This window comes from Ruditapes philippinarum, unplaced genomic scaffold (assembly GCF_026571515.1).
Source record: "Ruditapes philippinarum isolate M1 unplaced genomic scaffold, ASM2657151v2 ctg2263_1_1_1_1, whole genome shotgun sequence".
In the NCBI taxonomy this organism is placed as follows: Eukaryota; Metazoa; Mollusca; class Bivalvia; order Venerida; family Veneridae; genus Ruditapes; species Ruditapes philippinarum.
Window position 1 is genome coordinate 1 of NW_026851666.1, and position 101,571 is coordinate 101,571.

Sequence of the window (101,571 nt, forward strand, 5' to 3'; positions counted from 1 at the left end):
GTTTTAAAGGGGGTTCGTTAAGGGGATACACCATCTTAACATATACCACGTATTATAAATCATACACTAACGCTTTGTATTAATCTGTATAAAGAGTAAATGTAAAAAAGAAATCACACATATATTGGTGATTATTTAAATGTCCTTGTGGACAGTTTCTTATATATCGTCTATACTTGGATGTTTTTAACACTCCATGTTCCTACATTGTTTTACCTAATTAATATCTCCCATGATGTCTTTCATCTATTGGTGTCGTGATTTTGCTATTTTCTTTTAAGCTACTGAATTTCTTAGATAAATTTTCCCAGAGCTGTCCTTAATTAGATGGTGGCAACGGCTAATCACTTTCGAGTCCAGCAGGTTAACCCATTACTTCATGAGCATTTTGTGAAAAATGGCTGTTTTCATTGAAAAGTCTCCCGTTACAAGTTCAAATTGCTATAATACTATAAAAACTGCTTCAACACTAATCAAACTTGGCACAAATGTTGACTGGACCATTGCCCTTGCAACAACATGCTCAGGCTTAAATTTTCTGTTACCATGGCAACGAGGGGACATCTCAAAATTGCCAAAAATCACTATTTTGCCTCGATTTTTTCCATCAAAATTTATTTCAAAGTGCTGCAACTTTTCAATGGATTGAGATAGAGTCAAATGCTTTTCAGCGTTGGTTACACGTTACCTTATGATCAATCTGGGGTCATTTACAGCCTCTCACAAGTCCAAAATTTTCTTGGCGATGAGGGGGACTCCGCCCCCCTTCAAACCCCCCAAACAGAAGGGGGCACATCCCCCTTCTGGCAACCCCCTGATGTATCTTTTGGTTGGGGGGCCGCGCCGAAAAAGAGGTCACTTTTTTTAACAACATTTCTCAAACAAAAAAAAGTGTTTGGGGCCTAAATAAGGCATTTTTTCATCATTTGAGACACCAAAAAGGGGGGGGGGTGAAAAAGGCGTTAAAAGGCGTCTATATGAAGTAATGGGTTAAGGTCAACAAAAGTCATCTTTTGAAGGACTTGCTTTCAATTGCACTTAAATATAAAACAAAATAGAACTGTTGCAGCTTTAATTTAAAGCTGTCTTAAAAAGACTCAAGATCGCCCACCAAAGACAATAAATAAAGCACCTATCGCGCGTCAATGTTTAAAATTTAAGCCATAAAAGATTGAAACAAGGAATGTCTTATTATAACAAACATTCAGTTCATTATTGAGTTGCTTGTTTTGAAAAAGACATGGATTATCAAATGCTTACTCACTCATTTATTAACTAGTCAATAAACTATGATACTTATTCCTTTAATATACTGCTATAGTTGCTATGACTGTCCCAAACAAAGTGATTTCCAGCTAGGAATTATAATTAGTCGTCTACTGATTCATTGTTGCGCCATTTTGACAATCTATTTAGATTATGAAATATTGGATCGGCATCGGTAGTATATTAATAAAGTAGTCCAAATTTGCTATCCTAGAGTGCAACAATTCATGAAATTTCAAGTGCCAAAATCATTAGGGTTAAACTATACATTTTACAAATACAACTGAAAGATTACCATGTTGATAATAATTGACGAAGTCGGTATCGATTATTTCTCTTGTTATGATTCATTTAACAAATAAATGTTGAATTAAATTTGTTTTTATAATAAATACCGGAAGGTTAGTTTCGGACGCTAAATGCACAGATACAATTACTTATTGCTGTCGGTTGCAGGTTTTAAAAGTACAAATCTACATTATGTCTGTTATAACGTTATTAATATAGAATATCAGTAACAACGATCTGACTGTTTGCACAATAATGCAGCATTTACTGTCAAGTATGCATGTAATTGTCAGAAGAAAAGTGACAAAAAGCATGTTGGTAATTATAGCCCTGTTTCAATGTTAAATAGTTTCTAAAATTATTGAGAGAGTTGTAAGTTGAGTCTTAATTTAAGGACAGGGGTTTGTTTTATCAGTTTCTTTTAGGTTTGGGAAGTGGTTTTTCAACTGACACATGTTTGATTCATATAACAGATTATATTAAATTACAAATGGACAAAGGCAATATTGTAGTCATGATATTTTGAGATCTACAAAAGGCATTTGATACAACTGACCATGCTGCACTTGAAACTTCAAACATTTAGCATAGATAATGACATTCTTACATGGTTCAAGTCTTATCTCTGATAAATAGCAGCTGATGGATGTGGCTGGTACTCATTCTACTAATGCTTCCATTACATGTCTCCTAGGAGTCTATTCTATATCCTCTTTTATTTTTATATATGTCAATGACATGACTGCAGTTATAAGCAATAAACTATATGCTGATGACTCAGGTACCCCTGTGTCTGTCAAAAATAAATCTGGAGTTGAAGAAATTCAATCTTATGACATGAGTCTTATAAGTGATTGATAATAAATTATCTTTGCATTTTGGCAAGACAGAGTCTATTCTTTTGGGGTCCAAGTTAAAACTTAATCAGGATCTTAACCTCCAGGTCACATGTAATGGTTCTGTAAAAAGCCTACATCTTTTGTTTAAGTGCAACTTTGATCAAAATCATTTGAGATAATGGCACAAAACATTCTTCAAAAGACAAATGCCAGATTCAAGTTTTACAGAAAAAGGGATTACTTTAACCAACATACTAAAGAATTTTGCCTATGTATCTAATACAGTGGTCATTTTGACAATTGGTGTTCAATCTGGTATCATGTGGGTTTTTTTTTAAAATAAGGTCCAAACAACACAGAACAAGTTACTGAACCTGAACAATAGATCCCATATTGGTGAAGGACATTTCAAGAGACTAAATTGGCTACCAGTAAAACACCGTGTGGAACAAATTATTTTATGTAATGTTTTTAAAATCAGTCAAACTTGGCTTAGCCTCAGCCCACTTCAGTGATAAATTGAGCCGCGTCACGACAAAACCAACGTAATGCGTTTGCGACCAGCATGGATCCAGACCAGCCTGCGCATCCGCGCAGTCTGATCAGGATCCATGCTGTTCGCTTACAAACCCTATAACAAGTTAGAGAAACTGATAGCGAACAGCATGGATCCTGATCAGACTGCGCGGAAGCGCAGGCTAGTCTGGATCCGTGCTGGTCGCAAACCCATTATGTTGGTTTTGTCATGACGCGGCTCAATTTATTCCTCAAGATACTGTCCATGGTTTTTACAGACAGAGGTGGTATAGTCCAAATTGTTATACTGTGGAACAATTTACCAGCTAGTATTACTTACATTAAATACCTTCCTGCTTTTAAACATGCGCTGAAACAGTACTTTTTAGATAAATTGAATTAAACTATATTTATGACTAAATACGTTTTATGAAACATTTTGGCATGAGTCAGACATGAAGATTTTCTTTTATAACACTATGCTTATATATTTTTTAAGATAAATCTGTCTTAGCTTTTAGCTAGAGACAGAGATATCAAAAACACAAGTTATTAACCATCTGTGATATAGATGTTTTGTTTTGTTTATTCCTATAATAGGATTGAATCTAGTCTACTGTGGATTATATATGGTAAACTATACATATAACTAAGTATATGTGATCAAGTGTGTGTGATACTATACATTGTGATATGTTCTGTGATATTATCAGTACATGTATAATCGTTGCCTCTCTATGTCATGACACCAACACCTATTGACCGCAATGCAAATAAGGTTTTTTACCCTTTTCTGTGTTATCCCTGGTGATGGTGTGCATGTCATGGTTTTTGTGTTGATGTTTGTGCCATGTTATGTCTCACTCCATGTGTTAAATTACCATGAATGTACATTATACTAATATATAAGTCTTATCTTGTCCCTGTGTTGTTGTTTTTTTTTCCTTGATCGCTATCATATTTGAGTGATTGCAAGTTAATAAATTATAATTTCAAATTCAAGTTATCCAAGAATATTTAGGATTTATCTATAAAAGATATTAATAAAAGAAGTTACACTTTATCGTTTGTTAAATCACAACTATTTTCTTTTCACTATATTTTTTTGTATTATTTGATTCAAATGAAATATATACAGTTTTTATGTCAAGATTATAAGTGTAAATATGAGCCGCGTCACGACAAAACCAACATAATGGGTTTGCGACCAGCATGGATCCAGACAAGCCTGCGCATCCGCGCAGTCTGATCAGGATCCATGCTGTTCGCTATTAGTTTCTCTGATTGTTATAGAGTATGTAAGCGAACAGCATGGATCCTGATCAGACTGCTTGGATGCGCAGGCTGGTCTGGATCCATGCTGGTCGCAAACCCATTATGTTTGTTTTGTCATGACGCGGCTCATATGACAATTGAGGACCAGAACAAAAGAAACAGCGTATTCGGTACACAATCAGTGTCCGGGGAATATTTACACGTCGAAAATGTTATCCTGTAATAACGTGTTTTAATGAGATCACTTGCGATGAGTTAAAATAAGAATATTTTAATTGCTCAAAAAATATGCACGGACATTGAGAAAAGAGTAACTGATGCACATTAAAGTTATGCGACTGTTGCAGGCATCATTGTAAAAGTTGCAATTGATACAATATTACGCATCCTCGAAAGAAAGGAAATGAAAGAGGTCGAAAATTTTAACATAAAACAAATCAAAATTTAATCAATTTTTTTATCAATCAATCAGTATTCGTGGATGCACTTTTCCTAAAAATGTCAAATAGCAATGAAACATTTTTATTGTTTAAATCATAAAATGACTTATTATATATATATCATATATATATTGTATATAATTATCATATATATATTGTATACAAAATTATCTATTAAACCATTTGTTTCACAATCATAATTATTTTACAGTTCATTGAAACAAAATACCTATCCTATATAATTTTGAAAAGTTTGAATAGTCTCACGACCTCCATAAAACTGTGCGCATTGTATTGTGCGACTCTTATCTTTAAACAGCAATAAAACACTTGAAAAGAAGAAATATTCTTTGTTTATTTTAACTCAGCTGCTCTCTTTTGCCTTTGTTAACATTTTACAAATGCATATGCAAGACACATTAATTGTAAATACTACAGTGTTACTCGTTATCTGAATCATTCATATGCACACGTATAATAAAGAGAACTGCACGATCGTCTGCATAATCATTGTCTATTTGCTTTTAGCATAAAACAAATTTTTGTGGCTTCATGTGGTGTTTCGCCCGTTAGCAAATCACGAAAATCACCTGCATGAATACGATTTCGAAAATTATGTTATTTGAGCTAGCTATTTGCACATTGGTGCACAATAAGTCCTTGACCTATTTAACTCAAGAAATTGATCCTTCGTTTATCATTGAAACATGTTTTATTCAGACTTAGGAACACGTATTGTTTTAATGAGTTTGAGGCCATATTTATAACGAGCTCATGAACATGCTTGCAGTTATTGCTAAGTGTTAAAAATATGAACGTGCTTGCAGTTATTGTGTTTAATTTTTAAAGTTTTACAAGCATGAATAAATTCTTATAGCTATCATAAACATGTGCATAAATATTAATACATGTGACAGCACAATGTTTGCAATCTTGCAAAATTTAAACAGAATGTTTCTTATCATAGAGCTTTTGTTCGTTTGTTATTGTTTTTGACATAATTATGTCAACATTTTCAAGCAGACATTTTATAGATTGAATAATTTTCAATATTTTCTTTCCTTATTTATTACTAATTTATCCGTTGAGTCATTTCTAATAAAATTACACAAAAATACACATTTCATCAACATATGAGAATTAAGGACTTTAAACTGACTTGCAAAAAATGCAAAAAAAAAACAAACAAAAAACAAAAACAAAAAACACTTCACCCACACCTACACACAGACACCACATGTGCACACACATGCGCATCCTTTAAGATAACGTAAATTAAGATATGAGCGCAATTATGACGCGATAAAATACATTTTGTTTCTAACATTCCTTGGTTATACGATAATTTCATTGCATCGAAATATATCCGTAGCTTATTGAAATTTCACAAAAAGACAGATCTACCGAAAGAACTTGTTTAAGTAGTTGAGCATTTAGTAAACTACGAAGAATTTGTTTCATGAGTAATAATTCCTCCATTTTTTAGTCTATAAAGCTTTTGAATACTTTGGGATTCAAACATCCGACAACATGGGGCTCCCCATTAGTTTTTTCAACTTCCTCTTTTCTCTATCTTTACTACTACTTTGATTACATCTTTACCCGTATTGTTATTGTTGAGGAATTTCATTAATGATAAACTTGCCATCGTGGGAGGTCTGTTCAACAAGAATTACATAATAAAACATGTTCTATCCTGTAATTCTGGTATTGTGAATGCAAGAAATAGGAGTCACAGTAAGATTTGCTTGTACAACCAAATCTTACTGATGTTGTACCTCTAAACCCTATTGTTTGTTGAAGCGTTAAAAGAAAATAAAAGGCGGGATATTTTCGCTCCATATATCAGAATACGAATGTATAAATGATATAAATGAAGGAATTCCGAAAGAATCTTACCCATTTTTCATTTATGAAAACATTACCATATACATGTATAGATAAAATAATAAACAAACATCAAAGATTTAGAAAAAAATGCTTCTAATAAATATAACATATATATATATACCAAAGAGTTATATTCCTGTATTAGCATATTAAACAAAGTTAGATATTGAAATTATATAATATTATGTGAGTGGAAAGAATTTGAGAATTAATCAAATATAACAGTGCAGCGCTACTTTCATAAACTATGTATAGTTTTAGCTTTACTATTGATTTAACATGCGCTCATACTATCAATGTCGACATAACACCTAGATACATATTAACTTTGTGATAACCATTGTGTGTTAGAGTGTAAATAAATAATCAAGGTGTTTGTTTATATTTGTTCGTCAGGTAAAATTATAGGAATGTACATGACATGCGGAACGTTATTTTGTGGATTAAAACATGACATGCTAAATTATGCACCTTGTCCACCACCAATGATGGAATACAGTGATTTTTATAATCATGCATTGACACAAAATCTGAGTCATTTAGAGACTTGCAATATATCCCGAAGATGTCGGCTAAATGAAACTTTAACAGACCAAAAATGTTCGATAATGACAACAACAATATCAAGTATGAACCATTCCACAGATGGATTCACTTCATTCAAAACTACTGGCACTTCTGGTCAGTTTACAACAACTAAAACAACTACAAGTTATTCAGCTGACAGCAGTACTACATCATCAGCCACTGAGACCAACAATCACTATACAACGACGACGTCGCAGACGACAAAGGCAACAACAACAGCAGCAGCTACAAGTGAATGTAGTGCCCCGTGTTTAATAGCAATTATTAGTGTTTTGTTACTACTATGTCTTGTTATATTATTGATCGTGTAAGTGAAGAAACAAAAGTAGACACATTGTATATTCTTTATCTAAATCTCGTTTACAACTTTATCAATTTATATCATAAATTTAACTCAAATGTTATAACAAAGAAAGATATTATACACGTATGATTATCATTAAATTGGAATGAGCATATAAACGAGAGTACAATGAATATATGAATAATTTCTTCGGGTCCATTATTTTCAATATAATAAATCACGTAATTAGAAATGTTAACAAACTGATCCCAGCATCAAACTGAAAGAAAAATACTCTAACAGGTCCATTATGTCTAAGAAACGCTATCATTTTTATGCCACAAAAACTTAAATAATTTTGGTATACTTTGTTGGCATTTGGTATAATTATAGTAAATTAGTATTTTGTATGGAAGTCAAAATACTAATTTGTTCACCTTTTGCTACCTTTGCGACACATTATTGTACATTCAGTAATACTTTTCCCAGCTTTTAAACATCTAACATTCTCCAAATCCATTATTTGAAAAAAATCAACATACCATTGACATTCCTAAAGAATTTTATTTTTTATGGATTTATGACGCATAATTAGCCTTTTATTTCCTGCATTGCTTGCTTTATTGCTAGATGAAATGTTGCCTAAATTATACAAAACTGTACTTTCATTTTAGGATAATCGTGAAAAGAAAATTGAAAACTAGGGTAAGTAAATTTATCACGAAGATTTTATAGTATCTTAAAATTTACAACATTTAATTAAAGCACATGTGTGCCAGTGCTGCTTACATTGAAACTGTTCATTACTTTGTTATATCAAGTGATCCAGTAGCTTAACCATTTATCAAGCTACCACGGCTGATTTTGTCTTCCTTAAAAATACCGATATGACCTTCTATGCTGATGTACTTGCCACCGCTACAGCTTTTTCACTGCCACAGCCATTGTTCTTGTTTCAGTTTCTATCGTTGAAAAAAAGCTATAGCTATAGTCGTCAATATCATTTTCTCGCTCGTACAAGCATTTCACTACTGAAGCTGTTGTAATCGTCATTTCACTTTTAGTATCTCAGTAGTTCATAGTGTTTCCCTACAGTCGCATGCTATTGCAAGAAGGAATAATCTTGTGATACTACCAAAACTAATTGCAAAATAATAGCAGTATAAAAATTCACATCAGAGCAAAATATGTCCAAAAGTTGTTATATCATGTATTGTTTCACATTCAGAATGCAGCAATTCAAAATGCACCGATAAAAAGGCAAACAGATACTTACAAAGAGAATATCGCAGCAATCAACTATAGTTACATTAAAGAAGACGGCCAATTACGTGATGATGATATAAACAATTTGTCAATACTACAACTACATGTACGTGCACGGGATTCAATCAACATCGAGATTAATATTTCAAATGATATAGCAAATAAGGAGAATTCCCATTTTGATCTAGGACAACCAAGAAGTACATCTTTGAAAGATGGAGGAAATGAACAAAAAGATACTTATCTGTGATTGTGATTACAAAACTTTGCAATTATACTTATCGTGATGTCTATGTATCTTACATGCAGATATACATTTTGTGTTACACGTTATTAACTAACAATGAGATAACTTTACTTATATTGCTTATTATTATGACCCCTTAGTGTTTCCCTATATGTAGTAGGTTATAATCACATGAGATATTTATAGATCAACATTTTTGGTTGAGGACCACACTTCGGCCTGGAATACTGTTTCTTTAACTAAATCAGGATAAATAATCAAGCATTGTGCTTTGTGTTCGAATGAAAATTCTTGTTCTTCTCATGTCGATAATACGTCTATTTCTTCATATTAATTCAGGCCATAATATTCATAATACTTACAAAAATCATTAAGGGTTTGTACACTTAATGTGCTTGAAACCAGATAAGTTAACTTAATTTTCTCTCCAAAATCTTTGGACTACAATATGTTTGGTATACCTGCACGCGCAGTACCTAGTGTAGCTCGGAAGTGTTTGCATTAAACTGCAGTAGTAAAGGTTAAACCGGCAAAAACAAGCAAACAAACAATACAAACACGATCTATATTCGAACATGTGGGCCTCGCTATTAACAGTGATTCTGTAAATTGTCACAACGGTCAGATTTTCTCTCTTGTTTAAACTGCAATAAATATCAATCAGTAAATGTGTGGATTGAAAAGCTTTGAAGAAGCTCACAGAGGTTCAATATCATAATACAACTCTGGAGTGAAATACGGGACATTTTCATGTCCAATCACTGAACACTCACATGAGGCAAATAACATGCATGCAACCTGACTTTTTAATCGAAACATCTTCGGCTATTATCTATAATAACCTCGGAAACAATACGGATTGAAAGTAGTTCTACCACGTGGTTTCAGATGGAAGTTTGCAATGTAAAAAGAATGTATATATTTGGCATCCAAAGGAAAAAAGTATGTTTCGGTAGAATTTGATTTAAAATATGTCTGACAACACTTTTTAATTGAAAAATGCCCACTGACGTACAAATTTAAGCAAATCAGACTTATTGTCAACAGGTTTGCATTTTGTACTTTCGGTTTCTACAACCATAATAATAAATATATAAATAATGTTTTGTTTGCTTTTGTATCTATTAATTCACCTATTTTAGGTGGACTTTTACTTGATATATTGGAAATAAACTTGTCAACAACTCCCAGCATAAATTTACTATTTGTTTACATGCGTAGGTTAGACCAAAACGCCGTAATCCGCTCTGTGTGTTCGAAGTCCTTATTCGAAGACTGACGGAAAGGGCCAAAAAGTTACGGCTTATATCAATAATATATTCCATTTCCGTTGTAAGTCCGGGCACGTTTTAAAGTTTTGTTATATGTACGATTCGTAATTTACATACACGATCAGAGTCATATTATGTTTCGATATCCATTATGACACAAGAGATAAACTGCAACGACTGTTTCATGATCAAACCGTTGGTATAAAACTTTAACAAGTAAATAGATTTTCCACAAGTTTTATGTTCATCCCATTTAATGCTAGATTTTTTCCGATCATGCTGTACAAAGGCATGTTTATCATATCCGGGGTTTATAAAAAACTTGCTAGAAATGTCTAAGCGTCTTTGTATTCTAACCCAGTCAAAAAAGTGTCAATTTTCATTGTTATGATTTATACTAGGAGGGGAAGCTACGTCCCTTTGTACGATTCAGAAAGCCTGACATTTCGAGTTATGTACATTGTTTATCAGTTAGTAATAGAAAGAGGGTATCTGACTTGTACAAGTGTTTTTTGATATTTTTCCTCTTATGTATCATAGGTAAAAATAAAAACACGCTCCCTGTGGTCACAATACAAAATCTCGGAAAATGACTCTGCTATCGTTATCCATTTCCAGTAAACATAAGAAAAGCCATTCAACGAACGTCCACCGACAGACAGTGCGGTTACTAATACATGCAATCCAGTTAACGCACTGTTCATGTATGGCTTGAGAATTTTCAATAGAAAGGTCTCTAAGCTATAATCGAAAAATGAGCGAAATACATTTTCTCTGGCAAACTTGTTATTTTTTAGCTCAACAGACTCTGGCATGTTTTCAAACGTAAACTTGCATCCTTCCAAAACAACAGTAAAAAATATATTCCCCTGGCTTCGCCTCTTGCCAGTGCTTAAGGCAACTTCGGAATCTTCCGACTGGAGACACTACTTTATCTAAAATTTTATCATTCTAATACTTATGTAAAACAAGTTTATTCAAATATTTAGCGTATTTGTATCTGAATTTTCTTCCTGCTTATCAGGCTGGTGTTTCTGTTAGTTTTACCCATGTCCGGAAATTTCACTTGTCATGGGGGTGCCAGAATGGTCGGGTGCTATGCAATGGCATGTATAATATGACTTAATTTTGCCGATTTGAATGAAGTGGTAATTTCAAAAGCTGTTGTAAGAAAAAGTTACAGTTATAATGTCATAAATGTCTATGGAAATTGTTTTATTTTTAGTTTTATTTAGTTGCGGTACGAATAGGAATATACATCTCTCGGGAACCCGCCCATGGACGGTAACTCGGCACTCGGCAAGCCTCGTTACCGCCCAATGACCGAATGTACCCTGAGGACACAAATTCCGATCTGAAGCGCAACATATAACAGATATTATTGTTCTCAATATTGAAATCACCACATATCTTATCATATACAAGTATATGCTTTAAGCGCGGGAAACCCGGGCACTGGCGGGCAAAGTGCCACGTGAATGTGCTGACGGATACGAATGGCATTGCACAATATAAGTGTAAATTATGGTTCATTTTTTAGAGTCTTTTGATTTCAATATTGAGAATAATAATATCTGGTATATGTTGCCGTTCAGATCGGAATATATGCCCCTTGGGTGGTAACGAGGCGAGCGACAGGGCGACATCGCAACAACACGCCGCACGACAACGCGTCGTTTGACATGATTCGATAGCAACATCGCGACAACCCGCCGCACATCAACGCGCCGTTTGGTGTGCTTCGTTAGCGACAGGACAAGACGATAGTACGACAACGCGCCGTTAAGAGCACAAAAGTGTTTCAAATCAACTTCTATAACATTCCATGTCAAAAAGTATGGTGGCTGGATCGCTTTTGTTTAAAGTGCCAAACAGCGTGTTGTTGGACTTTCGTCTTGTCGTCCTGTCGATAACGATGCACACCAAACGGCGCGTTGTCGTGTGGCGTGTTGTCACATTGTCGCTTGGCTCAAATCGAAGGACTGGGTTAAAAGCCAAGCGACAGGTGCTATATCGCGACAACTCGCCGCACGACAACATGCCATTTGGGTTTCAGGACGTCAAGACGACAGTGCGACAACGCGCCGTTTGGCGCGTTTCGCAAGCGACAAGACGAAAAGGCGATAACGATATAGGATGTATTGTCCCTATCGACAACGTAACGCGCAAAGTGTACCAAATCAAATAAAAGCCTAAAATTTAGTATCTTATTATTTAAATCCATCTGAATATTTGCTTGAACATTACGGTGGGATTTAAATTGGTTCTTCTTCATCATGCTGCTGCTGATGAAGAAGAAACTTTCGTTTAAGCGTGGATAAATATCAATTTTCCTACGTTTGCGCATCATCATATTCATTTAGTCTCATATTTGTCTGCGTCAGTCTTAGAGATCTATGACTGATGCTTTTGGCAGAAGTGACATACATAATGGTACATACGTTATTGTAAATAAGAATTAATGTCTGAAATATCCAGAAAAAGTCTTAAAAGCCCGTGATCTTATTTGGTACGATGGTGGACATTAACCCCCGTCGTCGGAACACACTGTACACATTCCGTATATACTACATGCATACGGTAAATAGCCTGGGTTCCCGAGGATGATTAGGAGACGGCCTAGTGAATTTTCGTATTCTTTGTTCCATAGTAAATCAGTCACATTTGAGGCAAAATTACCAATTCCACTGTTCCTGATGAATTATAATCTTTCTTCAACTTTAAACACCAACACTATCTTAGTCAAATGAGGCCAAAAATATAACATGTTAGCCATCAACTTTTTTCAGAAATCTTCATTTTGTTGTAACACTGTTTAAATTCTTCACTTTGAAAAATCTTGACTGCTGGAAGGCAATCGCAACTACTCGGTCCTTAATCTTCGGATAAGGACCTCGAACACTATAGTATGAATACACAGAACGGATGCGGCATTTCGGTCTAACCTACGCTAAGATACTAAACATGTAAACAAATAGTAATTTAATGATGGGAATTGTTGACAAGTTTATTTCCAATATAGGTAGTTAAAGTCCATCTAAAATAAGTGAATTCATAGGTACAAAAGCAAACAATACATATATTCTTTATATATTTATTGTTATGATTGTAGAAACCGAAAGTACAAAAAAAAACCTGTTGACATTTAGTCGGATTTGTTTAAAATTGAACATCAGTGGGCATATTTAAATTACAAACTGTTGTCAGACATATTTTCAAGCAAAAGAGTACCGGAACAGACATTCGTTTTACATTATCTCTGTTATGTTTCCATCTGAAACCACGTGGTAGAAATACTTTCAATCCGTATTGTTTCCGAGGTTATTATAGATAATAGCCGCGGCAGTTCCGAATGTGCTGGTGGGTATTACGTTTTTAATCCTTCCGCCAACAAATGAGTTCCTGGAGAATACACAAAATAACTTTTAAAGTCATCCTATAATACACAAAACTACACACATGCAATAAATACACTTTAATTATGATCAATCAAACTAGAGAGAACTTAAACTGAGCCACTTCAAAAATTTAGAGAACTACTTTCTAGCGGGTTGGGTGTCATTCCGTACCGGGATGAGACTGGCCACGTTACTACGTTAAGGCTGAATGTTCTCTCATTCTTTCAGACCCTTTTAGCGAAAATCTATAAATTTATAGATAAAATTAATCTGTTTTATAATATTATTTCTTATTTATAAAAGGTTCAAACTCTATCAACTTTATGTCACTTAATGACCAGTCATGACGGAATTTTTATGCCAACTATATATATATATAAATAAATTAACCATATATATATATATATGTTATACTTATCATTTGTTCGTTTTAAGTGAATATGTTGGAAAAAATAATATAGTAATATAATCTCCGATAGATTTACGGTACATTGCGTGAGATGTACACAGTAAGATGATATTTAAGTTATTGTACGTATTACAGGGCAATACGGTAAACTTCTAAATGCCCTATAAGTGTTGTAAGATCGAGACTTCGATGGCCCAAGTTTTTCATACATTAATATTTTCAACATTATTGAAGTTTTTTAAATTGTTTTGCTTTTGTTTTGGTAAAATCCATACACTTTTTAAAAAACATGGTTTAGGAATCAATATTTAAATTTCATTCGGATTAAATTCAATAAATGTCATTTCAATGCCGCACAACACAAAACAAATCGATACAAGACAGTGTTTTTAAGTTGCTTCATATCAGTAAGGACAATTATGCAAGCTCTCGGCTTTTTCCATTAAAATGTAAAGAAAGAGCAGGTAAAAGAACAATGGCTCCGATCGAACCGCAGACCACTCACATATCGGGCAATCACTTAACTGGCTGTGCTATTGCAGATGTGACAAAGCTTATGCATTAAGCTGGCATGACTTTTCTATACTCCATACTAATTCTCGTAATCTACAGGGACAAAACCGAAGTAGGATCGAATATTAAGATGAGTGGTATAATGTATTCTTAATGTACAGGTCAATAAAATCAGACTATAGCATTGTCTAATTTCCAAACATTTAAGTCATTGTAATTGTTTTTGTTAATATCAATTATATACTACATTTATAAATTTGTATTTTCAAAAGTTACATACGAGATGGCAAATTGAGCTAGAGTTGTTTTTCTTTCTTTTCCTGCAAAAATGATAATTACATAAGAATGCGTTACCATGTTTGTATCCGCCCATTTACACACGCTACAAACTTTTTCGTTTAAATATTAAACCTATGCAGATATCAAGTTTAACGCTTAAGGATCTTGTTTCTTTCTATCCTTTGTGTTGTACATTACGCGCTTATTACAGCGTATGCTATAATCTAAGTTGACAAATCTTATCGGTATTTACAGGGTTTTTTTTTTTCTATAAATATTTGTGTGATCTCGCGTTAGCTTACATGTGCAAAACACGTGTTTAAATTTCAAATATTTAATAGGTCGGATTAAAAACTATCTAAAAGCGAAACTAGGAAGTATATATGAAAATGTGCAACAATTGTTGAACTATATAATGATTAGATATTCTTCAAATACTGGCTCATGTTCGTGCCAGCGTATTAATTCGAGTGTAGAGGATTATCTTCGATGTGCCCCGTGCCCTCCTCCGATGATGTCCTTGGAGGATTTCCTTGACCACGCGAAACAAAAGTTATTAATAAGGAAGGACGCGTGTATAATAAGCAACAGATGCTTCAACAACAAGACTGCACTTGCTATCCATTGTCAACCATCTGTGTTTGACTGCCCTGAAGTTACTACAATACCCGTTGACACGCATGAAAATTTGTCTTCTTCCCTGGGTGCAATTGGTATATTTGTACTAGTACTAGTACATGCACTAATAACAATCGCCGCCACATTGTGGACATATTTTTTATGGTAAGTTCAAACATTTCTTGTATATCCTATCTTGTTATGTATAAGAATCGCTTTGAAAAAACATAACCATTTAATATTATGTGAGATGTAATTGGACTCCCCTGATAATGAGGAATTTCCCAAAATCTAGTTTCATTTTCGTTTAATGAATGTCGTCACGTTGGTATACTGTGATTTACTTTTTTCTTATCTTATTTCAGGGTGAGACGAAAAAATAAGGAGGTAAGGTTTCAAGTTTATTGATAAACCAACTTCTTACATTAATTTAAGATATACGGAAACGTTTAAGGGTCAGTATGTGTAAGTCGACTGACTTTAGACATTTTAACATAAATCAATTTACTTTTTTCACAAAGATTAAATAAACGTTATTTCGCTGAACCTTTTAATCGATATGGTTGATGTTTTTGTCTAGGCGAAAAGGTATCTTTTCGTCTTTTGTAAAATATTTGTCTTTTTTGACAAAAATTCGCCTAGACAATAAACTAAGTATTTTGAAAAAAAGTGACTTAGAATAACAAATATGGTATAATCTTTAAGAACAACATGAATTCATTTCTGTTAAAAACATCTAATCAAATCGAACATAAATTAGCCGCCTTACACCTAAAAATCGCACTAAAATGTTGATAACTTTAAATATTTACAACGAATGTTTATCTTTATGCAGTATACTAATACATTATGCCACTATAAAATAACAATTGAAAATTGTATTTGTCAAATCATATAGTAGTTGTATAATTTCAAATAAAATTAAAAATGATCAGGCCTTTTTTCCTCTATCCCACGGGTCCGATTATGGATCCCATAACCCATCAAAAAAAAATCCCAGTTTAGAAGACGGCAATTTAAAAGAAAAAGTACCGCATTTTCAATTTTGGTGTCGCGAAATAGCGTTTCGGAATATATTTATGTGATAAAACAGGATTTTTCATTGATATCAGTTTTACATTAAAAAATTTTGTACACATTTTAGCCTGTCCTTGTATTTTTGATAAGACAGAAAAAGCTGAACAGTTTAAGTAAGATTTGTTTTGATTTATTTTATCAATTGTTACATCTTTAATGCTAGCATATTTTCACAATTAAGCAAATTTCACGATTATTTTTTTCCCAAACTGGAAAATTTTACGACACAAATTTCCCAAATTTGCCATGTGGCGTTTTCCCAAAAGAGAAAAAAAGGCCTGATGATAGAAATGTGTGTATGTCTAAAATGATTTAATCCTGAAATTTGTTTTGCACAAATAAAACAACATATTAGAAAATATTTTTTCGTTGTATTATAAAATGTAAAAATGCTGACATTTTATTGAAGTTTCCTAAGAATCAGAGTCCTGTTATTGTCTTTGCAGGGTAAATCGAGAGATATATTACCAATATTCAGACACTGTATGAAAAAACAACGGTCAAAAACATCGCAGGAGGGCATTGAAATACCACTTAGAGAGGTATATGCCGATAAGCTGGAAAAAGCTTGGGTTTATTTCTATTTTTGAAATTTGTTGCTAAAGCTACAGTCTCACTTACATCCCGGTAAAGCCCCGGTAGACGTCCGGGTTGATCGGGGAACGACCGGGGTACGACCGGGACCAATCGGAGTACATCTATAACTCTGCCGGAAAGATCCGGAAAGATCCCGCATTCGACCGCGTATGGAATAAAATATTTAATATCACCGGGGTGGTCCGAGATGATCCGGGCAGTATAGATTTGCCGGCTTCATCCTTAGCTCTGCCGGGAACGATCGGGTTTACACCGGGGAAACACCGTAGCGCTGCCGGCACAAACCAGGGATGACCTATGGGCATGATATAGCCGGTAGAGCTACGGTAGAGCCCCGTAGAATGATGGCAGAGCCCCGGTGAAGGCCGACAGAGCCAAGGTGAATGCCGGCAGAGCCCCGAAGGATGCCGGCAGAGTCCCGGAGGATGACGATGGAGCTACGGTTGATCCCGGTAGAGTCCCAGTAAAGCGCGTTCATTTCAAAAGAATCAAGACAATTTGCGATGATTTCACTTGTTTGTATTTAAACCCTTCCTATTTCCAATTTATCCAGTCTTTTCAGAAAATCATCATGAATTACTGTTCTGGAACAAAAGATATAATATTAAATAAAATTATGTATCAATGTAATAATGTTAGCGCGTTTTCAATCCACCGGAGCTCTACCTGGGTCAACCGGGGCTCTTTCAGCGTCATCCGGGAACGACCGGGGAAGCACTGGCATGAACCATAGCTTCATCTAGGCTCTGCCTGGATGGTCCGGAGCGCATCCTGGGTGGTTAGTTGGGAATTACCGTAGTTCTGCCGGGGTAAGTGTGATCGCAACAATAATTTCACCCCGGATCGTCCCGGATCATCCCAGTAACTTACCGGGGTGGTCCTGGGCTCTGCCGGGAGTAAGTGAGCCCGCAGCTTAAGGAAGATGTGGAAAATTGTCGTCATACTTCGTTTATTACCTACAATTTCTAAAATACAGTAAAATGAATGACACATTTACGGTGGTACAGAGGTGACATATGTGTTTTTATTTATCTCTTGCTACGAGTTACCATGTCGTGCGCACTAGTTTCTATGTCGTGCGCACGAGATAATTAAGTCGTGCGCACGAGTTACTATTTCGTCTGCACGAAGTATTATGTCGTGAGCATGATAATAGTTAAGTGATGTGTCCGAGTCACTGGTTCGTGCGTTTGAAATAATTAAGGCATGAGCAAGAGTTATTATGTCGTGTGCACGAGTTACTCTTTCCTGCACAAGAGTCACTATATCGTGCGCACTAGTAACTATGTCGTGTACACTGTTGACTATGTCATGGCACGAAATATTTTAGTCGTGCGCATAAGTAATAACTTACTTATGCGCACAAGTTACTAAGTAGAGTTAATTTAGTCGTGTGCACGAGTAAATCTGTGGTGCGAACGAAATCATTTAGTCGTACGCACAGTATAATTAACCATATTACACTACACTTAAAATATCTTATAAGTGTGCATGTATAAATATCATATTATTATCATATGAGTTAATTAATATTGACCCTATCATGCTGAAATTTTCAATATATTCAGTTGAGAGTCATGGTATGATATTCCATTTATTTAAATTAATTTCATTACAAACTAAATTCAACACACATGCCCAATAAATGTGAGTTTGCGTTAAAAGTAAATGTCGAAAAATTATTACATATTTTATTAATGAATGCTTACGTTGACTTTAATAACATCATGACAGGTTGATTTATCGTTGTACATTTAATTTTGGGGTAGATTTTAGGCTGGTTACTTGGCGATTGTCTGTCGCAATCCACAGGGAAGTTCATGTAATATGTTGGTTCCCTTCTTCAAAGCGCGGCGCATTTGAATACGGCAAAGCCATTTTGAATTTTTGTCGGAAAGATTTTGTAAATGGAGTAAAACGGTGGTAATGTTGATGTTTATTTCGCCTGTTGCGTTGTTTATATTGATGTTGAAGTTCAAAATTGGATAAAAGGATTATGTGAAAATATAGGAAATGGAATAAAAAAAACATGGTGATTTTGTGGGTAGGTGTGCAGACTTTTTTCCGGCAAACATTTTTATCTTGTGTAATATGAAATTAGGCAAAGCCTATCAACTGGAAAGCCGGTTAAAATAATCGTTCATTTTTATTTCATACTTTCCGTTTTAAAAGTATCATTCGGTATTTATGCACTGCTTCCGTTTATTGTTTCGGATCTACGGAGAAGTGGCGACATATGGGATTCACTTCTCGTCGTCTGTCAGTCCGTCTGTCCGGCTGTCAAAAAATCTTGTACGAACTACTTTTCCTAAACTAGTAGTGCAATTTCATCCAAACTTTACAGGAATGATCAGTAATAAGTCTAGTTGTGCCTATCGTCAGTATTTTCCAGTTCAATGATTTTTATCTAGAGCTATGGATCTTTAATAATTTCTTAAGGTTTGTCTGGACTACTCTTCTTATACCACTGACACTTTACATGATTGATCTGACGCATATTGCACGGGTTTTCCGGTTGAATAATTTTGGCCGATTTATGGCCCTTGAATAAAAAGGTGTTTTTTTGTATATTGCCAGATACACAAAAGCTTGTCCGGTCTACTTCTCAAACACTACTGGTGCATTTCCATTAAAACTTTACAGGAATGATCAGTACGAAGTCTACTTGTGCATATCATCGGCTTTATACGGTTCAGTTTATTTTGTCGGAGTTATGGCCCTTTGATTTTTTTTCGGACTACTCCTCTTACACCACTAATGCAATTTCAATGAAACATTACAGAATTGATTGGTAGGTCAAGTACTTGCGCATATTACATGGGTTTTCCGCTTAAATGATTTTTGGCCCAGTTATAGCTCTTGAATGAAAAGGGTATTAACATCATAAAGTTTGACCGGACTACTCCTCTTATACCACTAATGCAATTTCAATGAAACTTTACAGGATTGATTGGTATATCAAGTACACAAGGTTTTCGCTTGAATTATTTTTGGCTAAGTAAATGCCTTTGTTTTGTGTTGTCAGCTACTTGTTTGGACTACTCTTCAGAAACCATTTTCATCAAAACTTTACAGAATAATCAATAATATGTGTAGTTGTGCAACTCATTAACATTTTTCGATATAATGATTATTGTAAGTAATGTAATGAGTAATGTCCCTTTCATGATTTTAATTTTTAAAATTTGTTCGGACTACTCTTAATTGAAATTTTACTGGATTGATCGGTAGCTCAAGTACTTGCACATAATACACGGGGTGTCCGGTTGAAGAATTTTCAGCCGAGTTAGGGGCCTGGAATTAAAAATGTGTTTTGCCCTGTTAATGATTTTTGAGTAGCTGCAACATGCGATTGGCTATCATGAAGCGACAAGTGTCACCACATATGGTCATTGTTCTGGTTCCCTGTCTTATCATGGTTCCCATCATAATTTTATCGTTATCTTTTTAATCGAAAAGTTGCGATTGGTCTATTATCGGAATACTACGTCGTTTATAGTGATGTTCCGATTGTCGCAAGTCGCTGATAATCAGTTACTGTTATGTAAAGCGACAATAATCGATTCACAACAATTTGTTCCGCGATGTCGTCGAAAATGTTTAAAGTATCGAAGGGAAATAATTCTGACGGTAATTTTCTTTTAGGAACACCTCCCTGATCGCAAAAAAAATTATCTCAGAGACAATTTGGAGTTGAATAGGATCAATACGTGATGTAAACAATAGTAATACAAGTAAAATTGTTTCCTGCGGTGAACATTTTAATGATACAAAGATATTTCATTTAACTATTTTCAACATTATTGGGGGGATAAATAAACGTTTTTATCAGGAATATAGTTGACAATAATCGATCAATATAGAAAAAGGTCTTTGGAAACAGGTGACCGTTCAAGACCGGTAAAGGTCGAACATAAAACAATTATTTCTTTTTACGAAAATGATTAAATAGGCAAAAAATAAATAAAGTAAACAAACAAGTTTACGCAGAAAATATCTCTATTTATTATGGCAGATGCCACTACGAATATTTTAATTTTGTAGATTTCAGTTTAAACAATTTATTGTTTGTAAAATTTGAGATAGATATTAAAGAAACATTGATAACTTTCAAACACATCATTCAAGTTTTTCCACTTTAAACGGTAAAATAATTATTATAATTAGAAATATCACGTAACAGTTTTTTGTTCTCAATTAGGTATAATTCGGACTTATTCCCTACAGATAAATCCGTAACGTACCGGCAAACGGTATTTAGCTGAGTTTTCGAAAAGGTCAATTAACCAATCATATACGGTTTACAGATCACATGCTCCTCCATGTACCGAAAACAGGTCACGTGCTCCTCCATGCCTCAAAAGTTAAACGCGTACCAATACCCTGCGGTCTCCAGACCGCAGGGAATAATGTGATGTGAATGTTATTATTTGACATCCATTGGAAAATTAAATCTATTTCGTAAAATTATAACTATATAGGGTTAAAACTGTGTTGAAAAGTGCTAAATGAAGTTCATGTTACTGAATATAATCAAGTGCATTGGAAAGAAATGTTTCTTCCCTTTTTCTTTTTAACACGACTTTAATCGGAAAGTTATCGATTATGTCCCATCCGATTGAACCGATGATCGATTGGGACAAATTTCATCCGATTTCCATCACTAGTCGTTTATCATTGCGTTAGGGCACCCAGAAAGAAATGACAATGACAATTTCGCTGATATGTATAGAATTCTGCATATCTATCTGTTTATGCTCCCATAAGGGTGAGTATATAGTCGCCGCTTTGTTCGTCCGTCCGCCTGCTGCCTGTCCGTCTGTCCGCTATTCGTGTCCGGGACATAACTTTGCAACTACTTTGAACTTTGTCCGGGATAACACTCTCACTCTAAAACTATAAGAGATGTCAACATCAAACTGTGTATGTAGATAGATATCATTGGGTAGAAATGTAGTGCAGAAGAACCATAACTCTGCCTTGCCTAATTTTGGAGTAATTGCCCTTTTTTCATTTTTACTCTTTGAACTTTGTCCGGGACATAACTCTAAAACTATAAGAGATATCAACATGAAACGTTGTAGGTAGACGTGTCTCATCGGGTAGAAGTGCAGTACAAAAGAATTATAACTTTGCCTTGCCTAATTTTGGAGTTATTTCCCTTTGTTCATTTTATATTTTAACTTTTTCCAGAACATAACTATTAGTATAAGATGCCCCTCACCTCTGTGGGTTCGAATCCCGACAGGGACTTTGGATTCTTTCATGTGAGGAAGCTATCCAGCTAGCTTACGGAACGTCGGTGGTTCTACTCAGGTGCCCGTTCGTGCCTGAAATAATGCACGGAAGGGCACCTGAGGTCTTCCTCCACCAGTAAAGCTGGAACGTCGCGATATGACCTATACTGTGTCGATGTGACGTAAAACCCAAAACAAACAAAAATTAGTATAAGAGATATCAACAGAAAACTCTGTAGGTAGATAGATCTCAATGGGTAGAAGTGCATTACCAAAGAACCATAACTATGCCTTAGCTACTTTAGAGTTGTTGCTCTTTGTCCATTTTAACTTTGAATTTTGTCCGGGACAAGCTCTGAAACCATAATCACACCGTACAATCAATATGACAGACAGCCGTTCAACCGTCGATAGCCGTCGTCTGTACCGGTATATACATGTCGGCGCAGAAAACACAATTGACGGACGTTAATTTGAAAATTATTGAGAGTAGATGGATTTCGTAAGCATGAGGTCTATTACAAAGTATTATGAATTTATGAATATTTTAAATGAACAAAAAAGTTTCACTCTTTCCCAGTTACTGTAGCACAAAAGCTCTGAAAATTGTTTCTTTGAACGGCTTTCAGCGTTATTCATTCTTGCTGATGAATGGATGTCGATGTTATCATTAAAAAGAGGCGGACGGGTGATGACGTTACTCAAAGTTTGACAACACTCAAACATAAATACCTTATAACTTTAACAGAGAAGCATTTTTGAAGGTATAGTTTAGAATATTTAATGACGAAATGTTGATGTTTACGAATCGTATGATAAAAGGATTTATTATCGTAAGAAAATATGTGTTTTTTTACTTTAAAAAAAATGCCGCATATCATCGAAAAGTGTGGTTATTTTCAGTCAGACACAACTCTGACACTGCAAGAGGTATACTTTCTGTGTCCAAAACCTATTCGGAGAGCATCGCCCGGCTCAACCGGCTTTTGTTTTCGTTTTTCTCTTTTTTTTTCTTTTTAGATATACACGTGAAATCTATAGTCGGGCAAGCCAAAGCCCGGGCCGCTTTGCGTATTATTATAGACGTTGAAATATTTTTTTCAAAACGGCTTATTTCAAGTTTTTTTTATATACATATAAATATTTATGATAAGTTCATGTGCTGGGATTGACAAATATACAAATATAATAAATTATTTGGATTTTAAAGACTCCACACCCCAAGTGTCTGTGCCACAAACCATCGCCAACGAATATGCAAAAATTGTCCCTTAGTGAATAAATCTACCCCGATATATTGAAACAATTGGGTCCTATCCATGCGACAACATAAGTGTGTATATATGCCACTGTGACATGCAGATGAAGTAAGTGCATTGTCCTATGGCTCATTTCTATAGGCAATATCAGTCTACAATTAAAGGTATTCACTTGTATTCTAATACATGTCTTGTACGACATTGTAACTAATGCTCTTAACATAGAAACTCGTGCTCTTGACAAAGTAACTCGTGCGCACGACTTTGATTATCTCGTGCACCCGTGCGCTCGACTTAATTCTCTCGCTAGAAGGACATAATAACCCGAGCACGACTTAATGACACGCGCGCGCATCACTCCTGCGCACAACATGGTAAGTCGTGCGCTCGTCGACGTAGTAACTCCTGCGCACGACATATGGTAACTCGTGCTCACGACTTAATCATCCAATGCATACAACTTAGTAACTCATGCTTTAATGCAGAAAGGCAATATCCTGGAGTTTGTATTTGGATTAAATTGGCACTCTCAGATTGCTTCCGTTTTCAGAAAAAAAAATAAACACTTTAATTGTCCCTTTTAAACGCATACTAGTATTATAAAACATTAAGGTTACCTTCTTTAGGTTTGTTCAGAAGACTAAATTGACTTATTTTTACAGACCAATGTTAATACAAATGTCTCATAGCGCAATGTTTTTATTAAAACTAATAAACAACACAGCACTGTTGTACCACATAGTAACGGGACCGCTTTCGTAACAGGTGTTACAAATCATACAAATGTGTAATGGAAATGAAGCATATTTTTATTATATATTTCTTTTTGCAACGGATTTGTTCGATGCCAATTTTTGATGTGCCATAGAGTTACATTCGTAACAGGCCACTTTTAATGCAAAATGGAGCAAACAGTATACTTTCATTACTAAATCACATTTGTAATACTTAGTCTGTACTGTACAGAATCGTCCTGGTGCCAATTTAACATGTTCTATAAAAAAAGATAACTCCTACTTAAGACTTTATAACTCCTACGTAGGATAAAAAAAACCTAATTAGGAGTTTTAAAGTCCTACGTAGGAGTTTAAAAGTCCTACGTAGGAGTTTATAACTCTTTATAAGTGTTCCTCTACGTAAGAGTTATAAAGTCCTACGTAGCAGTTATAAACTCCTAATTAGGCTTTTTTATCTTCTACGTAGGAGTTATAAAGTCCTACGTAGGAGTTATAAACTCCTACGTAGGAGTTATAAAAACCTACGTAGGACTTTATAAGTCCTATGTAGGGGTTACAAACTCCTAATTAGGCTTTTTAATCTACTACGTAGGAGTTATAAAGTCCTACATCGGACTTACACTCCTAATAAGGCTAATAATAAAAACCTACGTAGGACTTTATAAGTCCTATGTAGGGGTTACAAACTCCTAATTAGGCTTTTTAATCTACTACGTAGGAGTTATAAAGTCCTACATAGGACTTATAAACTCCTACGTAGGAGTTATAAAAACCTACGTAGGACTTTATAAGTCCTACGTAGCACTTTATAAGTCGTACGTAGGAGTAAAAAAAACTCCTAATTAGGCTTTTTTATCTCCTACGTAGGAGTTTATTTTTAATAGAATTTTATGAATTGGCACCAGGACGCTTCCGTACTACGGAAGCGTCCTGGTGCCAATTTAACATGTTCTATAATAAAAGATAACTCCTACGTAGGAGATAAAAAAGCCTAATTAAGAGTTTATAACTCCTACGTAGGACTTTATAAGTCCTACGTAGGATTTTTTAAGTCCTACCTAGGACTTTTAAACTCCTACGTAGGACTTTGTAACTCCTACGTAGGACTTTATAAGCCCTGGGTAGAAGATAAAAAAGCCTTATTAGGAGTTTAAAACTCCTACGTAGGACTTTTTAACTCCAATGTTAGACTTAGTAACTCCTACGTAGGACTTTATAACTCCTAAGTAGGACTTTATAACTCCTACGTAGGACTTTGTAACTCCTACGTAGGACTTTTTAACTCCTACGTAAGACTTAGTAACTCCTATGTAGGACTTTATAACTCCTAAGTAGGACTTTATAACTCCTACGTAGGACTTTTTAACTCCTACGTAGGAGATATAAAGCCTAATTAGGAGTTTATACCTACGTAGAAAAACACTTACAAAGTCCTACGTTGGAGGAATAAACTCCTAATTAGGCTTTTTTATCTCCTACGTAGGAGTTATAAAGTCCTACGTAGGAGTTACAAAGTCCTACGTAGGAGTTATAAAGTCCAACTTAGGAGTTAAAAAGTCCTACGTAGGAGTTACTAAGTCTAACGTAGGAGTTAAAAAGTCCTATGTAGGGGTTTTAAACTCCTAATTAGGCTTTTTTATCTCCTACGTAGGGCTTATAAAGTCCTACATTGGAGTTACAAAGTAGGACTTTGCAACTCCTACGTAGGACTTTTTAACTCCTACTTAGGAGATAAAAAAGCCTAATTTGGAGTTTATTACTCCTACGTAGGAGTTTGTAAGTCCTACGTAGGACTTTATTAGTCCTACTTAGGACTTTATAACTCCTACGTAGAAGATATAAAAATCTAATTAGGAGTTTTAAAGTCCTACGTAGGACTTACAAACTCCTACGTAGGACTTTATAACTCTTACGTAGGACTTTATAACTCCTACGTAGGTGTTAAAAAGCCTTATTAGGAGTTTATTACTCCAACGTAGGACTTCATAAGTCCTACCTAGGACTTTATGACTCCTATGTAGGACTTTATTACTCCTACATAGGAAATAAAAAAAACCTAATTAGTAGTTTTAAAGTCCTACGTAGGAGATTAAAAATCCTACGTAGGAATTATAAACTCCTACGTAGGGCTTTATAAGTGTTCCTCAACGTAGGTGTTATAAAGTCCTACGTAGATGTTATAAATTCCTAATTAAGCTTTTTAACTCCTACGTAGGAGTTATCAAGTCCTACGTAGGACTTATAAAGTCCTACGTAGGAGTTATAAAGTCCTACGTAGGACTTATAAAGTCCTACGTAGGAGTTATAAACTCCTAATAAGGCTTTTTTAACTCCTACGTAGGAGTTATAAAGTCCTACGTAGGAGTTTGTAAGTCCTACGTAGGACTTTAAAACTCCTAATTAGGTTTTTATATCTCCTACGTAGGAGTTATAAACTCCTACGTAGGACTAATAAAGTCCTACGTAGGACTTACAAACTCCTACGTAACTCCTTTGTAACTCCTACGTAGGACTTTATAAGCCCTGGGTAGAAGATAAAAAAGCCTTATTAGGAGTTTAAAACTCCTACGTAGGACTTTTTAACTCCTACGTTAGACTTAGTAACTCCTACGTAGGACTTTATAACTCCTTAGTAGGACTTTATAACTCCTACGTAGGACTTTGTAACTCCTACGTAGGACTTTTTAACTCCTACGTAAGACTTAGTAACTCCTACGTAGGACTTTATAACTCCTAAGTAGGACTTTATAACTCCTACGTAGGACTTTGTAACTCCTACGTTGGAGATATAAAGCCTAATTAGGAGTTTATACCTACGTAGAAGAACACTTACAAAGTCCTACGTAGGAGAAATAAACTCCTAATTAGGTTTTTTTATCTCCTACGTAGGAGTTATAAAGTCCTACGTAGGAGTTACAAAGTCCTACGTAGGAGTTATAAAGTCCTACTTAGGAGTTAAAAAGTCCTACGTAGGAGTTACTAAGTCTAACGTAGGAGTTAAAAAGTCCTATGTAGGGGTTTTAAACTCCTAATTAGGCTTTTTTATCTCCTACGTAGGGCTTATAAAGTCCTACATTGGAGTTACAAACTAGGACTTTGCAACTCCTTCGTAGGACTTTTTAACTCCTACTTAGGAGATAAAAAAGCCTAATTTGGAGTTTATAACTCCTACGTAGGAGTTTGTAAGTCCAACGTAGGACTTTATTAGTCCTACTTAGGACTTTATAACTCCTACGTAGAAGATATAAAAATCTAATTAGGAGTTTTAAAGTCCTACGTAGGACTTACAAACACCTACGTAGGACTTTATAACTCTTACGTAGGACTTTATAACTCCTACGTAGGTGTTAAAAAGCCTAATTAGGAGTTTATTACTCCAACGTAGGACTTTATAAGTCCTACCTAGGACTTTATGACTCCTATGTAGGACTTTATTACTCCTACATAGGAAATAAAAAAAACCTAATTAGTAGTTTTAAAGTCCTACGTAGGAGATTAAAAATCCTACGTAGGAATTATAAACTCCTACGTAGGGCTTTATAAGTGTTCCTCAACGTAGGTGTTATAAAGTAATACGTAGAAGTTATAAATTCCTAATTAAGCTTTTTAACTCCTACGTAGGAGTTATAAAGTCCTACGTAGGACTTATAAAGTCCTACGTAGGAGTTATAAACTCCTATTAAGGCTTTTTAACTCCTACGTAGGAGTTATAAAGTCCTACGTAGGAGTTTGTAAGTCCTACGTAGGACTTTAAAACTCCTAATTAGGTTTTTATATCTCCTACGTAGGAGTTATAAAGTCCTACGTAGGACTAATAAAGTCCTACGTAGGACTTACAAACTCCTACGTAGGAGTTATAAACTCCTAATTAGGCTTTTTTATCTCCTACGTAGGAGTTATAAAGTCACTACGTAGTTATAAAGTCCTATGTAGGAGTTATTTTTTTATAGAACATGTTAAATTGGCACCAGGACGCTTCCGTAACTAATAAATTGATGAGTACTGTTGTTGATTTTTTCATTTTTTTATTATTATTGTGTTAGATTATTACTTTTAATTCTTCTTTGCTATTAACTTTTACATTTTCGCCAGAAAACAGTTTACCAGGGATCAGAACGTCCATCAAGTGAATCCTCGTCGGAAGAAAGAAAACAACTTTTAAAACCTAAAGAAGAAAGTAAACAACCTTTGACACATACTGCAGAAAGTGTAAAGCTATTATCAAAACATACGGTAGAAAAGGGGCAAGTCTTAAAACCTACCAAAGAGATAGGAAAAAGTGAAGGAAGTGGAAATTTTTCAGCTTTTACAAAAGGAAGCTTGCCTTTGCGCAAAGGAGAAGGACTATTTCCAAAAGTTACAGGATGGCTACGTAAACAGATTACAGAAGAAAGAAGAGAGATTTCCAAACCTGCAATAAGCGATTTAGATAGTGAAACATCTTTTGAAGACATTCGTGGGGATAAATATGAAAAAAAAGATAATCAAGATGAAGATTCGAAAACAAGTGAAAAAAGTGTAGCGGACATTCTAGGGGATAAACATGAAGAAAAAGATAATCAAAATGAAGATACGCCATCAAGTAAAACGTGTATAGTGGATATTCATGGGCACAAATATGAAGAAAAAGATAATCAGAATAAAGATACGCCATCAAGTAAAACGTGTATAGTGGATATTCATGGGGATAAATATGAAGAAAAAGATAATCAAAACGAAGATACGCCAACGAGTGAAACGTGTGTAGTGGACATTCGTGGGGATACGTATGAAGAAAAAGATAATCAAAATGAAGATTCGCCAACAAGTGAAAAAAGTGTAGTGGTTATTCCTGGGGATAAACATGTAGAAGATGAGCTAGCTGATGATTTACCAACAAGTGAAGGAAGTTTAATGGACATTCCTGGGGATAAATATGAAGAAGAAGATAATCAATCTGAAGATTCGCCAACAAGTGAAAAAAGTGTAGTGGATATTCCTGGGGATAAACATGTAAATGATTATCAGTATGAAGATCCGCCAACACGTGAAAAAAGTGTAGTGGACAGTCCTGGTGATAAACATGTAGAAGATAATCATAGTGAAGATTCGCCAACAAGTGACAAAAGTGAAGTTGACATTCCTGGGGATAAATATGAAAAAGAAGATAATCAAGAAGAAGATTCGCTAACAAGTGAAAAAAGTGTAGTAGACATCCCTGGGGATAATCATGTAAAAGATAATCAAGGTGAAGATTCGCAAACAAGTGAAAACAATGAAGTGGACATTCATGTGGATAAACATGTAGAAAATAATCAGGATGAAGATTTGGCAACAAGTGCTTTGAAACTTGATGAAGACGAAGACGACGAGAATTTTTTTTCTTGTAGCGATGATGATGATGATAATAATAAAAATGATGATAATGATGATAATAATAAGGTGTATTTTTAGATTAATTTTTCATAATGATCACAGGAACTTGACATTTAATCAATAGATCACAAAATATACGTATATTAGTGATATAGCCCTTATCTTTTGTATATTTATATTTTGTGATGTCAAGTTCCTGTGTTAGGATCCATAAAATAAGTACGTTTTCATATGTTCAGATATTTGTATAGGAATGTTATTAAATAGATTATTAGATAATTACCAAACGAGTTTGTCATTTTGCCATGGATTCATAATTTTCAAACAAAATGCTATCATTTCTGTTTCTCGGAAGCCTTGTATTGAGTTCTGACACATTGCCTTGTGTACCTCTACAACGCTGATCTTAATTACGCAAATTGGATCAATATTTGGTTTTCCTGAAGGTCATTTAGCTTATTATTAAATTTTTATAATACTGCGCGTTTGTAACGTCGCTCGTGACGATCTTAAAGTGAAAGTTTGCGGTAATGTGAATTCGTCTTAAGTCTTATTGTGTGAAACTACAATGGTCAGAGCGAAAAGAGGTTTAATGAATGTATAAAAACGGTGCTGTATGAAAATGCATAAAAATTCGCGGGGCGAAGTTTTATTTAATTAACTAATTAACGTTTGTTTTCACTCCGCGCCCAGCTGATCTCGCTTCCCGCCACTGCGGGGTGACGTTTTGTTTATTTAACTACACCCGAGCCCGAGCTTATAAACGTGTTTTCGCCCCGCCCCCTGCAATTTTACTTGTTAATTCTCGACTTTACGCTTGGCGGGATGGCGGGGCGAAAACACGCTAATTAGATAAGTTTTATCTATTAAACTTCGCCCCGTACCCTCGCTAATTAGCGAGTTTTTGCTTCGCTCCGCGCCCGCCGTTTTATTTCTTAAATCGCGCTCCTGCGGGGCGACGTTTTATTTATTAAACTTTGCCCCACGCCCACGCTTAAATGCATGTTTTTGCTCTGCACCCCCGCCATTTCAACTTGTAAACTTTCGACGTTTCGCTTGGAGGGATCGCGGGGCGAAACCACGAATGGCACAAATCATCCACCATATTGTACAGTTTGTACAAGCGCCTTATCTGGTTAAAATCTGTTTAGTAATAGCAAAGATATTGAAATAGAAAACCTGTCTCCAGATGAACAAAAATATTTCAAGAAAATAAAACATTACAAAAATGTACAAAGATTCTAAGTAAAAAGATTCAAGATAAAAGTAATAACTGACATGCTATGTGCGATTAATGACTAGTTATAGCATTTATCACCATATTTCTACTGCGTACCTAACGCAGAAAGGGATATTTTTTGCATGTTTTGACCTCTTTTTTGTAATTTACGTAAATGACCTTGTCCACTTACATGTCGATCTTTAACTTTAAAATACATTTCAAATTTCCATGAAAATTAGAGTGTGCATGGAGGTATGCTGCTTTTATAAGTTATATAAACATTTTTTGCCGAAAATCAAGCAAATATATCATTCCATATTCTTTAATAGATTTGTTTTGGAGATTTCGTGATTTTTATAAAGAAAAAAAGGGTGTCGAATTAATGGGTATGTCGAATTAAGGTGTTATTTACGGAAGCGTATCAGGGCCTACAGTTGGTGAGATGTTTTGTCGACTTATTTTTATTCGCATTGATAAGATGTTTTTTGCATTTCTCAATAAAATTTACTGACAAAGATGAGAAGCTTTTAGGCATTGCAACTGAATTTTTCTCGATATTCTTGAAGCTTTTGTCACTTCGACAAAAATCCTGTCGAAACTTCTTGATTTCACGACTTTGCTGAAATATTTAGTAAGACGCAAAGACGTTACTCGCATTGACAAATATACGGAAGCTTGTATGTACCCCCGCTATGAAGACATGAAGTCGTCTCCCTCGTCTTATAGAACACAACAAGTCGTCAAAATTACGACGACAAGTTTATATATACCATGTCATTTTGACAAAAAATATGTCATCATGTCGAGATACGGCATCCCGACTTTCTTACATAAATAAATTTGTCGACTTAAAGTAACATGTATGTCGACATCCATGTTATTTCTAGTCGACAAATATATTAACGTATGAAAGTCGGGATACTGTATCTCGACATGATGACATATTTTTTGTCAAAATGACATGGTATATATAAACTTGTCGTCGTAATTTTGACGACTTGTTGTGTTCTATAAGTCGAGGGAGACGACTTCATGTCTTCATAGCGGGGGTACATACAAGCTTCCGTACAAATAGCTCACGTAATTCAACAAAGTTTTTTTGCAATGATTAAAAACTTCTACGTATTACGTATTAATCATTACGTCTTCATGGAATGTTTTATGTATTACGTATTAATCATATTGTCTTCATGAAATGTTTTTGGTCAAATCGAGAAGAAACAAGTTGAAATGACGTGAAACTTTTAGATAAGTGGAGGCCCTGATAAACTTCCGTAAATATGCATTAAAGGTACATGCCTCGCTGTATATATATATAAGTAAAGTGTTTATTCTTCTTCCCATATTTGCGAATAAGTTGTTGAGTCTTCGAGATGGTGATGTTATAGACTTTAAAAACGTTCTTTGCGAGTGAAATAATTAACGTTAACAATTCGAATAATGAAGGCAACCGATGTAATGTTAACTAAATTTAGATGTAATATGCCACCAACATTAAACTCTCGTCATCATTACTCTCTCTGTATTTGCCACCTAGCTTGTGTTAACATGATATACATTTTGCCTTTAGCAAAACTTATTAAAAGATACAATGATGAACAATTTAGCTATGGTGGTAAGAACATGTACGTATGTAAGAAGAGCATGTGATATGTTCAAATGCTTAATACACAGTTGAATTGAAGCCCGTCAGTTCAAAGCATTGTGATCGCTGCGGCGTCGTTGTCGCAATCGTCGTACATTAATTTGACCTTTACTCAATTTTAAAGATATCAATATAAAGAATATTTACTTGTCCTGGCAAGAGGCAGTTGTAAGACATGGGTCTGAATTCTGAAATCTATATTTTTGAGAGTGTTGTCCTTTTTAAACTTAAATTTTTTGTCAAACTTTCCTACTTAATACTTATTAAGCTGCTCGATAGGTAAAAGAAAACCATGAAACCCGACCATGCATGTATAAAGTTGTGACGGGCGAGGAAACATGTGTTTATTTTTATAAGTCAGAGTAAAAGGGAAAACAGCAATGAGTGGATCGGTGAAATTGATGAATGAACGAAATTGCTCGTAAAATTACAACAAAACAAATCATGCATACACTGATTTTATTACAATGCCAAAGGTCCTATACCAGAAGTCAGGAGTTACACTGGAGTCTTTTATCTAGATTTGCTTCTTTCGGTCAATGTTGAGCATGTGTACGGAATCAAGCTGTTACATAACAAAGCACCTGCCCATTAATTAGCTGTGGTTCATTCTTACCTTAAAGCAACTTTAAATTCTTTTAAGTAAACTTTAAATTTAAGCTTCATTTCATATCAAATATGCTTGAAATTCTGGAAACAAAGTGATCCCTCGGAATCATTTATCACAACAAAATTACAAGAGAATTGCAGACTCGGTTTAATTGAGTCTGTACATGAGGGATAATGAATACGTGCAACATCCATTACTCCCCTAGCACCGGCTTGAGCGGTACTCAATTCTCACCACTTAATAGTGCTGGCATCAATGATCCCGAAGGACCAGAAAATATAAGAACACTGAAATTTCCTTCGAAAGGAAAGTGATTATAATACATGAAAAAGAAGGCCCTTATATGATTATGATGGCCCTAATATACCTTCATGACAAGGAACAAGTAGTATAATTGTAAACTATAATCTTAATGTTAAACTGATATCACGAAGTCATATTTGTATCTGAAATACAGCACGCGTAAAAACATTACTGGTTGGGACAACAACAGTTACATAAGAAGTCATTAGTTGCTATACAAAATATATTGTTTCCTTGGAAGTCAGTGCCTGCTAAAGATTCACTTGTTGCTGTGGAAAGTTAATGTTAACTATGGAAGTCAATGGTTCCTATAAAGTCTATGGCTGCTATGCAGTCACTGGTTGCTGATTATGGACATAGAAGAATACCTTGAATGCAGATTTAATATCTAAATTTATTACTAAATTATTAGTAATAAAAAGAAATTTATCTTACTGTTTCATGACTGGGAAATATAAATATATCTCGGTACTGTGGGAAAAGCTATGAATTCTCAGGAAATTCTGGAATGGGAAATATTGTTAAATGTAAATAAATAATATTTTATAAATCAAACTTTTGTGACTACTGGCTAAAATAAACAGGTATACCTGTTAGTGGTTATAGTGTAGACAGAGTAGAGATTGAAATAGCTTTCATACCCTGAAATAGGCCTATAATCATGTTGTTTCAGTACTAAATATAATTTCTTTCGTTTGAGGAACGAATTAGAAGGAAATTATTTTCCCTAAAGGTAACGTAGTCATCGTCAGGATATTTAGTAAAGCGTGACATGAGTGCACGGTATTTTCGTGCAGTATTTCGGTTCAGCTATAGGTAACCGACCGGTTTACATCGTTAAATTTTTATGCTCCCCAAAGGGTGGGTATATGGTCGCCGCTTTGCCCGTCCTGTCCGTCCGTCAGTCCGCTTTTCTTGTCCGTAGCATAACTTTGAAACAACAAGAGGTATCAACATGAATCTTTGTAGGTAGATAGATCTCAATGAGTAGGTGGACAATGCACAAGAACCATAACTCTGCCTTGCCTAATTTTTGAATTATTGCCCTTTGTTTATTTTTACACTTTGAACTTTGTCCGGGACATAACTCTTAAAACTATAAAAGGTATCAACATGAAACTTTATTATCAACATGAAACTTTGTAGGTAGATAGATCTCATTGAGTAGGTATGCAGTGCAAGAGAACCGGTACTCTGCCATACGCTTTCACTAACTCAGCAAATAAAAGTAACAAACGGCGATTCTTTCGTCGCGCAAAAGTCAATATCACGATGTCAGCCTTGATCTCTCTGTCTCTGTGGATGTGCAAAAGTCCTTAGCCAGAGAGTATTTAGTAACGAAGGTTCCGCGGCTTCGGTAGAAATAAGCATTGCTAAAGCAAGTGCAAACAACTGTTCACATTTGGATAAAAACTCTGTCGGTATATCCTGTAGCATATATTTTATAGTGGATGGAACAAACAGTGAAGATTTGCATTGTGTGTCTCCAAGCTTCAAACACTCGCGTATAAAATTTCCTGATCGTCCTATAAATCATCTTGCACAACCATATAAATGTCAGCAATCGACGGTCCAAGTTGATGCCCGCGTTTTAAAGCAATCGAACGTTTGATAGTGCTTCTGCTTCTTATAAATGTTTCGATGAAAACAGAAAACAGTCGAACGTGGATGTCATTTACTTATTAGGCATAAAAAGGGAAACTTATTTGTTTTGAGCGAATATTCAATTTATTACACTGAGAAGTGTACTTTGCATTCGCTAAAATATTGCAATTTTTTCTCATTTCTCAGTGTGGTATATAACATATTCAATGAATAACAATAAGCATAAGTACATTATATAAACACTTTAGTTACACTGCATGTGTATATGCAATTAATTCTCGTTATTTTAATTATGTTTAATTGATAAGAGAGATGTATATACAAAAGACCGGTAAAATACAAATTGAGTATATTTTTTGGCGACCAGTTGCCCATATGAGGGAGTTCTCAGAAGAGTATAAGTCATTTTATATTTTGGAGGATTTACAAGATACAGATAGATACCCCAATTCCATAAGTTTCTCCAGGTTCTTTAGCGGGCTAAATGTTTAAGTATTCATACACGGGACCTCGACATAGAGTTTCATCCAAAAAGAATGATAAGTATTTTCAGTTGGCTAGCACGGGAATCGAACCCACAATGTCGAAATTACAAGTCTCGCTCTCTAACCGATTGAGCTATGCGGGCTGACATAAAATTTTGTAAAACGAGTAAAGAAAATATTATAATGCGAACCTTTTACGAGTTTTAGAATTTTAGAGTTACTATGCTTATATCTGATATTAGAAATTATTGATAATTGCTACACATTATCTTTGACTTCACAAAAAGTAGATAAGTCATGTTTAAAATTCTAGACACTATTATTTTTTAAGAAAAGACAAACTTAACCTGTCATTTTTTTTGGGAACATGACTTTCAATACATTGTTTATTCATTCTTTTATTCAAATTAGACATAGATTTTAAAGGAAAGTCAGAATCGAAATATTTTACACGTGAGTATGCATTTAGAATATCGTAACTACGTAAAGTGTGGTTTACATTTCAAATATTCATATAACATGCGAAACTAGGATCACGTGGCCATTTTATGGTTTATTTCGATGTACACCGCGCCTCAGTTTAACAAAGATGCTAAAACGAAACTAGGATTACAAATTGAAAAGTGCGGCAATTGTTAAACTAATGAATAGATATTCTTTAAACACTGGCTCATGTTCATGCCAGCGTAATATTAGTGTAGTAGAGGATTATCTTCGCTGTGCCCCGTGCCCTCCTCCGATGATGTCCTACGAGGAATTCAGGAATCACACGCTTAACATGTTACCAAAGATAGATATGTGTATTATAAGCAAAAGGTGTATACGAGGCAACAGTACTGCATATGCTATCGACTGTCCAGCATCCCTATTTGACAACTGTCCTGAGACAACTACGAAATCAAAAGATCCGATAGTTGATGCGTCTTTTAATGTCACTATTGTTGTGATAATTAGTATTACATTTGCAGTTATTGTAATAATTACTGTTGTATTCATTGTCCTGAGGTGAGTAAATACTCTTTTTTTAATTTCAGATATACTATTGACACATTTTTACTGTCGTTTTAATGACCCTAGTTATTTTAGTGATGTTTGCGTGCTTCCGAATAATCACTTTCGTTCACTTTCACTTCTTTTCCCTGCGCTAAGTAAGCATTTAAACCAGTAAAGCTTATAATTTTTAGATGTGTTGAATTTATGATTCAGCCTGATTTTATTGACCTGTCAATAATGAATACATTATAGCATTCATTTGAATATTCGGTCAAATTCGATTCTGTCCGTATAGTTTATAAATAAGCAGTATATGAATGATGTTTTGAAAAGTCACACTGGCTTAATGTTTATGTCGTGGTCACATCCGCACTAGCTCGGTCCGTTAAGTAACTGCCTAATATATGAGATGTCTGTGGTTCGAACCCTACTGTTGCCATTGTTATAAACCTATTCTTTCTCTATTTTTGCAGTATGGAAATTGTCAAGAGCTAGCAAAATTGTCAACAACTTAATAGACATTGAAATGACATTTATTCCTTTTAATACGAATGAATTTAAAATATTATTTCTTAAACCATGTTACTTTATAAAAAGAAAAGAAGTATAAACTTTACCAAAACAAGTGCAAGGCATATTTCGAAGAACGAACAACATGAAAAATAATAATAAAAAAACATAGACCTACGGGGTCTTGATCTTCCAACACGACATTAAACTACATGTAGGAAACTCTATTGCGCTATAACGTTATAACTATTTCATAGACACAAATTAAATTGTTTCACATCTTACTGGTACATGGCACGAAACTTACCTGAAATCTATCGACGATTAATAAATTGTGCGCCAGCATTCAGTTGACAGGTTAATCAAATCAAACAATATTTTTAAAGACTGTTGTACATGTATTAATTTATTATACATGTATATATGTATATTTACCGTACACGCATAAGCATGTAGTTTAGTGTACATTTACCCCTTGGCTATTAAATTTAATGTAAATAGTAGTCGGATGTGAAATATTTGATTTTTTGTGTGTTTCAGGAGAAAAGGAAAGGTAAATATTTTTGATTTACTTTTACCTGTATAAATTTTAAACAGGTAACATTTAAAAATAAACACAAGCACTCAATTGAATTGTATAAACGTTGGTGGGTAGTTAAACTTTTGTAAGATATTGGTTTAAATAACCAGCGTAAATTTCTGGTTAATTTAACCCACGTGTATAGGAGGGGGGTTAAATATGGTGGCATATTTCTGCCACCAGATAACCTGATACCTAACTAGTTAATTAAGAGGTTAACTAGTTACGTAACTGGTTAACCTGATAACTAACTAGTTAATTAAGAGGTTAACTAGTTACGTAACTAGTTAACCTGATACCTAACTAGTTAATTAAGAGGTTAACTAGTTACGTAACTAGTTATCCTGGTAACTAACTAGTTAATTAAGAGGTTAACTAGTTACGTAACTAGTTAACCTCTTAATTAACTAGTTAGTTATATGGTTATCTGGTGGCAGAAATATGCCACCATAGTTAAATCTTAATTCTAACCCACGGTTAGGTTAATTTAACCAACGTTTATACGATTGCGTGCAGACGATTTTGCTTATTGAGAAGTGAAGAAGATGTGATAAAATATATTGCGTACAATGTTATTATATAGGTTTTATTCTTGTCATTTGACGGAAATAGCATTTTGTATTAACGATGAATTTATAATAAATAACATAAAATAGAATGAATTTGAGGGAAAAGAGAATTATTTAAATTCATATTATTAAAAGAAACTGAAGAATTATCAAACAAATGAGTCTCGAAATAATTTTATAACAACTATATTATAAACTCATATAATGGTTAACAAACAATAATTTCCAATGCTTATTGTACTCCTGTTATATAAGTTTATGCTCAGTCTTATCAAATTTCAGTGTCGGTGTAAATGCAATGATGAATCAGTTTTATGTCTATCTGGAGAACTAGGATGTTTTGAAAAAAGCACGAAAGGGACATATTCTGAAGCATCTCAAGAAACAGAAGAGAACCAGTTATCAAACATGGGCGAACCTGATGAGGACGAGAATGAAGCTGAGAATAAAGGCGCAGAAAGAAATATCACAAAAACTGTTGAAACTATTGAAATTGAAGTTTTCCACGATGTATCTGAACCAAATATGAATGAACACTCGGAAACCAGAGATACTTTCAAAAATGATTCCGACAGCGACAGTGACTCTAAATTTGAAATGGCACTTGAAAGTGTGGTATAAGCTTATTGGATTTGCTCGAAGTTAACTTCAAGTTAATTTCAATGGAAGTCTGGTAACGAAATTTACTTTTACTTTATTGGAAATAATGGATTTTGTATCACACGTGCATTTCTCATTATTCAACTATGACCGGAACTCAGAGTAAAAAACGAACTGAAAACGTGTGCTCGTGATTTTATCATCGGCGTCGGTGTTACCCATTTTATCAACACATTTCACAAAAAGTGAATCTTGTTGTTTATGTACGTTCATGTGTTCATTGTGTGATTTCAAAATACATTGCTTAAACAATAATTATGATGCATGTTATAAGTTTTAATTCCTATATATTTTATATATTTAGACAAATGAATTTGTAATGGAACACATAAAAAGTACAGTTCTGTTATTAAAGGAACATTAAGCTTAAAAAATAAACAAATATTTCTGTCTGTACAAGGACAATCATCTGTTTGACAATGGTGTAATATTGGATTAAGAATATGAGAGATTCTTATAACCTAAAGAAAACAGCGACAAATATGAAATAATTTGTATGTAATACAAAGTGGATTTACGACTTCCATACAAAATGCTTTATCACTTTAAGTGTACATGTACTTTTTTACGAATCGCAAAAGAAGCATAATATGGCTCTGGTGTCTAGTCAATGAGTAACTTTTTGTAAACTGTAACAAAGAACCAAAAATATAGAGTTTTTGAAAAATAAAAATAATAACATTTAGAGGCTTAATGGATGTTTTACTTATTATTGATACAAGTTCAAAAATAAGCGGGGTCATTAACGGAATTATAAACAGTGTTTTAAACAAACGTTTTGTGGTGCTCCGATATTCTTGACTTTTTGTCCTTTTTTCACCATAAATTGCTATTAGTTCTAAAGTTTAATCAAAGTATATTGAAAAACTCAAGGCATTTACATGCAAAAGAGTTACTATCAGTTTTAAACAAAATACATTAACATACATCATTATAATAATATATTGAGACAACAAAAATATTATTTACGGTATATGATTTGAATCAAAATCTATAAATGAACTCAACAAAAAAGCTGAGATCAACATTATTTGAAGACTAAACCATTGAGAATAACAAGAATTACATTTATTTATTTTAAGGGATGTTGCCAACAAAAAATGGCGTTTACTTATATGATTGCAGAATTATTTAACAACATTTACTAATTTAACAAGAACAAAGTTGACATTAGCTGTTCAGATTGTAAAACATCAGGGTTTCTTGGGTATTGCGAAATATTGTTTTTCTCTCAGTATTGATACCAAAATTTGGTTGACGAGTTAATAAGTGACAATATGTTTGCATGTATTGCATATAAATATTTTGTCAGTTATAACCTGCTGATCAAATCCAAAGATGAGCCCCGATCCGGATTTCCGGCAACAATTTTAACATCAAAAATGCTGCACAAGAGTTAGCCGTTACGTTTATGCTGTGGAATAGATAAGTGTTTAAATAACACTCAGTCATTTTAAAGCTGCGCGAAGATTGTTTTCAGTGGATATCCCAACCAAAATAGAGAACGTTTACAAATTGCGTCATAACTGCTCGGTATGCACAGGAAGGTTGACTAAACTGGCGAGGAAATGTAAACGTGTGGAACGGTAAAAATGAAGGTGAATGGCCAAAATTTGGAGCTCGTACCACAATACGCAGTGCGTATGCACTATTTTATAACTGCCAGAAAGTCGTGGCTAAAGCTCCTGCAACAGAGAACAGGAGTGTCACTGGAAAATTTTGTCGAGATTCGGTTCTTAATTTTGGCAGTTTTTTTAGCATGTTATGGTACAGCCCGTTAGCGAACCGGCGAGTACGGAATCAAGCTTCTCCATGACAACTCACTTGCCCATAAATCAGCTGTGGTTTTCAGTGAAAATAATATTGAAATTTTACCACATCCAAATGCAGCCCTGATCTTGCTTCCTGTAATGGTTACCTTAACCAATGCATGTATTAACATGAGAGGTCGCCGCTACAAATCTTGTAACGCCGTGTCGACATCCCGTTTTTCCGGTGCGCACTATGCGTATATCAAGTAGATATGGCGGTTTGAAAGTGCATCCCAATAAATGGATGATTTTTAGAATGGCTGGACCAACCATCCTTCACACAGAAATATCTACAGCGCCACACTAATAGATACTTTTCAAATTCCCTCGTAGCTAACTTTTATCAACAGCAATTTAACAACAAAATGTTTTCAATTTCAATGAACCCGTTTTGCTGGACTGCTAGGTTTTCAGGCTAATAGGTTGCTAATTTTGAATTCTTTTATGTGAACTTGAAGTTTAAGTTTCAATTCATTTCAAGTAAACTTGAAGTTTCTTCTAAAAGGAGTGGTTGTAATGTATCGCTCATCTTAATATCAATACTCTCCATGACAAGGAACAAGTAATATTGTAAACTATAAACTAAAGCAGATATAAAATCTATATCATAAACTGATATCAAATGTAAAAGTTCATATTTGTGAAACATTACTGGTTCCTATTGCTAAGGGAAAAGAACAGTTACATAAGAAGTCACTGTTTGCTGTACAAAATAAATGGTTTCCTTGAAAGACAGTGTCTGCTGTGAAATTCAATGGTAGGTTCACTGGTTGCTATAGAAAAGTTAATGTTTGCTATGGAAGTCACTGGTTGCTATAAAGTCAATGGCTGTTCTGAAGCCACTGGTTGCTGGTGATTGACATATATTCTTCTGGCGGCATGCAACTTTAATATTTAAGTTTATTAGTAATAAAAAGAAATTTATGTAACTGTTTCATGACTCCGGGCATTAGATTGGAAAATAGTCATATATCTCGGTTCTGTTGGAAAAACTAGGAATTCCCAGGAAATTCTAGAATTTCCTGGGAAATATTGTTATTTTTTATAATATTTTTTATAAACAATCAAACTTTGTGATTTCTGGCCAAATATTCACCTGTGGGTATGTATACATGTAAGTGGTTACAGTGTATAATAGCTTTCACACCCTGAAGAAAGCCCTTTATCCTGTAGTACTAAATGGTATTATTTGTGCATACACTGCTTAATCCTAATTTTTACTGATTGATTCGTGATCACAGTTGGCTTATTTAAGTTTATTCATCATGAAGTACAGTTTAATTCAGCCAGTGACTTATAAATGTAGAAATTAATGAATATGAGACCCCGTTTTTAATTTTAATCACTGTTGTTGAAGAGGATTTTATTAAGATTGTGGCATGCGAAGGCACTTGTGCTGGAAGTAGGTCTTGTCTAGGAAAAATACATAAAAATGCTGCTCTTGCAAAACAGACTCAATGGACATTCAACAGTAGTGTATGGAAACTGAACTTAAAACGTTAACAACACTTTGCTAGAAAATGAAACTGGAATTTTTTTGATACTCCCAAATCCCCAATACAATGTAAGTTTCATATTTTATATTACATATTTGAATTTACAGTAATATTAAAAAGTTGAACGAACCGGTAATGTGGTGAATATTCTTTGTTATTTTACTGTCACTGTTTAGTTAATGTTCCAGTTACTGATATACTGTTATAGTTACTTCACTGCTACTGTTTTTGATATTTTTCCTGTAAACAACTGTTTAATGGTTACTTTACTGTAATTGTACTGCTACTGTTCCTGTTACTTTACTGTTATAGTCATTTCACTGTTACTGTTCTATTATACCTGTTACCACACTGTTACTGTTCTGTTATTGTTCCTGTAACTACACTGTTACTATTCTGTAATTGTTCCTGTAACTACACTGTTCTGTTATTGTTCATGCTACTATACTGTTACTGTTTTGTTATTGTTATTGTTCCTGTTAATATACTGTTACTGTTCTGTTATTTATTGTTCCTGTTACTTTACTGTTACTGTTCTGTTATTGTCATTGTTCCTGTTACTTACTGTTATTGTTCTGTTATTGTTACTGTTTCTGTTACTATACTGTTACTGTTCTGTTATTGTTCCTGTTACTACACTGTTACTGTTCTGTTATTGTTCCTGTTATTTTACTGTTACTGTTCTGTAATTGTAACTGTTACTGTTCTGTAATTGTAACTGTTCTGTTATTGTTCCTGTTATTTTACTGTTACTGTTCTGTTACTGTTATTGTTCTTGTTACTGTTATGTTAAAGTTAAATTTCTGTTACCGTTCTGTTATTTTTTTGTTTACAATTGTTATTGTTACTTCACTGTTACTGTTCTGTTATTGTTCAAGTTACTATACTGTTATAGTCACTTTGCAGTTACTGTTCTGTTATTGTTGCTGTTCGATACTGTTAGAGTTACTTTATTGTTACCGTTCTGTTATTGTTTTTGTTAACAACTGTTATTGTTACTTTACTCTTACTGTTCTGTTATTGTTCCTGTTACTTTACTGTTTTAGTTACTTTACTGTTATTGTTCCTGTTAATGTACTGTTATTGTTACTTTCCTGTTACTGTTCTGTTATTGTTTCTGTTATTCTACTGCTGTAGTTATGTTACTGTTCTGATATTGTTCCTGTTATTATACTGTTATTGTTATTGTTCTGTTATTGTTCCTGTTACTTTACAGTTACAGTTACTTTACTGTTATTTTTCCTGTTACAATGCTGTTATAGTTACTTTACTGTTACTGTTTTGTTATTTTTCCTGTTACTCTACTTTTACTGTTCTGTTATTGTTCCTTTTACTTCACTGTTATAGTTACTTAACTGTTCTGTTATTTTTCTCCTTAATATACTGTATACTATAGTTACTTTACTTTTACTGTTTGTAATTGTTCCTGTTACTATTATGTTATAGTTACTTTACCGTTACTTTACTGTTACTGTTCTGTTTTTGTTACTGTTACTATACTGATATTGTTACTTTTCTGTTACTGTTCTGTTATTGTTCCTGTTACTTTACTGTTATTGTTACTTTCATGTTACTCTTCTGTTATTGTTCTTGTTACTACACTGTTATTGTTACTTTCCTGTTACTGTTCTGTTATTGTTCCTTTTACTACGTTATAGTTACTTTACTGTTACTGTTCTGTTATTGTTCCTGTTACTGTTGTGCTACACTTACTTTACTGTTCTATTATACCTCAAATTATTAAACAGTTATATAGTTACTTTATTGAGTACTGTTTCTTTAGTGTTACTGTGTCTTACTTTTACTTTCATCGTACTGGTGTTCTACTATAATAATTTGTTTCAGTATCAATTACTTATAACATTTATTCTCTCTTACAGTACCTTTACATTATTTTACTGTTAAGTCACTGGTTACTTTTATGTTTTACATTTTTTTGTTTAACTTAGTGTACTGTTTCATTTTTATTACTGTTATGTTACTTACTAAACTCGTTAACGAGTAATTTATATTTATCTACTACAGGAATCACTATGCTGCAAGAGTACTGATTTCACCTGATTTGAAATATACATGCTGACCATTTTGGAAGAGATTAGAGAAGAGCCCTTGAATGTTAAGCTGTTCTACAAATCTTTGAAACAATCAATTCCTTGCTTTACTGGAACACCAATGGTTGTAAATAGTCTTAAGCTATTGGCAGAGAATTACACAGGTATTTGATTGTTTTATTGCTATAATGCCCCCAAAGGGCAGCATATCAAATCGTACCTTTCTGTCTGTCTAGTCGTCCCCACTTACACAACATTCGTGACCGGATTGTAAAATTATCATGCATTGAAGGGTTTTAAAACAACTTACCACACATGTCTACCACATTATAGTGATGTGTCATGTCTAAGACCCATATGTCTCTACTTCAAAGGCCAAGCCCAAACTTACAGTGTGAAGGCTCACATTCTCATAATTAGAGTTTCTGGAATGTAAATTTGTCATACATGGAAGGATTTTTTTATTAAATAGCCTAACATATATGTCTACCACATCAAGACGATGTGTTGCGTTCAAGATCCATGTCCTTACCGCCAAGGTCAAGGTCTCACTTATAGTTTGAAGGTTCTCATTCTCACAAGAAGAGTCTGGAGATACACTTTTGTGTCCGAACTGTACCTTTGTGATGCATTGAAGGGCATATATATCTACGACATCAAGACAACGTGTCACGTCTAAGGCCCATGTTACTATCTAAAAGGTCAAGGTCAGACTTAGATATTGAAGGTACACGTTCGTGTCCGGACTGTAACTTTGTCATGAATTGGAGGATTTTAAAAGAAATTTGCACAAATGTCTACTTCTACATCATGATGATGTGTCGCGTCTTAAACCCATGTCCCTACTTCAAAGGTCATGGTCATTGAGTTTTAAGGTTCACATTTTAAAAATACACATATTTGTGTCCGGACTATAACTTTATAACTTTTTTAGATAACCTAGCATAATATTATATGTCTACAACATCAAGACGACGTATCACTTTTTACCTCCAATGTCAATGTAGTAACTTTGCAAGGAATACCACTTTATTTCACAAGAACAATATTATGCAATAAGTCACTTTTATTCTCTTTTCTATTCGATTTCCCTTTTAGCAGTACTTATGAAACAGTTCGTTTTGTGACGGACGAATAGACGGACGGATAGACATACGGATAGACAGACAGGAGACGTAGATGTGATCCTTATATATCAATGTGGCCATACCACGTGACTTTTCGGGTACGGAACACGCCGATTTTTCACCCGATTCAGGTATGTTTTTTCTTCATAACTTATTTATTACTCAACCGATTTTGATCAGATAAGGCGCAGAGTACCCGTAATTATATCAGCTATCCACGGTATATCAAAATTCTGAAAACCCCTGAATGGTTTTTGAGAACATTCGAGTACAGTTTTCTTTTCATAGCCTGGGCCGAGGGGAACGGTACACACTCATTTGTCATAACAAGCAATTTCTAGCAAGTCATATGTTTTTGACACTATTTAATAGAAAAATACATGTTAAATCTGATATATTAACTATGTCCAATGTATCGAGTGAACGCAGTGATGATTTAGCATATTTTCATAAAGTTATGTTGAAATGGTACGGAACACACTGTTATTTCTAAAGATACGGTACACACACAATTTCTGTCTATGTAATAATTCTAAAATAAAATATATTAAAATTTAATTTCATTTATAATGTGAGTGATTTTTTTTCACAGTTATACATTTTATTAATTTAAACGAGAACCCAGGGACCTGTTTTGCAATGTATCATAGTGCTTACTTTAAATGTTTATATGTATTTGTGCATTATATTTCAAGAGATCACGCTTAACATTTACAACCTCCATGTAATTGTCCTACATGTATTTAAAATCACCTAGGGTATGTTAAACACTTCGACCTTCAAAGAATCAGGTAGTTGCGCTCTATAGAAAAAATGTTGTTATATAATGCTGTGTTTATTGTTCTTTATTGTTGTTTTTTTTATTTCTTTTAGTTTAAGTTATATGTCTTTTTGCTTCATCCTGAAAATTAAACAAGGACATGACCTAAATCGCTGGAAAGTATCATTATACTTGATAACAATTTACATATATTTATTTTTTGTTAATAATAAGCAAGTCATTAGGTACAATTTTGCCATATCATAGTCATGTTTAATTAAATCAAATCATAGAAGGCGCTGAATTTGTTTGGGTCTCAGAATGTCAGAAAGGGGAAGGCTGTGAGATTGTAAACCAATTTGTTTTTGTATAGTGCCACCAATGTTGTTTCTATTGTCATAACTGTAGTAAATTGGCTAGAAGGCTTATTGCAACACTGATATGTAATTCATTGTTTATTTGGCTTAAACAATTAAAAAACAAAAACAAAACAAAAACAGGAGTTGCCTTAACTTGGATTTGAACTCAGGACATCTCTCTTCATAAACGAGCATGTAACCCCTCGACCACGGGGAAGTTATAAGATAACAGCCTGAAGAAAACCATATCATTCTAAATTAGGGTTTGTAACCCTTATTAATTTCGTTTGACACTGATGTAAATAATCATGGAGCTTAATATTACATGTATGTCTGTAAAGAATTACACAATATTTGAAATCTTTGACCAATCGGAACTACCTTTTCTTTTCCCGAGAAGGCTTGAAAATTAATGCTCCCGTCATTTGACAATCTTAACACAGTGATCCCCCTTATTTTTTAAGTAACCGCTTCTAGGGGTTCGGATTACTTTCTTATTTTGCAAATAAACATATCAGAGCCTGAAATTTCGCTACCATTATTTGTTTGGTCTGACGACCCAAACAAATAAAAATTTAGTCGCCATTGCTTAATTTTTTAATGTTCATAGGCACGAAGCTTTAAAAATAACTTTTAATTCATGTAATTAGGTCATTTTTGGTTAGGTTTCACGGCTCATAAAACTGACATTATCATGTGGCGACTTTCGTGTTTTACAAGTGCCCCTTTGGGTTTAAATAAAGGAAAGAACGGGCACCTGAGTAAAACGACCGACATTCTGTACGGTACTAAGAAAACTTTCTCACATAAAAAATCGAAACATCTAAGTCACTTGTGGTCTCGTACCTACTTCATGTAGTATATAAAACAGAACGCAGCCTCCAAAATCCATAGCATTTGATTGACAAAATGGGTATTATTAAAATATCATTTTATTTTTAACACAAACACGCAAGCACACATATCCATGAACTCAAGTGTTAAATGTATCTTGAAATAAAAATTAAGATAGGCATAATTTTACCAAATTTCCTAACATGTATACCTTACATGTATATGTAACAAGGTTACCTTGTATAAACTACGTTACGTTATATAACAGGCCTTGTACCCATATGGGTTCTTCAAATTATTAATTTTGATTGCACGTGTAACTGCGAAATATAATTGTCCATATGTAAATAATTTGATAATTTAGATACATGCAGTTAGATTGGGACCCTGGCAGATGATTCATACCAAATATCATGTGGCCGAAAAAAACTTTAAACTTTCCGTGATTTAAAAAAATCCACTTACATCAAAACCAGCGTTTTTTCTCCAAATTAAACAACATTTTGCAAGGAACATATATTTCCAACTTACTCCTAACTTCTTGTTTGTTTATATATTCATACTACGTTTAGACAGTCATTTATATATTCGAACAAACAAATTATATAAAATAATAATCGCACATAACAGATGTCCATGAATTTCATAATTCGTTTTATAATCCAAAAGAATATACCTAATTGTTTCAAATGAAAATCAAAACAAAACAAAATTTTGAATGTCTTCCGTATCCCTCCCTAAAATTTTAACATTTTATAGCCAAAAATTAATTGCTCAACATATAAAATCGAATTTTGCGCAACGTACTCTCAAAATGTTCTTTTATTTTTTTCAATAATCCTGTTTGTAAACATCAAACTGTAGGCATAATGATACTTTGCAAAACAGGTCCCAGGGTTCTCGTTTAAATTAATAAAATGTATAACTATGAAAAAAATCATTCACTTTATAATTGAAATTATTTTTTATATACATTTTATTTTAGAATGTTTCAAAGACAGAAATTGTGTGTGTACCGTATCTTTTGAAATAACAGTGTGTTCCGTATCATTTTAACATAACTTTATGAAAATATGCTAAAACATCACTGCATTCACTCGATACATTGGACATAGTAAATATATCAGATTTAACATGTATTTTTCTATGAAATAGTGTCAAAAAACATATGACTTGCTAGAAATCGCATGTTATGCCAAATGAGTGTGTACCGTTCCCCTCGGCCCAGGCTATGAAAAGAAAACTGTACTCGAATGTTCTCAAAAACCATTCAGGGGTTTTCAGAATTTTGATATACTGTGGATAACTTATATAATTACGGGTACTCTGCGCCTTATCTCATCAAAATCGGTAAAGTAATAAATAAGTTATGAAGAAAAAACATACCTGAATCGGGTGAAAAATCGGCGTGTTCCGTACCCGAAAAGTCACGTGGTATGGCCACATTGTATATGTCGCCACTAACGGTATCTATTTTCTTACTTTACTTTATCTTATTAAAGGGAGATAATTAAGACCGCATTGAATGCTCTGTAATGCATACATGTATATAAATTTGTGTCCAGAGCAGGGCAATTTTTTTATCCAAGGTTAATCAATTATTTAACTTAAGTAGAGGATCTACAAGGTAATTCTACATCCCAAATATCTAAACTCAGTTAGATACTTTTAGATAATTTTAGTTTTACAAAAGAAGACTTAAATGTATTTTCCTGTATAAGTCTATGTAAACTAAGTGACCTCTGGGATGGAGCCAAGCATAGTTTGAACAAAATTGGCAGAGGTACACTAATAAGAATAATTAATGACCCTTGGTGCGGGGCCAATTTTGACCCCAAGGCTATAATATGAACAATTCTTGTAGAGTTTCATGAGATAATGCTACACATAAAATAGCTAAGCTCCAGACCTTGCATTTTCAGAGTAATTTTTTTTCAGATTTCATTTTAAAAATCTATTTTAGCCCTTACCAAGATGGAGCGAAAGGAACATCCGATGAAAATTTCATTGAATTTGACCCAGTGGTTTCTGAGAAGAAGTCGGACGACGGACGCTCCGACGGGCGGACGATGAACGCCGGCAAATTGTGATCTTGAGCTCTTTGTGTGTGCTCAGGTGAGCTAAAAATAGTTTCCGTATTTCTAATAGTCTTCACTAACTTGCTGGACCGTTTTTAATTTTCAAAGCGTGGCCTAGATTATACTTGAATATAGAAATAATTTATAATTTACAGTGCATTTCAGTCTATTGATTGTAAATTAGCCATAATTTTGCTTTAATTAAATAGTATATAAAATGTTTGATGTATTTTCAAGAAAAAATCGAAGCTTTTTCTTAATTCGACTGCCTTCGTAATTAACTCCCAGGCTAATTACATGAGGTTTAACCGGCGAAATTACGGTAAAGGCATTTTAAATCAATCGTACTGTCGAGTATCGCGTTTCAGATCAAACCATTCATAGGCGATGGCCCTAACGGCATTCCGGAATGCCGTTAGGGCCATCGCCTATGAATGTGTTAATCTGAAACTCGATAGTCGATAGTACGATGGTGAAAACACGAAATCACGAAACTACGATGGTGAAAACACGATAGTACGATGATGAAAACGCGATAGTACGATGATGAAAACGCGATAGTACGATGATGAAAACACGACGGTACGATGTTGAAAACGCGATAGTACGATGATGAAAACACGACAGTACGATGATGAAAACGCGATAGTACGATGGTGAAAACGCGATAGTACGATGATGAAAACACGACAGTACGATGATGAAAACGCGAAATGACGAAACTACGATGGTGAAAACGCGAAAGCACGATGATGAAAACGCGAAAGTACGATGATGAAAACGCGACAGTACGATACTACGATGATGAAAACGCGATAAACTATCGTGTTTTCACCATCGTACTGTCGCGTTTTCACCATCGTAGTTTCGTGATTTCGTGTTTTCATCATCGTACTGTCGTGTTTTCATCATCGTACTATCGCGTTTTCACCATCGTACTATCGCGTTTTCATCATCGTACTTTCATCATCGTACTATCGCGTTTTCACCATCGTACTGTCGTGTTTTCATCATCGTACTATCGCATTTTCATCATCGTACTATCGCGTTTTCACCATCGTAGTTTCGTGATTTCGTGTTTTCACCATCGTACTATCGACTATCGCGTTTCAGATAAACACATTCATAGGCGATGGCCCTAACGGCATTCCGTAGCTAACTCGGTAGCCATGTTTAAGATAACATTCATTTCTATTTTTAAACCATCGGAAATGAAAGTGCTCAGTTCAATATAGGAGGAATAAAAATGAAATATGCCAAAATCAATCGGGATTTGTTCGTGTCCTTGTGCAAACAAAGACACAATAGCGGATCTTCTTTTGTGTGCTCCATGTCCTCCGCCCATATTGTCATATGGGGATTTCCGTGACCATGCACTTAGTGGAGGTTTACAGATTCACTCAGTTTGTGTAATTGCTAAACGGTGTAACATTTATGGAATTGATAAAAATGACTGCCCACCAGAAATCGCATTGGCTGTGTTTCCTTTTGTATTACTCGGTGTTTTATTTGGATTGTTATTATTGTTTCTTTTTATTTTGTGAGTATAACTTGTCTAAATTTAGACTGAACTTTTGATAACAACCGACCTACAAAACGAAATAATAATACCAACATTTTTACATTTCCCGTGTTGGTATACAAAGTATTGATTAATAGGGTTTTTGTTTGTTTTACTGTTTTATGTACTAGTATTTCATACAGTTCTGTGTAACTATATACGCCATTTGTTAGACAGACGATCGATTTATACACTATTATACGTTGTAGGCAACGCTCACGGCTAATTGTTTAATTAATATATGAAGCAAATCAAAACAAACGTTTAGAGCTACTCTTGCTTAAAATAACAAAATGTATTGGATTGATTACGCGTATTAAAACCCGGTAGAAAATAAACTCTTTTCATTTAACATAATATATAATTAAATACCAGCTTGAATTTTCATTTTCAGTTTTATATGGAGGAAACGTCGACAGAGAACGCAGGTAAAGAGCGTTATGTTTGTGTTAATACGCTTTAGTGCGTAAGTTCGACCCAAAGTTAAATTAATGTATATGAGACGAATTTAAACCGTCTTAAGATACTTGTATATAACTTGTACAAATATTGTTATAATTCACAAATAAGTGTGATAGACACTAAATTTTATTAAAACATACAATTCCTTATATGTGTAGGTTAAGTACACTTTTCTTATTTTGTGCAAAACTATGAAAATGGTTGAAATTTCATTAAAGCAGGTAAGCAACTGCCTATGAAAATAAACCATACATTCACATGTACGATTAAACCTTGCACTAATCAACCGCTGGTGAAATTGTTTTAACATTAATATTTTGTTTCATTCTTTGGTATATGTTTTTTTTTCTCAATCTGTTGCAGAGGTTTGATGTAGTTGGACATGATGTTGAATTAAGTGAAGCATTAAATAAAGACAAGTATGTGATGTCCCCTCAGGAGCATGCTAGTGAAAACATTGAACACTCTGCTAGACTAAGTGCAAACGTTGAGCACTCTGAAAGTGAAGACGTTGAATCGGACGAAGAAGTATATTACCCTGCAGAGGAAGAAATATCTTCTGTAAAGGTCCAATCCACAAGTGCAATACAAACTGACTCTACAGATTTTCCAAAACATTCAAGTCAGTTCGATAAATCAAATCGAATATCCCCTGAGAAAACAATACCAAAGTTAATATCAACTAACCAAAAGCATTTTGCAAATAGTGATCCATCAGAATCGACTGGCATTAAATATTCAGATGACAATGACAGCAGTTTAGGAGATGATGACGAAGACATTCCATTTATTGACTGTGAAAATGTAGATTGTGCAGGGCAAAGCTAGCACAGGATTCTCTCACATAAATCTCACATTAACATACCACGTGTTCACTGTATTTCCCATGATTTCATTGTAAGCATCAGCTTTTAGAAATAACATATTTACGTTATAATTACATTTTTGTGTGTTATAAACGTTCCGTTGAGCCTTAAAGTAGATGTAATGTATTTTGGTTGATGAAATGGCTGTGAAAATCGTATTTACATTAATGATGTTATCAGGAAAATATATTTGTTTTACTTTTGTAAAATACATAAGTAGGTGATGCATTAGTGGGTGAGGTTATATTTTTATGCAGTTTTAGTAAACATTTAGTAATCATATGCTAACTCTTTATCATTGATTGACCCTATAATTGTGTTATTTATTATTTGATATTGCTAGTCATGATATATTTAAAACAATTTTAAAATTTACAATAAATATTAATATGTAAACTGGCTTCCTGATTCTGTATACTTTTTAATGAAATCCGAGGTACCATGTAATGCAGGCATCATTTTCTCAGCAATTGCAACAGCAAAAGTTCGGGATTTTTACGGATAAATGTACATACTAGTTTCAGAAAAACAAACTTTTAAAACTTTTGCAATTATTTCTAGGTTGACCTCCATATAAGGGTATATTGACTAGACTAGTACAATTTATACAAGCTAATGTGTTAGTATTAACCTACTACTATAAGAAAAAGTGCGTAATGAAAATATCAGTCTGCGTAATTTCTGTTCTGAAAATAATTGATATGTAATATGCAAGAAAAAGAATCAAACACAGACGGGAATATCTAGCTCTCGAGTAACTGTTTAGCGGTAACTTGGCAGAGCCTCGTTACCGCCGTAAACAGTCACCCTCGAGCTAGATATTCCGGTCTGTACCGGCAGCCGGTGTAAGATTATTGTAGTCTGATATGCAAGAAAAGGCAATGTCACATGAATTTATTATATGTTTTATTTGGTACGAATAAAACACAGAAGGGAACATAATCATAACAAAATCAAACTGAATGGTGAAAGTTGAATGATTATTACACAGCTACACGTTACAAATAAATATTTCACAAATTAAATGGTATGATATATATATTTCTAATCCATTACTACGACTTAAGGGATAATTTCTGCCAACTTTTAAATCATGGAAAGAAAACAAAACGCGATTCATCGTGTCTTCCAGCTAATGAATTTTACATACAAGCTGTACACATATACCATAATGAAGAATAAATTGTATATATCAAGATAACTGAAAAGTAATATAAAAGTTAACTTAAAAAAGTATTCAAAACATGCGAAAAAAGTTTCATATGCAAAAAGAAAGTCACAGAAATTTAAAACACATGAAAATAAAAGCACACACGACTAAAAATGATTAAAACGTTTTTTTTTCACATTTAAATCAGAACATAATTATATAGAGGATATTTGTTTGTTTCAGTGTAAGATCGAAAAATATTTCACCGAGTGAACACCAGATGCAATATTTTCCACGAGTGGCGTAGCCACGAGTGAAAATATAATAGCTGGGGTTCACGAGTGAAATATTATTTGATCTTACATGTAAAAAAACAATTTTCCTTGTTTTATTTCAAATGATTTTTTAACGATTTTTACACCATTTTTACTGATTTTTTGCCGCGTAACGTCATGCTCTTATTCTTCATGACGTCATCAAATAATGACAAGTCACAATGTTGAAGCAAAATATAATTTCCATGATTATTTTTTAGATTTTAGATGTTTTTCAGCACAACGTTCGTAAATTTTTACGATCTACAGTTATCACGTTCATTTTTTATTATTGATGACTACATTTTCCGCTGAAAAAAACATTCATTAATGATAAATATTTTATTTTTACGCCAAATATAGTTCGGCTACTGTGAAATTATATTTGGTAATCATTACTGTGAAATTATCAGCACGACTTGAAATAGTTAAAACATTTTTTTCACATTTAAATCAGAACATAATTATAAGCAAGCAAATAGGCCTAATACATTTGATAGTTTCATTATTTGCCCATTATATCCCAAAAATGCGTTCAAAGCTTCAAATTTTTGGTGTCCGGTTACAGTTTCTGAAAAGTTACTCATTGGCCAATTACTTATCCATCTTTTGCTTATGCTGCTTTTTGGCAATTAGAACAGTTATAGGCCTAGTGATTTACTACTAGTATTTTGTATGGAAGTGTTTACATTTTACTACTTTTATGACATATAACTTTACTTAAACACTTCTCTCTTCACGTGATAAGCATTTAACATGCTTTTAAACAATTATTTAAACGTTATATAAAACTCATGTTTGTCCTTTCTGAAGACGGAAAATAAATTTAGTTATTTACTGCTTCGGCATCATGTACCTTTAATATAATTTAACATTTTTGCAATCATAACAATAAATTTAAAGGAACCTTCATTATGATCAATGTATTAAATTAGAGTAATACTCAATCTAAAGTGTTTCATTCTGACCCGTGCAAACAGAAAGGTATTTAAAGTGAGGTTTAGTGCCACATTGCTTTTTACAGTATTCATATGGTTCCGACAACCGACATTAATATGTTAGGAACTTGGGATATCTGAAATACACACGCGCATGCACGCACGCGATGACACGCACAAAACGAGAATGCTAGCCTACTCCTTCTTCAGTCGTTTAATCATCGGCAAAACTCTCTTCTGAACAAGTTTCATGGCAGCTATTGCATCCTCTGCACTGTCGTGACCATCTGAAGTTACAGATTTTAATAGTGATAATTATTACAAAATTATAATGCTGATCAGACAAGATGTCTCTCAAGTAACGTCAGTGAGGTTATGTATAATCTGGACTTAAGATTGAGCCTTTTTATTATACCTTCCTATCTTAAATCTCCATTATCTCCAGAATTATGACAAGAGGCTTATAAATGTTAAATTTGTTGTTTTTTTTTTTGTTTTTTTTTTTTTTTTGTCTTTTTTTGTGGTTTTTTTTAATCCGTGTTTATGTTGTAACACTACGAGATAATTAGTGTTGTTTTACCTCCGTCTTGTATGCGCATGCCTAGCTCAGATAGCGCAATGTCCTTCAGTGATCTTTTCAACGGCCATCCTCGATGATGCGGGTACAAGTACAGTGTGTCTATCACCTTTTCGTGCATAATCTAATGAAATAATAAAAAAAAACGTGTTTATACAGGAATATAGCATAGGAACATGTTGAATGACTTGACAAAACTTATATGTTCCGTGATAAAAATGCAGTAGATAGAATTATATTTTAAAGCATAGCTATGTCGTAATATATTCTCCATGACGTATATTCATAGTACTCGTCACTATCTTTTTTGTTATAATATTGACAGCGTTCGTAGAAATAAATGACTAACCTTCATGGCTATTAAATCAGAGCTCAGTCCATGACCTACAAGAATCGTGTCGGCAGAAAAGAGTTTCAGCATGTCCTCTCGAAGATCTTCAAATGTTTTTGTTACACCTTGTAGGTCTTTCTCACTTATACCACTCCATCTGAAGAGAAAAGTATCAATTCACACAAAAAAATTTTCAGTTTTTAAGCATGACTTTATAATAAGACAACGAAAGGAAATTTGAGGAAATTCACGCCACTCATATTGTTTTATTTGCATTTCGGCCTTTAAGTCTTTATCACAATCAATAACACAAACATGTTTGTAGTTTGTAAAATAAAGTGCTAAAGTAACATATCTGTCAAAGTTCTTTATAATGAATTTGACATGGTTCTCGCCGCCGTAATAAATTCATTAAAATAAGGTACTTGTCAGAAAGCATTTTATGAGATTACATTGTATTGTAGTCCACCACTTTGGTTGTAGGGAGACAAAACTCGTTATAGACCACATTAAGCTTGCGGTCAACGACGGTAACTCTACACACTTCTATACCCTTCATCGTATGAACCTGTAATAGACAGATGGTAATACATTTGTACTTTATAATACAGACAACATCTTATCTATACAGTATCATCCAAAAAGATCTGGACAGCTAATTATACGCAATATGGTATAATTTATTTTCTTTAGCAGTCAGTTAGCTTAAGGACGTTTTCGGAGTTTGCATATGGACAAATAGGCCAAAATAAAATGTGGCTATATGAAAACTCCCGAAAACGTATTTAAACACATTTTACTTAAAACATACAAAAGTACAAAAGTTTAACAATACATGATTATACATTAACAATAAAAGATACATGAATGAAAATAGGATCAGTGCCGAAAGCTATAAAGCTTTAAATATATATCTCCGATATTTGATAATTACGAAAATTTTGGAATGAAATAAATTTTAAAAAAGTAAAAATGCGAATTTATTAATTCATAGTGAAACTAGCGATTGTTCAAAAGGTTTAGGTTAGAAGAAGATAAAATAGATAAATGGTTGAATAGAAAGGGACAGAAGTTTGATTCGGATTCATTTGATATATTTTAATGGTAAAGTAATTTGTGGAATGTATGTATACCTAAAATACTTGAATTTTTAGAATTAATGCTATGGCTAAGATTCCACTCCTCGTTTATAAAGGTATGATGGATTGTAGTACATAGGTTAGAAATATTACCAAACAGGCAAACTCTGATATCAGTAAAGATACACAATACACAAAAAAGAAATGGTATAATAATTATACAATATGTTGAGAACTTACAGACTCTGTATCGACAGCATAAATAGTGTACTTGTCTGTTGGGTTATCTTTCTTTTCTGTTACTTTGTAGTTTTCCAGGTCTTGGTATAGGTTACCTTTGTGGACATGACTCTGAAATATATGATAAAAATATTGGCGTGTTGATGTGTGTGATCTACAATTGATCTACAATTGTTTGAATTGAAACTATCTTTTAATGATTCCTATTCGCTTTGAGAAAGTACAGAAATTAGTTTTACCGGTGCAGTTCGGCAACCCCTTGAACCATATGACCTTCCGCAGCAACCATGTGGCTGTTGTCGTCCGTCTGTAAATAGTAATGTTTACATGTATATAATACATAACTATGTATGATAAAAGATTTCATAAATGCAATCCTTTATCATTTCTTCAAAGGACTTGTAAAATAAATTTATGTAATTTATAAGAACGCAACATTTATGATATGGATATCACTTTAAAATCTTTAAATTTTATGTGAATATCATTATGGTATCAAATGTATAGTTGAAACTGAATCACAGTGAAGTTTAAGATGCAAGATTTAGCTTTGATTTCCGAAAGTAATCTTATTCGTGTGTTCATGTAACACAAAATGTATATACTATATCTTTTTGACCGCTCCAAATGAAAGTCACATTGTGTTCTTCTAGAGAATGTAGTATCAAATGATTTGTCGCATCTTTTACAGTAACCTGAAACACAGTGTATACGAAACATGGGTGTTTAATAACATCTTATGAATAAGTTTACACTATTCTATACTATTTAGTATAGACTTTTGTAAAACTAGCTACTTTATGTCGTTCTAAATGAAATATATTTTTGTGTATAAGTATATTGTGACTAGGTCAGCATTAGCAAATAAAAGGTAAAATGTAGAATACCTGCATGCCGATACTGATGTCATTTTCAAAGATAATAAAATGATGTACATGTATGTAGATAATAATATGATATTGATATAAGAGTCAACGGCGCCGCACCCATTATATAAATATAAGTTATACTTCTAAAAATCTTCTGCAGCTTACCTTCTTTAAAACCGAAATGGTTCCCATATAACTTTACACGACCATGTTCCCCAGATGGATCTTGCCTTGGGTAGTCCAGTTCTTTCATTAGATGCTCCGGCAAAATAAGGCCTTCATATATCTCATGGATTTTAGCTGAAATAAAGGTGTTTGGGATTTATACCAATAGATATATATTAAAAGCGAAATTAAGCAGATGGATATCCATGGCACAATAATCAGTCATAGATAGCACGTTTAACATTATAGTACATGGATGATAATTTACTGTACATCCATAGATCTGTACATTCTGATAAATATACATAATTTAAAGTACTTAAAACATATGGTAAAATAAAAGCTAAATCGAAATCTAAATAAGCTAGTTAGAAGATAAAACTGTCCAAAAGTACGGCAATTTTGGAGAAGATGAACCTGACAAAAGTCAAGCTTACATACCTTTCTTATCTAGCCTTTGCCTTTTCTTTTCTCTCAGACTGTCCGAATCTGGAGAGGATTTTCTTTTCTGACCAGAATGGCTTGGTTCTTTGTCATTGTGACTGTCTAATTGCTTTACCGCCACGTTTAATTCTTCAGGTTTATCATTGTGACTTTCTGATTGCTTGTCAGTCACGTTTGATTCTTCGCGTTTATCATTGGTGTCATCCTTTTTAGTATCCGAATTCGCTTCAGCACTATTCTTTTCAACAGTTGCCACTGTACTACTCTTTCTTTTATCTGTATTTTGTTCAACACTTTCCATTTTGTTATTTGCAGTTTTCTCAAAGTGCTGATTCTTCTCCTAATACGAGAACTGTCCCAGTAAATCGTGAACTGGACTTTCTGTATAAAAATAACTATTGCACGAGCTTCAAATTTCGTATTTTTATCACATTCTTGTATAACCTTCTGAAACTTGTTAATCATATAAATGCAAATCTGCTTAATATGCAATGGTTTTATACCAATAAGATACATGTATCATTAATTTATCAAAACCATGTTCGCGGTGTTTTGGTGGGGGTTTTTTAAACTTTTATTTTCGGTTTTGTTTACGAGTTTAATTAAATAACTAACTGGCCATTTGCAGTTGAAATTGTCAGATATAATACTTATTTTATAAAATTTGAAAATAAAAATATATCAGCAGTTTCTTAAATGACGAATAAAGACTGCCAGTTTTGTTAAATTAGTATACAGCTGTAATGTTATATCTAAATCGAAACAAAGAAGTATACGGAAATATGATAAAAAACAACGTTTCAACTGAATTAAATTATCCTGACCTGTAAAACAAACCAAAAAAAAAGATGATAAATAAAGCTTTTTTTACAAACACTTAAATCTTACCTGCAGATATTTAAGGTTTTTACCAACAGTCAGAAATACATACTATTATAAGAGCGTCGATCACTAGTAAATAAAAATCAAGGAAAAATAATCCCGGAAGAAATACTGGGTTTAAGGTTACTTTTGTTATCAGTTCATGCATTGATTTAGTTATCTGTGTAGCTCTGATATCGGGTATTTACATTAACGGTAATCATCATCAAATTGCCATAATATAATTTTGATTACATGAAAATCATGATCTTTTTGTGTACCTTAGTTTACAGTCAACGCAATGCACGTTCAGTGTAGATTGTATTTTTTTCCATTTAAATCTGGTTTCCAGTTTAAATGCCGAAAACTATTTAAGTCGGTGCTAGCTAGTGGGCATACTAGGTATACTAGTATGAAACCCAGGTAAACCAAGAGGTCTATTCAATAAGAGCTAAGAACTGATTCCAGGATTCTCTTGTATCTCATAGCTGCCTCTGTTGTCTGCTGAGGTAAGAACCCTACTGGAAATAAGTACTTGCACTTTCGTAGGTTATCATTGACCGCCCGGTCTAAAGAAATTTAATTCAATTCAATTTTCTATTTTCTTTCAAATGCAAAGGTTATAGGTCACGCGAACACTAGGTTCTAAAATTGTTGTGTTTTTTTAATAGTGCCACTATTTCGGGTTCACATTTTTTATTACAAACATTATCGTTTAAATCAAAATAATTTTCAATATGTTAAGTTATTGCTTATAACTTAAAAGGTAAAGAAAAAACTTATTTCGTAATGTTTATGAGCATATGACTTATTGCCCTTTCTATCACGAATATTGTTTTGTTACATTTAATTAAGTATAAACGTCATTGTATATTTCATTTAACTACTTTCTAGAACTACTTCATGTACAAGTGGTTATATACATTAAAACGGTTTAATAATCTATTCTATTCTCGTGAAAGAATTCACCGCCATTTTGTTCTAAATCCACTGGTGAAACATTAGTTCTGGCGATCTTTTAATTACATGCGTGAAATATCAAGTTTTCACTTATTTCATTAACTCAGGCACAAACGCGTACCTCTTTGGACAACGGACTTGTCATTTGACTTTAAAAATCCACAATTTTCCTTTACATGATGATACTCGTAGTTGTGAAGTGCCGGAGATTCGAGGTCAAAGTTCGAAACAAACTCGTCAATAATATTTTAATGACATAAACAAAATGATGGAAAATGAACAGAACAAATAAGTGTCACTAACCACTTTTATTGTAGTTCATTAATCATTTTTAAATTATGCTGCATACAAAACATTTATAAAATCATTATGTTTCTAGTACAGTTTTAACTATGATTGTATAGATTGAAAGGTCATATAGAACAAAGTAAACACATCTATTTAAGCTCAAACAACTTTTTTGTGTTTCAGTAAATTCTATTTATTTAACAAGCACATGTATCAATATCAATATTTCATGATAACGTATTTTTATTCTTAATCAGTCCCAATTAAACTACATTATTTCATACTGAAAGTTTTGACTTGATAGTTTTATATTGATTTTAGGACATCTAAATTAATAAGTTCATTTAATTATAAATAAAAAAAGTTTGCTTCAAAAATAGTGCATGTATATATATGTATGTATGATTTAAGTTCTGAAACAACTATGTTTCCTCGTCATTCTGTTCTAGATTTTTCAACGAAAGCTTCATGGTCGCCTCTGCATCTTCTTTACTGTCATGGCCCTCTGAAAAAAGGAAACATAAACATTAAAGAACAAAATATACCAGAGATGGATAATATAAACGTCATGTCGTATCTCAGTTTAATGTTTAAGCGAATATCCGTTGTGTTTGGTCTTATTCCTTCTATTTTTTTATTTATTTATTAATTTATTTATTTGCTTTTGTCTCTCGAACAACTTCAACATTTGCTACAACATCTCCCTTTCAGTCTTTTCAGGGCATGACATGACATATGGACAATATCTTCGTTAATACATCGGTGGATGCTGATCAGAGTTGTGGGGAAAATCTTATTTAAAAACAAAAAAAAAACATTATAGAAATAAGAGATATTTAACATAAATATCAACGTTTTATTCCATGCATCACCGTCTGACAGATACGACTGCCATGGTTACTCACTCTGTCCTTCACAGTTCAAATTAAGATGTTCGATATGATTATATTACCTCCAACTTGAATGCTCAATTGTAAGACACTTCTGGCAATTTCCTTAAGGGATTTTCGGAGAGGAAGTCCACTGTCGTGTGGATACAGCATAACTGTGTCAACAATCTTCTCGTGTATAATCTAATACAAACATAATCAGAAGAAAACAGTTGCCAACTTTTGAAAATGCAAGCTGCACAGAAACATAGGCATTCGGCTCGTTTGTCTTTCATAAATGGTAAAATTGTCTCCCCTTATTTATCTACACTAAAATTACTATCCAGAATCCGTTATTAAATTTAACATTCGAAAGTTAGCATCTGATAAGGTATATCATGAACTGAGATTAGAAATATAAAGATATAGTACCTTCATTGAAATGAGGTCATGGTTAAGACCGTGTCCAATCATTATCGTGTCGGCAGAGAACAGTTCCAGCATCTCATCCCTCATCTCTTCATACGTTGTTGTAACATCTTGTAGATCCTCTTCATTCACACCGCTCCATCTAGCAAATAAACAAATCCTCCTAACCTGTATCTCTTAAAATCTAAATTCATACTACTTTGTTATTAGTTTTAGAAGCATCAGATGTACGTAGAATAAAATGAAACAAAATAATACGGGGTTTATATATTTGGTGTCAAACTTACATCGTATTGTAGTCTACTATTTCTGACGTCGGTTGACAGAACTCGTTGTAGACCACTTGAAGTGTCGGGTCAATTACCGACACCTTGCATACTTCCAGACCCCTCACTGTATGAACCTAAACAAGAAAAGTAAAATGAAATTTCCAAATCCTTGTGAAAAGAAAACTATACGTGATGTAAACAATGCTTTCAACCTAGTTTATAATCGACTCAACTTCAAAACATTCAATTAAATGATAAGTTTATTATATAAGTACATGTACATGTATATAATAACATTTTATAAATGTATAGGGCTTACCGATTCCGTATCTAAGGCATATACGCCATAGTTACCATCAACAGGATGTTCACTAGGTTGAGTTCTTCTATATCCTTGAAGGTCCAGGTACAAGTTTCCTTTGTACACATGGCTCTAAAATATATCCATGTTTAATGGATTAATATATCTATGATTTTAAACATAGGTATGTAGATGCGCTTCGAGTGAGTAATACAACAATGAAGAGGAATGTCAAAATAATAAATTTCTAACATTTTATCTCTGCAAAGATAGATAGATGACAAAAATTGCAACTGCATTTATCTCCAAGAAGACCAATAATTGATATTTTACTGCACGAAATAACTGAAACTTTCGCTTAGGTTTTATACTTTTTATCTTTTATTGCTTTGATTAAATGATTGATTAATTTGTTTATATCATCGATTAGTCGATAATCGATTGCTCAATCGATCTATTAGTTATTTAATTGGCGACAATATTTGTGTCATGGCAGTCTACAAAACAAAATACCGGTGCAATACGGCAGCCCCTTAAACCAAGACCTTTTCCACAGCAACCGTGCGGGTGTTGCTTCCTACCTTGAATGAAGAAATTGTTAAAATATATAAAAGACCAAACAGCAGAATATATTATACAATGCTGTTATATAAAATGTTATATGATATCATGTCCAATATTGTTCATGAGATAATTATTTCCATAAAAGATTTTCATATTTATTTGGGGATGCAATATTAACAATTTAAAGTACCTGATTACTCGTACAATGAAATCTACCATTACAACAGAAAAGAAAAAACGAACCGCTCTCTGTATGGAAGTCACACTGCGTTCTATTAGCAAATGTTACATCAAACGGTTTCTCGCACCTTTTGCATTTTCCTGTAAGAGAATTTGTTGAATAGTTTTACTTCAAGATTGTCGATTTACTTTGAATAACAGAGAATGCAGCTTTCGTGATAACCAACGCTACAAAAATTAGCACGTAAATAAATAACAAAGGTTCTTGCTTTATAAAGCGTTTATCATTGATAAGTATTTCATGTAAAAGTCGACTCAAAAGATATAGTTTTAAATATCGTCGATGTATCTAAAATCGCGGTGTATGTAAATTCGCGGATTTTGTTTACACTTGGATAATCTCGTAAAATCTCGTCGCACTTGCCCGACAATGACGTAATATTTCCCGCAAAATGTGTCTACATATGTTTTGTGTATCAAACCATCACAAATCACATAAAAATGGGCAGTTTATGGTTCATTTTCTAATTAGTATAAAAAACATGATTTTACTTATGCCCAAATGTCTACCTTATAAGTAATCCGTTTTTATTAAACTAGAAAAGTTTGTCAAACAATTCCCACTTCCGGAAATTTCTTCAAGATGTGAAGGTCAGTCGGCCATGCTTTTTTTCCCAAACCGAGGCTATGAATATATTTATTGACCGATTTTGGATACCCATATCAGCTAATGCAAAAAGTGTCATTTCCTGCATTTAAAAAATAATTAGGTCTAACTTTAACCTATTTGACCAAAATTTAATTGACAGAATTACTTTTATGTCATCATCAAACTTTAAGATGTAATCACATGTTAAGATTTAAATGTGCAAGCACTTGACCTACTTAAATCTTTTGCCGAAAATGAGGGTCATATGGGGAGATGAAAATCGAATTTATCGGCTGTTTTAGTTTTTTCACTACTTCTTACATGTTTACAAAATAAAACTGCAAATAAGAAATAGATATAAAAAATCAACATTATTCTGAAAAATTGATATTTTCTCAGTTTAAAGTGGCTGGAATTTTTGTCATGTGAACTGATTTGACTTACAATGACGTATTTGTAGTCGTCCGCGAATTAACATACAGTTCCAATATGGCGGCCGTCATGACAGACGCTTATTATTTAAAGTTACCACTGACAAATACGAGTGTAAGTTGGTGAAACTTGAACTGACTTCAAAATGAAAAAGGCCAATTGTAAGCACACATTATGTGTATAATTTATTATATATCTTTTTTACACATTATTTCTCACAAATGTGCCTAATACCGCGAATATACATCAGTCGAGGATATGTACTAGTATAGAGATTATACATGGTAAAAAAAAATTGTAGGGATAAAATTTCGTCGGATCTTAAATTTGTGTTTTGACCTATCCACGAAAACCACCAAAAGTCATGCCCAACGAATAATAATGACTTCACAGTATCAAAAAATTGCCAATATCAAGTTGCTTATCTGTTAGTAATAACATGCATGTCAGATATTATCATGGTATGTTAACACTTGTTGCAACGTTACTGCTACTTGATTTGCACAGCTTTTGCTTTCATCATAGTGACGTTTCCGGAATTGATCATAGACGTTCCAAAAGATTGTTTTCCTCTTGGTTTGTTTGTTTGTTTTTCTTTTTGGGAATGTGTATTGGAATCTTTTCATCATTTTCATGCTATAAACTTTTGTATAATGTTTAATGCAAATAAAGTATATTATCATCGACATTCTGTCATTCTGAAGTTTGTTTTTCTTTCAGGACTGTAACTTACTTTGCTTATTTGTTAGTTGTTTCTGTTTGCTAATTCAAAGTATCATGTTTGTTGCTGTTTTATTTTGCGAATGAAAAGTATGAAAAGAAATCAAAACAATAACACACAAGTTTGATCAACGCATAGTTTTTACACAAAAATAAAGATAAACAGGGTTATGTGAACAAAAATACAAAAACAAAGTATACGAGTTTTTTTTAAACATATCATTTTACTAAACATATGACTATCGTACTAAAATAAATCTTTTGTTTTCCTTTTGACCTAATCAGGTTTTAACCCTACCAACTTGATTTTGATCATAATTTTATGTCAAAGGAAAATATTTTTTAAGTTATCTATCATTTTGCAATGCTTTAGAAGTAGATAGCATTTAATTATCGAAATTATAAATTAAAATCAATATCATCACATAATTCTACATGCTGGGAATCCACAATCAATTCCAACTACACGTCGTAAATATGTCTCAATGACGTGACATGACAAGATATTGTCAAATAGATAAGATATGTAGGACATATCATGGTTTGAGTTTCAACTACCATTGTTGTCTTTAATTGGATCAATAGATTACGATTTATTTTTAAACATTTGAAACATGGGAAGACATGGACAATTTGTTTAGCTGTCTCTTGGTTTAAACTAAATAAGTATACCAGCCATCAATAAATCGTTTAAATTTGACACACTTTGTTTCTCTCCGTAATTGATATTTAATTGGAATTGGAAAACTCCAATGATAAAGGTTTATCATATTGTTGCTCCTGGTTTTAAGGGCGCTCATTTGTTTTTTTAAAAGATACGATAAGCTATTTTATCATGTTTATTGTAAATCATATCTACAAAATTCATGTACTAATTGTATTTTGTCAAAAGAAAGAAAATTGTTATGTTGTAACCTTTCTTAAACCCAAAGTGATCGCCATACAGTTTAACCACGCCCTCGTTTCGGTTGGGGTCAGGCCTGGGGTAGTCTAACCTCCTCAGGTCATCTTCCGATAACTTGCGGCGCAAAAATCTACTGTATTGTTCAGCTGAAATTTTAAATAGAATAGTTCGCATTTACATTGTGTCTAAAAATATTTTTGTATAATTTTCTGATAAAATCATTTCGGTCTCTTTCGGGGTTTTTTTTTTAAATTTAATTACATGTGCATTCAATTATGGTTTAAACATATTTTTTCAACTTACATTGAAGTTGCATTTTACTTGTGAAAAAATATAGGCATAACACGTTTTGGGCCATAAAAGCTACGATTTTTTAGAAATAATAAAAATATACGAACGATAATCGAGCATTAGGAACATCTAGACAACTATCATACATGTTTAGATATACTTTACGCGCTAAAATCACAGAATTGAGCATCGGTAAAAAATATGTGAAGTTCTGCTGATCCAGTTGTGCACTATAACACAATTTTTTAGAAATCGCTTTTTTTTTTTGTTTTCTTGTTAGTTTCCCCGCCAGTTCTAAAATCATTAGTTGATGCAGACTCGGGAACATGTATAAAAATCTTTATGTACTTGACAGTTTTCTTCAATTTTCTAGTTAATCAAAACGTCTCTAAGTCCATTTCTTCCTTACATTTTGAATTCATTTCCCCGTAAATTTATGATATAAATGTATTATATTAGTTAAATTATCAAAATTAATTATGATTAAAAGAGTTTAAAATTACCTGTTGCCATAATTAATTGTCCTGGTTTGTAAAATTTTTTCTCCCAGTGGGCAATTCGACCCATAGCAAACGCCTCTTTTATACCTTTCTAAAAACATGGAATTACGCCATGGTCTTAATTTAGAATTCATATTATTATACTTAAATCTTATATGAAAATTTTCATTAACATGTGCAATTAAAGGTAAAGGAGGGTTTTTCATAATGTTTAACAAACTACTTTGACAGCAGTAATACATTTTTCGATTTTCCCGTCGATGAAATAGTTTCTATAAAAGATTTCTTATATACCTTGTCTTGAACCTTTTTTAGAGTATTTTTTTTATGATTTCGTTTTTATCTGTTTATGACAGTTTCTTTATATAGTATATAATTTCGTAATCAGCGTTAAATATAGACCACTTACACGACTTAAGCAGACACAGTGAATATATAGAGAAGTTTCTTTATTTTCCTTATCGTCTTCGTCGAAGCGAAAAACTTATCACGGTTAGGAAGAAAGTTTTTAAAACGAACTAAGTATGGTAAGATAGCGACGTAAGGATCAATTTAAACACATAAACAAAGCGGTTGGCCCATGTTATTGTAGTAATAATATTTTAAGATAATGGATTTCCAAAGGTTTTGTATTACGTTGTCCAATAAAATTATAGAGAATATCTACGTAAAGTTTTGGAATATATAATTTTGGAATACCAAAATCGACGGCTACATGCAAAAAACAAGTCTCAAAATAAGGTTAAAATTACTTGGTTCTGAAAATAGGCTTATATAGTTTTCTTCTTTAGAATAACAATCTATAGTATTTACAAGTATTTAGATACTTGTAGTATATCATTTACATTTAAGCTTTTTCTAAAAATAACATATAACCTTCTTTATATAATATATATTATATAAACCTTTTAAAGTTTCTTTCAAATTCATTTCAGTTATATGGCAAAGAGCTAACATTGTTTTTTTTCTTCTTTTATTTTTCTATAAAATATGATTGAGGGAATCTTAGAATATGAAATATTATCACATGAACTATATAAGATTGATACCGTACAATGATCTGATAATAATTTTAATGATGTAACGAAACTACTGTTTTGTACTACTGAAATATTTTAAGATATAAAAATTAATAATTATTCTACATCCTTTATCAGTATATACATAGAAAGATAAAATAATTTAAAAATTAAGTTCTATTTTGTCGTTATTGACTTTTTATGTTTTACATTAAGTCTTGGTGACTTATTTAATAATACATGTTCTTTGAAAAATATAAGAATTACTTAGTTTTAACTTACTCCTTTACAAAAAAATGTTATGGATTTAAGTGTTATTAGAGACATTGATACCTATTTTAATATCAATTAAATGTACTGTAAACAATGCATATTTTGTACAGTAATAGTCATACTCAGATAGGTTATTGTAAGAAACTTGGTAATCATATAAATTGAAAAACTCAGATACGTGTTGCATAAATGTCCAGTTTATCGTCGTCCATATCACATTGATATAATATAATTTTAATTACATTAAAAACATGCTTTCTGTGTACTTTAGTTAACATAGTCATCTTAATGAAGGTTCAGTGTAGACCTGAAACTGGTTAATATAAATGTTAATAAACAAAATCGGTGATGACGTGTTGATTTTCTTCATATAAACCTGGTTTTCAGTTTAAATATCGAATACTATTTTAGTCGGTGCTAGTGGGCATGGATGGTACCTTGTACTACTGCAACTGTCTATAAACAGACTCAATCATACCGAGCTTGTGACATTTTTAATTTTGCCGTTTTATGACTTCTTAGAGAAATTACTTTTTCTGGTGGTGCGATAGTTCAGTTGGTTAGACCACTGACTGTCACTCCTGAGGTTCCGGGTTCGATCCTGGGTAACACCCTTGAGATTTTTCAGAGACACTACCCAGTGCTTCCCACCAACCTAGAAGTATACTAGTATGAAACCCAGGTAATTCTCGCAAGTATCAGTGCTATAAAGTTGGCATGTAAAAGAACCAAGAGGTCTATTCAATAAGAGCTAGGGACTGGTTCCCGGATTCTCTTGTATCTCATAAATGTCTCTGGAGTCTGCTAAAGGTAAAGACCCTACTGGAAATAAGTGCTTGCACTTTCGTAGGTTAATTATCCTTGACCGCCCGGTCTAAAGAAATTTAATTCAATTCAATTTTCTATTTTCTTTTGTTATAAATCTATTGCAAAGGTTATATGTTACGCGAACTCTAGGGGTTCTAGAGTTGTGTTTGTTTTTTAAATAGTGCCACTATTTCGGGTTCACTTTTTTGTAACAAACATGATCGTTAAAATCAAAATATTTTTCAATACGTTATGTTAGTGCTGATAAAATACTTATTTCGTAATGTTTATGAGCATATGACTTATTGCCCTTTCTATCACGAATATTGTTTTGTTACATTTAAAGTATAAACGTCATTGTATATCTAATTTACCTACTTTCTAGAACTACTTCAGGTACAATAAGTGATTACAATAATTTGCAAAACGGTTTAATAATTTATTCTCTTCTCGTGAAAGAATTCATTGCCATTTTGTTCTAAATCTACTGGTGAACTATTAGTACTGGCGATCTTTTAATTTACAGGCGTGAAATATCAAGATTAACTCATGCACAAACGCGTACCTCTTTTGACAACGGACTTGACGTCATTTGCCTCTTAAACCCCACAATTTTCCTTTACAGGATGATACTCATAGAGATTCGAGATCAAAGTTCAAAACAAACTCGTCATTATTGGTTTTAATGACATAAACAAAATGATGGAAAATGAACAGAACATAGAACAAATGAGTGTCACTAACCACTTTTATTGTAGTTCATTAATCATTTTGAAATGATGTTGCATACAAAACATGTATAAAAGTATTATGTTTCTAATACAGTTTGGCTATGATTGGATAGATTGAAAGGTCAAATAAAACAAAGAGAACACATATATGTAATCTCAAACAACTTTTTGTGTTTCAATGATGCTATTTATTTAATAAGCACATGTTACAATATCAACAGGTAGAATTTAATTAAATTTGTTTTAATTGATATATTATGTATATAAAATATTTAAGATCAAGATCAATATTTCATTAGTACGTATTTCTAATTCTAAATCAGTCCCAATAAAACTACATTATTTCATACTGAAAGTTTTAACTTGATAGTTTTATACTGATATTATGACCTGTGAATTAATCAGTTCACTTAATTATAAATAAAAAAAGTTTGCTTCAAAAATAGTGAATGTATATATATGTTTTAAGTTCTGAAACAACTATGTTTCCTCGTCATCAAACGCTTGTTCTGTTCTAGATTTTTCGCAACGCAAGCCTCATGGTCACCTCTGCATCTTCTTTGCTGTCGTGGCCCTCTGAAAAAATGAAACATAAACATCAAATGGCAACATATAACAAAGATTGATAACTTAAAAGTCATTTCGTGTCTCAGTTTAATGTTTAAGGGAATATCCGTTGTGTTTGGTCTTATTCCTTCTATTTTATTATTATTATTATTATTATTATTATTATTATTATTATTATTATTATTGTCTCTCGAACAACTTCAACATTTGTTACAACATCTCCCTTTCAGTCTTTTCAGGACATGACATGACATATGGACAATATCTTCATTAATACATCAGTCACCGCCTCTACGCTGAATTACCAGTCGGTGGATGCTGATCAAATGAGTTGTGGGGCAAATCTTATTTAAAAACAGAAAAAACATTATAGAAATAAGAGATCTTTAACATAAATATCAACGTTTTATGCCATGCATCACCGTTTGACAGATACGGATGCCATGGTTACTCCCTCTGTCCTTTACAATTCAAATTTAGATGTTCTATATGATTATATTACCTCCAACTTGAATGCTCAATCCTAAGACACTTTCGGCAATTTCCTTGAGGGATCTTCGGAGAGGAAGTCCCCTGTTGTGTGGATACAGCATAATTGTGTCAACAACCTTCTCGTGTATAATCTAATACAAACATAATCAGAAGAAAACAGTTGCCAACTTTTGAAAATGCAAGCAGGATAGAAACATAGGCATTCGGCTCGTTTGTCTTTCAATTATGGTAAAATTGTCTCCAAGTACTCTCCCTTTATTTATCAACACTTAAATAACTATACAGAACCCGTTATTATATATAACACAAAGGTCCTGGAAAGCAATTTAGTAAATCTTGTAATTTTACCATTGACAAGTCAAATGAGCCAAATGTATGTACACATACCGTATGTACCAAATTATCGATTAGGTTGACTATAAGAATTAGTTGAATTTAAACTGAAATATTGATGTGTTTGCCTTTGGACATTCGTAAGTTAGAATCTGCATAGGTATAGCTTTGAATCCATCCTTATAAATTGAGATTAGAAGTAAAAGATATAGTGTTTCATAATGCGTACCTTCATTGAAATGAGGTCATGGTTAAGACCGTGACCAATCATTATCGTGTCAGCAGAGAACAGTTTCAGTATTTCATCCCTCATCTCTTCGTGCGTTTTTGTAACATCTTGTAGATCCTCTTTAGTCACACCGCTCCATCTAGCAAATAAACAAATCCTCCTAACGTGTATCTCTTAAATTCCAAATTCATACTACTTTTTAATAGTTTTAGAAGCATCAGATATACGTAGTGGACATTACTAGAATAAAAATGTAGCAAAAATATACGGGGGTTATATATTTATTATCAAACTTACATCGTATTGTAGTCTACTATTTCTGATGTCGGTTGACAGAACTCGTTGTAGACCACATCAAGTGTCGGGTCAATTACCGACACCTTGCATACTTCGAGACCCCTCAACGTATGTACCTAAACAAGAAAAGTAAAATGAAATTTCCAAATTCTTATGAAAAGAAAACTATACGTGATGTAAACAAAGCTTTAAACCTAGTTTATAATTAACTCAACTTCGAAACATTCAATTAAATGATAAGATTACTATGTAACTACATGTATATAATAACATACTATTAATAAATAGTGCCTACCGATTCCGTATCTAAGGCATATACCCCATAGTTACCATCACTAGGTGGGTCCCTAGGTTGAGTTCTTCTATATCCTTGAAGGTCCAGGTACAAGTTTCCTTTGTACACATGACTCTAAAATATATCCATGTTTAATGGATTGATATATCTATAATCTTAAACATAGGTATGTAGATGCCCTTCGAGTGAGTTATAACAAAGAGCAAGAATACAAAAATAATATATTTCTAACATTTTATTTCTGCAAAGAAAAATAGATGACAAAATTGCAACTGCATTTCCAGTGCATTTCATGTATTGTTTGCTATAAACATGTTACATGTTTCATGCAATAAATAGGTTGAATTGAATTTAATTTTTCGAAATAGACCAACAAATGTTTTACTGCACGAAAGAACTGAAACTATCACTTTGTTTAAGACATACTGTTTATTTTTATTGCTTTGATTAAATGATTATTAATTTGCTGATTGATCTATTAACCGATGATTGATTGTTCACTTAATTAATTGGTGACACTATTTGTGTCATGGCAGTCTACAAAACATAATACCGGTGCAATACGACAGCCTCTTGAACCAAGACCTTTTCCACAGCAGCCGTGCGGGTGTTGCCTTCCACCTTGAATGAAGAAATTGTTAAAATATATAAAAGACCAAACAACGGAATATAATATACCATGCTGTTATATAACATGTTATATGATATCATGTGAGATACTTTTTCCATAAATAATTTTCATATTTTTGGGAATGCAATGATAACATTTTAAAGTACATTTGTACCTGATAACAATGAATCTACTATTGCAACAGAAAAGAAAAGAACGAACCATATCGTCTGGACCTCTCTGTATGGAAGTCACACTGCGTTCTATTTGTAAATGTTACATCAAACGGTTTCTCGCACCTTTTGCATCTCCCTGTAAGATAATTTGTCGAAAAGTCTTACTTCAAGACTGTTGTTTTAATTCGTTTAACTTTGAAAAACAGTGGATGCAGCTCTCGTGATAACCAACGCTACAAAAATTAGCACGTAAATAACAAACATTCTTGCTATATGTATAAAACTTTTATCATTGTTAGTTAAATATATTGTTAAAAAAAGTCGACTCAAAGGATATAACTCTAAAGATGATGTACTTTTAACAATGGCCAAAATTTAGTTATTTATCTTTTAAAACGGAAAGTTAGTAATGATATGTAAGTCAGATACTATCATGGTATGTTAAAACTTATTGTAATGTTACTTTTACTTGATTTGCAAAGCTTACACGGTCTGCTTTTGCTTTCATCATATAGTGACGTGTTAGAAATTGATAATAGACGTTCCAAAAGATTGATTTCTTCTTGTTTTGTTTGTTTGTTTTTCTTTCAAGGGATGTGTATTGGATTTTATTTTCATCATTCTGATGCTATTAACTTTTGTACAATGTTTAATGTAAATAAAATCTATTGTCAATGTCATTTTTGTCATTGTCATGTTTTGTTGTTTTTTTCTTGTTTTTTTTTTCAGGACTGTAACTTACTTTGCCTGTTTGTTAGTTGTTTCTTTTTGATTATACAAAGTATCATGTTTGTTTGCAAGTCAAAAGTATAAAAAGAAATTTAAAAAAATAACACGCAAGTTTGATTAACCCATAGTTTGTGCACAACAATAAAAATAAACAGGGTTATGTGAACAAATGTACTAAAACTAAGTACAAAGTATACGAGTATTTATAGAACATATCATTTTACTAAACATAATTACTGTCGTACCTATATCTTTTTTTCTTTTTGACCTCATCAGTTTTTCTACAAACTTAATTTTGATCATAATTTTATGTCAAAGGAAAATATTTTTATGTCATTTGACATTTTGCAATGCTATAGAACTAGATAGTATTTAATAAACGAAATTCTAAATTAAAATCAATATCATTACATGATTCTACATGCTGGGAATCCACAATCAATTCAAAATTAACGTCGTAAATATATGTCTAAAAATATAAGTATCTGTTTTCGAAAATACGCGATGCAAACATATGTGACATTTTTCAAAAACTAGGACATGACGTTACAAGATATTGTCAAATAGATAAACTATTATTTAGTACATATCATGGTTTAAGTTTAAACTACCATTGTTTTTTCTTTATATATAATTGGATCAATAGCTGACGATGTTTTTTTTTTATTTATTTGAAACATAAGGAAACATGTGGAGACATGAACAATCTGTTTAGCTGTCTCTTTGGTTTAAAAAAATAAGTATACAAAGCATTAATTAAATCGTTTTAATTTGGCACACGTTTTATCTCTCCGTAATTGATATTTAATTGGAATTGGAAAGCATTTATCATATTGTTGCTCCTGGTTTATAAGGGCGCTCATTTGTTTTGTTTTTTAAAGATACGATAAGCTATTTTATTATGTGTATTATGAACCATATACATGTATACAGCGTTCATGTTCTAATTGCATTTTGTCAATAGAAAGAAAATTGTTATGTTGTAACCTTCGGTAAACCCAAAGTGATCGCCATACAGTTTAACCACGCCTTCGTTTCCGTTGGGGTCAGGCCTGGGGTAGTCTAACCTCCTCAGGTAGGCTTCCGATAATATGTGGCGCGAAAACCTCCTGTATTGTTCCGCTGAAATTTTTAATAAAAATAGTTCGCATTTACATTGTGTAGAAAAATAAAAATTTAATAATATTTGAATCATTTCGTCTCTTTCGTAGATTTTTACAGTAAATCAAAGTTTTAATTTTATATAACTATGGTTTAAACATATTTATTCAACATAATTGCATATTACATGAGAACAATATTGAGAAAATGACACAAAATGGCGGAGATAAAGATGAAACGACAATGTGAAAGAAATTATAGTTACTTCGCCCCAAGTTTTAAATCTAGGAATGTGAAATCAAAATGGCAATTGTACTTCAATAGTGGCAACATAAACGTATTTGATTGTTTAAAAGATGCATATAAAAACATAAGCAATATTAAAGGGAAAACAGAGAAAAAAATATTTGAGAAAGGAAAGAAGAAATTAGTGAACGATAATGGAGAATTAGGAACGAACTTAGATTACTATCATATACATGTATGTTTTGATATAGTGTAAATATACTGTAGATGTAAATTACGCGCTAAAAGTAAGCTGTATTTTTAACTGCCTTAAAAATTGATACATGATTTACAATAAAATCGTAAGGTAAAGTAAGTACACAAAATATACTGTTTAATATTATGTTCATTTTTCATTAGTTTTTTTTTCTTTTTCTTTTTCGTCTTTTCTCGAAAATAGTCTTCCACGGCTTATTTTGTTTTTAAATAGTTCATAATTAAACGGCTTCTTCGTCAATTTCTTTCTTACATATTGAATCATTTTCCAGTGTATATATGATATAAATGCATTATATTAATTAAATTATCAAAATTAATTCTGGTTAAAAGAGTTTAAAATTACCTGTTGCCATAATTGTCCTGGTTTGTCAGAATTTTTCTCCCAGTGGGCGATTCGACCCATAGCAAACGTCTCTTTTATACCTTTATAAAAGCATGAAATTACGCCATGGTCTTAATTTAGATTCCATGTCATTATTTTTCGAAATCTAATATGTAAATTTTCATTAAAATGTGTAATTAAAGGTAAAAAAGGGTTGTTCATTATGTTTTACAAACTTTTTAGACAGTGGTAGTACATTTGTACCCTTCGATGAAAATACATATAGTTTCTATAGGTAGCTCTTTATACGTTCTTCTGAAGCTTTTTTCAGTATAATTTCATTATTTCGTTTTTAATGATTTATGACTGTTTTAGAAATACAATGTAGCCAATTAACAAGGCCATCTTTTGCTTCTGTTGCTTTTTAGCAAAGTTATATAGAGTTAGTATTGTATATGGTAGTAAAAATACTAATTTGTTTACATTTTGTTACTTTTAGGAAATTAGGACAAATAATTTTACATTAAATTTTATATTCACTACTTCTTTCTACAGGTGATAACAATGTAGTATGCTCTAAAACCGTTATTTAAACAATATAAAACTCATGTCTGCCCTGTCCAAAGAAAGAAAAACTTACTTCTGTCTAAGGCATAAAGTGCCTCAAAAATAATATAAAGTACTGACTACGATTCTGGAAACGTCTCTACTTTCCTTATCGTGCTCGCCTAAGGGAAAACTTATAATGCTTGGATACATAAAAAAGTTTAAAACAACTAGATATGGTAAGACAGTGACGTACGGATGACTAAAGTAGATAGGTGGAAATTCTCACCATGTTGTACTGAAAATTTATAAGACCACTTTGCTGGTGATATGCCCAAATAGCGTTATACAATGTATATGCTATATAGTTTGATGTAGGATGTATTCTTGTTCATTTGGAAAGTCAAATAGAGCATGTTTTTATTTTGTGTGGCGGAATGCCCGAGTGGTTAACAATCGGACTAGTAATCTAAGGATTGCTGGTCATGTGGATTCATACGCCGTCAGGGGCAAGACGTTGTTAACTTGAGCAAGAAATTTTACACTCATTACAGGAACGGATTCGAGTGTTTCAATAAGCACAGCTTCAAACACAATCTAACTAAAATAAATTCGTATAAACTAAACTAAATCATTTACACATGTATTTGTATAGTATTTTAGTTGAAGGCTGCGGTTACATTTGTAAATTTGTTTGTTTATTTTCATATAAAACAATATATGTTAGCAGCATATATTCAGGTAGAAGGTTGTGTTGTGTGTTGATTTAGTTACCGTATTAGTTTATGTAAATAGAAAATGTTTATTTAAATCGCATTAAACTTAAACAAAGCGGTTGGCCCCTGTTATTGAATATAATCGTTTCGTAATAATATTTTGAGATACTGGATTTCCAAAGGTATTGTAAAATGTTGTCCAATAGAATTATAGAGCATATCTACGTAAACTTTTCGGAAATTAGATCTGATTTATCTGATAATCAACAATAATTTTGGGATACCAAAATAGACAATCTTTGAGGCTATCTGCAAAAACATCGAGTCTCATAATGAGGTTAAAATTATTTGGTTATAAAAATAGTTTTTAACAGTTTTCTTTTCTTTCGAAAAACAATATTTCGTATTTATAAGTATTTAGACAGTAAATCATTTTAATTTTAGCTTCTTATTTTCTTCTAAAATAACATATAGTCTTCTTTACATAATACATTAGATATAAACCTTTTAAAGTTTGCTTCAAAATCGTATCAGTTTTATATGACGAAGAACAATGTTTTTATTTTATTTTTATATAAAATATGAACTTATAGAACCTATAAATAGAATATGAAATATTATTACATGAACTATATAAGATTGATAACGTACAATGATCTGATGATATTTAAGGATGTACGGACGGACGTACTACATATACGTTTATCCAATACATGTATATTCTACTTCGTTGTCAGATCGTATTCATAGAAAATAAACATATGAATGTAATTCTATTCAGCAGTTTATATGCTCAGTTTATCATTTATATGTGACAGAGCTATCAGTCGACTATATACAAGAAACATGCAGATTCTAAGTGATAAAAACAACAAGTTTTTTTTGTCTCCCATTTGCGTTAAAAAAAACATCAATGTTTGATGTTTTAAGAATATGTATACTCACCAGTCACTTCGCAGACCTATATTAACTAACAAAGTCTGAAACATATATGGGAGAATATCAACTTTTATTTGATTACTTTGGGTTATCAGATACGTGTTGATACATTTCACGTTCCAGACCTACTTTTGACACATTTTTCAAAAATATAAATATCATTGCGCAACATAATCTCGACACGATCTCTCATCCATGCACTGGACAATTTTTATTTTTGTAGAAAATGCACCTAACTTTTCCCTTTTTAAAAAAGGAAAGAAAATGGCACGATAGATAGGTCGATCGAGAGGGTGCTACTTTGTACTTAAAAAAAACATGGTATATAACATTATTGATTCTTATCTGCTTGGCTTATTCGTTGAAATCCATTTAGGAAAATCTATTTGTAATATTGAAGATCTAACAAAAGAATGATACCATAGCAAAATTGATCAGTTCAGTGGAAAAAATAAAATCATATATTGTCATAATACCGTTCAATATTTATTTTTTAGAAAAATACGAAAACAAACAAAAAAGCAGTAATTATTATCACAACCAGCTGCGACAGTGTGTATCTGCTTACAGCAACCCTGTTGAGGATCTATTGTTCGAATGGTTGCTATGGAATGTTATTTTGGGACCTGCATAGAATTACTTTGCATATACGAGTAGTTTCCAATATAACTGTACGTATCTGTATATTGTATCGATAAATACGTTGGAAAGAATGGCAAGAGCTAGGTTGAAACACACATTCTCATTGAATTCATTCAAGATTTTACATTTTATAAGTACAAATATAACTAAAGCTAAGCTGCTCAGCTAGTATGTTCATTGTGCCAAACATATAAATGCATTATAAGTTGATTGATTAATTAATGTGAATCCCTTTATTACAACGTGATATTTAAGTATAAACTTTTCTTTCTCATCATCCTAAGGACAGATTAAATCCACGGATTATAGATACATTGAGATAACTTTCTTCAATTTGACGCCGTACATGCTCCATTTCAAAATGACAATATTTTATAATTTAACCAGAGATCGAAAATACAATGAACATTAAACCATGCCGATCATATCTTTAATGCTTCTGCTATTTAATTTAAAATGTAAAACAATGGCATTGCTTTGTCTTGTGAATATGAAGAAACGTTTATATTAGGCATATATACATGTATATTGCTTTCAGGTAGAATAAGTTAATGCATCTATATATCTTTTTATGAGTTTATAGACAATATTCTGTAGATTTCATAAGTATATTTTCAACGATGTTTGCTCCCATTAGATCTATATTTAAACGTCTTTGTTGTTTCATACAAAAAACATCTTGCTGACATAAGCACGGTGTGCACATGTCTCTCGGTCTCTGCACATGCCCGTGCACGAATACTTGTGTGACAGAGGCGTCCACGTTTACATGTTTTAAAATATCTGGTAAAGGAATTATTATGGAAATATAGAGGATATTCATTTTTTCTATAATTTTCTATTTTATTTCATCAATATTTCATTTTAGAAGTATATAATAAACATGTATTTTTACCAAACTTATTTTTCTTATTGCGCATGGGGCCTCACTTCATAAGGTATGGTGTCGGTTTAGTGTAGCGGTGTGACGACATAATTTACACGTGAACAGGTAAACATAGAAAAACATCCCTGTTATTATCTTCTTAAACGTATTATCTATGTCCGTATTTATCTCTAAATAAACCAGACTCATACACCATAACAGTGCCTGTGTTTAAAAAACGTAATCGTAGGTTTATTGCGTTTTAATTATAGAGTGTTTCGTACTCAATATTGTTCGAACTTTCGAAAATATACTCGTTAAAGGCAAATATATGTATTTATGTGACAGGGGGTTGTTTTTGGTAGTGGATGTAAGAAATAAGTACACGTTATTTGGTTTTATTTTTATACTGTTTAACTGTTACATGGAAATTTGGCATATATTTATATTTTCTAAAGTATTTTTTTCATTTTTTTAGCCAAAATAATATTACTACAACGTCATGGAACCAAAAGGAATTTGTTAATAAAAAGCACAAATTATTACAAATAATTATTAATACAACATTTTAACATTTTTTATTTTAAACATTTTATACAATGGTTTAGACAGCTGAAACAGCACGGCCACATTTATTATATGTATTTGTAAATAAAGAAAGATATTAAATCAAACTGGTTTATTGTTTCCTACCCTGTTTGGTGATTTATATTTAGGCCCATTTATTTAAAACTCCATAATAAAACTAGGAATCTATTATCTATACTGAAGATCTTGATTCCCCTATCTGTTTGATAGGGGAATATTGTGAAGCCTGTTAGGATAGTTAATAGACAGATATCTGTGTCATTTATAGACCCGTAATTTTAATGCCATTTTTCTTGCAGTGTGGACCTTATTCTATAGCTATCCCCAGCTAGTTTTTGGTGCTTTAAATCACATATAAATTAATAAATTCATCCTGCAGTGCATGTAATTTGACAGTTAAACATAAACAGTAGCTCATTTCCCTTGCTGTTCTTTATACACCTTTAGGGTTGTTGTCTTTTGGTGGCAGGGTTTTAAGATAGAGACTGAAGTACTTATGACCATGCAGTGCAGAAGCTGATTAAGTAGAAAATACTAGAAATACGATCATTGTGAGATGAACAAACATACGCTCCTAATAGAAAAAAAAACCAACTAAATATAACGAGTTCCTATAGCAAAATAACAATGTTACATAATTATTTAAATTCAATTTGTTGTGAATTTGTTTATGAATTCGGAAACAAATTTACTACGGCTATGTTAACTCATGATACCGGTATATATAATTTCTATATACAGTCGAGACTGTCATATGTGACCTTCAAAGGGATCTTTAGAAAAAGGTCTCATATGACAGGAAGTCTCTTAATACAGTTGCAGAGTCTCTTTATACTGTCACAAAAAAAATAAAATTTTAAAGACCATCGATATACCATTGTGACTTAGTTAACATTATATAAGTGTATGAAGGAATAATATCTAAACAATTGCAATTAAACATACTAGTCGTTTAAATCAAAGCAATGCATTGGGTTCAGACAATTAGGGTCGCTTGTCACATATGACATGGGGTTGTATAATTCAGACCTTTTATATAGGGAAATATGTTGGTAGCACTGATGCAAGGTTGGATAAAACAGAGAGTCATTGAAATCAGGGGGTCACTAAGGCAGTTACTACTGTATATTATTACAAAAATTCACATGTATAATTACAGGTACAAATGGCACAATTCACATACACCGAGTCAGATTTCAACGAGAATACATGCAACTGGCAACAGACAGAATGCCAGCAGAGCAAGGTAGCATTTTGAAATTATTATTTTTGTGCCCCCACGTTATTGTGCCCCCATGTTAGTGGCGGGCATTTAGATTTACCCTTGTCCGTCCGTCCGTCCGTCCGTCCGTTCACTTTTGTGTCGCACGTAACTCAAAAAGTATTTGACCTAGAGTCATGAAACTTTACAGGAATGTTGATCAGCATGTGTAGTTGTGCACCTGGGTATTTTCGTCTGGATATTTTTAGTATTTTCAGAGTTATTGCCCTTGACTTAGTAAAATTTTGCAATTTTCAACTTGTGTCGCATGTAACTCAAAAAGTATTTGACCTAGAGTTATGAAACTTTACAGGAATGTTGATCAGCATGTGTAGTTGTGCACCTGGGTATTTTCGTCTGGATATTTTAAGTATTTTCAGAGTTATTGCCCTTGACTTAGTAAAATTTTGCAATTTTCAACTTGTGTCGCATGTAACTCAAAAAGTATTTGACCTAGAGTCATTAAACTTTACAGGAATGTTGATCAGCATGACTGTGTAGTTGTGCACCTGGGTATTTTCGTTTGGAAATTTTCATTATTTTCAGAGTTATTGCCCTTGACTTAGTAAAATTTTGCAATTTTCAACTTGTGTTGCATGTAACTCAAAAAGTATTCGACCTAGAGTCATGAAACTTTACAGGAATGTTGATCAGCATGTGTAGTTGTGCACCTGGGTATTTTCGTCTGGATATATTTAGTATTTTCAGAGTTATTGCCCTTGACTTAGTAAAATTTTGCAATTTTCAACTTGTGTCGCACGTAACTCAAAAAGTATTTGACCTAGAGTCATGAAACTTTACAGGAATCTTGATCAGCATGTGTAGTTGTGCACCTGGGTATTTTCGTCTGGATATTTTTAGTATTTTCAGAGTTATTGCCCATGACTTAGTAAAATTTTGCAATTTTCAACATGTGTAGCAGGTAACTCAAAAAGTATTTGACCTAGAGTCATGTAACTTTACAGGAATATTGATCAGCATGTGTAGTTGTGCACCTGGGTATTTTCGTCTGGATATATTTAGTATTTTCAGAGTTATTGCCCTTGACTTAGTAAAATTTTGCAATTTTCAACTTGTGTCGCACGTAACTCAAAAAGTATTTGACCTAGAGTCATGAAACTTTACAGGAATCTTGATCAGCATGTGTAGTTGTGCACCTGGGTATTTTCGTCTGGATATTTTTAGTATTTTCAGAGTTATTGCCCATGACTTAGTAAAATTTTGCAATTTTCAACATGTGTAGCAGGTAACTCAAAAAGTATTTGACCTAGAGTCATGTAACTTTACAGGAATATTGATTAGCATGTGCAGTTGTGCACCAGGTATTTTCGTCTGGATTTATTTAGTATTTTTAGAGTTATTGCCCTTCACTTAGAAAATTTTTGCAATTTTCAACTTGTGTCGCAAGTTTCTCAAAAAGGATTTGACATAGTCATTTAACCTTATAGGCAGGTTGCTCAGCATATTTTAGATTTGCACCTAGGGTTTTGCTTGTGGATTTATCCAGTATTAGTCCCCTACCGGTTTACCGGAGGGGACTTTAGGTTTACCCTCCGTCCGTCTGTCCGTCCGTCAGTCCGTCTGTCCGTCCGTCAGTCCGTCCGTCCACAAAACTGGATCCCGCAATAACCCAAAAAGTACTGAAGATATTTTAATGAAACTTGATATATGGATAGATGGCAGTATGGAGATTATGCACGTCTTTTTCTTTTCTTCCTATGTTGAAAATTCTGGTTGCTATGGCAACAAATAGACTGAAAATATGGCAAATTTTACACATAACCTGGATCCCGCGATAACGCAAAAAGTACTGAAAATATTTTTATGAAACTTGATATATGGATAGATGGCAGTATGGAGATTATGCACGTTTTTTTCTTTTCTTCCTATGTTGAAAATTCTGGTTGCTATAGCAACAAATAGACTGAAAATATGGCAAATTTTACACATAACCTGGATCCAGTGATAACACAAAAAGTACTAAAAATATGTTTATGAAACTTGACATATGGGTAGATGGCAGTATGGAAATTATGCACATTCTTTTTTATCTTCCTATGTTGAAAATTCTGGTTGCTATGGCAACAAATAGACTGAATTTCAAGGTTTCTGATTCTAGTTTTTAAGTTTTTCCACTATAAGTTCTTTATTTCTTAAGGTATTTTCTTCAAACTTTAAGTATAAGTTGCTTGTCATCAACCACATCATATGTGACAAGGTTTACAACTCTAGCACAAAATTTATCAGAATTACCTCCCTTGAACTTAAAATTTTCATGAAAAAAACATTGTTTTTTTTAATAACTTCTTTTTCTGAATGTATCTACATCAAACTTCATATAAATGTTTCTTATTGTCACTCAATTTGTGAGTGCAATACTCTAGCAAGACTATTTCCAGAATTATGCCCCTTTTGAACTTAGACTTTTTTTTGAGAAATTGGTAATTTTTACTCCAACTTCTTCAATCATGATAGGATTTTAAAATTGTTATATTTTGATAACAGGGATGTTTAAAAAATAACTTTAGAGTGTCCTGCAGTCCGTCTGTCTGTTCATAAAAACTGTTTCCTGTGATCATTTTTAAAGAACTTTTTCAACAAATTTACTTAAAATAGGAACCTAAGTGAATGGCCAATGGCCCTTCAGAATGTTGCTTGGGCTCTTACCGGTAGGGGACTTATGGATTGCTTGCAATACTATGATAATTGCTTGTTTGAAGAGTAATTTCCCTTGACTTAGTAAAAAGATTGACAGAACAGCGGCGCGGTGGGGGCACCCGTGTCCTATGGACACATTTCTAGTTATACTGAAATCTCCAGACAGTGGACAGTTTTTAATTTAAAGCAAAACAAGTCCATTACACAATTTGTGTAGGCTAAGATTGAGAAAAAAAGACCTTGTAAATTACATTTTATACAAAAAGGAAGGGAATTGCATTTACATACATGTTTACTTTATTATATAAGTAACATAGATGTAGAATTAATCAAATATTGTTTAATTACACAGTTATAATTATATACTATAGTATGAGGTCATTTATATACATAATATATATTGACTGGGGTAATTTATTGCAAATTTTTGTTTGACTCTTAAGTTGAAGAAGCAGGAATTTCATGATTTGTTAACTGTTCAACATGAGACACAATTATTTTGATGTTTTAGTTTGATGAAACCCTGCAAAGTGGCTGGGATAAAGCTGTGGAAGATGGTCACTTTAGGTACAAACTGGACATTGAAGAAACAAGAGTGATTGGTAGCAAGAAATACATAGCCCAGGTATATTTTATTCTAAATATTTTGTTTTAGTCCAACTAAAAGTATGTAATATGAGTTGAGATTCTGACATGGAACAAAACATCTCCGAATCTTTGGCTTATGGAAATATTTGCATTATATTTCTGATGTACATAAACAGCCTATTGAAGATCATCACAGAAGTAAGACTTCCATATTAAGACTGCCATATTAAGACCAATTTTTACAAAGCACAGAATTTACTGTTACTGTATGCATTTCAAACAAAGCATGATCCAGAATTAAGACCACAGCACTTGTCCATTTTAAGACAACCATTTTCAGTCCCCATTCTTTGTTTTAATCTTTTTATTTTACCCCACTATTTAGACCACTGATAATCCAGTCAAAACCTATTTAGACAAAATATACATATATTTATCTTATCTTCATATACTGATAGTAAGACAATTGATAAACAAATAAATTGTAATTAAATATATACGAGGGTTGTTCGGGAAGTTCTGAGAATTGTTTTATAGCACACGTTGTAGTTGGGTTAGCGTAAATATAAATATATACGCATTTATTTCAATATATACTGTACAGTATCTGAAAATATCATCATCATACACACAGAAACTAAAACATAATAAGAATAGTAAATAACCATATAACAAACACCCGGAGCACGCCGACGTCATTTGCAACGTTATGCGACGTTAAAGTCCATCGATCGTCGCACCTTTTCAACGTAGTCACCTGCAATTTCGATGCATTTCCTGTGTCAGCTGATCCACTTATTGTATGTTTCCACGTACCAGCTATCGGTAAAGGACGAGACTATAGCTTGCGTATGCTTAACAAGATCGTCAGCTGAGTCAAAGCGTTTTCAACGCAGCTGTGATTTGAGCTCCGGGAACACACGGAAGTCAATCAGAGCGAGGTCCGGGCTGTATGGAGGGTTTCTTCCTTCTTTAAAACGAGCATGCCATCCATACACTGTAGCCGGACTGCATTTCTTGTATTTTCCTGTAGAATTGATCATTTTCATTGTTTCTGTGGAAGACTTTTCCAGCGCAACACAAAATCTCACGATGCTTCGCAATTCAACGTCACCTATCGACATCATGTTGTTTACTCAGTGGCTCTGGGCAACAACTTTAAAACAATGTTGATCCGTTGAGAATTTAAATAACGTTATGATATTTTCAGGAAATGACGTCATGACGTTCCGCTGCTGACCAGCGTTTTCGCGCATTATTTACGTTATCAAAATTACGAAATATTATAAGTGTAGCGCGTTATACCTTTCTTTAGAGTCGGACTGCTCCGGTGCGGCGTTATAGTGTTGCTATGGTTACTGCTATTTCCGGCTATTGTTGTCTGATTCTATTCAATTTTTAGGAATAGTTCCGTGATATGCTAATCTTAGTATGTGCAAAATATTACGTCTTAGAAACAAAAAAATAAAGGAAATATGACAAAATTCCCAGAACTTCCCGAACAACCCTCGTACACAGACAATGTTTAAAACATATTAAGAGAACTACTGTAGTTTATAAAATAAAATACTCTTGTATTCACATTGGTTAATAATTATGACATAATTATGTTAATAGTTATTCCATTGTTTTTTTTTTATCTGATATAGAAGAGCAAAATAAGGTTTAAAAATTAACAGAACATTGACTAGCCCTTTCTTTGCTATATTTCAATATGATGTAGAAGGCTATAAGGGAAAACACTATAAATTGTTACCTTAATGCAGTAACGGGTTAACTCCTTATATGATTTAATAGAAGTTAACCTGTTACTGCACTATGGTCACTTTGGTGAAAAAGAAATGTCTGAAAATAATGAAGACAATTCCTTTCAAGGTGTTATTATCAGATTCTTAGTTGTTATAACCAATTTTGTTTTAGTTTAATGTGCATGTTAAATCAAGGTTAATTAACTGAAATTTAGCTCAGATCATGTTTTCTTAAAAGAAAAGTTGACTTCTACAACATAAATGCCTTTATTATGCATCAAGGCATGGTGAAAGATTAATATAATCTATGTAGCTTTTCAACTTAAATTACTATAACTCTATTAGCATAGTGTCTAATGAGATTTCAGTACAAAAATGGTATAAATGATTCAATGTACATGCTATACTTACTTGACAAAGCTTTGGAACATTTAACAGAACATTGACTAGCCCTTTCTTTGCTATATTTCAATATGATGTAGAAGGCTATAAGGGAAAACACTTAAACGCTTTTTATTACTTGGGGACCATACGCCGCTTTTCGTGGAATGGCACAGAAATGTCACATTGAAGGTTCCATGATAACCGCCGTATGAACACATCTGCGGATGTTTCTAAATTAAAAAAAATTTACTATTTCATGTTTAAATGTTGAATTCTGCTTAAGCCGGTGCTAGGGGGCGTGGACGGTAACTTGCACTTTCCAGTACCGTCCATGAACAGGCTCAATCAAACCGAGCCTGCAACATTTTCAATTTTGCGTGTTGGGCTTTCTTTAGGGATTCTGTATTTATTTGTTTTTATACCCCCAAAAACGAAGTTTTGGGGGGTATATAGGAGTCACCCGGTGGTCGGTCGGTTGGTCGGTCGGTCCAGCGGTCCGTTGCATTTTCCTTGTCCGGAGCATAACTTGAAGACTAATGGTTGGAATTCAATATAACTTCATACAATGGTCAAGCACATTAAGAGGAAGTGCAGTGCACAAGAACCATAACTCTATCTTGACTAATTACAGAGTTATTGCCCTTTGTTACTTTTCCTTGTCCGGAGCATAACTTTAAAACTACTGGTTGAAACTCAAAACAACTTCATACAATTGTCAAGCACAATAAGGGGAAGTGCAGTGCACAAAGACCATAACTCTATCTAAAGTAATAACAGAGTTATTGCCCTTTGTTATTTTTCCATTGCTTTCTTTTGTCCGGACTATAACTTGAAGACTAATAGTTGGAATTCAATATAACTTCATACAATGGTTAAGCACATTGAGAGGAAGTGCAGAGTACAAGAACCATAACTCCATTTTGACTAATTACAGAGTTACTGCCCTTTGTTACTTTTCCTTGTCCGGAGCATTACTTGAAAACTACTGGTTGGAATTCAAAACAACTTCATACAATTGTCAAGCACAATAAGGGGAAGTGCAGTGCACAAGAACCATAACTCTATCTAAAGTAATTACAGAGTTATTGCCCTTTGTTATTTTTCCATTGCTTTCTTTTGTCTGGACTCAAACTTGAAGACTAATTGTTGGAATTCAATATAACTTCATACAATGGTCAAGCACATTGAGAGGAAGAGCAGTGCATGAGAACCATAACTCCATTTTGACTAATTACAGAGTTACTGCCCTTTGTTACTTTTCCTTGTCCGGAGCATAACTTGAAAACTACTGGTTGGAATTCAAAACAACTTCATACAATGGCCAAGCACAATAAGGGGAAGTGCAGTGCACAAGAACCATAACTCCATTTTGACTTATTACAAAGTTATTGCCCTTTGTTACTTTTCGATTGCTTTTTTTTGTCCGGAGCATAACTTAAAGACTACTAGTTGGAATTCAATATGACTTCATACAATGGTCAAGCTCATTGAGAGGAAGTGCAGTGCATGAGAACCATAACTCCATCTTGACTAATGACAGAGTTATTGCCCTTTGTTACTTTTCCTTGTCTGGAGCATAACTTGAAAACTACGGGTTGGAATTCAATACAACTTCATGCAGTTGTCAAGCACATTAAGAGGAAATGCAGTGCACAAGAATTATAACTCCATTTTGACAAATTACAGAGTTATTGCCCTTTGATACTTTTCCTTGTCTGGAGCATAACTTAAAACATACTGGTTGGAATTTAAAACAACGTCATACAATGGTCAAGCACAATAAGAGAAAGTGCAGTGCACAAGAACCATAACTCCATTTTGACTAATTACAGAGTTACTGCCCTTTGTTACTTTTCCTTGTCCAGAGCATAACTTGAAAACTACTAGTTGGAATTCAAAACTATTTCATACTATGGTCAAGTATATTGAGAGGAAGTGCAGTGCACAGAAAGCTTAACTCTTTTTTGACTAATTTAAAAGTTTTTGCCCTTTGTTACTTTTTATTGTCCAGTGCATAACTTGAAAATTAATGGTTGGAATTCAATGAAACTTTATACAATGGTCAAGGGCAGTGAGATGAAGTGCAGTGCACAAGAACAATAACTCTATTTGGACTAATTACAGTTATTGCTTTTGTTACTTTTTTGTCCAGTGCATAACTTGAAAACTAGTAGTTGGAATTCAATACAACTTCATACAATGGTCAAGTGCAATGAGAGGAAGTGCAGTGTACTTCAATCTTCAGTATTTATAGAGTTATTGCCCTTTGTTCCTTTTCCTTTTCTTTCTGGACTTCTTACAGAGTAATCCAATAAAACTTCATCAATGGCCAACCACATTGAAAGGAAATGCAACATACAAGAACCACAACTATCTTTAATTGCCCACAACCATAACTCTATATTTCAATTCTTATACAAGGTATTCTGTTACTAGTAACATCCTCATTTCCGAAGCAGTCTTGCGGGGGGGTATTAATCACATTTAGTGATAGTTCTAGTTTGGAATGTTATTTTAAAATATTTTTACCTGATATATACATGTATAAGGTTACTGAAAGAGTTCATGATTTAATTATATTTTTCAGTTAAATGTAAAGCGAGCTCAGGAGAGGAGGAAACCAGACGTGATTGAATCAGTAAATCAACCATTTAATCCAGCATCTTTTAATTTCTTAAAAATCAAACCCCAAGAAATCCTTCTAGAACTTGTAAAAGAAGAAGATGATTCAAGGCCGAACAATCAGGTTAACCAGACACAGGAAAATGGTACTGATAAACAAGAAGTTAAGGTATCAAATTGGGGTTCTTAGATCACATTTTAAAAATCTTAATTGTCATTTGCTGAATTTCTTAAATGAACGTGTTCAGTTTCAATTGTTGGATAAGTCCATCAATAATTTTATCAAAATAATAAAATTTGAAGGTCAGCCAACAGTATAGAGCCTGGTTAGACTTCACAGAAGTTCAGGCTCACCTGGCACTGTACTGGTGACAAAGGCTAATTTATTTGTTCAAAATATTGTAAAATGCTGCATTGCTATTGTCATAAAAAACATAGAAATATTAATCTTTTTAGGTGAAATGGTTTAACCATTCTTTCTGTGTTTGGGTGTACATCCAGTTTTCTTTGTCATACAATTACTTGAGAATGAATAAGCATTGGTTCCAGTAAATTTTGTGAATTTATTTTTTGAAAGGTATATTTGCTGTTAAATGTTTCAGATATTTTCCTTCCATTGACTTATTATTGACTAAATATTTACTTATTGTTGTGTGTTGAATCCTGCTAATGACATTATAACAGGAAACAATTCAGTTAGTGCATTCAAGGTTGTTGATTCTACATATTAAATCACTTTAGTGCAATAACTGGTTAACTCCTATTAAATTTAGAAGGACTTAACCTGTTACAACACTAAGGTGACAATGAAAACAAAGTGATGCATATTGTTGCACATCAAGTGTTCATGCTTTGAGAAAGCTGGAAAATTCCCCATTATACTTTTACAATAGTTCTGTGACATAAACCCATAACACAAAGAGGAAACAGTAAGGTAGATAAAGTAGTACATAATATGAAGTTACAAAAATTAAAAGTTATAAAATGTTTTGTTTTTTACAGAAGAGAAATTTGGTAGTTATAAATGTAAGCCCCCTGGAGTATGGACATGTTCTGCTGGTTCCCGACATAGATGCTTGTCAGCCACAGGTAAATTAATTGAGCCGTGCCATGACAAAACCAATATAATGCGTTATCGACCACCATGGATCCAGACCAGCCTGCGCATCTGCGCAGTCTGATCAGGATCCATACTGTTCACTTAAAACCCTATAACAAGTAGAGAAACTGATAGGGAACAGCATGGATCCATGCTGGTCACAAACCAATTATTTGGTTTTGTCATGGTGCGGCTCATTTTATGTTTTAAGCTGCACACCTCCAGATATGAGCCAAAATATATCAAGAAATTAATTCTTTACAAAAATGTATTAAGATCTTAAGAAAAGTAAAATTATTCAATATTTAATTAATTAATTACATGTTATGTGCGATTAATGACTGATTTTGCAGTATCAATCACTAAAATTCTACTGTGTTACTAACACAGTAATATGCATATTTTTACCTTGTTTTGGTTATTGACGTGGATTGTTAGTGCCGTCTGCAATGTGTAAATTACTTTCTTTGTTCACTTTACAATATTTTACTTTTTTAAATACATTTTCAAAATTTTCATGAAAATTCGCATGAAACTTGAGGCATGCTGCTTTAAAATTGAAAATTTCCTTTTAATAGAAATTGAATTACATTGTCAATGTTTCCTTCCAAATTTACTTAACTATCTCGTCACAAGTTCAATATTTTATCCATTTTAGTATAATAATGTTTTGATCACATGCATCCAAATTCTTTCTGTTAAACAATGTGATATTTATTTTAGGCTTTTTTCCCTAAAGAAATAAACATATAGGATTTTTTTTGTATGAAAAAAATGGTAAAATGTGTTTTGACAGATTATTTGATGTAGGAATATTTTACAGATTATAATGAAAGTATTAACTCATGGATTGTTTTGAACTCTACTTGTTTATGTTTTTTGTTTGTTTTTTTCACAGGTATTAACAGAATCTTCAATGAGGGTATCCTTAGAGATGATGCTGCTGAGTAAACACAGGTAAAAAATGATAAAACTTACCTGTAATACTTCAGATTATATCATGTGAGAAAGTGATGCAGCTAGTGTACAATACAGAATATTGTTGGCCCTACTCACATGGCTGCTCTTGCCTGAAATAATAAACTTAGAGACATCTGAGGTCTTTCTCTACCAGTAGAGCTTGAAAGTTGTCATAAAACCTGTAAATTTTCAGTAAGTCTTAAATCTCCAAACCTAGTTTAATATCACTCTAAGGCTAGATATATTAGGGTAAGGTACAATATATGGGAAGAAAAGTGTTAGAATCTTAATGGAGTCTTGTAAGAACTGTAATTTGATTTGTTTACTAGACTAGCTTTACATATACATGTATATATGGTAAATAGCATAATTGACACATGTTTTCTTGGACCTTCAAATATACATGTTGGTTTTTAGCTCACCTGTCACAAAGTGACAGGGTGAGCTTTTGTGATCGCTTTTCGTCCGGCGTCCGTCCGTCCGTCCGTCGTCCGTCCGTCCGTAAACTTTTGCTTTAAATGACATCTCCTCATAAACCACTGAGCCAATTTCATCCAAACTTCACAGGAATGTTCCTTTGGTGGTCACCTTTAAAAATTGTTCAAAGAATTTAATTCCATGCAGAACTCTGGTTGCCATGGCAACCAAAAGAAAAACTTTAAATATCTTCTTTTAAAAAACCATAAGAGCTAGAGCTTAGATATATGGCATGAAACATCTTCTAGTGAGTGTCTACCAATTTTGTTCAAATTAAAGCCCTGGGGTCAAAATTGGCCCCGCCCCTGGGGGTCATTGATTTTCCCTATATGCATATAGTAAAAACTTAAAAAATCTTCTTTCAAAGAACCGTAAGAGCTAGAGCTTAGATATTTGGCATGAAACATCTTCTAGTGAGTGTTTACCAAGTTTGTTCAAATTAAAGCCCTGGGGTCAAAATTGGCCCCGCCCCGGGGGTCATTGATTTTCCCTATATGCATATAGTAAAAACTTAAAAAATCTTCTTTTAAAGAACCATAAGAGCTAGAGCTTAGATATTTGGCATGAAACATCTTCTAGTGAATGTCTACTAAGTTTGTTCAAAAAAAAGCCCTGGGGTAAAAATTGACCCCGCCCCAGGGGGTCATAGATTTTCCCTATATGCATAATTAGTAAAAACTTAAAAAATCTTCTTTTAAAGAACTCAAAGAGCTAGAGCTAAGATATTTAGCATGAAACATGTTCTAATGGGTGTCTACCAAGTTTGTTCAAATAAAAGCCCTGGGGTCAAAACTGGCCCCGCCCCGGGGGGTCATTGATTTTCCCTATATGCATATAGTAAAAACTTAAAAAATCTTCTTTTAAAGAACTCAAAGAGCTATGGCTAAGATATTGAGCATCAAACATGTTCTAATAGGTGTCTACCAAGTTTGTTCAAATACAAGCCCAGGGGTGAAAATTTGCCCCGCCCCGGGGGTCATTGATTTTCTTTATATGTGTTTAGCAAAAACTCTAAATCTTCTTTGAAAAAACCCAAATAGCTAGAGTTTAGATATTAAGCATGAAACATCTTTAAGTAAATATCTACAAAGTTTGTTAACATAAACGCCCGGGGGTCAAAACTGGCCCTGCCCCAGGGGTGACATTGTTTTTAACTATATGTGTATAGTAAAAACTTTAAAAATCTTCTTTTAAAAATGCCAATGAGCTAGAACTTAGATGTTTAGCATGAAACATCTTCTTATGGGTGTCTACCAAGTCTGTTCAAATAAACAAATAAAAGCCCTTGGGTAAAAATTGGCCCAGGGGTGGGGGGCCTATATACAGGTGAGCGACCTCAGGGCCATCATGGCCCTCTTGTTTATACATCACAGCTATTTTTGCACAGTGAAAATTTAATTTTGAAGTCATGGACGAAAAAACATCACAATATCTTTTCTGTTACTTACTTTTGCTAAGTGTGTTGGTGTAATGCCTATAATTATGATTTTCTTTTTTAATATAACTAAATAAGTTTGTTTAATTTATTTTCAGAGGATTTAGGATAGGTTTCAACAGTTTATGTGCATTTGCCTCAGTAAATCATGCTCATCTACATGCTTATTACCTAGATAGGGAACTTTTTGTAGAATCTGTAGTAAGTATATTTTGGTACATTGTATTATACATTAGGCCTACTTAAAATTTTATAAATTTTACTTTGTGGCAATCTATTTTCGTCGTTTGTCTCTCATCATGTTTTAGAACTCATGTTGGATTAGAAGTAAGTCAAATTCAGGGAAATTCTTGTTGCTGGTTAGTTATCCAGGAAAGCTGGTTAGGTGCATGGACTGCCAAGATATAACCAAAATTGTGTTTAAATGTTCAAATTAGCATAAAAAACAGGGGGAACAAAAGGACAGTACATGTACTTGGTATATCCTAGTGCTTTGAAAAAAAGAAGAGAAAATACTATTTTCTCTTCTTTTTTTCAAAGCACTAGGATATACCAAGTACATGTACTGTAAGTAACTTTATTTTGAAAGTTTAAATCAAGGATTATCATAAGCAAAAGACTATTGGTTTTCTTGTTTGAAGGAAAAATATTGAATATTAAAAATATTATTAATAAATAATGATTTTTTTTGTACATGTATGGATTATTTCAAGTTCAATGAAGTTCAAATCAATTGCACAAATTCAGCAGGTTAAGGGTTAAACTTTGGTACCAGTAATCAAATGTTAAATATATGTGCATGGGATATATAAAATATTTTATTTTGTCACTATAGAGCATATTGAACATTTTTTTACAGCCAGTAAAGCATATATGTGGAGACTTATATGAACTAGATGCTATGCCAGCTAAAGGATTTGCTTTTCAACTACATAAGACTGGAGTAGACAAATTATCAAAGTAAGAATCTAACCTGTTTCTTTCAATTGCACATTATTCAGATGGGGTTATAGCTGAGTTAATGGTTTAAAGTTTATACTGCAAACTGCAGTATGTGTTTTGATCCTTAGGTGCACTTAAATTCAAAGAAACTTGAAGAAAAAAAATTGAAAAAAGAAACAACTTGAAAAATAATGAAACCCTATTTTATTTATGTACAGCTGCATTCTTTTACAACTTACAACATTTTTATTTCGTAAATTATCTGTAAAAAAATTTTTTGAATATTTAAGTATTCTTACAAGGAGGAATATACCTTATGTTACTTTGTAAAGTAAGAATGTAATAACGATCATCATATTTCATTAATAAAGAAAGTAGATATTTTTCTGTAAGAAAATACTGTAGTTTTAGAAAAATAAAGCCTGTAATTATTAATTTCGAAATTGTCATACGTCATAAAGTATTGCAAACACATTTATTTATTTAATTGGTTAAATAATAATAATTAGTTTCCGGCAATGAAACATTTTTTTGGCATTAAAAAATTAAAAAGAAATTGACAATATTAATCATTTGTATAAATAAGGAATATATTTTTGGTGATTTTCAGGATTATATTCCATATAGCAGATTACTTCCAGAAACATGAAGTTGCACATAATATGTACATGATTCGAGGCCCGGTTTTTAATGAGGATCAACATAGTACTAATAGAACTATACGTGTTTATTTGTGGCCAAGGAAGAAGTTTATAGGTAGCATGTGTATGTGTTTTGCATATATAGCATGACTGATCCTTATTCTTTATTTATATGTTGTTTTATAACTTTTCAAAAAATATATTTTAGATAAATTTGTTTGCTTTTGATGTTTTCCCTGCTATCTCTTTTATTGGCATTACACTAGAATTTGAAAAGCACATTATATTTGTAAAGTCTGCTTTTTAACTCGGAGTTAAATGTTTAATGGAATGAACATATTTTGTTTCAAGCCAACTCTTATTGGCATTCCATTAGCATTATAACATTAAATTATCAATTTTGATGATAAATAAAAAGGCAGGGCCTGGATTGATAAAAAAGTTTAGTACAGCTATGATAGTATCTGTTCTCTTTTTATCGTTATTTAACATACTGAATATATGGGGGCGTCTATACTGTTATGGAGTGGTTAAGGTCACTGACTTCAAACCACTTGCTTCTCACCAATGTATGTTAGTATCCCGACAGGGACTTTAAATTCTTTCATGTGACAGTGAGGAATTTATCCATCTAGCTTTTGGAATGTCTATGGTTCTACTCAGGTGCCCGTTCGTGCCTTGAATAATGCAGGGAATGGCACCTGAGACCTTCCTCCACCAGTAAAGCTGGAAAGTTGCCATATGACATATACTGTGTTGGTGCAACATAAAACTACAAACAAAAAAACACAAAATAAAATATTGCTACATTATCTTCATCTTATTCTTTCACATGTTAACATATATTTATATTTTTATAATATTTCAGGGTTAAAAGATGAAGAAGCTTTCAACGTAGCATTAGTGGAGCTGGCAGGACATTTACCTGTTAAAGGTATGGTATATAACTTAAGTTTATTGTTATCTTATTTTGTGCAACTCTTGACATAAAACACCATGATTTTCTATCATTGATATCATATTATGAGAGTGTTTGTTTTTAATGTAATATAATCTGTATGGATTTCTTTATCTTACACATGTTTAATATGGATATGTTATTTTAGGATAAACTTGATCTCGAACTTAAACTTAACTTGATTTTACTAGGATCTCAGGTGGCACAGTAACCCATTGTGATCTGTTCTTCTCAATGAGAATAAAATACAATTCTACATTAAGTGTTTAAAAATATGTACTGGCATATGAGAAAAAAATATGTAAAATAAGTCAAGTTTTTGTTGTTTCATATACATGTATTATACTAACTAAACAAGTTCAAGATACTTATGTTCATTTTCCCTTTTCATCAAAATAGATCAGTCTTTAGTTTAAGTTGGAAAAAAAAAGATTCCTATTTTTTATTAGCATCTAGGATTTTGCTTTCAACTAAGTTGCATTGTTTAAGCAAAGCATGTATCATTTAAAAGCTGCTGTTTATTTTCAGTTAAAGAAATGTTTTATGACTTGGATGAAGAAAAGATAGAGTCAACTATACGAGATGCAGCTCTAGAAGACAGTGAATATAACAGTATCAAACAGGATGTTTCCAACATATGTCAGTCATTTATAAGTTGATGACAACCCCTATTTCTAGCAAATATCTGTTATTGTGATACTGGATAGACCATTATAAGATCTGTATTTTATTTAAACACAATTATATTGCATTGTATAGTATGAATTATTTATTGAACCAAACTTAAATGTTACACAGTTGTGATGGAAGTAGGTGGGATGTGGAACTTGTATGGAATGGAAGTTTTACTGATGTGATAATGTCTGCAGGTGCAATTTTATTTCACTTTTTTTAAGAAAATGAATTATTACAATTTTTACAGAAATTAACTACACTCATAATGGAATATATGTATTATTGTGCAATTTATCATATATTTTGCTGCAGAATAGGCTTTTTTGATTTTTAAAAAGAAAAAGAATATGATGTGCTTTTATTATATATTAAAATCTTAGATAGCTGAGATACTGCCTGAAAAAGGAGAATCACTTAAAGTGCTTCCAGCATAAATGTAAATTTAAAATAACTGTATTTATTACATGCTTTTCGGTGGTTTATAGAAATATATCGGTGAAATAAAACTGGTAATTTCACTGTTTGAAACAGTGAAATTACCACTTTGATAATTTCACTGTTTTGAATTTAAGCCCCTTACGTTGTTTCAGTGAAATACCAGCGTTCACAGTACTGGGTACCAACTTAATGACGTGACGTCGTAAATGACGTCACGTTGTATTATTATTTGGCGCGCTTTTCATTCAGTATTTGGTTTAATGTCTTTTTAAAACGTTTCTTTGCATATAATAAAAAGAAAATTTGTTTAGTTCAGTGTAAGATCGGAATATATTTCACCTTGTGAACACCAAAAGTCCATATTTCACTCGTGGCTGCGCCACTCGTGAAATATACCTTTTGGTGCTCACTCGGTGAAATATATTCCGATCTTACACTGAACTAAACAAATATCCTCTATTTATTTACTTGATTTCCTAGAAACGTCTTATTTATATAAGTATATTTTGTTTGTCATGTTTTGTGGTCTTCCATTGTTACTCAAAGAATCTCAGAATATTTTAATCCTCAAGTGTTAGTACATTTTGACGAATTTAAAATTACACAACATTCTGGTACAGTAGAACAATATACAGTCATAATTATATTTAAGAAATAATATATCCCAAACAGTGATTTTATCGCTCAATAACATCACTGTTTGGAGTTCGGATGCGAGGAATTATATCACGAGGGCGTAACAGTGGTGTTATCAAGCGATAAAATCACTGATTTGGATATATTATTTCGATTCTAACACGACATTAACAAATAAATGTTGCGGTACTTGATAGTTAAGCAAAATTGCGCCTGATTTGTTTCCAAACTTATTTTCAGCGCGTCGGATTTTTAGTGGTTACGTCACGTGTATAATGATTACGTCACATGTCTAAATATAGAACGTCAAACTGTGCATCTGTTGCATAATAACACACACTTTCTGTTCTTCTATGTTCAATAGGGCAAAAATGCGGGTCGTGTTAGAATTCTCAGTAGAATGTTGTTAACAGTTAAATATATTTACTTTGATTCTCTATCACTATCAACTTTATTGGCTAGAATGGAACTAAATTTCAATTTTTAGAGCATTTTGATTATTTTATCATCTATTCAATGTATTTAAAGATACAATGTATGTTTCTGTCATAACGTAAACCAAATGTTGAGTTTAAATACCTCAATAGTGTTTTTGATAGCTAATTATGGCACTGCATGATAAACTTGAATTTTATTTTCATTTGGGAAATAGGAACAGTATAATAGTTATGTTAAAACAGTGACTTATCAATAACATGTATGTCAAGAAAATGTTGAAACAATTATCATTTTTTTACTCAGGGAGTAAAATTATTTTAAAGGGTGTTTAAAGTGTATAAAGTTAGATCTAATTAAATTTTATCATAAAATTGAAAAACAGTAAAATAATGTTATCATAATCTTATGTTAGTTATCAAAAGAGATGTAACATATAATGTTTCTGTTAATTAACAGTCCTGAATACTGTATTAAACAGAATCATGAATGAAATGTTCTGGAACAAAATATTATTATGCGATTTTAATGAGGGTTTACACTGTTTATTAATGATTATATACATGTGCCATTTGCTCATTTGAAAAAAATATCAACATACTTTTCATACAGGTATTTTGAAACTAATCTTTTACAAAAATCCTGTAAACTGAAGACAGCACAGATAAAGCTTTATACACTTAAAATTTGTCATAGTTTCTGGTAAAAATGCCATATTAATTATTTTGTATTTATCTGTACATGGTGTTATTTATTATGATAGTGGGTCCAATCTTGTTTCATACACTGCTTTTTAAGTATAGGACAAAAAATTACCAAACCTTACTCTTTGTATGGTGGGATAGCATGTTTTGCACCTTTGTTTTATATTCAAACAGAATCACCAACCAGTGTCATATTGTATTGCACCATATAGGCTCTTACATTGTCAAAATGTTAAAAAAAAATCTTTAAAAAATCCAAAAGAAGTACTGGTTCCAGTTAAATGTTTAATATGAGACAAATTATTGTCTGGTGACTTTATTTACATTATAAACTTTGAAGACAAATGAGGCCCTTTGACATTGGGTGTTAAAATGACTCCACTGAATCTTTTTGACATGACTGGACTGGAATAGTTTGTTTTTAGCTCGACTTTTCTATGAAAAGGGGAGCTATCCTACTCGCCCCGGCGTCGGCGTCGGCGTTAGCGTTAGCGTCGGCGTTGGCGTCACACCTTGGTTAAGTTTTTCGTACCACCCCACTTTATTTCAGAAGTATTACAAGTATGGCTTTGAAACTTACCATACTTGTTCACCATCATAACCTCCATCTACAGACAAGAGTACATAACTCTGTCAAGGTTTTTGACAGAATTATGGCCCTTTTTTGACTTAGAAAGTGTATTGAGCTTGGTTAAGTTTTTTGTACCACCTCACTTTATTTCAAAACCATTGGAGGTATTGCTTTGAAACTGACCATACTTGTTTACCATCACGACCTTCATCAACAGACAAGAGGACATAACTCTGTCAAGGTTTTTGACAGAATTATGCCCCTTTTTGACTTAGAAAATACATTGAATATGGGTAAAATCCACTTATTGCCTTAACCCTTTGAGATATTGCTTTGAAACTTTTAATGCTATTTCACATCATTACCCCATCTGTACGCAAGAGAAGGTAACTCTGTCAAGGATTTGTTTTAAAAATTAAGGCCTTTTATCGACTTAGAATCTTGGTTAAGTTTTTAGTACCAGTCCACTTTTTGACTGAACTGTTTGAGATATTAATTTGAAAAGTTGGAAATACTTGTTTACCATCATGGTCCCAAAACATGGGCAGGAGAAGGTAATTCTGTTAAGGATTTTATTTGAATTATGGCCCTTTTTGACTTAGAAACTCAGTTAAGATTTTTCATTCTTGTCCACTTGTTGACTTAACCATTTGAGATATTACTTTGGAAGTTGGAGTTCTTATGTGCCATCATGAGACCTATCTGTAAGCAAGAGAAGATAACTCTGTGAAAATGTTTCTTGATTTGTACTTAGAAATTCCTAGTTAAAGTCTTGTGTGCCCTTAACTGTCAAAGTTTTGTTTTATAGGCAAGCACTAAAAAAGTCGAGCGCGCTGTCCTTCTGACAGCTCTTGTTTTAGATTTTTATACCTTTAATGCGGGTCTGTACCAATAACTTTTGTGAAAAATTTCTGTTCATCCGTTGTTCCTGAATTATCATTTTAGTGTGCATAATGACTGAGAAATGGCAATGTTTTTAGCACAAACCAGGCCATCTTTTTTTTCCATATTAAATGTCCCAATTGATCTATATGTCAAAGATGATGTTTATGAAAAGTAGTTTTTTTTACCTATTTTTGTTATTAATTAAACTACAGATCTTGCTTGAATGTTGCTTGGCAACAGAAACTACATGTATCCAATGAAAATACTATATTGACAATGTAAGCAACATTTAAATGATAAATTTTCCGTAGTGTAGAGTACATGGGTTTAAGCAGTTTTGAGAATAAACATTGGGCTGAAGGCCATTTAAAGGTATACATGTGAATTGATAAATTTCACTATGCAAATAAAAACATAGATATTTTGTGCCATGTTAGCAATATGTCCTTTGCAAAATCAATACTTGCAAAATAACATCTTTGTTTAACAAGATAAATGGCTCCTTTTAAAATTCCATTTTAAAATGATGTTCTCTACATATCATTTTAGCCCATTATGTTTAAGATCAGTCTGTATGTACCACCTTTTTTCGGTCAGTATGTAGTCTTAGTAAGAACACTTATTGTTATTAACTCACCAATTTGTGCCGAGATAATGTAATTTCATCGCTGTTAAATTTGTCATTATACCCCCAAAAACGAAGTTTGGGGGGGTATATAGGAGTCACCCGGTGGTCGGTCGGTCGGTCCAGACGTCCGTTGCATTTTCCTTGTCCGGAGCATAACTTGAAGACTAATGGTTGGAATTCAATATAACTACATACAATGGTCAAGCACATTGAGAGGAAGTGCAGTGCACAAGAACCATAATTCTATCTTGACTAATTACAGAGTTATTGCCCTTTGTTACTTTTCCTTGTCCGGGGCATAACTTGAAAACTACTGATTGGAATTAAAAACAACTTCATACAATTGTCAAACACAATAAGGGGAAGTGCAGTGCACAAGAACCATAACTCTGTCTAAAGTAATTACAGAGTTATTGCCCTTTGTTACTTTTCCATTGCTTTCTTTTGTCCGGACCATAACTTGAAGACTAATTGTTGGAATTCATTATAACTTCATACAATGGTCGAGCATATTGAGAGAAGTGCAGTGCTCAAGAACCATAACTCCATCATGACTTATTACAGAGTTACTGCCCTTTGTTACTTTTCCTTGTCCAGAGCATGACATGAAAACTACTGGTTGGAATTCAAAACAACTTCATACAATGGTCAAGCACAATAAGGGGAAGTGCAGTGCACAAGAAACCATAACTCCATCTTGACTAATTACAGAGTTATTGCCCTTTTGTTACTTCTCCCATTGCTTTTTTTGTCCGGAGCATAACTTGAAGACTAATGGTTGGAATTCAATATAAACTTCATACAATGGTCAAGCACATTGAGAGGAAGTGCAGTGCACAAGAACCATAACTCCATCTTGACTAATTACAGAGTTATTGCCCTTTGTTTACTTTTCCTTGTCCAGAGCATAACTTGAAAACTACTGTTTGGAATTCAATACAACTTCATACAGTTTGTCAAGGACATTAAAAGGAAGTGCAGTGCACAAGAGCCATAACTCCATTTTTACAAAATACAGAGTAACTGCCCTTTGATACTTTCCTTGTCCGGAGCATAACTTAAAACGTACTGGTTTGGAATTCCAAAACAACTTCATACAATGGTCAAGCACAATAAAAGGAAGTGCAGTGCACAAGAACTATAACTCCATCTCAGTATTTATAGAGTTATTGCCTTGTGTTCCTTTTCCTTGTCTTTCTGGACTTATTACAGAGTAATTCAATAAAACTTCATCAATAGCCAACCACATTGAAAGGAAATGCAACATACAAGGACCACAACTATCTTTAATTGCCCACAACCATAACTCTATATTTCAACTCTTTTACAAGGTATTCTGTTACTAGTAACATCCTCATTTCCGAAGCAGTCTTGTGGGGGTATTAATCACATTTAGTGATAGTTCTAGTTACATTTCATGTGAGGTAACACTGCAAAGAGTGGAAGTCAATTCTATATCCCATTTTTATCAATGTCAAGCAGGTAC

At 33.0% G+C, this 101,571-nt stretch overlaps 7 protein-coding genes across 13 annotated transcripts; 4 read left to right on the forward strand and 3 right to left on the reverse strand.

Annotated features, from left to right (window-relative positions):
* The first annotated feature begins 14,973 nt into the window (after positions 1 to 14,973).
* On the forward strand, positions 14,974 to 29,911 carry LOC132736129 (protein PFC0760c-like). Its single transcript, XM_060723213.1, has 4 exons — positions 14,974 to 15,551; positions 15,752 to 15,773; positions 16,910 to 17,005; positions 28,386 to 29,911. Exons 1-4 carry the CDS (start codon positions 15,184 to 15,186, stop codon positions 29,724 to 29,726), a joined length of 1,827 nt encoding a protein of 608 aa, XP_060579196.1. The 5' UTR covers positions 14,974 to 15,183; the 3' UTR covers positions 29,727 to 29,911.
* Positions 29,912 to 36,038: 6,127 nt separating this feature from the next.
* LOC132736139 (uncharacterized) lies at positions 36,039 to 40,019 on the forward strand. 3 transcript variants are annotated; one of them, XM_060723223.1, is made up of 3 exons: positions 36,039 to 36,523; positions 37,562 to 37,574; positions 38,453 to 39,916. In XM_060723223.1, exons 1-3 carry the CDS (start codon positions 36,162 to 36,164, stop codon positions 38,789 to 38,791), a joined length of 714 nt encoding a protein of 237 aa, XP_060579206.1. In that variant the 5' UTR covers positions 36,039 to 36,161; the 3' UTR covers positions 38,792 to 39,916. The 3 variants fall into 3 exon arrangements, 1 of the variants encoding a protein (XP_060579206.1); XR_009626552.1 differs by lacking the exons at positions 36,039 to 36,523; positions 37,562 to 37,574 and adding an exon at positions 37,882 to 38,184 and having other exon boundaries at positions 38,453 to 40,019; XR_009626553.1 differs by lacking the exons at positions 36,039 to 36,523; positions 37,562 to 37,574 and adding an exon at positions 37,882 to 38,165 and having other exon boundaries at positions 38,453 to 40,019.
* Positions 40,020 to 50,493: 10,474 nt separating this feature from the next.
* LOC132736155 (uncharacterized) lies at positions 50,494 to 52,828 on the forward strand. The gene is made up of 3 exons (XM_060723239.1): positions 50,494 to 50,886; positions 51,302 to 51,335; positions 51,733 to 52,828. The coding sequence occupies exons 1-3, from the start codon at positions 50,600 to 50,602 to the stop codon at positions 52,195 to 52,197; spliced, it is 786 nt and encodes a 261-aa protein (XP_060579222.1). The 5' UTR covers positions 50,494 to 50,599; the 3' UTR covers positions 52,198 to 52,828.
* Positions 52,829 to 54,118: 1,290 nt separating this feature from the next.
* LOC132736161 (exonuclease GOR-like) lies at positions 54,119 to 59,388 on the reverse strand. 4 transcript variants are annotated; one of them, XM_060723260.1, is made up of 10 exons: positions 59,231 to 59,388; positions 58,340 to 58,723; positions 57,899 to 58,033; positions 57,470 to 57,559; positions 57,104 to 57,171; positions 56,865 to 56,975; positions 55,998 to 56,113; positions 55,564 to 55,702; positions 55,218 to 55,338; positions 54,119 to 54,924 (listed from the first exon to the last, which is right to left on the reverse strand). In XM_060723260.1, exons 2-10 carry the CDS (start codon positions 58,641 to 58,643, stop codon positions 54,833 to 54,835), a joined length of 1,176 nt encoding a protein of 391 aa, XP_060579243.1. In that variant the 5' UTR covers positions 58,644 to 58,723; positions 59,231 to 59,388; the 3' UTR covers positions 54,119 to 54,832. The 4 variants fall into 4 exon arrangements, with proteins under 4 accessions (XP_060579243.1, XP_060579257.1, XP_060579249.1 ...); XM_060723274.1 differs by having other exon boundaries at positions 58,340 to 58,737; positions 59,231 to 59,365; XM_060723266.1 differs by having other exon boundaries at positions 58,340 to 58,789; positions 59,231 to 59,362.
* Positions 59,389 to 60,229: 841 nt separating this feature from the next.
* On the reverse strand, positions 60,230 to 66,754 carry LOC132736187 (putative exonuclease GOR). The gene is made up of 9 exons (XM_060723286.1): positions 66,563 to 66,754; positions 65,780 to 65,914; positions 63,127 to 63,204; positions 62,833 to 62,900; positions 62,338 to 62,451; positions 62,037 to 62,152; positions 61,753 to 61,891; positions 61,404 to 61,524; positions 60,230 to 60,956 (listed from the first exon to the last, which is right to left on the reverse strand). The coding sequence occupies exons 1-9, from the start codon at positions 66,624 to 66,626 to the stop codon at positions 60,874 to 60,876; spliced, it is 918 nt and encodes a 305-aa protein (XP_060579269.1). The 5' UTR covers positions 66,627 to 66,754; the 3' UTR covers positions 60,230 to 60,873.
* Positions 66,755 to 69,538: 2,784 nt separating this feature from the next.
* Positions 69,539 to 75,223, reverse strand: LOC132736197 (exonuclease GOR-like). The gene is made up of 9 exons (XM_060723297.1): positions 75,066 to 75,223; positions 74,105 to 74,239; positions 72,435 to 72,524; positions 72,156 to 72,223; positions 71,603 to 71,716; positions 71,308 to 71,423; positions 71,011 to 71,149; positions 70,459 to 70,579; positions 69,539 to 69,965 (listed from the first exon to the last, which is right to left on the reverse strand). Exons 1-9 carry the CDS (start codon positions 75,073 to 75,075, stop codon positions 69,904 to 69,906), a joined length of 855 nt encoding a protein of 284 aa, XP_060579280.1. The 5' UTR covers positions 75,076 to 75,223; the 3' UTR covers positions 69,539 to 69,903.
* Positions 75,224 to 78,810: 3,587 nt separating this feature from the next.
* On the forward strand, positions 78,811 to 96,690 carry LOC132736207 (GDP-D-glucose phosphorylase 1-like). 2 transcript variants are annotated; one of them, XM_060723307.1, is made up of 11 exons: positions 78,811 to 78,878; positions 80,500 to 80,586; positions 83,771 to 83,884; positions 88,567 to 88,770; positions 89,604 to 89,690; positions 90,599 to 90,657; positions 92,671 to 92,773; positions 93,432 to 93,532; positions 94,125 to 94,279; positions 95,024 to 95,089; positions 95,642 to 96,690. In XM_060723307.1, the coding sequence occupies exons 2-11, from the start codon at positions 80,506 to 80,508 to the stop codon at positions 95,770 to 95,772; spliced, it is 1,101 nt and encodes a 366-aa protein (XP_060579290.1). In that variant the 5' UTR covers positions 78,811 to 78,878; positions 80,500 to 80,505; the 3' UTR covers positions 95,773 to 96,690. The 2 variants fall into 2 exon arrangements, with proteins under 2 accessions (XP_060579290.1, XP_060579299.1); XM_060723316.1 differs by having other exon boundaries at positions 94,125 to 94,270.
* The last annotated feature ends 4,881 nt before the right edge of the window (positions 96,691 to 101,571 follow it).

Excerpts from the sequence above, each read along its gene's own strand:
- LOC132736187 (XM_060723286.1), bottom strand. The coding sequence starts at position 66,626 with ATGGGTCGAATTGCCCACTGGGAGAAAAAATTTTACAAACCAGGACAA. Across the intron at positions 65,915-66,562 it reads ACAATTAATTATGGCAACAG|CTGAACAATACAGTAGATTT; the intron begins GTAATTTTAAAC and ends TTAAAATTTCAG. Across the intron at positions 60,957-61,403 it reads ATTGAGCATTCAAGTTGGAG|AGGGCCATGACAGTAAAGAA; the intron begins GTAATATAATCA and ends TCCTTTTTTCAG.
- LOC132736207 (XM_060723307.1), top strand. The coding sequence starts at position 80,506 with ATGGCACAATTCACATACACCGAGTCAGATTTCAACGAGAATACATGC. Across the intron at positions 88,771-89,603 it reads CTGATAAACAAGAAGTTAAG|AAGAGAAATTTGGTAGTTAT; the intron begins GTATCAAATTGG and ends TGTTTTTTACAG. Across the intron at positions 95,090-95,641 it reads AGGACATTTACCTGTTAAAG|TTAAAGAAATGTTTTATGAC; the intron begins GTATGGTATATA and ends GTTTATTTTCAG.
- LOC132736161 (XM_060723260.1), bottom strand. The coding sequence starts at position 58,643 with ATGGAAAGTGTTGAACAAAATACAGATAAAAGAAAGAGTAGTACAGTG. Across the intron at positions 58,034-58,339 it reads GCAAAGGCTAGATAAGAAAG|CTAAAATCCATGAGATATAT; the intron begins GTATGTAAGCTT and ends CCTTTATTTCAG. Across the intron at positions 55,703-55,997 it reads GTGGTGGACTACAATACAAT|ATGGAGTGGTATAAGTGAGA; the intron begins GTAATCTCATAA and ends TTTTCTCTTCAG.
- LOC132736155 (XM_060723239.1), top strand. The coding sequence starts at position 50,600 with ATGCCAAAATCAATCGGGATTTGTTCGTGTCCTTGTGCAAACAAAGAC. Across the intron at positions 50,887-51,301 it reads TTATTGTTTCTTTTTATTTT|TTTTATATGGAGGAAACGTC; the intron begins GTGAGTATAACT and ends TTTCATTTTCAG. Across the intron at positions 51,336-51,732 it reads AACGTCGACAGAGAACGCAG|AGGTTTGATGTAGTTGGACA; the intron begins GTAAAGAGCGTT and ends AATCTGTTGCAG.
- LOC132736129 (XM_060723213.1), top strand. The coding sequence starts at position 15,184 with ATGATTAGATATTCTTCAAATACTGGCTCATGTTCGTGCCAGCGTATT. Across the intron at positions 15,552-15,751 it reads TTGTGGACATATTTTTTATG|GGTGAGACGAAAAAATAAGG; the intron begins GTAAGTTCAAAC and ends ATCTTATTTCAG. Across the intron at positions 17,006-28,385 it reads TTGAAATACCACTTAGAGAG|AAAACAGTTTACCAGGGATC; the intron begins GTATATGCCGAT and ends CATTTTCGCCAG.
- LOC132736197 (XM_060723297.1), bottom strand. Across the intron at positions 72,224-72,434 it reads AGAGAGGTCCAGACGATATG|GTGGAAGGCAACACCCGCAC; the intron begins GTTCGTTCTTTT and ends TCTTCATTCAAG. Across the intron at positions 71,717-72,155 it reads GAGGCTGTCGTATTGCACCG|AGTCATGTGTACAAAGGAAA; the intron begins GTATTATGTTTT and ends GATATATTTTAG.
- LOC132736139 (XM_060723223.1), top strand. The coding sequence starts at position 36,162 with ATGAATAGATATTCTTTAAACACTGGCTCATGTTCATGCCAGCGTAAT.